Source organism: Neovison vison, chromosome 2 (assembly GCF_020171115.1).
Source record: "Neovison vison isolate M4711 chromosome 2, ASM_NN_V1, whole genome shotgun sequence".
Taxonomy (NCBI): domain Eukaryota; kingdom Metazoa; phylum Chordata; class Mammalia; order Carnivora; family Mustelidae; genus Neogale; species Neogale vison.
The window spans coordinates 42,930,947-43,032,500 of record NC_058092.1 but is presented as its reverse complement, the minus strand read 5'-3'; the positions used below and the strand labels follow the sequence as shown (position 1 = coordinate 43,032,500).

The following is a 101,554-nucleotide window of genomic DNA, read 5'->3' as shown; positions in this document are numbered from 1 at the left end:
GGGATCGAGTCCCACACCAGGCTCCCAGTTCCACGTGGAGTCTCCTTCTGACCTTCTCCCCTCTCATTGTCTCTCTCCCTCTCAAATAAATAAATAAAACCTTTAAAAAAAAGTCAGAGTCAAAAAACTTTTTGCTGTTTTCATGGAAATGATCTTTTCTGTGCTTTGGAAATGGTGCCTACCACCTAGCATAGAGAACAGAAGTGGGGGGTCCTGTGGTCCAAGCCTCTCATGGGCACAGTAGCCTCTCAGGAGCCTCTTCTGAAGCTCCTTCCTGCAGGTCCTCTCCTTCCTCACCTCTGTTACCTTCAACCTTTCTCCTCAGGAACAACCCAATAGCCCAACAGCCTGTTTACCCACCATCTAAACAACCAAGGAACCCCATGGGGGAGGTAGGGGTGGTGGGTAATGAGAGTAGTTTGCATTCCATTTTACGGGCAATAAATAATAAAAACACAAGCTCCAGTGTGCCTTTAGCTCAACAATAGCCCCCAAGGTGAGTGGAGCCCCACAGCCAACACCATCCAACTTCTGCTCATTCTGTGTGGCTCCTGAGACTTTTCACAGCACTAGTTGTAAAAGAATAGCATCCCATCTGATCTTTAAGAAGTATTAGGTTCTGTTCAATGAGGACCATTTTTAAGGGCATTTATGCCTTCTGACTGAGTTAACCAGAATGTTCTATTAACTAGAAAATTCCATTTTTCAAAGAATTCAGAGTAACCAAGAGTTCGCTGGAATCTCCTTTAAATAAGTGTTCTGGATTTATTTCCCTAAACTTCATCTAAGAACTTGGAGTTGCAGCAATACATCTCACCTTAACCTAGAGGGCTATTCAATCACTTGACAATCATTTATTTAGTGTCTGCTATGTGCCAGGCACTGTACTGGTTGTAGTGGTTCAACGTCACAGGCGATGCTCAGAACCAAGGTGTAGAAGCCAAGTTCACTCAGCTCAGCAGAATAGAGACTGCCCAGTGGAAATAAAGATCCCAATGTGAACAAACAGGGGCTATCAATTTAGAGCTTGCTGTAACAAAGGAGTCAGTTCCCATCACTTGCATTTGACAAGAGACTCAAAGGCAAGCACTGGAACCTGAGAGCTTTATAGTCAAAAAAAAAAAAAGAGGGCCAGGGGTGCCCTGTGGGGGTGCTGTTAGCAAAGGGAAGCTGGAAACAGCTGACTAGAAGCAGGACCTCTGAATGTAACTGGCTTGGAGACATCTTTGGCTTTCTCTGACTGTCCTGAGTTGGACGTTGGGGCAAAGAATAGGAAAGCTGATGGTCATTGACCATGTCCTGACTGTTCTGGGCTGATTACTGTGGAGCTTTGTGGTTTTTCTTCCCAAGCTGGTTGCTGCAGGTCGTGGGTCAGAGCTTCCCTGATTTTCATTTTCAGACTATTTGAGATGTTCATCAAACAGGACACAAGCCAGAAGCAAAACTGGGCTAAGAAGCAATGAGTGGAGTTGAGCACAGTGACGAACAGACAGCAGACACTGGAGTTCATGTTCTGCCCAGTGAGGCTGGGAGATAAGTCTGGAACATCAGGCTTCCGTTATGGCTCATCCTCAATTCCTTTCTATTCATTCTGTTCACTCAACAAACATACATTTCTATTTGTTAATTCTGTGTGAAAAGTTGTCTTCTGTTTCCTCCATGATGCTTCCCCTAGTAATCACCACCTGTTCTGATGTGTCAGCTGGCCCCTTTCTCCCAAGTTTCTGGTTGTTTTTTTTTTTTTTTTAAAGATTTTATTTATTTTTGACAGACAGAGATCACAAGTAGGCAGAGAGGCAGGCAGAGAGAGAGAGGAGAAAGCAGGCTCCCCAAGGAGTGGAGAGCCCGATGTGGGGCTTGGGATCATGACCTGAGCCAAAGGCAGAGGCTTTAACCCACTGAGCCACCCAGGCACCCCCACCTCCCAGTTTCTGAATCTCCCTTCCTCCAGTTCTGAATTCTCTTAAATGGGTTGAATGGTGTCCTCCCCTGCCACACACACCCAAGGGGAAAAAAAAAATATCTCTACATTCTGATCCCTGAAATCCGTGACTGTGACCTTATTTGGTAAAAGGGTCTTTGCTGATGTAATTAGGTATATAGGATAGGATCATTTTCAATTATCTGGGCAGGCCCTAAATCCAATGATGAGTGTCCTTATAAGAGTGAGTCAGAAGGGGGCGCCTGGGTGGCTCAGCGGGTTAAGTCTCTGCCTTCTGCTCAGGTCATGATTTCAGGGTCCAGGGATTGAGCCCTGCATCAGGCTCTCTGCTCAGGAAGGAGCCTGCTTCCCCCTCTCTCTGCCTGCCTCTCTGCCTACTTGTGATCTCTCTCTCTGTCTAATAAATAAATAAAATCTTAAAAAAAAAAAAAGAGTGAGTCAGAGGGAGACCACACAGACACAGAGGAGAAAGCAGTGTGAAGATGGAGGCAGAGATTGGAGGGATGTGGCCACAGACTAGGGAGGGCCAAGGATTGATTCCGGTAGTCACTGGCAGCTGGGAGAGAGGCATGGACTGGATTCTCCAGCAGAGCTTCTGGAGGGAGCATGGCCCTGCTGACACCCGGATTTAGGACTTCTGGCCTCGAGAACTGTGAGTGGCTAGACTTCTGTTGTTTTAAGCCACTGAATTCTGTGGTGATTGATTACAACAGCCATAGGAAACAAAAACAGTCCCCCATAGGAAGGAGTTAACTTTTGTTCAGGTCATATAATTGTATGATTTTGAATACTATGCTCAAACAAACACTGTCAACATCACCTAAAATTTTTTCAGAAGAAACAAACAAAATACCCACAGTCCTCACCAGGCATATCGATTATTTCATTTTCTGCATGTTCTCTTGTATTTGCAACACTCAAGGATTGTAAAACCAGTGTTGGCCATGCCTCCCACTCATTCTGCTTTACAGTGGAGACGTTGTCCCATGTGGCTTCATTGTCTCCACCATGATAGTCATGGTTGTGGTTCTAGAGCCGGACAGCAAGTTTTTTTTTTTTTTTTAAAGATTTTATTTATTTATTTGACAGAGAGAGATCACAAGCAGGCAGAGAGGCAGGCAGAGAGAGAGGAGGAAGCAGGCTCCCTGCTGAGCAGAGAGCCCGATGAGGGCCTCGATCCCAGGACCCTGAGATCATGACCTGAGCCGAAGGCAGCGGCTTAACCCACTGAGCCACCCAGGCGCCCCGGACAGCAAGTTTTGATTCTTTAATCCCCCCTCTCGTTAGGTATCCAGGGTATTTTCATACTTTTTGTTACAGATAATGTTACAGTGAAAAAATCATAGGAATAACAACCACCATTTGTGGTGTACCCATGATGCCTCATGCTCAGACACTTCATAAGGTTTTATTTAAGCCTCTCAATAAAGAATTATTTGAAGAAAAAAGAAGGCTTACTTAAGGGGAAGACAGGTATTGTAGATGAAGAAAGTGGGGCTCTGAGAGGCAAGTCCACATGCCCCCATATCCCATGACACTAAGAAGCAAGAGAGCCTGGACTACAATTTGATCTTTCTGACTCCAAAGCCCAGATTTTGTCATTAAGCCTCAATGCCTCCCAAAAGGTAGTACAAATACAAATTTTAATTTGTCTCATAGCTTCAAGCCACATTTCCAGGAGTAAGATGGCAAAGTCAGGAGTTAAACACTTGTCATGTTCTGAAAACATATGTCACAACCACCTGGGCTGGGTAATTTCCATCCTGCCTCCCCAGCTGCATCCACTCAGCATCCTTATCTGCTCTGCTCTGCGATCCAGGAGGCTGAACCCAAGTGCCTTGTCCTCTGGCTTTAGGTTGGTGGGAGGGGTGGAGCAGGGAGGGGAGAGCGGTTGGCTATTTCTTGCTTTGCCTCATCTGCTCTAGCTGCAGTTTGGACCCTCGCCCTCTAACCCACCACTCCTGGCTTCAGTCCTCTCTGGTTTCAGCAGTGACAGCTTCCTGCCTCTCCGCCTTTGCCCACGTATGGGTGGGACTGGTTCTCCTGGTGCTGGTCCCAGAGTGCTTCACCATCTCAAGTTGGCTCCCTAACTCTGCCCACTCTTCCCTAAGCCCTCTTGGTCTTTCCAGTGAGTTAATTTTCTGAGGACACCATTTTTCCTGCAGAATGGTTGTACTATTCACAGGTTCCTTGACCATGAATGATCCCATTGAAGTCTGAGGTCTGGAAGTGCAAGAAAAAGTTGCCAGACAGGTGTGGCATCCCTTTGGATGAATCTTTCTGTCCCATCCCCCAGCCATGACTTCTGCATGAGGAGTGTGGGCTCAGCTACCCTGTCCTCTTTCCCCAGGTAGACACCTCTTCTAGACAGAGCCACCTTCCAGGAATTTGGGATTGGGACCCAGAGGCTGCTATTCCTCATGATGGTGCTAAAGCAGAAAGGTTAAGCAGGTACTGCTGAGTCTGGGACCAGTGGTCCACATGGCATGTTATAACCTGCTCTGTACAGAAAGACAGAAGACTGAGGGGATACAGCAAGAGAAGCAGGTATGAGAGAAGAGATCACTCTAGAAGGGATAGAGAAGGAATCTGAACTCTCGACTTTTCAGTTCTTCGTTCTAGACCCTTATGAAGCCCAAGTGGCCTTGTCTTCAGGCCCTCCGATCTCCATTTCCCTTCTCATAAATCACCCCCCTTTGGTTTGAGCTAGCGTGAGCATATCTCTGTTGAACCACATTTCCCCTGGCAAAGACCCATTTGCCACATGACCCAGAGGTTCAACTTGACTTTCTGGGGAGAGCCCCACCTATGGACCCCATAACAGGTGGGCAGGTTGGAGGCTTTATCAGCCTCTATTACAGGACCCCTGTGGTCTCACACCTGGGAGGTACAGGGACGCAGGGACATCATGGCACTCCCCAGTCTGGAGGGGCGGGGCGTGTGCAGTAGCCGGCCCAGGCACAGGTGGAGGGCAGGGAGGCTGTTGTAACACGCTGCCCAGAAGTGTGTCCAAAGGCCTAAACACTGTGTATACTCTTATCTGAAGATCATAATCAGGCGTGCAAAGGTGTTATTCACAAAGGTACTCTTCCAGCACTGTATATAATACTATAAATTTAGAAATAAACCACATTTCCGACTATCAGGGATTAGTCAACTAAATGGTGGGACAGACATTTGACATATAATAGAGCAGCCACTAAAAAAAAGCCTTGGGGAAATTGGGTTATTCATAGGACAAGATGTTCATAATATATTAAGAAATAATATCTACAGTAGTTAAAACACAGAAGCAATCCAACAGTCCATTGACAGGCAAACGGATAAGCAAAACGTGGTATATATGTACCATGGACTATTATTTTAAAAAAGAAGGAGATCCTGTAATATGCTTCCAGATGGATGAACCTTGAGGTCATGATACTAAGTGAAATGAACTGGTCACAAAAAAATAAAAAATAAAAAAGTACTGTAAGACTCCACTCACCTGTGGTCCCCTGGGTAGTCTGATTCACAGAGAGGGAAAGTGGCAGGGCGGCCACTGGGGGCTGCCAGAGGGGGGTGGGGAGTCCCTGTCTAATGGGTAGAGAGTTTCGGCTTTGCAAGATGAAAAGAGTTTTGGAGACGAATGGTAGTGATGGCTCAACAAACGAATATACTAAATATCCCTGAATTACACTTAAAAATGATGCCCATGGGAATTTTTATGTTGTATTTCCCCACAATAAAAAATTTTGGAAACAAAAAGCAACATGTATGTGATCCAGCAATTTCACTTCTGGATATATACTCAAAAGAACCAAAAGCAGGAGCGCCTGGGTGGCTCAGTCAGTGAGCATCTGACCCTTGATTTTGGCTCGGGTTGTGATAAGGTCATGAGATCAAGCCCCGCACTGGGCTCCATGCTTAGCTTAGGATTCTCTCTCTCCCTCTGCAACCCCACCCCGCTTGCATGAGCTCTGGCTCTCCCTCTCTCTAAAAAAAAAAAAGAAAGAAAGAAAGAAAAGAATTGAAAGCAGAGACTCAGATACTTGCACAACCGTATTCGTAGCAGCATTATTCACAAAGAGCCAAAAGGTAGAAGCCACCCAAGTGTCCATGGATGGATGGATGGATGGATGGATGGATGGAAATGTGGGATATACACACAGCCTTTTTCTACTCTTTGCTCATGTGCGATCTTAGTCTCTCCACTCTTCACCTTCACCAGGGGACAACATCTGTTCATCAACAAGACTAAGCCCAGCTGAGGCCTCCTCCAGGAAGCCTTCCTTGACCCCCCAGACTGTGTTTGGAGCTCCTCCTTACCTCCAAGTCCCCTCTGTGTGGCACGTGGCACATAGACCATGAGTATTTGAGGCAACGGCAGGTCCCACCAGGCCCAGCTCCGGTGGGCACTCGGGTTAGCTGAGCTGGAAGAACCCATCTCCTACTGGAGCTGAAGCTGAGTTCTTAATAGAGAACACCCAGCGCTTGCAGTTAGATGTGCCGCTTAATTTCTACCCCATTTGGAAAATGACACCAGATTTCCATTTTCCTAAAAAAGGGAGATAGACCATAAATCTAGGGTTTTTTTCATCTTGCTTCTTTCTTTCATGATTTCATGGTGAAAGCAGAAAGGTTCTGACAGAGACTGTGGTGTGATAGAGGACACACAGCCTGGGAGTCAGATCTGTGGATGGGACTTTGGGGTGGCGGGGGTGGGAGGGATAATCCTAAAAGAATGACTCCACTTCTCTGTGACTTAAGTTCCTCATTAAATTGCAGTAATAATCTCTGGCTGGACTACTCTGCAGGATTATTGTGGGAGAAAATGAAATGACGGATAATGAAAAGATGGAAGAAAGGGAGGGAGGGAGAAGGATGGACAGATGGAAAGAGATGAGGGGGAAGGGAGGGAAGTGAATAGGGATGATGGACAAGAGAAGGGGATACAGACAGGGCGAGGAGACCAGATTTTTAGAGAACCAACTCCAGGGTACAGCAAAATCAGAAAAAAAAAAAAAAGGCCAGAAGTGCACAGTCCTTGCCTAGACTTTCCAGAAGCCCTTGTAGGAGAAACCAGGGTAGGAATTAGTTGGATAGGGTTGCCTGGGTGGTTCAGTCAGTTAAGGGTCCATTTTTGGCTCAGGTCATGATCCTGGGATCCTGGGCTTGAGCTCCGAGTTGGGCTCCTTGCTCAGCAGGAAGTCTGCTTATCCAACTCTGCCTACCACTCCCTCTGCTTGTGCTCTTTCTCTGACAAATAAATAAATATTTCAAAAAAAGTTGGATCAAGCACATTTAACTTCATGGTCTGTGTCACTGGATCCCAGTGAATTTATCCTAGCAACAGGGGGATATCATAGCAGGAAATTCTTTCAAATTGCATTTTGTCCTGGATTTTCATCATAAAACTCTTCCAGCCTCTGGAAAGACTATCTCATGCACCCAGTTTCACCACTGAAAATATTAACTCAGTAAGATAATTAGCATTCTAAACTGACTTGATTCCATTATTTTTTAAAGATTTTATTTATTTATTTGACAGAGAGAGACAGAGTGAGAGAAGGAACACAAGCAGTGGGAGTGGGAGAGGGAGAAGCAGGCTTCCCGCTGAGCAAGGAGCCCGATGTGGGGCTGGATCCCAGGACTCCGGGATCATGACCAGAGCCGAAAGCAGACGTTTAATGACTGAGCCACCCCGGTGCCCCTTAATTCCATTATTTTTAAAGATTTCATTTATTTATTTGAGAGAGAGAGAGATCACGAGCTTGGGGGCCAGGAAAGGTAGAGGAAGAAAGAGACTCTCCAGGGAGCAGGGAGCAGGGAGCCTGACACAAGACTCAGTCCCAGGACCCTGAGATCACGACCTGAGACAAAGGCAGACATTTAACCTAGTGAGCCAACCAGGCACCCCAGACTGATTCCATTTTTAGCCTTTATTGAAAATTGATCATTTTGAAGATTTTATTTTATTTATTTGACAGACAGAGATCACAAGTAGGCAGAGAGGCAGGCAGAGAGAGAAAGGGGAGAAGCAGGCTCCCTGATGAGCAAAGATCCCAATGTAGGGCTCAATCCCAGGACCCTGGGATCACGACCTGAGCTGAAGGCAGAGGCTTTAACCCACTGAGCCACCCAGGTGCCCCAAAATTGATCATTTTGAAAGGCAAAACGTAACTTTCTTGGCAAGTGACATATCTGCATATGTCCTGTATTTGAACTTTGTCAGTGTTTTTCACCAGGACTTGAGCTACTCAAGGGCAGGGAACCCATCATATGCCTCATCTAGGTCCTCATCTCTGTGCTAATTAATTAAACAGTAGCAGACACCAGGGATACCAACAGCTGATAATGGATCATGAATGCCTCTATTGCTATATTGTTCCAATATTTCATATACTTCTACTACATGCCAGGCATTGCTCTAGGTGATGGGGGTACAGCAGGGCACAAATATTATAAAATGTAACCCCACCTGCCCCCCAACCAAACACACCACTGATTTGCCTATTTGAAAAAAAAAAAAAAAAAAAGAAAGGGAGGAAGCAAGGAAAGGAAGGACAACACTGCCTTACAGTGCACATTAAGATGCAGAAGACAGGTTCATTTTGAGCTTTCTAGCTGTGTGACATTGGAAAAGTCACTTGACCTTTCTGCCTCCATTTCCTCGTCTGTAAAATGGGGATAATATTTATATAATATTTAATAATATAAATATTTAATATTTATTAAATATTTAATATTTAATATTTAATAAAATTGTTGTGAGGATTAAATTAATTAAGACATATAATGTGCTTAGAATAATTCCTGGCACATGCTGAATATCCAGTAAAGGCTAGCTATTTATTGCTGCTGCTGGTTTAACAACCCTGAGTGAGTCACCTCACAGACCTGCTTCAGCTTTCCCTGTAAGATGGGGAAAAATAGTAACATCTCCCTCAAGGGTCAAGTTCAAATAAGAGAAGAAAGTGGGAGCACTTTATAAACTAGGGACTCAAAGCTTCTAGGGGCTAGCTGTTTAGGGCAGCAAGGGGTGTTGCGGAGGAAGGTGGTAGAGACTCACGGGGACCGTAAGCAGAGCGCAATGCCAACACCAAGCTCCAGTGATTGTGGTCATGCAGATGTTTCCAAGGAAGCCACAAATCCAGATTTTTATGTACAATCTCCAGTTTCTAAATGTTGGCAATTAAGTCAGATTTTTGTTAAACACTTCGAGAGCCAATCCAAACAAGGGTGCAGGCTGCCAACCTATGACTTGTTATAAACTTTTACAACTATCACTTAATAAACCAAGGTAGGGGGGAGAACTGTGCAAACAGCTGATGTAAGACGCCAGCTGAAAAGCCAAGAAATAACTCATATGAATTGGGTGCCACGTGTCGTGCACATTACAGCAGTTGAGTCTCTCAGTGATTCCAAGAGCTGGGCAGAAGCATCCCCATTCTACAGCTGGGAAACTGAGGACCAGAGATGCCGAAGGTCACAGACCTGGTGGGTGGTCTGGAGGGTTGGATGCCATGCCTCTGTGACTCCCAAACCCAACCTTTTTTCACTCTGACAGTGTGGCGAGATGAACAGCATGGTCTCTTCTGAGCCCACACGCCCCCTGACTTCACTGTAGAACTTAAAATGCCAAAAGGAAAGCTACCTGAAGACCATTAAAGTTAACCGTGTTTCAACATTCGGCATCTGAATTGGCCCTCACCTAGAGGGCCAAGAGGGTCTTGGGCATTAGGGAGGCCCTTTCAGTGAGGCATCTGGATCTGGATCTAGTACAGACTAAGAGAACTAAGCACGCACTTCATTCATCCAACAACTATTTCCTGAGCACCTACTCTGTGCCAGACATAATATTAGTGTTGGAAATACAGTGAGCAATGGAAATTAACACCCTTACCCTAGTCTAGTGGGGGGGAGAAAGAAAAGTAAACACAATAACATCATTTCAGGTATAATAATTGTCGGAAAGAAAAATAAAACAGGTAAAGAGGCTAGAGTGTGAATGAGGAGCAGGTTATTTCATGGAACACATTTCTTTAAGATTTTTTTTTGAGGAAGTAATACATTTACATGTTTAAAAAATCAAAATGATAAAAAAAGATATACCTGGAGGGGTGCCTGGGTGTCCAACTCTTGATTTCGGTTCAGGTCTTGATATGGAGCCCAGAGCCCGGCTCTGAATTCAGGGTGGAGTGTGCTGGAGATTCTCCCTCTGCCTCTGCCCCTCCTTCCTGTTCACCGGTGCACGCTCTCTAAGTAAATTAATTAATTAATTAATAATATCCTTTTTTAAAAAAAGAACCAAAACACATACCTGGAGAAGCCTAGCTCCAGCTTCTGTGTATACCATTTTCTGATCCAGTGGATCTCAAAATCCAAATCTCTGGTTGGCCATCTAGGAGCTTGTTAGAAGTCGTTTTGGGCTCCATCCCAGGCCTACTGAATCAGAAGCCCTGGGAGTGGGAGCCAGTAATCTGTACTTAACAAGCCCTCCAGGTGATCCTGGTCTAGGCTGAAGTTTAAGAGTCGCTGCTCTCACCTAATTAATAAAATTTCCCTTTAATCACATACCCTGCTAGCGCCTCTGTCGTAACTACTCATAACACAAATATCCATGTTTGTTTTCCTTCTTCTTATCCAATTATCCTTCTGCACCTTAGTTTTATTACTTAACATATTTTAGAAATCCTTCTGTTCGACACCAAGTTCATTACCTTCGATATATCCTTATCGCTCCATTGTGCGGACGCACCATAGAATATTTAACCAGCTCCCTCCCACCTGATGGTGGTCTGTTCTTGTCATCTTTCGCTATTACATGTGCTATTTGGAGACCCATAAGCTTGCGGACGTGCCATTTCACACTGATGCAACAGAGGATAGATTCCTAGAGGCCAGATGTGGGAGCGAAGGGAGCTGAATTTGGAAATTTCATAGCCGGTGCTTGCTGCTCCCAGAGGATTCACTGTTTCAGCCACAACGGATGAGAACGTCTTATTTCACCATGAATTTACCAACAAGGTGTGTTGGATTTTTGCCAGTCTGTCAGGCAAATCACTGTAGCCTAGTGATGTTTTAATCTGTATTTCTCCTATTTTGAAGACAGTTGACCATTTTTGCATATGTTTAAGGGTCCTCTGTGGACCACGCATTCTTGTCTTTCGCCCATCTTTTTCTATTAGATTGATGGTCTTTTCCTCCTCTATTTCTAGAAGCTTTGTATACAATAGGGGGATTCGTCCTTTCTGACATGAACTGCAAATAATTTTTCCCAGTTTGTCACTTGCCTTTTGACCTCATGGAGCTTTTTTGCTTGTTTGATTTACTTTCATTTCCAATTTTTAAAATTAAACCTAAACGTTTAGTGTTTGAAAATCTGAATTTTGGAACTCATACAAAATCAATTAATTACAAGACTCACTAGGGCCTTTTCGAAGCAAGTGACCAAGTCTTGACAAAGTTTATAACAAGTCACAGATTGGCAGCCTGCACCCTTGTTTGGATTGGCTCTTGAAGTGTTTAACAACTTGACCTAATTGTCAATGTTTTGAGACCCAAAAAAGGTTAGTCTTTTGTCTACAATATATGTGTACAAACATTTATGTAGTATATACTATGTGTCAGGAACAAATAAGATAGTTTTTTTGAGTTGTATATTTTTCCTACAATATTTCATTACAAATACTTGCCACTGTATGTAATTATATCCAATGGATGAAATATTTTTCCATGGATGAAGCCAGGAATACAATATATAGTGCAGGGTGTAATTTTCTTTATTCCCCCAAAGAGCAAATTATTGTAGGAAGCAAGTCCTTATTTACAACTGGAATTCTGGAATGCAGCCCATTTGCAAGCTCCAAACAAGTGGTTTGGTACATGTTACGTCTGCAGCTCAATGCTCAGCCCTCACTGAATACTTTGGAGAACTTGCACATTGACTGATTATGGAGAAGGCGGCCTCGGTGCTTCAGGTGTGTAAGTGCCACACATATGCACAAGCTGTTTTCGTGGTCTGGGCTTCCCTGCCCCCATTCTCCAAAGCCTTGGCCTTGGGAAGCTGGGCCCTTGTCACTTCTGGGCCCGGGAGGGACCATTTCCTGCAGATGAAAAGTAGACGATTGGCCAGAGCCTGAGAACGTTCCTGGAGTGCAGAGTTCATAGCCATCTGAGCCGACCCGGCGTCCGTGGCTAGGAAGCCCCCTATGACCATAAAAAACCCCCTGTGAGCTCAGGATAACCCTTCTCTCTCTGAAGCTTCTGGGAAGAGGCAGAGGCATAAAAGAGAAAATAAACTAATATTTTCATTTTACATCTTTGGTCTTCAAAACCATCGTGGTGAGGTCAGGGTACCATGAATCCCCATTGGTAGCCTGAGGAAACAGGCTCAGAAAAAGAAAGAGCCTGTTTAGGGTCACAGAATTAACAGAGACCTGGTCTAGAATAATAACAATGTCAGTAACAGCTAACAGTTACAGAGAGTTTGCCATGGCCCCGAAACTGCTGAGCTGTTCTAAGCACGTGTGGGACGGATGTGATCTAATAAAGCTGGTGGGGCCACAGCAGGAAGCAGGAACGGGACTTGAAAGAAAAACGTGAAAAGAAGGGCCATCTGTACCCCATTGTTTATAGCAGCAATGGCCACGGTCGCCAAACTATGGAAAGAACCAAGATGCCCTTCAACGGACGAATGGATAAGGAAGATGTGGTCCATATACACTATGGAGTATTATGCCTCCATCAGAAAGGATGAATACCCAACTTTTGTAGCAACATGGACGGGACTGGAAGAGATTATGCTGAGTGAAATAAGTCAAGCAGAGAGAGTCAATTATCATATGGTTTCACTTACTTGTGGAGCATAACAAATAGCATGGAGGACATGGGGAGATGGAGAGGAGAAGGGAATTGGGGGAAATTGGAAGGGGAGGTGAATCATGAGAGACTGTGGACTCTGAAAAACAATCTGAGGGGTTTGAAGTGGCGGTGGGGTGGGAGGTTGGGGTACCAGGTGGTGGTATTATAGAGGGCACGGATTGCATGGAGCACTGGGTGTGGTGAAAAAATTAATGAATACTGTTATGCTGAAAATAAATAAATTTAATTTAAAAAAAAAACGTGTATTAGGCTCACAGATCCCATCGGGGGTGTGGGGGACTGCATGCCATGGGGCAGGGCCACAGGGGAAAGCACCTGTGCTGGTCAGGGAACAGAAAAGAATGAGGGACAGCCTAGGCCAGAGTCTTTGTTGGGGTTTCTTCAGGAAAGATAAGGTAGGGGAGGATAAACTTCTTGAGTCATTCTGGAAGGCTCTGGGCTCTTGGGGTAGCCGCTTTTGCTCTGTAGGCCACCCTGGGATGACAGGGCCTGGTATATAAGGGTTAGGTAAGGAGGTGGGTAAGGGGGTGTAGACTCAGGATTCACTGGTTTGCATATCCAAAGCAGGCTCATGGGTAGGGTGATACTGTCTTTAGGAATCAGCTAGCTCTGGGACGGGCAGCCTCTTCCTGGGTCTGTGAAGCCCCTAGAAGCCAGAGCATCATGGATATAAGCAACTGTAGTTAATGTAGTTGGCACAGTGATGAATGGAGGCCAAGTGGACAAATACAGCTTCTAAGAAAATACACAACATAGTGCTTTGCATGGGCAATGCTATCAAATTGCTCATTCTACCATGTCCGGCCCATGGTGCCTCCCCGATGTCTGCCTGTACCGAGTGCCAGGGCTCAGGAGGGAGTGGGAGGAAAGGCAACCACACCTCCATCCCTTCCCCTGGCTGCCTTCCTGTCTGCTCCACGTGGATTGGAAACTCTTCTCTGCAGAAGCCAGGTGCTTTGGTTCTCCTTCAAGCAAGAAGGTTAAGAAGTGCTGGGGTCCAAATCCTGGCTCTGCCACTTGCTAGCAGACTGTCCATTGGAAGGTCAACATATACAGGTCTAAGTGTTCTTGCTTGTAAAATGATGATAATATCTTTCTCATGGGGTTGCTGCATAGACTGGAGGAAAACATGTCTGCCAAAGACCCAGCACAGAGTAAGTGCTGAGTGAGTGGGGTTCTCTTGGGGTGTTGCTTGAGACGAAGGCCTTTAACCACACCAGGGGAGGTCCTTTCTTTCAGGGTACAGATATGTTCTCTCTGGTCCAAGAAAGTTATTCAGCCTCCACCAGTGAGAAGAAGGAGGTGTTCTTTCATTAAGTGTGTGAGGAATGATGTCTGGGTGGGGAGAAAGTCTCACTCCTGTTTGCCTAACCTGTCCAACTGCTTCAGAATCCATTAAATACAGCGGTAAATATGGTGGGACTATTCCTTTCTCGTTGAGCACAGGCTGGATTGCAGGAGAAGCTGGCAGGACCATCAGTGTCCTTGCTTTACATTCTACATATGTGTAGACGTTTTGTGTTCAACAAGAATTCGAGAACCCAAAACAGTTCACCTTCCACGAGGACATATGCCTACTTCTACTGGCATATTGAAATGTCCTAGTTCTGTCTGGCTTTGGAAGACAGAACCTTCTTTCTCGGTCATGTTTGGCTTTCTTATACCAAACAACAAATGAATTGAATAACCTGTTAAAATTGTTAATATTCTCTGGCATCCCAAGGGAAAGATGCTGCCTGGCCAATTAAGATGCCCTTAGATTAATACGAGGATGTGAGCCTGACTGGGAGGCAGGAGGAAAGGTGCTGTGCAAAGAAGCTAACTTTGAGGCAGAATTTACTATCTCAACAGGTCAAATCTTCCAAGTATATGGTCCCTGGACATACTCCCAAAAAGATACCAGTATCAGACAAAATAGATTTTAAGGCAAAAAATATTGACAGAGATAAAGAGAGTCACTACCTTATGATAAAATGATCAGATCACATGTTAATGAAAGTTAGTAATACAACTTTTAGATCCATAAATCACAAATTGAAAGGACAAGAAGAAAAAGACAAATCTCCTATCATGTCAGTAGATTTTAACATGACTCCGCTGGTAATTCCTAGCTCAAACATATGCAAAAAATAAGTATAGATTAAGAAGATTTGAACTAATGTTTTCTCTCTTTTTTACGATTTTATTTATTTATTTGAAAGAGAAAGAGAGAGAGAGCACATGAAGGGAATGGGAGAGGGAAAAGCAGAATCCCCACTAAGCAGGAAGCCATACCTGGGGCTTGATACCAGCAGGACACCAAGACTATGACCTGAGCCAAAGGCAGCCGTTTCACTGACTGAGTCCCCCATGTGCCCCAGAACTAATGCATTCTCAAGTTTGGTTGAATACATATAACAGTGTGCCAACATCAGTAGAGTGTACATTCTGTCCAGGCACACGCAGAATGTTTATGAACATGCAACATTTACTGGGTCATAAAGCACATCTCTACAAACCTCAAAGGATTACTCTTATTAAGTCTTTATTCTCCATTCACAAACAGGTTGCTAAAAATCAGTAATAAGTTTTTTCAACAAATATTGCCAGGACAATTGGATATCTACAAGCAAAAAGATTAATTTAGACCCTTAACTCACACCACACACAATAATTAATTCAAAAGGGATCAGACCAAAATTTAAGGCTAAAATGATAAAGCTTTTTAGAAGAAAACAGGAGAAAATCTTCTTGACCTTGGTTTAGGGAAAGAGTTATTAGATATGACACTTAAAGCATGATTCATAAGAGACTCCGAGATCATGACCTGAGCCGAAGGCAGCGGCCCAACCCACTGAGCCACCCAGGTGCCCGCATGATTCATAAAAGAAAAAAAAATTGATAAATCAAACTTAATAAATTTTTTTACTTTAAAAGACACTAGTAAGAAGATAAAAAGGTAAGCCACAAACTGGAAGAAAATATTTTCAAATCCTAATTCTTTTTTTTTTTTTAAAGATTTTATTTATTTATTTGACAGGCAGAGATTACAAGTAGGCTGAGAGGCAGGCAGAGAGAGAGAAGGAGGAAGCAGACTCCCTGCTGAGCAGAGAGGCCAATGCGGGGCTCGATCCCAGGACCCTGGGATCATGACCTGAGCTGAAGGCAGAGGCTTTAACCCACTGAGCCACCCAGGCGCCCCGCAAATCCTAATTCTAATAAAGGTCTTATATCCAGAATATATAGAAGTTTCACAACTCAAGAAGAAGACAACCCAACTTTTTAAATAGGCAAAAGATTTGAATAGACAGTTCACCAAAGAATATATATAAAGAGCTCATTAGCACATTAAGAGGTGTTCAGCATCATTAGCCCTGAGGAAAATGCAAATTAAAACCATAAGGAGAGGCCACTTGGTACCCACTAGGATGGCCATAATCAGAAAGACAGACAGTAATAGCTGTGGGAGCTGATGTGAAGAAATTGGAACACTTATACATTGCTGGCAGCATTTAAAATGGTGTATCCACTTTAGAAAATAGTTTGGCAGTTTCTTAAAAGTTAGACATAAATTTATGTTTAACAACCTAGTAATTTGGCTTGTAGATATCTACTAAAGATAAATGAAAACATGTGTCCACAGAAAGACTTGTATGGGAAAGTTCATAGCAACAGTAATCTGAAAAACAAAATGTATGCTATCCATACCCTGCAATACTGTTCACCGGTAAGAGGAATGAAGTAATGAGAACATGTTACAAACATGGACGAACTTCAAAAATATTACCCTAACTGAAAGAAGGCAAATGGAAAAAAAAGTCCACAAACACAAAAAGTATCCAGAAAAGGCAAATGTATGGAGACAGGCAGCACGTGGGTCTTCGTCTGGGGATGGAAGTGGGAACAGGGATGGGCTAAAGATGGGCGTGATGAGTCTTTTGGGGACAATGGAAATGGTCTATGATTGGATTGTGCTGATGATTGTACAACCCAGTACATTTACTAAAAACCACTGAACTGTATGTTTAAATGGGATGAATCATACAATATGTAAATTATGCCTAAATAAAGCTTTTTTTAAAAAATTAACAAAAGATAAATAGGAAAAACTTATGCTGAGAAGTTAAGGAACATATGTATTTAAAAAAACCCAAAAGTTGGGGCACCTGGGTGGCTTAGATGGCTGGGCATCTGCCTTCAGCTCCGGTCATGGTCATGGAGTCTTGGGACTGAGTCTGGCATCAGGCTCCCTACTCAGGGGGGAGTCTGCTTCTCCTTTGCCCCCTGCTTGTGCTTTCTCTCTATCTGTCAAATAAATAAAATCTTAAAAAAAAAACCAAAACTAAATAAATGTAAAGATACACCATGCTCATGAATTAGAAAAGTCAATATCATAAAGATGTCAAATCTATCAAATTGATCAATAATTTCCATGCAATTACAATAAAAATAAGAATTTTTTTCTGGAACATGACAACTTTTTTCCCTAAGTTTTTGAGTGCCTTTATTGAAAACTTAAACATTCCTGAAGAGGAAGAAAAAGAGAGACTTACCTGGCAAAGTGTCAAGAATTATAAAGTTACAGGAGGCCTGGGTGGCTCGGTTAAGCGTCTGCCTTCGTGTCCGTTCATGATCCCAGGGTCCTGGGATTGAGTCCTGCATATCGGTCTTCCTGTTCAGTGGAGAACCTGCTTCTCCCTCTTCCTGGCTCCCCCTGCTGTGCTCTCTTTCTCTTTGACAAATAAATAAATAAATGAAATCTTTAAAAAAAAAAAAAAGAATGATAAACTTACAGTCATTAAGACAGAGTGGTGTTGACAAATATATACAGAACCCCAAAATACACTGAACTTGGTTTTATTACAGGGAAGGCATTTAGTTCAAGGTGAAACGATAGATTTTACAACATGTAGTACTGGGACAATTCGCTGACCTTAAGGAAAACATAATTTTTAACTCTTACATTAGTCTTTAACCAGGCTAGTCAGAACCATATGAGAAAAGTAAAACACAACTTTATAGAAAGGTAACTTTCTTAGGGTAGGAAAGATTTTTTAAAAGGGACAAAAACAAATCATAAAGAAAAAGATCGATAATTTGATTATATTAAAAATTATATCTAAAGATATAGATAAGCCATCAACAGGGAAACTTTTATAAATAATGTGTTAACATGTAGAATATATGAAGATCAATATGAAAAGACAAACAGGGGCGCCTGGGTGGCTCAGTTGGTTAAGCAACTGCCTTCGGCTCAGGTCACGGTCCTGGAGTCCCAGGATCGAGTCCCGCATCAGGCTCCCAGCTCCATGGGGAGTTTGCTTCTCCCTCTGACCTTCTCGCCTCTCATGTTCTCTCTCACTGTCTCTCTCTCAAATAAATAAATAAATAATCTTAAAAAAAAAAAAAAGAAAGAAAAGAAAAAACAACCCAAATAAAAATGGACAAAAGGAATGAGAAGATATTTCACTGAAGGGGAAACACAGATGGGTCACAAACATATTAAAAATGTATTTAATTTCCGTAGTCAGGGGAATGCAGATATACTCTATAATGTAATACTATTTCATACCTGCCAGATTGACAAGAGTTAAAAAGTAATTAATACCAAATGTTGGAGAGCATGTGGAGCAGTGTGGGAACTTTCACACATTGTGGATGAATGCAACAACTGGTAAAAGTAATTAGGAAAACAGGTAGTATTACCTAGTAAAGTCGAACATCTGAATAGCCTAATGACCTAGTAATCCTGCTGCTAAGTATATAACCTAGAGAGTCTTGCACACACAATGTAAACATCCAAGAATGTTTATAGTGACATTGTACATAATAGTCAAAAATTGGAAAAAAACACAAGTGTCCATCAACAAGATATGGCAAATAAATAATATTCCATTCATACCATGGAATGCTATAGAGCAAAGTAAAAAATAAATTACAGTGGGCCCCTGGGTGGCTCAGTTGGTTAAGCCTCTGGCTCTTGATTTCAGCTTGGGGCATGATCTCAGGGTCGTGGGACTGAACTCCACATCAGGCTCCGCATTCATCGGGGAATCTTGCTTGGGATTCTCTCTCTTTCCCTCTGCCCCTCCTCCCCAATGTGGGCACGCACGCTCTCTCTCTTCTGTCTTAAAATAAATAAATAAATAAATAAATCTTTAAAAAAAATAAATTACAGCTACACTTAATGACATTGAATCTCAAGAGCATGATGTTGAGTGAAAAAAATTCAATGTGATTCAGTTTACGTAAGTTCAAAAACAAATAATTTAGTAAAATCTATACAGAAAAGCAATGGAATGATTGCTTTGGAATGGAATGGTAAGACACAAAACAAAAGAGAAAATAAATAAAATAACAACTCTTATTTTTGTTAAAGATTTTATTTATTTGAGAGGGTGAAAGAGAAAGAGAGAGATAGCATGAGCCTGAGGGGAGGGGCAGAGGGAGAGAGCGAGCCAGACTCCCGGATGCAGGGCTTGATCCTGGGGCCCCAGAATCAGGACCTGAGCTGAAAGCAGATGATTAACTGAATGAGCCATCCAAGTGCCCCACCGCTCTTGTTTTAAAGAATCAGCACATGAGATGGTCAAGACCTCCCTTCTTAATTGTGGCATCCTTAGATTTTATTGTTCATAGCTTGGGGCCAAGGGAAACACAACACTCCTTTGCTAACACAAAATCACCCTGACCCATAACCCTCCTCAGAGTTTGGATGCTGTCAGTGGTCAGGGAGTCAAGGCAGCCTTACTGAACCCAAAAGGAGTTAATTTCGAATCTTGACCTCTTGATTCTTGAGCTAATAAATAATCATTCTTAGCACTGTTGCCGATATTGTCAGCCTCAAGTGCCACATTCACCATCAACCAATCAGCCATTAATAAGCTCTGGACTTAACAGTGAGATAAAATGAGATTTAATTACAAGTCAGAGCCAGTTTACTATTAACCTTAGGTAAGCCCTTTTCCTTTGCTGGCCTCTCTTCCCTCCTCTGTAAAACTTGGCTTAGTCTAGATCCGAGTACTTGACCCTTTTGAACACATACCTTCTTCAGAGAAACAGAAAAATTTCACACTTCCCAGAGATAAAGATGTGGACTTTACAGGGCAACAGTCTCCTCTCTCCTGACCTTGGGAATTTTCTTGGCCGATGGGGTTAGGTAGAAAGAGCTCCACTAGCCAAGAAGGTTTTTTTTTTTTGGTTTTTTTTTTTGGTTTTTTTTAAAGATCTTGTTTATTTATTTGACAGAGAGAGACCACAAGTAGGCAGAGAGGCAGGCAGAGAGAGAGAGAAGAGGAAGCAGGCTCCCTGCCGAGCAGAGAGCCCAATGTGGGACTTGATCCCAGGACCCTGAGATCATGACCCGACCCGAAGGCAGCGGCTTAACCCACTGAGCCACCCAGGCGCCCCTAGCCAAGAAGGTTTTATTGAGTTTTACTCTGTTGTTCCTGGAGTTAAAAAAGAGAGGATTTGTGTTTATTTTCCAAAAATAAAATTGTGCTTTTTAAAGCAAAACCTCTCTCAGACATTCTGCCATGGCCCCCCAAGAAGTGGGGCTGTACCCCTCCCTCCTAGAGCAGAGAATCACTTAATCAGACGACCAGTCTGTGGTTGTGCCAGCTCTGGTGTGGTCTAGGGACCTGAGAAAATCCAGGAAGGAGGGCTAATGAGCCGCTCTCCTGAACTCCTCATTCCTGCCTTCGAGAAGGCCCATCTCTGGTCTGAAGATTCTCCAATCTGATCATTGCAAATCCTTCTTTAGCCAAGCTCTGATGCAGTGGTTCCACTGGCCAGCCATCTGCACCATATTTTCCTGCAGAATCAGCCCCTTCCCCTTCCCTCGGCTCCAAGAAAGGGAAGTGATCCAAACACGGGCCTGTGGGATGATGGGGAGGGCCTGTGTGTATCTCAGCTTCCCTCATGACTGGTTCTCAGCCCGGGTTTTCCTTAGTCTTGCCCAGATGAGTGTTTTCAGGGGTCACCGCCCACTCCTAGATCTGGGGGTGGGCAGGCACCCTGGGAGAGAGGGTCTGGAAAAGATGATTGAGGGCCCAGTGCCTTCCTTCCCTCAGCCCCATTCCGTCAGTGGTTTGAAGCCCTCCTGCTCTGTGCCCTCAGAACATCATCTAGCTTTTGATTGTGTTTCTTTGGGAACAAGGAGTTTACTACTTCCAGAGGTAGCCCATTGTATTGTCAAACATTCACGGTTGTCATATTCCAAAACGCTGAAGAGTTGGGCAGGTCTTAGAAATCGTGATGCAGGGGGAAGGAGGGGAGGTGGAAGAGCTTTTGAATAAATTGTTCTTTCAGCTTGAGCTTTCTTAATTGAGGTCTCTATATCTTGCAACCATTTACTGAGCAGTTACTACATGCCAAGCCCATTAATGATTTTTCACATAAGATTCTAAACTTTCCCAACCACAATGAGTTAGGTATAATTAATCTCATTTCGTGGACAAGGAAATAGAGATCCAGAGCAGTGAAGCAACATGGCTAAAAGTTGCATGGCTAATTAATGGTGGGGCTGAGGTTTAAATCCCCATTTCTCTGGCACCCAGACCCTTGCTTCCCCCATGCTGTTTGCCCGCCCCATGGCCTCTTTATGGCCTCATGAAGCAAGGAGTCATTTCTGAGTTGAAAAAGCCAAGGCTTGGGGAGGTCAAATGACTTCCTGTTTGCATGTTTCAGTGTCAGAACATGAACCTGAATCTTTGCCCTTCTCCTGACTCCGTCACCCTCTGCCCCAAGCCTCCATGCATCGCCAGCTCTCCTCTTGATTTTTTCCAGAAAACAAGGCTCAGTCCATTTCTTGTTCAATTCCTTAATCTGATTTCCAAACATCTGTGGCCTTCCAGGGTCCAAGATCATCCATTCTCCAGCCACCAGCCACTGTGGCTCTGTAGACAGCTATCCTGTGTCCCTCTCCCTCCAACCCCCACCCCTCCCACTCCCATCTTGTCTCCCCGATTCAGCAGTCGCTAACCTTAGCACCTTCCCACCTTCCCAAAGGACATGAGTGCCTAGCCACCAGAGGCAGCAGAGAGCAACCTGAACTCGGGTCATAGGGGAGGTGGTGGCAGTGGAGGGTGTGGCTCCGGGAGAGGGGAGAGGGTCTACTCAGTTCCAGGCGGGCTTAAGGGGTGGGGGCAATTCTGCACCATAAAGGAGACAGAAGCTGAAGACTAACAGCCAATGACAGGACTCTTTGAGAAACGTTCCCGGGTTTAGGGAGGACTGAGTAGGAAGGTAGAGACCCCAGGTCTGTTCCTGACTTGGCACCTGATTTCCAAGTGGCCCTACCTGGGCTTCTTTCCTTCTCTGAGCCTCAGAGAGTGGAGCAGAATATCTCTGGGGCTCCCTGTGGACTCTAGGTCTAGCTTTTGAACCCTGGATCCCTGACTTTAGTGTCTGTGTGGTCTGAAAAGGAGAGAGAAATCCCATGGACCAGATGTGGCCTGCAGTGTCTTCTGTGCCTGCTGTGGGGCAGGGCAGGGCTGCGTTGGGGTGCAGGTGCCTGCTGCCATCAAGGGAAAGTGTAGATATCAATATGCCATATGAGAAAACTGAGACGCAGGATGTGTTGTCCGAAGTCACACATGCAAACACAAGTCATCTAATTCTCGAATCTGTGCTCTTAATCACTACTTTACATGTTATATGTTAGCAAACATGCTGGGAGCAGAAGCAGTGAGTGATCAGGCATGCAGAAAGGAGAGAGAGAATTCTGCTGACAACTGAGCACCTCGTCCAGATGGTCTTTGCAGCCCAGCTCTGCTTCTGCCCATGGGTTCTGTGCAAGCCTCACCCTCGTGTCTTACAAACAGGATTGGTTCCACAGGCAGCTGAAGGGTCCTGTGCTTGGTTTAATGCTCTTTCATCACCATCTCTGAATTCTTAATAATTTTATCTTTGAACTTACGGTTCACAAGCAGAGTCTGGCCCGCCAGTGGAGCATCACATGAGCAGAGAAGGCAGGTACAGTATAGATGTCCCTCCAGTTTCTTATTAGCGTCTGCGGCGCTCTCTGAGCTCAGAATTCTGTTAACTGGCAACACGTGGACGTTCAGCAAGACTCAAAGCCAAGTCCAAGGAAAGCATGTTATGTCTATAACTGAGTGAGCAGGGGCGCTGTGAGCCATGAGAAACCGTGCTTTCCTCAAACCAGAACTTGCTTTGAACACAGAAAGGAGACGATGGCATTCAAAGACGGCAAACAGCCAAGGAACCTTATCACATCCTTTCTCACCGGTGTAACTTCCCTGCGCTAGCCAACTGCCAATACTGAAAATGATGCAGAAGAGAAAGGAAAGACAGGGCTACCCATATACTTCCTCTGCTTCTCAGTTCTTCCTTACTCACCAGTAAGCCTCAGGTGGATAGAGACCCCTGGGCCCCAGCCCCTTCCTGTCTGCTGCTCACCATTGCTCCTGCTGAGGGGGAAGAAAAGACCAAATGGCCATCCTGTTTGGTTAAGAAAAAACAAGTCCCCCGGGAAGACTTAGCACTCTTCTGAGATGCCTCCATATAAATTATACTTCCACACGAAGGGGGCCAATTGGCCCTGAGAGACCGCGGAAACATCCTGTTACCGTCCCCCAACACCTGTAACCATAAAAACCCACCCCTAACCCTGTCAGGTCCTCAACCTTTGGGAAACGATCCCGCTGAACCTGCCAGCAATAATAAAGCTGTGTTCTCCCTGATTTCCGAGTGCCGCTTGAGTTTCCTTGGTTGCTTCAGATTTTCCACAACAAGCCAAAGGTAGAGAATGCATTGGAAGAATGTATATGTATCAAGAGGTGAAATAAAGATCATTGAATTAGTTTCATATGGTGTTTGCACTGTTCTGGTTAAGTACAAAACACACACACACACACGTACTGCTAAATACAAATTGTGTAATTTTGGTCATTCTGCATACAAGATAGATTCTCTTATGTTTGCATTTAAAACTGGCACTGTAGAGCGCTGGGAGGCTCAGTGGGTTAAGCGTCTGCCTTCAGCTAGGGTCATGGTTCCAGAGTCCTGGGATCGAGCCCCACGTCGGGCTCTCTGCTCAGCAGGATTCTCCCTTTCCTTCTGTCCCTCCCCCTGTTCATGTTCTCTCTCTCAAATACATGCATAAATCTTAAAACAAAAAAGAAAGAAAGAAAGAAAAACTAGCCCTGCAAATATAAAGATGAATGGAAAAATTCATGTTAGTAATCTAAATTTTTAGTTTGTATTATTTAAGAATGATATTAAATAGCAAACCCAAACCACCATAGTAAGTTAAGAGACTACAGAAGAAAGAAAAAAAGCTTCATATTTTAGGACCTTTAATGCACCTTTTTCCTGCTTTTTGAACAAAAATCTCCACATGTTCCATCTGCATGGGTTCCACAAATTATGTTATCAGCCTGCTTATAAATTCCTTTTTTACCTAAAGCAGTTTGATTCAGTTTCCTGTTATTTGCTATCAAGAGTCCTAACTAACTTGGAATCTTAATTTGAACTTGCTGGGGTTATAACTTTCTATCTTGCCCCAGCTGTTGTATTCAAACAAATGGAGGTGTGATGCAGTGTAAAGAACACGGGCTTTCATAGATGCAGGAAAGAGGCTCCGAGAGGTTTACTTTTGGGGCAAAGTCATAAGCTTCCAAAAGGAAGATCTGAGACTTGAATCTGGCTCATTGTGGCGATAAGGGAAATGTTCTGTAGCTGTGCTGCTCCATATGGTGGCTGCAAGCCATGCATGGCCCTTCAGCCCTTATAATGTGGTTCCTGCAACCAAAGAACTGAATTTTAAACTTTGTCATTAATCTGAATGTAAATACTGTGACCAGTACCATTTTATCAGATGGCCCATATCCAGAATCTATGCCCTCACCCTGTAACCCAGCACCTGATTGATACTGTGAGTGTTTGAAGAAGGGCCAGAGTGCTCATTGGTTCCCTCCGGTACATGGCTTTTTGACAGAACCTGGCACATAGGAGATGTTCAACAAACAGCAGCTAAGTGGTTTCATGGGTGTTCAGATCCAGTTTCTAGAGATGAACAGTCTAGATAGGAGGGGCCGGAAGGCGCCATGACCATCACTTTACCCTCTGTCTGAAGCAAACAAGGGAAAGGACCAGCCTCAGCAGAGGTCAGGACAGCCCCCCAGTGACTAACGCTCGCAGGAATCCACACCAAGACGGCTAAGCTGTCCACAGAAAACCTTCCCAGAAGGACCCAGCCTGTAGTAGGCTGGGAAGGCATGTCAGGGAGGAGGTTAAGGCGCCTCTGGTATGTCTCTGGAAAGCAGCCAACAAACCAGAGCTGTCATCACCAAAACCCAGCTAGGAGCTCAGACAGCTCGACCCAAACTTATTTTGATACGTGGTGGGTGAGGTGAGGTCCCAGGCCCGCCGGCCACTCCAGGACACTATTCCATGGCAGGCTCCAGAACCAGCCCTTACACTTCCAACCTGGGAACCTCTTTCAGAACAGGCTCTCCTCTTGCCTGTCCCCCTGACTAGCATCCCCTTTCTTGGGTTAACTCCTGGCACATTCAGGTCTCTAAGTGACCCCTCCTCCAGGAAACCTTCCCACCCCTGCCTCCCCGGGCTGAGTAGATCCCTCTGCTGGTGCTGGAGTGCCATCAATCATTAGCAAAATCTATCTTGCGGCCCCTGCCCCATCACACCCAACACAGAGCTGCCCTGGTGGAAAGAGCTTGCCTACAAACTCACTTCCACAGAGCAGGGTGGCTGCACTGGGGACTTGTGACTTGGGGCTAATTTTTGACAAGACTGTTTTGTCTTCTCTGCCCATAGCATCTTAATCTGTGCAGCTCAAGTTGCCCAGGAAGCATCTCGCAGACTTCCTGCTGCCCATCAGTTTCAGCTGCTCTGGAGGGCAACTCCTTGCTCCTTGGGGTGCCCCCCGACCCCACAGTATGTCCTCGAAGGTGATCCATCAAGCGACGTGGTAACAAACAGAAACTTCACCCGTTGTCATAAATAGTTCCTTGTTAGAGCCACTTAGAAGGGAGCCAGGGTTATGGCGCAGGTGGCGACTGCAGAAGGGTCTGAGCAGGAGGAAGAGAAGGAATGCTGTATCTAGGAGAGTCGGGGAAGACTTAAAAGTCGACGGGACACTGGACCTGTGCTTTTGGAGTCAGAGGAAAGGACATTCCAGGCAGAGGAAACAGCGTGGGCACAGGGGGGAAGGCCGGAGAGAGATGTGGGGCTGAGAGACTCACTTGGGTGGTGTCCGAAAAGCTCCACATCTGTCGGTGCAAAGAGGTGATGTCCTGGGGAGATAAGCACATGCAAGCCCAAGGCCCTCGAACACTTCTCTAAGGAGCAAGGACTTCATCCCAGAGGCTGGAGTGTTCCAAAGTTGTGTTTCCCAAACACTAGACCCATGGACGTCTCTGCTTCAGAAGAGGGCTGAGGTTCTGCATCCGCACTTAGAGACTTCCTCCAACATACGTCAGTATCGCAAAACTAAACAATGAAACGGACAGTAACTCCCTGTGAGTGTCTGCAAGGCACCAGGCAATGCTCTGAGCACTTAGCTCGCATCACCATATTTGACCCACATCACAATCCCATCAGCTAGGTACTGTGGTATTATTCCTATTTTATAGAGAAGATAAGCGATTTGCCCAATGTCATGTAGACCGAAAATTTGAACTTGAGCAGTCTGACTTTGAATTGTTCTGGAGTAAAAAACCCACTTAACTTTGTTTCAATCAGCATTTCCCAACTTGTTTCTAATTACTGAAAAAATTTTCGCATATCTTGTAACATTGTAAGGCAACTGAGTCTGTGGGCAACAGGGAGCTATTAACGGGTTCTTATCTAGGACCTTTTCGATTTGATTCGCAAATATCCTTAGTAAGCTCATTCTCAGTCACTTACATGTGAGTGTGAACTGCTCTTCTTTTAGAGCCCCCTCAATTTTCTTACAAGCTTCCTGAAGGCAAGTACTGTGTCAACACGTTGCTGTGTCCCTAGTACCCAGCACGGGTGGCATGACATGGTGCTGTAAAAACGTTTGCTTGAATGAGTTGTAATTTTGCCTGTTGAAGACAATGGGAACAGCAGGAAAAAAGGCTTGGAGTCTGGGAGGTAGGGGGTGGTACTGTCAGAGGGGAAAGGATGGGAGACAGAAGCCATTGTGGGGTCACCTTGGGAGTCAGAGTCTTGAGGCTGACATGGAGAGCAAAGCACACCTGCATCAGTGGCGTGGCTAAGGGCCAGGCCTGGACATGGATTAAAACACAAATCCAGGGGCACCTGCGTGGCTCAGTGGGTTAAAGCCTCTGCCTTTGGCTCAGGTCATGAACCCAGGTCCTGGGATCAAGCCCCACATCAGGCTCTCTGCTCAGCGGGGAGCCTGCTTCCCCCTCACTCTCTGTCTGCCTCTCTGCCTACTTGTGATCTCTCTCTCTGTCAAATAAATAAATAAAATCTTTAAACACACACACACACACACACAAATCCAAATATCCAAATAAAAGAGAATATTTTCTCTTTTAGACAGTAACTAAACCAACTGATTAACTGGAAAATGAGGCATTTCTTGGAGTAGAAGGTGTGTCAGAAAATTCTTGGTTTTAAGAATCAGAGTTGGAGAAAACATACCTCACAGACCTGTAGTCACTCTACCCTTACTCCCCAAAATGACCAGCAAAGGGCAGGGCCTTCAGAAGTTTGGCTTATTGAACAGAGGGGTCCTTAGAAAGCACTCAGCCTGGTTCTCTCATTCTTTTTTTTTTTTTTTTTTTTTTAGACTTTTTACTTATTTTCTCAGTAGGCTCCATTCCCAATTTGGGGCTCGAATTCACAACCCTGATATCAAGAGTCACATGCTTTACTGACTGAGTCAGTCAGGTCCCCCACACCCCCTGCTTCTCTCATTCAAAGGCCAGCAAGACTGAGGCCCAGAGAGGGTGCCGTCACAGAGCTGGTTAGGTTGGGACCAATATCCAAGGGTCCCCTCCCAGTTGGGAACTCTGTGCCTAGCTTAGGGCCTACACCCGGCCCCCTCGGCCTGGACCCAGCGGTTCCTTGGCCCCATCCTCTCCACCGTCCTTGTTCCCTGTGTCAGGGAGGCAGCCCTTTCCCCCCTGCACAACCCCCTACGACAGACTGCACTCCCTGCTGCTGCCTGACTGCCCCTAATGAGATTACAAACTCCCCAGGAAACAGACTAGAGTTAATTCCCTCTAGCTTTAAAGGGCAGTCCAGGCCACGAGAAAGAGCAAGCTTTTCTCAAAAAATTGCTAAATGTGGACAGTGATCCTCACAGCCCTCTCCCCTGTTCCGCCCAGCACGGTTCAGCCCTGCTTTCACAAAGAATTTTGGGATGGGACGCCGCACCAGCCCCAACCAAGCAGACACCATTATTATGTTTGTCTTATGAATGGGGAAACTGAGGCACCGTGCCCAGGGTCATACCACCCAGCTGGTCAATGGCAGAGCTGGGACTTGAATAGGTCCCTTGGGCTGTGTCATTTTTTAAAATAACAGGCCCTGAGAGCCTGCAGAGTCCCAGCTTCAGGCTTGAAGCAACAGTGAGGAATACACGTCACAGTGAATGGTAGGCCCCGAGTCTGAACCCAGGTGCACTGGACTCAGAGCCTACAGGCCCCACGATACTGCTAAGCACTTCTGAAGCCATCTATCTGTCCCTGGGGCGCCAATCAAACCATCACAGGCCTGAATTCCATTCTGCTACTGTGAGCTCTGTGACCACGACCAGAAGACTCTAATTCCTGGGGTCTCGATCTCCCTTTCAGGATAGCAATCGTTGAAATCTTAGGGTTGTCGCAATGACCCCTACAACTGCCACAGGTCAAGCAAGTGAATGGGCCTGGCATACAGCGCATGCCCTTTGTCTCAGTGTCCTCATCTGTAAAATGATACTCCTAGTAATTGCTTCTTGGAACTGGTTATTAGGATTAAATGTGTTAGTGTAAGTAATATGCTTCTAGAATAGCACCTGGTACACAGTAATGCCTAATTATTGCTTTGCTTCAGCTCTTTCTGGAATAAAGTACGGGTAAAAATCAAATCAACCAAGCAAATCTCTGGGCCTCTCCCCTGTTTAAGAGGTGCACTTGGCTTTGAGGTCCAAAACCCCAGACCACGTGGCTTGCTCTAATTTCCCAGGCCCTAATCTGTTTCTGGCTCCTAATGATGCAGCCGGTAATAGGATTGTGGCTTCCCTCTGGGACAGCCATGCAGGCCATGGCCGTGGGGCTGGTGACCGGTGCTTAGCAACTGCTCCCCCAGCCTGCTGAGCAGCCAGAGCCCCTGGCTGGGACCCTGTGACCCCGGCTGGCTTCACGTGCATGGAATGGTACCGTGCCCCGGGCCAGCAGGCTGGGCTCACCATGGTGCCAGGTGCCATCCTGGCACGAGGGAAGGACGTGTGCAAGAGAAATGGACTACTCATCCTGTCTGTGCTGTCTGTCACCGTGGGCTGCCTTCTCGGCTTCTTCCTGAGGACCCGTCGCCTCTCACCACAGGTCAGCCACCCAGAGCTTCTCAGGGTCCCCGCCGAGGAGGAGTATGTGGGCCTGAGGGATCTGGGAATCATAGTCCCACTCTGTGGCTCCCTAGTGACATGAGAGTGGAGGAGTCACTTTGCCTCTCTGAGTCTCAGTCTTCTTATCTGTAGCATGGGTGTGATGAAACACTGTGGGGCTAGAGTGAGAGGTGGTATAATGGCAGGGGAAGTAGTTACAGACAGCATCACCGGGTAAGCAAGAGGACAGGGCATCTCATTAGAATAAGCACAGGGTGAAGACGCATGGGAGCGGGGAGAACGGGGTCTCGGAAGACCGCAAAGCAGGCATCAGAGAACACCTCCCACAGTAGCTCAGGTGGAGAGAGACCAGGAAGGGTATCCTGAGCAGAAGGAAGAGCTGGAGTGAGACGCAGGGCCATAAAAGACCTGGGCATGTGTGGAGCAGGCCGTTCACAGCAGCAGGGGGACATATTTTGAGGTAAGGGATGGAGCCCAGGGGCCCTCAGGGGCCTGGCCCCACCGCGCAAGGCTTTGGGCAGGGGAGTGAAATGATCAGATCTCACTCAGTTTGGAGAGATCACTCTGGTGCAGAGTGCAGGATGAGGAAGTCGTGGGCCAGCAGGGGTCAGGCAAAGAGGTATTTACAGGGGTGAGACCTGACAGCAGGATGAACGGGGCCCATGTGGGACCTGTTTCCAGAAAAGGAACCCTCAGGATGTGGGGGTGCATTGGCTATGGGGCTGGGAAGCAGCGCAGGCCCCCGGGGTTCCGGCCTGTGTAACCAACCACAAGGGTGGCGATGCCTTGTCTGAGCAAGGGCCCCTTTCCCTCTCAGCACCCATCTCCCACAGGACAGAGAGGGACACTCGTATGGCACTGGAGAAAACATGATTCTGACCCTTGTTAAAACAGTAAGGGAGACTTCATTCAGGACTACTGGGATAGGTGTCAAGACCATGGACTAGGGGAGAGAGATCAGGCTCAAGTCTGAACACAACAAAGACAGCTGGGGCTTAGAGACGGGGAACATAGTGAGGGGCCAACTGAGAGAGCATTGCTAAGAGGAGACGGGGAGGGTAGAGGGATTCTTGCCGAAGGTAGAGAGGGGTCATTCTCACTAAACGAACATAGCAGGATTTTTGCTCTAACTGAGCCAGGCAGGCCAAAGACAAGACCTAAGGATGAGGCCTGGCCAAAATGAGGGCCCCAGGTGGCCAGTGTCATGTCTCTTTGAGGAGAGAGTCTTTGTTAATGGGCTTCAGGAAGATCCTCTATTTCACAAGCCTCCACTTCCTGAAGCTCCCCAATACCGAAGATGACCTACCTGGGGCTAAAGCGTCAGACTTCATCTTCCGTGAAAAGGGAAACATCCCCTCCCTGAAAACTGAGCCCCTATTTCCAGGCTAACACTGTTAAGCCACTCTCAGCTATTAAGAGAGGGACTTAGACTCTGGAGGCTGCAGAGCCTTGAACTTGGTCTCTACTCATAAGCGGCTGTGTGGCCTTTGGCAAAATCCTCTCTCCTTTCTGGGCCTCGTTTTCCTTGTCTGGAGTGGGGGCACCATATGTCTGCTGGAACTGTCAGGAGCATAAACAAGGGCTCAGCAGTGCCTGGCCTACAGCAGCGCTGAGTAGCTGGTACTTGACTCCTCCCTCACCTGACTGTCCAAGGCCTACCTGTGTCGAGAGTCAGCTCATATTCCATACCTTACAAAAATTCTCCCATTCCTGCCCCCATCTGAAATAATGCTCTTCTCCCTCGCTCACATCACACTCAGCCTTCCCCTGTAACCAGCTGCCGGCTGTCCCGCTCCGGAGCCTTTTGTGCAGGTGTCTGGAGCTCCTAGCAGATTTTGACTTGCTGAACATCACATGGGCTTTCATGAGCCAAAATGTGAGTCTAGCTCAGGCTTGTCGCAGAGCGAGCCCTCAAATTGTTGCTGAATTAAACGCAACAACACAAACAATCTGCAGTCTACTTTCTTTAATTTCCCTGAGCAACAACAAATACATTTCCTGCAGGAAGATTATTTTGTGAAAACAAATTGGAATGCTTTTTACTAAAAGCCAAGCTCATCTGGGGCCTCCTTTGCCAAAGCTGCCTGCCCCATCTGCTTGGAAATGCAAATGTGTTCCGGTCTGGATTAACCTGCCAGATAAACTGAAGAAAGGCTGTGGAGTCTTAGAGAAGTTACTTGGCAAGAACTGGCTTTCTCAGCATCCTACTTGGAAATCCAGGAGTTGTTTCTATGATCTCCGCCTGTGACTCAGAAACTAAACCCTTCTTATTTTGCAAGCTTATGCAACAGGCAAAAGTCATAAACAATTTGCAAAATGGAAGCATGTCCTACTTGTGAAAAGAACTTACAAGAGCACAGATTTTTGGAACTAGTAGCTCATGAAAAAATATAGATGATTTTGAGGGGCCCCCGGGAGGCTTAGTCAGTTAAGTGTCTAACTCTTGATTTCAGCTCAGGTCATGATCTCGGGGTTGTAAGATCAAGCCCCATGTGAGCCTGCTTGGGATTCTCTCTCTCCTTCTCCCTCTGCCCCTCCCCTTCCCATGCTCGTGCATGCATGCTCTCTCTGCCTCTCCAAAAATAAATAAATGAATAAAAACAGAGATCATTTTGAGAATTCCAGTTAAACCATGGTAAATTTACAGTTGCATCCATTTTCCTTTATTTCCTGGAATTCCACTAAAATTATACTTATGGAATTTTTAAAAAGATATAAGCTCCCAAGAGAACATTAAAGGAGACAACTGAGAAAAGAAGTTGAGGGAATACCATAAATTAGGCAAGATGGCAAGTGGATAGAGTTGAATGATCTCACTTAGTAGAGCACAGAAAGCTGAAGCCTGTATCTATAGAAGTAGATGCCATGTCAGTTTGGCTTGGAAAACTCCAGAAAGTTTCTGCACTTGAAAGTGCAAAGAGCTGCAGGAGACCAGGTGAAGCCAGGAGGTGAAATCAGGGGCATTGGTTGGAATTTTGTAATTGGAGCAGTAAAGCCTGTCAGTCTGCTCCAGTCTATGTAATCAGGGCACTCCTCACCCACCCACTCACTCACCCTACCTGCTTGTGTCTCACAGAGAAGCCTGACAGGGAAATCGGTCCACCTGTGTGCGTTGGGGGAGGGGAAGTGATAAAGCACATGTGTCCCGCAAATGACTGGGCATCTGCAATGCAGTGTGGGATCCCTGTAAGACTACCATCAGCTGGGCTTAAGCATACCCTCAGCCCCTAGTGGAGGTGAGAAGAGACTTCTCACTGAGCCTCGGAAAAAAGATCTCTTCCCCCATCCCACCCTATCCAGAGTAAACAAATCAGACTGTCACCCATCACCCGTCTTCAAGGAGCCATCACCTGACGATTTCCATTCATGCACAGGTAAGTTCAGCGCCTCACACTTACATACGAGGAGAAAGCCAAAGTCAAAGCTTCTAACAGAAAGACAGGGACTAAAGAAACAGAAAAGAGGGTCTCTAATGAAGCAGAGACAATGCAGGAAATAGAAGAAAAATTTTAAAATCTTGTCTTAAGTTCTTCAGAGATGTAAGAGAAGATACAGTGACCATAAAACAGAACAGGATGCAAAAAGAAGGAACAATCTGAGAACAAGAAAGAATTTTTAGAAATTAAAAATCGATGAGGCAAGATAAACATGTCAGTAGCTAGGGATAAAGTTGCAGAAATCTCCCAGAAAGTAAAATAAAATGAGATGAAAATAGAAGAAAGTCGGAGATGTCCAACATGCTCTCTAATATGTATGGGTTTTTGAGAGAGCTAACAGAAAAAAATGGAGAGAAAATTTCACAGAGCCTATAAGAAAGTTCTCAGAATTGAACACGAATCAGAATGGCTAAAATCAACAAGTCAGGAAATGACAGATGCTGGCGAGGATGCGGAGAAAGGGGAACCCTCCCACACTGTTGGTGGGAATGCAAGCTGGTGCAACCACTCTGGAAAACAGCATGGAGGTTCCTCAAAATGTTGAAAATAGAACTGCCCTATGACCCAGCAATTGCACTACTGGGTATTTACCCTAAAGATACAAACGTAGTGACCCAAAGGGGCACGTGCACCCGAATGTTTATAGCAGCAATGTCCACAATAGCCAAACTATGGAAAGAACCTAGATGTCCATCAACAGATGAATGGATAAAGAAGATGTGGTATATATACACAATGGAGTACTATGCAGCCATCAAAAGAAACGAAATCTTGCCATTTGCGACAACATGGATGGAACTAGAGCGTATCATGCTTAGCGAAATAAGTCAAGCGGAGAAAGACAACTATCATATGATCTCCCTGATATGAGGAAGTGGTGATGCAACATGGGGGCTTAAGTGGGTAGGAGAAGAATCCATGAAACAAGATGGGATAGGGAGGGAGACAAACCATAAGTGACTCTTAATCTCACAAAACAAACTGTGGGTTGCTGGGGGGAGGGGGGTTGGGAGAAGGGGGGTAGGGTTATGGATATTGGGGAGGGTATGTGCTTTTGGGTAAATTGGAAGGGGAGGTGAACCATGAGAGACTATGGACTCTGAAAAACAATCTGAGGGGTTTGAAGTGGTGGGGGGTGGGGGGGTGGGGTACTAGGTGGTGGGTATTATAGAGGGCACGGCTTGCATGGAGCACTGGGTGTGGTGAAAAAATAATGAACACTGTTTTTCTGAAAATAAATAAATTGGAAAAAAATGCTGTTAGGATAAATGAGTGAATGAATGATTGAATGGTTTTATTTAAAAAAAAAAAAGAAAGTTCTCAGAATTGAAATGTATGCACAGCACTATGAATTTTGTTTTTTAAAAAAAGAAGAAAATCTCAGGCGGTGGTACATCACCATGAAAATTATAGAAAACTGGAAATTAACAGAAAATCCTTCAGTGGTTCTGAGGGAATGAAGTAAGTCTCCACTAAGGGATAGAAAGAATGGCTCCAAACATACACAGCACTGGAATCCAGAAGACAAAGGGAAATGCCTTTGAAATTTGGAGAGAAAATTCTTTCAAGCTAAGAATCTTATATACAGCCAGACTACTATCCGAGGTAAGGGGAGGATAAAGGCATTTTTGCTCAAAAGTTTCTCTCCCATTCATCCTTATTTCATAAAGATTTCTGGAGCACTGGAAATGATAGTAGAATGGGAAAGGAGGCCTGATTTCTGGGCCTGCACTATCACCGCTAAGTCCTCTCTGTCTTTTGGCTCAGCTGAACTAGAAGATCTTTAAAACCCCTTCTCAGCACCAAAACTATATGAGTTGGGGCTTTCCAAAGCATCAAACCATTAACCAAGTGTTTAGCTCCCAGTGGAAGGAAGCTAGGAAGGAAGGAAGTGAGGGAGGGAGGAAGGAGAAGGGAGGGAGAGAAAGAGGGTTGCAAGTACAAAAATTTAACTTGGATGGTGCTTGAAAGTCCCTGTACCAGCCTCACCCACAACATTACCCTCGGAAAAGTAGCCTCAAGCTAGGTTTGCCAGAAATAGCAAAACTGAGTTAAATTAAATTAAAAAATTTAAAAACCACACACTCAGTTAAATTTGCATTTCAGTTGTTGTTCATCTGAAATTCAAAGTCAACTGGGCTTAGGGGCCCTTCTACTTCACTGTCAGGTTCTGGTCCTGTGACTCTGGAGACAGCTGATGGGGGAAAGGGACACAGACTTGGCCCCCCAATCCAAGGCCCCATGGGTAGGATGAACCTAGTGGCCTGTGCAGAAGTTGAATGCCAAGAACTCTGCGGGTAAAGGCTCTTTATTGAGTGGCGTCCCACCCACTCCAGCCAATGTGCTCTCCTTCAGCATTTTCCATGTGCACACAGCAAGGGGCTGGCAGGGACCTGGCGTGGTGTTGGGGGTAACCGCACCCATGGGTGTACCCCTTGCAGAAGGAGGCACAAACTCAAAAAGGCCATGCTCTGTCTCTGAGTCAGTCTCCTCACACACCGGGCTGAGCAGTCTTGGGTGCAGGAACGGGGCTGCATTCATTCTGGGGTGCCCAGCATGAGGCCTGCCCAGCCTGGGCTGAGTAAATGTGTGAACAGTCTCCAGCCCTGCCCTCCTGTCACTGACCATCTGCTGCAGGAGATGCACGTACACCGCGAACAGGCGGGCAGACCGAGCAGATGTCAGGGAGAGCCACCACTTACCGCCATTACAGAGCCTTGACTCCCATCCCATCTGCCAGGTGCTTTCTGTGCCTCCTCACACTGAAGCCTCCAAAGGCTCCTACCCAAGAGGTTGCAACCCTTACGTAAAGATGAGGAAAAACTCAGAGAGGCTGAGTAACTTGCTTAAGGCTACACAGCTAGTTACAGGAGGTCAAGATTAGAATCCAAGTCTGTTTGGCTCCCCAGCCGTCGCTTCCTCCGTGTCCTTGTGCTCCCCAGGAATGCACAGGTGAAACAGTGCTCGGAGACTGTAAGCAGCCTCCTATAACCCCTGCTCTTGCTGTATTTTCAGGAAATTAGTTACTTCCAGTTTCCTGGGGAGCTCCTGATGCGGATGCTGAAGATGCTGATCCTACCACTGGTGGTCTCCAGGTGAGGAGGGGCAGGGGTTTGGGCAGTTGGGGCTGGGAGCGGAGAGGGTCCTGTGCCAATGGGGGAGGGACACACACTCCTGCTGTGGGTGGCTGGCCTGGGGCAATGGGCCCTGGGAATAGTGTGCCTGTGGGGTCCCTGTGGTCATTAGGTGGTGGCCCGGGCTGCTGGGGCATCGGGGCACCACTGATTTCAGGCCCATTCAATGGACTTTTTTGTGACTTAAACAAGTGATTTGGTGTTGGGGGACGTGACCCGATTCCCAGGTGACTCAGGGCCTGGGACAGGGACGGCTTCCCAGAGAGGCTGTTTATGGTGAATGCGCAGAGCATGGGGGAAAAGACAACTGTGGAGACACTCGTGAGATGATATCCGGGCTCAGCTGGGCAAACTAGGACAGGTGCCCAGACTCCTCTGAGCTTCAGTTTCCTGGTCTGCAAAATGAGAACCTTAACAACTACTTTAAAGGGTGATTGCGAGGACTGCCCCTGGCTACGCATATTGTGTGTGCTAGATGTTGGGGAGGGACTGGGTTCTTGCTCAAGCAGGAAAGACCTTGTGTGCTGGGCGAAAGAAGTCACGCTTGACTCACTGGGGGACGGCCACTGGAAATCAGTGGAGATCACCTATTCCCTATCACTGACATGCTGGGTGACCTGGAGCCAGACCTTGCCCCTCTCTGTGTAATGAGCTGGCAGCTCTAGGTGGTGTCTGAGAGCCCTTCTTTGCTCTGAGGCTGTGGGTTTGGAATCCTCACCTCCCAGGACTTCTGTGCATGGAGGGACATGAACACACATCTCTGAGTCCCCTGTGTGTGCTGGTTGGGGGTAGGGGGTTCTGTCTCCTGGGGCAAGGTCATCGGATTCCCCACTACTGGGCACTGAGCCGTGAGCCAGCTCCTCCCCACCTTTCCCTCCAGCTGTACCCTCTGCTCCCCCATCAGGGTGGGGGAGGGGCTTTGTCAAGTTCAGTTCCTTCTTCTACAGGCAGCATTTAGGTCTCTCAGGACTCAGCCTCCCAAGGATCTTGCGGAAAGGCTGCCTCCCTCCCTCTAAAAGCTTTCCTGAACTCCTCAATCCACAGTTTTCCCTGACTCCTCAATCCACTCTAGCTCTTGTCTCCTCTTTATGCATCTTTTGAGTCATTCACTGAGTCAGTGAAGGTCACCAGTAGCTTCCATGTTGCTAAATCCAAGGACACTCAGTTCCTGCTCTGCATGACCTCTCTCCACGCAGCTGATGCACTCAACAGAGCAGCTGATCCCCCTTTCCCTCTGGAATTCCTCCTCCCAGCTGTTGCCTGTTCTCTGCCCCTCCATTCCAGGCTCTCTTCCTCTGCTTTTCAGAGCTCCTCTCATCCATCCTCGAGGCTTTGAAGTCCCCCCTGCAAGCCCGACACTCCCAAGTACTCCCAGGCCTCTCGTCTGACCCCCACACTCAAATTACCTATTTGACATAGCCTCTGGATGCTTAACACGAGTCTCAAATCTGTGCAGCCAGCCCATGATTTTACCCCACAAACCATTTCCTTCTGCTTTCTGCTGCTCCATAAACGGCAGCTCCATCCACCCAGTTCTTCACGCCTCCCTGCTAATTATTCCCTTCCCACTCCCACCACCAGCCTGTCCATCAGTGACTGCGGCTGGTTCTTCCCCCCAAATCCAACCCAGCTTCCTCCCCATTGCACAGGTCCAGACTCCACGGTCACCTCACCAGGCTCCCTGCTTCCGTTCCTGTTCCCCTCCCACCTGCTCCACACCCCGTGGTCAGAACCACCTCCTGAAAAGTCACCTGGGCTGTGCTATCCATTAACCCAAAAACCCTCCATGGCTGCCACGGCATTTCCAACAAACCCTTTCACTCTTCCCCTGATCTCCAAGGCCCTGCCTGATCCACCCCTGCCAGCACCCCACTTCATCCAGGCCCCACTCACTCCAGTCCCACGGGCCTTGTAGACCAGACCAACCCCTCCCCCATCTCGGGATCTCCACAAGGCTGTTCCTTCTGCCTGCAACTCGCTTCCCCGCACCCTACATCTCTTCCTCCTTCTCTTCCCTTAGATCGCCATCTCCACGTCCCTGCCTCAGAAGGGCCTGTCCCACCCATCCCCCCTGCAGCACCTTCGCTGGGTCTCACCAAGCCCCACTCCTTTCCATGCACGGCACTTACCGCATGTTGTCATCCTGTTTGGACTCACATGGCCCCGTGTTTCTTTAATTCCCAAAAGGACTGCAAATGCTGTAGAGGCAGAGATCGGATTCTGCGGAGGTCGCACTCTCTACCTAGCCGAGTGCCTGGCACAGAGTGGGTACTCCTTAACACCTGTCAGGTGAATTCTCGAAGGAATTCAACAATCATGCCCCATGGGTTCCGGGCACTTGGCCCTGATGTGGGCGCTGCGAATACAGAGACGCCTGAGGGTCAGTCACCTAGGAGCTCACAGCCTGGGAGGGAGACAGATGAGGAAACACAAGGTTACAGGACAGCTAAACAAGTGTGTTGATGGTGGAAGCACAGGATTCTCTTTTTTCCTCCCCCTTTCCCAGTTTTATTATAATATAAAGCACGGGACTTCTGTTAGGCAGCTTTACCAACCTTGACCACTGACATTCCTTACTGCCCGGGCGTCAAGTCTTACTCAGAACCCAAACACCTCAGAGGCAGAAGCCCTGGCATGGGAGTGGACTCACACAGACCTGGGTTCCTGCCCTGGCCCTGCCGTTGCCTGGCTCTGTGACCTTGGCAAGTCATTTAACTTGTCAAAAAGTCCTGGAGTCAGGGGCGCCTTGGTGGCTAATTGGTTGAGTGACCAACTCTTTACTCAGCTCTGGTCTTCTTCTCAGAGTTGTGAGTTCAAGCCTCATGATAGGCTCCACACTGGGTGTGGAAACTACTTCAAAAAAAAAAAAAAAAGCCCCAGAATCAGAATCAGAGGCCTGGGTCAGTGACCTGCTTCCTCCAGAGATTATCACGTGATCTTAACTAAGGTACCCTCACTGTGGGCCTTGGTTTACCCAGCTTACCTAGTGACTAAGGGCCTGTCCAGCTCTCCAAATCCTGGCTGTCAGAGGCCCAGTCTTTCTCCACTAGACAAAAGTGCATTCTCTGCACTGGGAACGGAATGTGGTATTAACTTGAGAAAAGCCAGTGTGTGTTCACACATTTCCTTTGTTTATTATACAGTTAGGGCTGGTGCAGAGTGGTTGTGTCACTGAAAAACGGAAGTGCTTTCACAGTTTCCTACGCAGGGAGAATTAAACCTTCTTGGGGGAAAAATTGACACATTTCTAAGTCCCAGCCCCTCCATCCCTGAACATGTCTTCCTCTGGCTTCAGCTGGTCTGCGATCCATCCATCCACCCATCGGGCGCCCACAGCCCCCTGAGCTCTTGCTCCTGGCCAGTTCAGGGCTGGTGATCCGAGTCCTCAGGGGGCAGCCATGCTGGTGTGTGTGTGGTGGGGGTCATTGCTTAGGACAGAGCAAAATCAGCAGAGCTGCTCTGACCATTCAGATGTCAGACTTCACGCTGGGCTGACTAAACCGGAACTGCCAAAGGGGAACAAGTAGGGGTTTGCTTTAAAATTCCACGTGTGTTTGAGTGGTTAAACAAAACAACACAAAAAACCCTCCTGTCTGGGGATCAAGCCTTCTGGCCGGAGAGCTAAAGAGCTTGGCAGAAGGCTGACGTTCTGCAGGACCCAGGGGCTCCGCGCTGTACCCCCAGGAGACAGGGCTTGTTCTGCCTGGTAACTGCTCCAGGGCAGGAGCCTGGGATAGAGCTCCCCGCATCCAGCTTTCTGCTCAGCAGGAAGTCTGCTTCTCCCTCTGTGCTCTCCCCACATCTCTCTCTCAAATAAATAATTGTCCAGGGCAGTGAAAGGATAAGGATTAAGGCACATTTGCTTCCGGTTCCAATAACCCGCAATTCTGGGCCTCGAAGCCTAGCACCCATAATGCGAAATGTTCCCACCCCTTTCCCAGCAGCAATGCCACCCTGTCCCTTCGCCAAGTCCCTGCAACCAGGCAGTTTCCTCCTTAGTCCCTAAGCATGCCATGTGCTTTTCTTCCTTCATGCCTTTGCTCAGATCGTTCCTCCTTCCACGAATGCCCTCTCCTCTTCCTAATTAAAGTGCCCTCGCTGTGTTCAAGATCTAGCTCAAGGTTCTGTCTGAAGTTCTCCCAGATCTTCATTTATTGATAACTATTTACGATGACCTGTCTCCCCCGTGGATGCTGCTCGTACCCCAGAAGTACTCAGTACTGTCTGTGAAATGAATTCACAGTCACCACTGGCATAGCACATGACGGTGTACAGACACCCCCCCCTTTTTTTTTACATAGTAGTGACATAGAAATAAATCAGCATTCCTGTCTGGACTAGCCACTCCTACTGCTGAATCCACTCCAAGCCAGCACCTGGCCTGAGCTCCCTCCTCAGATGGGCACGCCACGGCCCAGCTGAGTGCAAGCCGCCGTTGGCCAGTTGTGGCTTTGTACTTCACAGAGAGGGCGGTGGGCCCTCAGTACTGGTCAGCATGGCTGAAAACCTGCAGGAGACTGCTGGGGAGCAGCTGGGGCTTTGAAGTCACTCACTGGAGGTCTGAACCTGACCAAGTCTCTCAGCATCTGAGCCTTAGTAACCTGCCCTGTATAATAGGGAGAACACCCACCTCCCTTCTGAGAATGAAATAAGATAATGTCCTTGGAGCGCCCAGCAGAGCCCCTGTTACAGGATGTATGTCAGCTGTTTTTTCTGACTCATGAAAGCTTCACCAGGCTTCTCCGAGGCCCAGAGATGTTTCATGAAATCCTCCACCTCGGTTTGAGCTCTCAGCAGGCAACCCCCTTGAGTGACCTCTTCCTTCTTCATGCTTTTATTCAGCACCTGTCCTCATCACTTCCTCTGGGAAGCCTCTCTGGGCTCGGGCGCACTTGGGAACATGGATACACCTGCACACCTGTGTTCGTGGCAGCCTCAGCAGGCACACAGACAAGGCACCATGTGTGTCCACGTGACACTCACGTGTCGCCCACGCCCAGAGTCATTCCAGGTGAGATGGTTGTCACGGTCGCCTCATCCTCCAGGAATTCCTAGTGCCTCTTGCTTTCCTCTGCCTTCACATTCCTGCAACTAGTCAGGGGACAGCCTCTGCCAGTCTCCTGTTTACACACAGATCCCTTGCTTAGAACGGTGCACAAATTTAGTAATTTCACTGACAGTTGGGGGCAAGATCACAGGGAAGGACCATATTGAGAAGTGTAAGCCCTTCAACCATCTCTTGGTTCTCTCTTTGTGTATATTAGTTATCTATTACTTGGGAACAATTACCACAAACTTAGCCATTAATTATCTACCACTTTCCAGGGGTCGGGAGCCCAGGCATAGCTCAGCTGGATCCTCTGCTCAGGGTCTCATGAGGCTTGAATGAGGTCTCAGTTGAAGCATTCGCAGAGCTGTGTTCTCATCTGAAGGCAGAGCCAGGGAAGCATCTATTTCCAAGTTCATCTGGGTCACTGGCAGAAGTCATTTCCTTGTGGCTATTTGTCTGAGGACCCAGCTTCTTAATAGCTGTCAACTGTAGGCCATCCTCAGGTCCTAGAGGCTACCAGCGGTTCCCCGCCTTCTGGCTCTCTTCAAAGGTGATTTCCAACATGGCTGTTGGCTTCATCAAGGCCAAGAGGAGGATCCCTCACTCTCCAGTCTGCTGAGACAGTCTCACATAACATAATCATGCGGGTGATGTCCCATCACCTTTGCCATGTCCTCTTAGTTAGAAGCAAGTCACAGATCCCATCAACCCTTAAGGAGAGAGATGATACAAGGGTGTAGATCACGGCGAGGCAGGGCGGTCAACATAGGGCATATCCACCTCTTTCCTTCTCTCTCCCCACCTTCCTTCTCTCTCCCCCTATTCTAAGACCAGCCAGAAATCCTGTCCTCCTTGGCTTTCAAAAGCCGCCTCGACTCCTGCCCTGTTCCTGGAGTGGGGTGGGGTGGAGGTGCTGCTCATGTCTGGTCCATGTGGCTCATCGAGGAATTTCTCCTAAACAGGGACAACGCTCTTACAATAAAAAGAATTCTGAAGAAAATGAATTCCTCTGTCTCTTACAAGACATCACAGGGCCTGCTCTGTCGTAGGTATCTAATAAATGCGTATTAAATGAGTAAAGAGCAGTGGAGGAGCAGCTGGGGCAGAATTCAGGGGAGTTTCGTGACCAACATTTGAACTGACCCTTGGAGGATGCTCTGGAGTTGCCTTTTAAAGATGTTTTTGTACTTTAAAAAATTCTATAATTATCAACATTTTAGAGAATCGAGAAAAATGATCCTCCTGTCATCCCACAATCCGAATTCTGCCACTGTTATCTTTGCTCTTATCCTTCTTAGTAGTGAATCACCAGGCTCAGGGTGTAGCCCTTGGCTGATTGACTCAGAAGTTCACCCTCATCTGAGCCCCTGAGCTGGTGAGGCCAGTCCTTGGATGCTGGCAAGGGACAATGAAACAGACAAAATGACAGTTTATTCATTCACAGAGATAAACACAATTGCACAGGTGCACACAGTCTCAGGCCGGGGAATTTTTCCCTGCAGGCTTACCAGTTGGGGATCCCACAGGCGCTGCATGGTCTGGTTCAAGTCAGCACAGGACTCCCTGCTCTGGCTCCTAGATGCTGGAAGTACCCTGTCATTGTTCTTAAAGCAGCCTCAGTCATGCCCTGAGCTTGGTTCCTTGGAATTGAGCTCTGATCCCGTTTCCCTCCTGTTGGGTTAGCCCTGGGGGCTTTTAGCACCAGCAGATCTTGGTCATAGATACCCTAGTATACCCTGACGCTAACTTCAAATTGCAGGGACCAGGGAATGGGATCTTAGTCTCTTTTCTCTCAGAAGGCCCCTGAGCCTCTCATGCAAACTGAGGCACTTTTCATAAGTCTGCATGCAGATCTTAAGGTCCCAAGGTCTTAAGGTGTGTCCAACAAACCACAAAAGTCTTTCCCCTGGACTAAATGTGCCTTCTTACCTTGTATTTGCCATTTGAAAATGTTTTCTGTTTTTTTTTTAAAGATTTTATTTATCTTTTATAAAGAGAGTGAGGGCACAAGCAGGGGGAGCAGCGGAGGGAGAGGAAGAGCAGGGAGCCTGATATGGGGCTTGACCCCAGAACCCCGTAAAGATGACCTGAGCTGAAGGCAGACACTTAACTGACTGAGCCACCCAGGCACCCCTGAAAATGTTTTTTTTTTAAAGATTTTATTTATTTGACAGAAAGAGATCACAAGTAGGCAGAGAGGCACGCAGAGAGAGAGAGAGAGAGAGAGAGGAGGAAGCAGGCTCCCCGCGGAGCAGAGAGCCCGATGTGGGGCTCGATCCCAGGACCCCGGGATCATGACCCGAGGCAAAGGCAGAGGCTTTAGCCCACTGAGCCACCCAGGCACCCCTGAAAATGTTTTCTAATATGAAAATGGTTGCAAGGAAACTAGCTGTCTCTACCTACGCACACGGAAGCCTCAGACAGAATTTAGAAAATTCTGCCTCCCAGTATACTGGCACAGGAATAGTGGGATGGTTAGGACCTGCTGCAGAATGGTCATGTCCTTGAATGTCCACCTCCCATGGGTGGTGCTTGGGTGTGTCCTGAGTGCTCTGCCGCTCTCAGCTCTCTTCTTTGTGCCCCAGTGCTGACTCAGCCCACGCTAATCCTCTTCCACTAGAAAAGTCAAGTCTGGAACCTTGGGGGCCTTCCTTTCCCATTTTCTCTCAGTTATAGCACCTGTCACTACTCTAATCACTTTTGCTTTTAATTTATAGTTTATCCCAAACGGCACTGGCAACTTCCTCTTCCTTTGAGTTCTCAGAGGAGATGTTACTGTTACCCACAAAAACAAGTCTGTGTGGTTTTTTTTCTTTCTTTTTCATTCAATGTGATGTTGTAAGAATTGTCCACGTGGCACCCCTGTCTCCATAAACTTGTTTTCATCTTCCACTCGGACGATGCAGAGTTTGCAAATCCCCTCTCCCTTCACTCGACACTTAGGATGCTGCTGGATGTCCTTCTGGGGCATCACTGTGTCCCACAACTCTGGAGTTATGAGCTCTGTTATTTACCACATGCCAGGCCTCAGCCATAAAAGAGACATGATGCCATCAGCCAAGTGACAAAGCCGTTCCGGCAGGTGCTTTCTTTATTTTTATTTTTTTGGTGGCCCGTCAAGGCCCCAAACGGGCTGGCGTCTGCTTCTGAGCTCGGGAAGTCAACTGCGTCTTGTTTTCACACATCCCCAGACAAGCGACACCGGGAAGAAGGGGTGGGTCAGACCAGCATCTGGAGCCAGTGAGGGCCTCCAATTCTCCACTTGTTCTCTGCCAAACCCTCCTCTCTCCTCATTCTTCAATTTCTTAAACCAGGCATCATTCAGGGGAAACTGAATCCATGTGTTTGTGATTCACTGATGCTGAACATGGCACAATGTTTTGTAAGCTTCACATCAAAGAAAAGAAATCCAAGTGTGTATGTGGGTCCGCGCAGGATCGCGTGGTGTGTCTCTTCACGCGTGTGCAGAGTGTGTACTTCTGTGTGTGCTTGTGCCTTCCTGGGTGTGTGCTGTTTTCCTTTCTTTCTTGTAAGAATTTTAAACTGATTTTTCTTAGAATCAGGAAATCATGTTTGGCCAGAGAAACCTAACACTCCCTTCTCCCCCTTCCTGAGGAACTCTAGCTTGGCAGAAAACACCCAAACACCCACGTCCAGACTTATTGGAGAAGGTCCTGGACGGCCCGGCCAATGCAAGTCTGGTTGGGGAGCCAGTGTGCGGGGGGCAATGGCACCGGGCTCCCCAGGTCGCCGTGAGCGGAAGAGAGGCAGGAGGAATAGGCCACCGGCATGTCAGCTCTGCCCCGCAAGTCATAGGGCAGCCTCTTTTAGCAAAGCTCCACTGACCTCTCTGATGGGAGCCCTGGGATCTGTCCTTGGCCCTCTTGCCCAGTCAGCTGATGGCCTTACTCATCAGAATGGGGAACATGGCCCAGCTGTGGGCTGCGGGTGGGGTCAGACCAGCAGCTGGTGACTCTGCAAACCTCTCCGGTTTTATCATCCCTCATGGACTCCCATGCTCCTTCTTTCCCCCATCCAGGTAGAGAACTCCTCATCCTGCAAGGCTCCATTCAGCAGCCACCTCCTCCAGGAAGCCTAGATTCCCAGGCTGGGCTAGGCCCTGCTTCTGGCCTTTCCCCATCACAGCCGGAACCCAAGGTCCTGTGTTGCCCAGTACAGGTCTCTCCACCAACTGGCGGGAGCTCCTTGAGGACCACGAACCCACCCCATTCGTTCTGAGACCCTCAGCACCCAGAGCCAGTGTTCAACAAGGGGCAGGCTGGGGACATAGTAGAGTTTGGGGAGGCAGGGGAGGTTGTGAAAAGCTCCACTGCCCTTGTCTGTCAGGAGCCACTGCCCTGGAAGGTCTCATTTGAGCTGGAGAGAGCCTCACTTGGGCAGCCTAGCCTGAGCCCTCAGTGGAGAGACAGCAGGAACTGTCTGGCGGAGGGAGAGGAGGCAGGAGACCCATTTTCCTTTCAACTCTGGGGACGGGGGACTTCTAACCATGACATGGGGACAGTGGCCATAACCAGACATCCTAAGGATGCTGTTCCTCATGGCAGAGACGATGACCGTCTGCCACTGTAGAGCAGAGGGGCCCTCCGTGGGAACCCTCTGGCTCCCTCACACCTGACGTTCTTTGCCTTGGGGGAAAGAAAGCGGTAGGAGTTCAGGTCTTGCAGAGTTAGGAACTGGATGAGACCCTTATGGCCCTCCTGGTAGAAGGTGACTAGGTGACTAGAAAGGTCGATGGTCAGACCATGAGCTCTGAGGGCTGCAGCTGTGGCTCCTCCAGCTTCAACTTTCGATTCTGTTCAAGCTGGTTATGTGCACGTTAGTTGTGAGCTTGTTATCTGCAAGACCCAATGAGGCATTGTTCTGGTGCCCAGTGGTCTGCTGGAAAGGAGGGACCTTCAGAGGGCAGTTGGGGATGGCAAGGCTGCGGTGTCCTGCTAGACCCATGCCTGGCCCTGTGCCCACCCCCCAATCCAGCCCTCCTCCTTTCCCACCCCGCCTCTCCACTGAGCCCCACAATATCTACAGTGGAACCAAAGAGCTTTGGTCTGTGTAGCTGCAGAGGGCAGGGCTGAGCCCAGAATGGGGAATTCTCTTCCCTGAATGTGAATTGCATTCTGGCACTGGGAAGGACTTTCTAATAAGCATAGCTAGCTCATATGGAGGGGTTGACAGAAAGTAGTGAGTTCTCTGTCCTCTGAAGTGTGCAAACAAAGGAGGTAGAGAAACATGTGCCCTGGGTAGGGGGTAATGGGACCAGATGACCCTGACTTTAGCCAAGTGGGAGTCTGGGCATCCTGCCTCAGGTCTTAGAAAGAGCTGGCGTGAAGGAGGGGGTGTGGCAGAGCCATCTGGGAAGAGTAATGCGGTGCTAACGTGGCACTTGCTGTCAGCTGCTGGGCCTGTCATCTGCTCCAGGGAGATGCAAACCATGATGCTTGGAAGGGCTAAAGGGATTCTCGTGGACCCCCAGATGCCTCCTTCCAGCCGCCTTTCTGGTGGACTCTCTGAGGCTGCATCCCAGGGCCGGCCTGAGGAAGCCTCCCTGACTGGGTCAGCTGAGGCCAGAACCCGGGGCCTTGGCCATGGGGCTCTGGGCTCCTTCCTGTCCCAGACATCCTAGTGCTGGGATGTTGTGACTCTGGGTGTCGTCATGCTAGTAAACCAGGCTTTGAATCTACCTATCGGGTGGCCATCGCAAGTTGCCTGCACACCTACAGTCACTGGGAATTCACTACTTCTCAAGGTGGTCCCTTCCAGGGCAGAAAGTTATTCTTGGTGCTGAGCTGAGAACTTCTCTGTCACTTGCCACAACCACCTCCCCCCGCCAAATCCCAGCATTCCACAGGTTTGCTCTGCTCCCTGCTCCACAGATCCCACCCCCCCCAACTGGTTCCCCAGGCCCACAACTCTGTCACCACCACCTACCTCAGCAGCAAGGCACACACCTCTGTCCCCTGTCCTTTTCCCGGTGGGTCTCAATGTCAGTGCACATCCATAGCCTCGTCCATAAGCTCCCAGGCTTCTGGCCCCACAGGCAGAGGGCCCACTGGCCCTTCCGCAGCCCCATTCCCTACATGACTCAGTTGGCTGGCAGCAAACCAAATCTGAAGTCCCTTCCCATGTGCTGCTGCTGTGGCTCAGCCCCCACCCTCACCCCAAATTCTGTGATCTCCCCAGTTGTGGAAGCCAGGTCTGGCCCAACATATGTCCGTGCTCAGTTTTATCAGGTCAGAACTGGCCCGAGGGCCCAGCCTGCTGAGGTCTGCGTCATCCCAACTTCCTCGTCCCATACGTTAGCCATTCCCCCCAGCTTCCTGTCCTCCCCAAATCTGATCCACATGCTCTCAGTGGCCTTGGCCAAGCCATTGATAAAAATGACCAGGAAGGGGAGGCTGAAAGAAGAGCGCTGGATCACACCTCCAGGGACCCTCTCAGATTGTCTTCCCCTGGGAGAGGACACTGCCTGAGACAGTCCCTCCCAGAAGTTCCCAGCTATTCCCAAAAGATCCAGTGCCAATGTCACAAAGACACACAGTGTCGGGGGAGTCCCCTAAACCTGGCAAAGGGCCAAAGCTGGTCTAGGGGACTTGCTCTCAGGGAACCCACATTGGGTGCCTATGGTCATCAGAGCTAAGTTGACCTTTTAGCAATCTCGTCTAGAATGGCATCCTGGTTTAACATCACACACTCAACAAACCTGCACCCAGACCAGGCCAGGCCCTGGGCTCTGAGGACCTGCACTGACCCGATCCAGCCCTTCCCTGGAGGAGCTCACAGTCCACCAGGACAGGCAGTCTCAGAAGGGATGACATGCTAGAGTGAACGCTAATAACTGGAATGTACTGAATATTTATGATGAACCAGCCACCACGCTAAACCTAGATTACCCCTCACCATGAGCCGTCATTATCTCCGTTTGATCCTTCTGTGGAAACTGAGGCACACAGAGGTTGGGAACTTGATGAGGGCTCCCAGCCATTGAAGGATATGAGTGGGAGCAGGCAGGAGCTTCCTCACCCAGCCAGGCGGGCTAAAAGGGGCCTTCCGAGGGAGGTGGTGCCAGAGTGAAGACTGGACAGGTGAGCAGCAGTAGGCGGGGACAGGAAAGGGAAGCAGGAGGGGCAGGGGCAAGGGGACTGGGTTCCTCTGGAATTCCCTGCTTCCCCAACACTCAAGCCCTGCCAGCTTACTGGCTGGGCTCTGGAGATCCAGAGGTGGGCATACCAGTAGAGTAGGCCCTAACTAACTGGGAAGCACAGGGTTCCCTCGGGTGGAGCATGAGGCGGCACCTCAAGGAAGTCTTCCCAGTAGAAAGGACATCTAGGCTGGCTGTAGAAAGCACAGGTGGAAATGGGTGGGGTTCGGGAAATGTGTGTGGGTGGAAAGATAGAGAGTTCCAGGCTGAAGGAATGACCGTGGAAAGGTGGTTCAGGGAGCAGCAGGGAGACCAGGGTGGCTGGAGTACGGGCGAGGAGCTAAGACTGAGTCAGGCCACACTGGACCCAAGGCCATGAAGGAGAGTGCAAAGTTCTGAGGACAGTGGAGAGCCACCAAGGACTTCAAATGGGGTGGGGAGTGGCCAACAGTCCAGGTGTTCTGTCCACTGTCCCCAGCGCAGAGCACAGCAGCAGTGGTGGCTCCCGGGGTCAGGTGGGCATGATCCCCACCTCAGCAGCTGGTGCTAGAACCACGTGATGGCCAGTAAATAGCCTCTTTTGCCCTCCATGAGAAGCCCAGCAGCTGCTGCCTCCCTTCCCCCAACCCCTGCAAGTGGAGCAGTTCCCAGATTGAAACAGGCTGGGCTCCCCAGTCTCTGCAATCTCTTCATCCACAATCCCTTGGTTCTGGGTGGCAGCCATATGGCTCCGGGGGGAGTCCCAGACCTCTCAGATCCCTAAGGCTCTTCCCCAGGGCCCTGAAGGACCATGGGGGTTCCAAGGAGCGCCTAACCAGACTGGGAGTAGGTGAGGCAAGGTTACCTTTTCTCCCCTCACTGTAAATTATGTGCCAGAAGGGTGATCCTCAAAGACTCTCCCCCTCAGTCTAGAAGACTTGATCGAGCATCTGAGCAGGTGACTGGTCATCCAGGCTCCACCTGGATACCTCCAAAGACAGGAGCGCTCACCACCACAAATCCATCACGGGACAAGTCATCAACTCTGAGAGTTGAACTGTAGAGGCATGACATGAGCTCCCTTACATTCCAATCATGGTCAACCCAAACTGGAAGACACTTTTCTTCCACAGGAGTTAAACCAGCTTGGTACAGTGAAGAGGCACTAGGAGCAAGGGAAGCCCCGCAGGGTTCTGAATCAGAAACCCATGTTCCAGCCTTGACTCCACAGCTTCCCAGCAGGGTGGCTTGGCCAATTATCTCCCCCTCCCTGAGCTCTATTTTCCTTCTCTGTAACTCCAACTGCATAGTCCAATACGATAGTCACTAGTCATAAATGGGCTACTGAACCCTTGAAATGTGCAACTGAAGAGTTTAACTTTTTTAAGAAATTAATTTAAAATTTTAACACCTGAAGCAGTGTAAACATTTTTACATTGATTATATACTGAAATGATAGTACTTTGGATAGACTGGGTTAAATAAAGTATTATTAAAATGAATTTCACAAAAAAAATGAACTTTACTTTTTTTTTACTTAAAATGTGACTACTAGAAAATTTAAAATTTTACAATTGTAACCTACCTTGTAATTTCATAGGGCAGCACCGACTTAGAATGTTTTTTAAGGATTGAATGAGGTGGATGTTCAGGTTTTAGGGACATTTAAGGTCCAGATAAATTTATGGTTTCTGTGGCTACCTGGTACTCCAGGGATTGTGTTTTCCATCACACCAGTAAGACAAGCTCATTCTAGAGATAATAGAGAACACAGATAAACAATACAACAGAATGAAAATCAACCAAAATTCCACCTCCCAAAGAAAGCTACTGTAAAATCTCTCTTGCTAGTAGGTTTTTTTCTGTGCATATCCATGCAAGTCCTCACAACCCTACCACAGCTTATAGGTCACTTTAACAACTTGGCCAGAAAGCCTGAGACCTCAGAGGAGCCCACTCTGGTCAGAGGCAGGACCTTGAACTTGCTTTCTTGTTAACATGATTCCCTGGAGTGGCCCACGTGCATGCGGGGACCAGGCTTTCCTCCTCCTGAGCTCCCGGTCTCCTTCGCCTCTGCTAACTCCCATGGTCACCAACCTGGAGGCTCCGTCAGCTTTCACCAGCAGCTCCCTCCCTGCGAGCTCCTGCCTCCCCTCTCCAGTCAGCAGGAAAACCCTTCCAGTTTGGAGGTTCCAGAGGGGAACTCTCGGAGGCCAGGGGATGGAATTCTTCCCATGTTATCCATCAGCCCTCTCCTTTCCAGAGCCCCTGGGTTGGGGCCTCTCTTGCTGTATGTAGGATCTACACTCCCTCCCTTCCCGCATCCTGGTGGGTCCCTGAGTTGGAACCACCTTTGTGTCAGACCTCGTCTTCTTCAGGGTGGCCTTCTGAGGAGCCCTTTGCCCCTTTCTGCGATCTGATGGTCATGGATACATCTCTCATGCACAATCTCCCAAGCATGTCTGTGCAGGGCATCTGGACCCCAATCCTGGAGAGGGGCCTCTGTCAGAGGAGGCTCTGGGCCTCCCCACAGGGCTACAGACTAGCTCACACCTTACTTTTTCCATATAACCTTCAATAAGATCTTTCCAATGACACCGTCACTCCTAATGGCTGCTTAGAATGCCACTGCGTGGGTATGCTGTAACTTTTTTTTTTTTTTAAGATTTTATTTATTTATTTGACAGGCAGAGATCACAAGTAGGTGGAGAGGCAGGCAGAGAGAGAGGAGGAAGCAGGGAGAGAGGAAGCAGGCTCCCTGCTGAGCAGAGAGCCCGATGCAGGGCTCAATCCCAGGACCCCAAGACCATGACCTGAGCCGAAGGCAGAAGTCCAACCCATTGAGCCACCTAGGGCCCGTGTCCCGATCTAATTCTGCATTGGCCTTCTTAGGTCGGTCCCAGGTGTTTGCTCTCACAAATAACCACTTTAGGGTCTCTCCCAGTACACTTAGATGTTCTCAGATTTAAGTTCTCCCTTTTCAGACAGTCATCAAATTCTCCTGGAGGAATCATACTGGACCCCACCTTTCCCTCTGTCCCCCTTGGCATGGCACTCAAGGCCATACCCCCCTCCTAAGCACGGTCTATATCCAGCATAACACTGTTTCTGATTTGACCTGAGCTCTGACCACACTGTGCCCACACTTGCCAGCCTCCCTGTTGGCTGCTGCTGTCTCACTGCCTGGGAAATCTGCCCCATCTCCAAATCCTCCTCATCCTCCCAAGAACCACTAAAATCCCCCTCCTCCAGGACATCCTTCCTGACTCTCCTAGCTAGAAGTGATCCCTTCCTCCTCTAATAAAAGATAGCACATCCTTGTCCTCTCGCCTATGGTACCAATGCAGCCACCCTGGCTCCTGTTTTCTTGGGTCCACTTGTACTAAAGTGTCTCAGTCTGTCTCCGTCCTGCCCTCCTGCCACACCAGGAGCAGCTTGAGGCTGGGGAGTGATTCTGATTTCCTTCTATGGACTCAGGGCATGGCATGGAGTGAGCATGCATTAAAGACATGAATAAATACATCAAGGAAAGAGGACTGGAGTTAGGGGCCTGCGTTCTGATTCAGCTGGCCGCTAGTGTTCCACGTGACCTCAGGCAGGTCATCCTCTCAGGAACCCCACTTCCCTGTGAGCAGTTGGATTTGGCTGTGGGGGATTTGTTGCAGTCAGGGGGTTGTTTGGCCCGGGGCTGATGTGCTGGCCCCAAGCTGGGGATAATCTCTCTGGTGGATCATAATCACAGGGCAGCCCCCCATTTCCCTTGCCTACACAATCCCATTATGAGCCCTTCAGGATTTATGCCTGAGACCCACCCTAAGCCCATCACTAACATATGGCATACTGGCAGACAAGGGATGAAAGGAGATTGTAAACATCCATTCATTCATTCATTCATTCACTCACTCACTCCTTCGTTCAGCCAATGGCTACCAAGCTGCACGTGACTGGGCCCCATGCCCGGCTCTGCGGACCCAGGATTGAACAGACTCCAGCCAGGTCCCAAACAGCAGACAACTCAGTGCGGTGGGGGCTAGGGCAGAGGACTGCCCTGGGCCTGTGGAAGCTCAAAGAAGGAGTCTTATCCCCAGCCAGTGGTCAGGGAAGCCTTCCTGGAGGGGATCCTTCAACTGTGTCTTGACAGAGCGAGGAAGAGCATGGCACTCAGGCAGCAGCTACAGCCCAAGGTGGGGTAGAAGCTTGCTATGGTCTGGGCTGGATGGGGGGGTGCTGCCCGCCTATAGTCTAATGACAAGAGGAGCAGGATGGGGAGGGATTATCCACTCTTGTTTACATGATTAAAAGCAGACAAATACTTCCTTTATCTGGAAGAATGAAAGGGCTTTGGGGGAAAATCCTTTTGGCAGCAAAGCAAAGCACAGGCAACTCCTTAACTAATCTCTCAACCCCACCCTGCCAAGAGCCGGGAGGTCAGCAGCTCCGGGGCTGACCCTCGCTGAAGGCCCAGAGCTCAGGGCAAGGCAGGCAGGGGTGGGGAGGAGCTGGGAGTGGGGGAGACCCATAAGCCCCCTCAACAAAACCTCCCAAGATGGTGGCAAGGGAACCCAATCTGGACCTAGGCGGTAGCCCAAGATGGCCACAGGGTGGCGCCTCGCCAAGAACCCCCTGGCCCTGTCTCAGAGATGGGATCCTGATGCCCAAAGATATCCCCCAGGCAGAGCCAGGACTGGGACCCAGTCCAGGGCTCTAACTCGCTGCCATCACTAGTTCATTCAGTAAGCCTGCAGTAACCCCCTGTGCAGTGGTGGCCCTGAGAGCTCATGCTGCACACGCACTGGGGACACACAAGAAGTCACACCAGCCCCTCTCCTCTCCTGTCCTCAGTCTGATGAGAGAGACAGGTAGACAGTGACAGACAGGGTCCTGACAGAGGCCAGGGGCTGCAGAAGCCCCAGAATGGGGTCCTAACCCCAGGGACAGCAGGCAGTCCACAATGTCACCAGAGAGGTGACACTGTGCTTGGTCTTACCTAGTGAGTAGCACTCAGGCAGAGTGGAGGCACCTGGGAATGACGCCGAAGGAAACAGCAGTGGCAAAGGCCTGGAGGTGTGCATGGGTATGGCTGTTGCCCCTGGACATGGCCCAGAGGACAGAGCAGGAAACCAGGCTGGAGGGGCCACAGGACTGGATTGCTGCGGGGGGGGGGGGGCAGGCCCACACGGTCACTCCAGCTCTGTGAGGGTGCTGGGCAGAGCCAGGGGGGTGGGAGTGGATCCACCTGAGTGCCTATGCCCCCCACCCCCAGACCCTAACCCATGTTGCTCTCCCAGCTTGATGTCTGGCCTCGCATCCCTGGATCCCAAGACCTCCAGCCGCCTGGGCGTCCTCACCGTGGCGTACTACCTGTGGACCACCTTCGTGGCTGTCATTGTGGGCATCATCATGGTCTCCATCATTCACCCGGGTGGCGCAGCCCAGAAGGAGATGACAGAGCAGAGTGGGAAGGCCATCATGAGCTCTGCCGACGCCCTGCTGGACCTCATCCGGTAAGGCTCACACAAACGCCCTACTCGGGAACGCCAGGCCTGGGCTGGGGCCACCGACTCCAGAGGCCTGGCCCTGCGTGTCTGCCGGAGGCCCCATAGGTCACAGGGAGGGGGTGCTTGGGGTCTGCTCTTGATTTCTTGTGGCCACAGGTCTCTGTCCCCTCAGCCCCCATGCTGTCCACTGGATTCACACTGCACTGCCTGCCTCCATCAGACTGGGAGCACCCCGAGGGCAGGACAGGGGTCGGCCCCCTGGGAGCCACACCCCAGCATGCAGCCTGGCCCTGGGCCGGCATCAGCAGGTATTCCCTGACTGCTTGCCCGTGTGCACCCAGCCTCCACTGGGGAAGGCCATACATCACTACCCCACCATCTTTTCCTTGCTGGTCCCCCTCTTGGTCCTCTTCTTGCCAACGAGGGAGTGATGCTCAAAGAGATGGGCAAGTCCAGCGGGCAAGTCATGGAGCCAGGATTCATCCTGGGTGTGACTCCAAGGGAGTGATTTTTGCCTGGTGGTGCCCCTGCCTGAGCCCCATGGACGTGGCTAACCTGCGTCCAGGACCTGAGCCCTCCTCCCAGGAAAGTTCTGTAGACCCAGCAATGCCTCCAAGTCTGAACCCCTTTTTCCAAGACTCCATGCTGGCCATGCCTCTCCTCTCCATCACTCATTCATTCTTGCCAATGCCTGCCCTGTGCCAGGCCCTAAGCCTGGCCGTAGTCCCAGAGGAGAGAAAGGTTCACGAATAGAGAGCAACAACTGTCTGGGTTGGGAGTGTCAATGAGGGAGGCAGGGTCTGTGGGAAAGTGCAAAGAGCAGGCTTAGGGGAGGCAGAGGGAGGGATGAGTGGCATAGGCCAGGGAGGCAGGAGCCCATTCTTCATGGAGGCGAAGGTATGCAAAGGTCCTGAGGAAAGCATGGGGAGAAATCCTCACCCACTCAGAGTGACTGGAGCACTGGGGCAAAGGGGAGTAGACAGTACTGCTGGGGAAGCGAAGGGGTCCTATCATGAAGGACAATGTGACTCAGGCTGAAAACTGAGGCCATAGGAAATTGGCTTGAAACAGAAGCGGCATGATCCCATTCAAAAGGCTCACTCCACTGCAGAGTGGGGGTGAAAAGGGGGCAGGGGGAGGAGAGGAGGACAGGCAGGGAGAGGGACACGATGCCAGCCCTGGGCACAGGGAAAGGGTAGACTGAAGGCTGTCAGAAGCTAAAACCAGCCGGAGCCAGGCAGGGCAGAAGGGAGGAAGGGGTTGGAGGAGGCAGCAGTGCTGATCCTGATGGCGTGAACACCCAGCTGTGAGGTCACCAAGTCACATGACAATGCTGGAGCAGGTGGGGACATGCTGGGGAAGGTGTCCACTGGTGGCTGGCTGGCTGGTGCATCTGAGTCTTGGGGAAAGTCTGAGCTGGAGACAGAGGAGGAGGCTGCCCAGCTTGGGCCACCTTCTCTCATTCTCTCACATCCTGCATCCAGTTCGTTGGCAAATTCTGTCAGCTCTGCCTTCTAAATACTATCCCAGACCTCGTCCCTTCTGTCCCCCTGTGCCAGTCTCACCCTCCCCCAACCACTCTCACCTCTCCCTAGAGGGTCCAACTGCAGCACCCTGCTTTCTGCTTCATTTGGGTCTGGTCTCAGCACAGTGGCCAAAGGGATCGTGCTCAGGACCCCTCACGTCAGCACACCGCGCAGAGCTCACTATGGCCTACAGGCCCTTCCTTCGTGATGCCTCTACCACACCCCCACCACCTGTGACCTCTGCTCCAACTGTCTCTCCCCTCCCTCCAGCCCCGCTGGCCTCCTGCCATTCCCCAAATGCCCATGTGATCCCATCCTCATCACAGGCTCTGCCTGGATGGACCTTCTTGCCGGGGTGCATGGCTCCTCCCCTCACTCCACCCCTGCTCTGTGTCACCTCTTCAGAGGGACCACCTAACCTCCGTCACCCTCTCTCCTCACAGTCCTCGTTACTACCTGTCATCATCTTGTCTGTGTGTGTTTTTTATTTCTTCTTGTATTTCCCCCACTGGAGTAACATACGTTCCATGAGGGCTAGATCTTTGCAAATCTGTTCCCTGCTGCATCCTGGAGCCGAGAACCGCTCAGAGGAGGTGCTCAGTGTTTGCTGAAGGCAGGTGTGCGACCTAGGGTCACCGATGGGGCTGGGGTCAGAGCCGGGACAGGAGACTCACCTGCTCAGGGAGAAGGTCCAGACTGTGTGGCTCCGAAGCCCACGCTGAGCCTCAGCCCTGGGGCCATGGTGGAGGTTTGTGTAGAGCTGAACAGGAGCAGGAGGGGCACCGGGACAGCAGGTACCCTAGAGGCTGAGGGAAGAGGAATTTTGAGAAGCTTCCTTTCTGAGATCCATTATTTCTAAGAGTTGGTGGCTATGATTCATCCTTTCTTGGATTCAATGATTTGAAACAGCCTTTCTTCATGGTGGAAGGAGCTGGTGCTCGGGAGTCCCCGCCCTCGTCACCATGGCCTCCCCTGTGGAGGGGCTGAGGGCTCTGGATCGGACACACGTGTCAGAGTCAAATGTTCCAGGAGTGGCTCCTGCTCCTGGTTGCTTTTCACGTGGTGAAAATTGATCCTTCTGGTTTTAGACTTTTCCCCAGTTGCTCTCAACCCCAAGGCAAGTTGTTTTGCAGAGCTGAGTGGTTAGACATCATGGTCGCTGTTTCTCAGAGAGTGGGGCTGCAGAGAGAGGTCACATGGTTCCTGGGATGGGGAACCGGAACCTTGGGGATAGGAAGTCTTGTCACAACTCTGTCAGTAAGGCTCAGTGTGGCCCTTCCAGGCCTTGGTTTCCCCAGTGGTTTTCAGGATCCCTTCTAGCTCTGTGGTTCTGAAACACAAAGGCCTACACACCAGTAAACAAAAACTTCTGGAGGTGGGTTCTGGGAGATGAGGTTAAGAGGACAGTGCAGAACCCAACCTTGAGGATCTTGAACCCAGGCTGTTAATGTTAGAAACAGGAAGCTGGTGAATAGGGAAGGATGGACTGGGGTACAGCAAAGTGGTCAGGATATGACTGGAGGCAGGAGGATGCCCTATTTGGGGTGCAGTCACCTCCGGTCCATTCACTCTCTCCCCCTTATAAGGCACCTGCTCTGGGTAAAGACACTGTCCGGGGGGGGGGGGGACTCAAGTCCTAAACCAGGCTGTCCTCTGTCTTAGGACAGACACTCACAGGAACTCTTCCTAGATGCCCTGACCTTCCAAGAGGCTGTGTGGAAAACGAGAACACCAGGACCCAAGGTCCCAGGGGCCCCCTCATACTCACTGTGGCCCAGAGCAGGCGGACAGTGAGTGTCAGTAACTGAGGGAGAGCAGGGATGGCCAAGGCAGGGAACGGGGAAGTGCAGGCAGCTGTAACCCGTGATAAGTCAGAGAGATGCAGGGGCTCACTGAGCAGTGGAGTAAGGCCAGTGGCGTACCTCAGGGCCAGGAAGATATGCAGCCCTCTCTCAAAGAAGATTCCAAAGGAACACAACAGGCCATGTCCCCAGACTACTCCCTGAGACATGAATTCATTTCCCAAGGCTCCAGGAAACTGACATCTGCTCACAGTGCAGCCTCACAGAAAACCACCCACATGAGAGGCTGCTAATCAGAGCGGGCCCCCTTCTTTCTTTCCAATCCTACTAAAACACCAGAGAGATAAAGTAATCACTTGGCTCTATTTACAGCTCCCAGTTACCCTGTAAAGGGATGGGATACAGCCTTCAGGGGCCATGCTTGGGGGTTGGGGACATATGTATTAGGGGCAAGTTTGGGACATCACAGTCTTGGGACTTTGAGTAGGTAAGGAGAGGGGCTGGCAGTCTGTGGCTCTGCCCCAAGTTCATGTGGGAAGGCCCAGGCCAGAGGGTGTGTGTACTTGATGGGCATGGCTGCTAATGTCTCCCAAGCACATTCCGTCCACATTGATGCCATGGGGAGCACAGGCCTCATGGGGCAAATGAGAAGATTTCCCATAAGCACTCATTGTCAAAAGAAAATGTTGTACAATTTCCTGTTTAATAATCAAAAGTATTATTCTTCATTAAAGTCTAAAGGATATGAGTTCATCAATTGTGAGTATGAGCCATGTGTATTAGTTAGGGATTGCTATTGGCAGCTAGTTAAGAGAAAGCCAGAACAGCAGAGGCTGAACTGTGGTAAAGGCTTTCATTGTCTCCCAAATCAGCAGTCCAGCGATGGGCAGTTTATGGGCAGGAGGATCTCATGCTCCCCCACCATGTTTACCACTTGGCTTTTATCATCAGTGTGTCTCATGATCCAAGAAGGTTGCAGAAGCTCTAGTTATTACACCCATGTTCCAAGCAGAAAGAAGACAGTTGGAGGAAAGGATCAAAGGGTCCTGGCTGAGCAGGCACCTTTTCAAGAGTTTTCTGAAAGCACCACCCATGACATCCACTTCATCTCCTGTGCCACCCCTTTGGCAAGAGAGGCTGGGAAATAGGGTTTGACGGCAGAGCCCCACTGGTCCCATAACATGCTGGGTCTCCTATGGTAAGGAAGGAGAGAATGGAGACTGTGTAGGCAACCAGTTGTACTGTCTACAACACATGTTTTAAATTATTCTAATTTTCGGGACACCTAGTGGCTCAGTGAGTTAAACGGCTGCCTTCTGTTCAGGTCATGATCCCAGGATCCTGGGCTGGAGTCGTACATCGGGCTCTTTGCTTGGCAGGGAGCCTGCTTCTCCCTCTGCCTCTGCCTGCCAGTGCGCGCTCTCTCTGACAAACAAATAAAATCTTTTTAAATAAATAAATAAATCTAACTTTCAAGGAGATTGTAAAGAAATGTACATCCTAGGTATAAGCTCCATTTGGTCTCTGACAATTTGAACGCTCCAAGTCTTTGCTCAGGCTAAAGCAGCCTTCCTGTGAAGTTTCATTAGTAAACCACCTTGTAAGTCTTTTGTATCTCAGGGGTTTTGCCCAGGAGAGATTTTCAAACACTGAGCCATGGGTACAGCCTGAGCATCCTTTCCTCTGGTCACGGGGGCCCAAGCCCAGTGGATCAGTACATTCTGGCAGCTGTGTGTCTGGTGAGCCCCCAACGCTAACCCTGGCTTTGGGGCTTTGGGTCTGATTAATGTCAAAAGCCCTTGCAGGCAGATATTATTCTGGTGGCAGGAATCTGCTTAAAACTGCAAGCACGGGTGGTGGGGGGGCTCATTTGAGCTTCTGAGATCCCCAGTCCCTGGAATCCCCAGTCTCCTCAGAAGCCTGCTGCTTCTCTCTCGTGACAAAGCTAAAATTAGTGGGAAAAGCCAGGACCCACTCTTTCTGTCTTGCTAGCTCTTTCTAAGCTCCCTTCCTCCTGCCATATGCTCCCATTGAACCTATATTTTAGCAACAGTGAAGAAAAAAAATATAGTTTCCGCTTTCCAACAGCGACTGCTGGGGTGTAAGGTTAAGAAGACACGCACACCCATACTCTCGTATATAATTCCAGGCATGGATGAGCAGAGGCTTGAAAGCCAAGAGATTTGCCATGAGCAGGTCCACATGGCCTGTTTGAGAAAATGCAAGCACACGAACAAAAATCTTTGTGAACACCTCTGATTTAGGAAAGATTCCTGGAAGTGGATTATAAAGACAAGGATGCAAGGGAAATTGCAAATTTCCTTACAGAAGCAGGGGCTGGGGGGCTGGACATGTCGCCAAACCTGATCGCTTCTCGGCCTTTTTGGCTAAGATCAAGTGTAAGTACTGTCATCGAAAAATCCTTTACCAGTTTGAGAGGTGAAAATGTCTAATTTATCGATGAAGGTGAACATTTTAGAAAAGCGTTTTTGGGCTACTTACGGTCTTTCTTTTGTGAGGTGAATTGCCTGGCCATGACTTCCGATCATTTTTCTCTTGTGGTCCTAGTGTTCCTGTGGTCCCATTATTTATGCAGCAAATATATGCCGAGGGCCTGTTACGTGCCAGCCAGTCTTCCAGTCGCTGGGACCCAGCAGGGAACAAAACCGAGCTCTCGGACTTCCAGGAAGCTGGTGTTCTGGAGAGAAGAGACAGTGAACAAGGAGACAAAGACAAGATTTATAAAAGCTCTTTCTAGATTTAGGATGATAATACTTGTCACATAGTTTCCCTAGTTTGTCATTTGCTTTATAATTTTATTTGTATTTGAATGTGTTTTAGAGAACTTCTCAATTTAGCTTTTTATTCTGGCATAATTGTTAAGTATACCGAAAAGTTGCAAACACAGGAGAGTTAGTTCTCATATACCTTTCACCCAGCTTTCCCTGATGTTAGCAGCATACATAACGATGGCACAGATGTGGAAACTAAGAAACTACATTAGTATAACACTATTAACTGAATTACAGACCCTGTTTGGATCTCACCAGTCTTTCCACTGTCTTTTTTTCTGCCCCTCCCCCCCAATCCAACCCAGGATACCTTGCTGCACTCAGAACATTCTTAATTTCTATTCGGTAAAATCTATTGATATTTTTAAATTGCTGTTTGTTTGTTTGTTTGTTTGTTTTTAATCTTAGACAGTCCTTCCATATTCTGAGATCTGAAAAAATACTAACCTATATTTTCTTCTAGCTTTTTATGGCTTCATTTTTTAAATTATTTATTTTTTTTAACCTATCCGGAATTTATTTTGATGCAAAGCATAAATAGGGATCTAACTTTTTTAAAAATTTAAATAGTTGGTTCACCTACATAGTACTCTATGACAAATCCTTCCTTTCCTCACTGATCTGTGAAATGACTTTTATCAAAAAACAAAGTTCTCAGGGGCACCTGGCTGGCTAGTCGGGATTGCGTGGGACTCTTGATCTCAGGGTCATGGCTATATACCTCCATGTTGGGTGTAGCAATTACTAAAACAAATACATACACTTTTTTTTTTTTTAATGAGGCACTTAGATGTACTAGGTTCTATTCTCCTAATTTTTCTGTTGACAGCTGTGTCAATATTACACCATAAATTCTATCTTTATACTGTACATTGATATCTGGTAGGACAAGACCTCTCTTCCTTTAGCTTTATGAAAATAACGTTAATAGGAATTATGATCTCATTTATGTGGCAGGCCCTGTGTTGGGCACCACAGATAAGACAGGAACCACTGACTTTTCTGGGAGGCCAGGCTGGGGGAGGGTGCAGACTGGTAAGCCAGGGCCACACTGCAGCATTCTGGAGTGTGGGTGACCCCCAAGGAAAGGCCTACAGAGTCGGCCAGCAATCAGAGAAGGCAGGGCCTCTGACTGGCTGGAGTAGGAGCTAGCCAGAGAAGCAGGAAGGACACTGTAGGCAGAAGGAACAGTGCAGACCAAGGCCTGGCTGCTGGAGAAGTATGCAGTGTTTCTACGGAACCATATGCAATTGGTGTTGGAGTTTTGAGTACTGGGGATTGGGAAGGATGGGGGTTATGCGTGATTGGTGGTAGGAAGAGGAAAGGTCAGAGGGAGGTGGGCTAGGTCATGGAAGGCCTTGCCTGCCAAGGGAGGTGTTCAGATGACCCCATGGACCTTCCTGTCCTGGCCTCTGGAATTCTTCAGTAACTGACTCTCTTCCCAGGAACATGTTCCCAGCCAACCTGGTGGAGGCCACATTCAAACAGGTGAGTGGGTCCCAGGGCAAGGGAGCGGCGCAGCCACGGCCAGCCTGGGCCAGGCTGGGGGGTGTCAGGTTTACCCAGCAAGTCTCCCTGACTCCTGGGCTGGAGAGCAAGGGAAGTGCAGAGAAATCCTTACAGTCTCCCCTGGCCAACACCTACCCATGGTTCCAGCTTCTCGGGAAGAGAACTGACAGGGTTTGGGGAGCCCCCCATGCTCTAGGTTCACCCCCTGCTCACACATCCTGAATCACTGGGTCCTCACAGTAAGCTTGCACTCCATGCGCCAGTCCCCTGTCCCCAATGAGGAAACTGAGGCTGGAGGCTCAGAAGGATTAAGCTCAAGGTTTTATTTTTTTAATTTTTTTTTTTAAGGATTTTATTTATTTATTTGACAGAGATCACAAGTAGGCAGAGAGGCAGGCAGCGAGAGGGGTGGGGAGCAGGCTCCCCACCGAGCAGAGAGCCTGACTCAGGGCTCGATCCCAGGACCCTGGGACCATGACCCGAGCCGAAGGCAGAGGCCTTAACCCACTGAGCCACCCAGGTGCCCCGGAACTGCTCAAGGTTTTACTTCTAGTAAATAACGGTGCTGATCAGGAAACCCAGGCCTATCTGGCATCTAAGCGTTTTCTCTTTCTTTTTAAAATAACCCTTTTTTGGGGCAACTGACTGGCTGAGTCGGTTAAGCTGCTGCCTTTGGCTCAGGTCCTGATCCCAGGGTCCTAACCCTCTTCCTCTCCCCTTGCTTGTGTTCTGTCTCTGAAATAAATAAATAAAAATCTTTTAAAAATAAAATAAAATAAAACAAAACAAAATAACCCTTTTCCCCAGGAGCAAGAATACTAATCATGCTCAGTGTAAAATATTAGGAAAATACTCAAGTACAAAGTAGAAAATAAAAATCATCTCTTGTTCTAGGACCGAGCAACAGTCGGTACTAGGTGGGACACTTCTAGTCTTTTCTCTCTGCTTAAATATGTTTTGAAAAAACAAAATCAGCTAATGGTGCACAAACGGTGTGTATCTTGCTTTTTCCCCAAGCTCATTATAGCATGAGCATTTGCCCTGGTTATTAAGTGTTTCTTTAAAATACAATATTTGTGGGGATGTAAAAGCCCATGGTGGGGCCATCCCTCCTTCCGGTGGGCTTTAAGGCTGTATTCAAAGTGTTTCCTTTTTGGAAAAAATGATGGTAAATACCCTTGTGTGCCAATTTTTGTCTGCCCTTCTCATACTTTCTAATTCTTTACCCCTTATAAAATGTCGGCTTGTTGGTTGACAATCCAGCAAGCATTTCCCGACCCCCTGCCTGTGCTGGGCCCTGCATTGGGAGCAAAGACACAAAGGAAGAGGCTGAGGGTTGGAGAGAAGGCTCCAAAATAAGGAGCTGTGAAACCCTGAGCTAATCACTGTATCTTTCCCAATCTCCTGGGCCTTATCTATGAAATGAGCCAGAGAGTGACCGGCCCTGAATGCTAGGCGAGGTAGTTCTGATTTTATTCCAGTGGTGATGGTGAATTATTGAAGGTGTCAGAAAGAAACACTGAATGTTGCTCCACCTCATGCCTACCTGGAATGCCCTTTCTTTTTTGGCAAAGTCCTACCCATCCTTCAAGACCCTGCTTAAATATCCCCTTCTTTGTGAAGCTGTGAAAAGGCAAAGTAGCTCACTCCCTTTCCAAAGCTCTCAGCACAGAATTCACATCCAGTTCATCTTTGCTTCCCTGGCATCCACCACAGCATGTTCACTGTTGGAATGATGACGACGATGGTGGCGGTAGCATAACAGTGGCAATGGCCACATAAGGGATCCCACACGCCAGGTGCTGTTCTAAACACTTCATGTATGTTGTCTCATTTAATCTAATAAGCTAGATACGACTGTGACCCCCATTTTAGAGATGAACACTGAAGCACAGAAAGTTGAGGGCCCATGTATTTCCTGAGTGGCTCCCCCACCCCACCCCCCAGAAGGCCTACCTCATTGACACCATGGTGTTGGGAGGATAGAAGACTCCCTGTTTGGGCTCCTAGTGCCCAAGGAGTGAGGAGGAAAGACTCAGGAATGCCCTGGGGCAGAGGAGGAAAGGAAGAGGCTTGGAGGTTCAGTTCCTCCCAGATGGATCTTCTCTTTAAAAAGGCTTGGGGCAACCTGAGCTTTTCAAAGAGAAGGTCCAAGTTTCCATCAGTGGCAGGCAGGGCTGGCTGGCAGTTAGATGGAGGAAAAATGGATGCTTGGGAGGGATAGATGAGTGAATGGAAAATTATCTGGGTAGAAGAGGACATGGGTAGAGGGGAACCCAGATGGTGCAGTGTTGCAGAGAAGGAAGAAGATGGAGGAAGGCTTGGGGAGACACATGGCTGGGGAGTGTGTCCATGGCTGAAGGAATCTCAATTTTCTTTTTGGTAAAATCTTGGTAATACTCTTGGCTACCTCACAGGGTTATTGTCAATCAAATAGTTCTTGACCGCATACAAAGGTGCCTCCAAGATGTTATTGTTGTTGTTGATGATGATATTAAGAACAGTATTTGGCCCTGACTCCTTCCTGGTTGGGGTGTTGTCCACTAGTACCGCACCAAGACCACCCCCGTTGTCAAATCCCCCAAGATGGCATCCGAGGAGGCCCCTTCTCGGCAGATCCTCATCTACGGGATCCAGGAAGAGAATGGCTCTCATGTTCAAAACTTCGCCCTGGACCTAACCCCACCACCTGAGGTTGTTTACAAGTCAGAGCCTGACACCATCGATGGCATGAATGTGCTGGGCATCGTCATCTTCTCTGCCACCATGGGTATGTGCTGCCCTCCCCCACCCCAGCAGTGGCCTGGAGCCAGTCCCCTTCTGCATCCATCCTTTGTCACCTACACCCACTGATTGAATAACCTGGAGTCTCCCATCTTCCAAGTGGTTCTTTTCTCTCCTATCCAGTGGAGTGGCTCAAGTCCCCATTCCATTACTGAGGGGTGTCTCCCACTCTCCCCCCTGCTGGAGTCAGGGTTCCTCACCTGGAATTCTCCGTCCCTGGGTGCTAGTTGGCTTCCAGGGGTGTCAGCTTGCCCTTAAAGATGACCATCCCTTGGACTCCCTCCCAGCAGCCTGTTCCATTTTACTGAGGTCTGGAGATCCTGGGGTAGGGTGAGGGGAGGTTACAATAAAGAACAGGAAAAATCTAAAATGCTCTCAGTCATCACCATCTCTCTAAAGCCCCCTTATTTCTTCCCTCCATCTCCCACATGGGCTTCTCACTGACCAACTGCCTCCTCAGACATGTATGTGTCCTTTCTCAGGACCCACAGTTGGCCTCCCTGACCACACCCTGAGCTTTGCTAATCTTCTCTGGGAGCTGCCAGGACCCCCCAACCATAGGCTATTACCATGAAGCAAGCGAAGCTTAACTTGCAAAGGCCTTTCTGTACATTCTTACCAAAAAAAAAAAAAAAAAAAAGTGTTCTTTTTCTTAGAGAGGGCCCCAAACTGTATAAGCTTCAGTCCCACAAAACCTATGGGCCTGCCTCTGCCAGCAGTGCCCTCGCCACCAATACCAACACACACATATACAAAACCCTTCCCCTTCTTGGGGACAAACCATCCAGAACAATCTAGCTCGTCAATCCCCATCTTGTCCTTCTAAACCATGTCAGAGGTCATTGTGAGTCTTACTCTAAAATTGGCATCAACCTCCCTCTTCATCCTGGGATAAGGGCCTGGGAGAGCCTAGCCTACCTCCCTGACTTCTCCACAAGGTTTTCTCACGGTCCCCCTGGTTGCTCACAGTGGATAGCCGGGCACCATTTTCTGCCTCAGCCTCTGCCTTAGCCCACATCCAGATCTGTCAGGTCTACCTCTGAAACCTCTCTCAGAGCCCGCATTTCCCTCTGCCCTCTGCGAGCACTGTGGTTCTGCGCTACCGTCATTTCTCACCTCGTTTCTGCAAGGGCCTCCTGCCCCGGTGTGTCCTCCTCACTGGCTCGCAAAGTCCTGCAAAAAGCCTCCAGTGGCTCTCCAGCGCACTCGGAAAGGGGGGCCCGAGCCCCGCGGAGCGCTGAACGACCTGGCCCACCCCACCGCCCCCAGCTCCTCCGCTCCCGCTTTCTTTCCCCCGCCCGCCATTCTGCCTTTCAGTTTCCGGTTTCCAGTTTCCGGTTTCCGGAAGCCGCCTCCCGAAAGACTTTCCCACTTCCTGCCACCTGGCTGTTCCTGTCCCTAACTCTCCCCTGTAACTTTCCCATCCTTGCAGGGGATGAAGGTCTACATTAACATAGTGTCCCCAACCCCCTAGACTGGTCAGGTGCCCCATGTTCCTCCTTAAATATTTGCCCTACTGCAGTTATCTATCTGTTTCTGTTGAAGTCACCCAGAAGCTGGTGGGAGCTCCATGCAGGCAGAGATGGGCCTGGCTTGTTCTGCATTGATCCCCACAGCCCACCACACAGACTGGCGGGAGCAAGCACGCGGGAAAATCTGTTGGAGAGATGGGTGGATGGCTGGATGAATGGATGGGCCATGGGGGATAAGGAAACTCTTATCGTCTTGGCTCAAAGTTCAGGCACACAGAGAGGCCAGGGCCTCAGGGACCTGAGTGTCTGACAGGGAGGTGCTTGGAAGTGCTCACAGCACATCTGGTCATCAGTCCCCAGTGGACAGTCCTCCTCCCCAGCCACCTCTCTTAGAGGTGGGAACATATAAACAGGACGTCTGCTGGCAGAGTAAGAGAAACCCCAGGACCCTTGGACTCAGTTCACTAAGTGTTAACTGGATGTGTGTAACTGCCCACCTGTCAGTCTGTTTGTACATGTGTGCCCAGGTGTGTATGCACATCTGTCTGTGTGTGCCCACATCTGAGTGTGAGCACGCATACTTACACAGCTGCTCCCGATGGGGCTTTCTTTGGTCCCCTCCACACAACCTCCTCTCCCAGCTCCTTTATGGTGTTGGGATGTGGCTGATGTTAAGGCCTCATTGGCCTTAATTATTGCAGGAGGCCTCTTGCCACACCCTGGGTCCCGTGCACACTAGCACCCAGGCAGTCAGAGCCCTTAGGTGCCTCCAGGGAAATTTAAGTGGAGGTTGATTTAGCCAGGGAGGGATAGAGCTGGCAGGGGTCCTGGGTCTGAGCCCAGCCAGCCTTCAACAGGCCAGACAGGTAGGGCTAGGCTGTGTTACCTCCAACTTGAGCCTCTCCTACCCATAGCAGCAGGGCCTGCATGTCATCCCATCACCATCTGGTAGCTCTTCTGTGGACAGTGTGGGCTCAAGGCTTCTGGGGCAGGGAAACGGCCTCTTTCTGGAGTCATATAGGCCAGGGTTCAAATCCCAGCCCTGCTTCTCCCTAGCTGAGCTAGGCGGTGAGTCCCTCCAAGCACACTGCCAGTAAGCTTTCCAAGGGTAACCACAGAGTGCTTTTTTTGTGTCACCAGAAGGGAGAGCTGTCCCTTCTCACTGTTTCAGGCGCGGCCTGATGGTGCTCCTGGAGGTAAGGGAATAATAGGGGCTCCAGGAAAGGCTTTATTGTTCGTTCCTTTGCTCCTTCAGTCATTGGGTGCTTATCATCGAGCACCTACAATATGCCGGCAAAGGCAATTCTGTTGTTGCCCTCACAGAGCTAACTTTCTGCTGGAGGAGACAGGAAGGAACAACAGACAACTGGAAAATAATAGTTATAAGTTGTAATAAGTGATATAAATAGATCAGAAAGAGATGAGACAGCGCAGAACAGGGAATGTGCTGAGGGGCCTGGCGGGTCTTCAGGCCATGTGCAGAGCTGGGCGGCCAGTGTTTCAGGCACCAGGTCCTATGTTGGCAAAGGCCCTGCGTCAGTGAGAAGCTTGATGTATTCTAGAAACATAAGGAAGGCCGATGATGCCAGAGCATAGTGAGGAGGTGAAAAATAGCGCCAGGTGGAGGTGGGAGGTGTGGACAGGGGTTAGATGCACTGGGGCCTGGAGCAGCAGGGAACTTAGTGATGGTCTGAGGGCTCAGGGAGCCAGTAGGAGGTGTTTGGCAGGGAGCCTTTTTATGGAAGAGAGGAGGACGAGAGGAGATTCCTGGTCAAGTGGTGGAGACTGAGGAGAAGGAAGGGAGAGGTGGAGGGAAGCACTAGTATGTCAAAGGGTGCTGGGAAGTTGGCCTAGGCCTGCGGGCTCCATGCACATGTGGCTCTGTCCCCACTCTGCCACCAGCGTGTGCCGGTGCACCTCTGCATCTCAATCTGTGGCATCCATGATAAGTTTGTGTGTCCCTGCCCCTGCAGGCATCATGCTGGGCCGTATGGGTGAAAACGGAACCCCTCTAGTCAGCTTTTGCCAGTGCCTCAATGAGTCTGTCATGAAGATTGTGGCGGTGGCTGTGTGGTAAGCCTCATGGGGGCAGGAGCGCCCTCTTCTGCCTTCACCCCGCCCTCTTCCAGCCCTGCCTTGTGCCCACGGAGGGGCACACAGTCCCTTCCTCTGCTTTCCTAGCGTAAGCAGAAAGCTGCCCAGGAGGCTCAGGCCTGGCCTGCAGCCTCCGGAGCTAACACATTTTCCCTCAGATTCCACCCCCAACCCCCCCACCCCCAGCAGCCCTGACCAGGCCTCGTTCCAGCTCTGGCCCTGTCCTTTCTGGCCTAGTCAGGCCCATTGGAAGAAAGTTCCAAGCAAATCGTGGCCCTGCTCTCCTGGCCCAGTTTCCCCATCACATGGAGTCTCATCAGCTCGGCTTTTAGAGAAGGGGAACACTGGAAGCAAGAACCAGCTGCCGCTCTTGGTTCAGAGCTCAGGACTTAGGAATCTTCTAGTCCAACCGTTCAGATGGGGAAATGCAGAGGCCTGCCGGAGGTCATGCATGAAGTCTGTGGCACTGCTGGGTTGGAAGGAAGGCCTGCTGAGGGCAGGGCACTCCTCAAAGGCCTAGACAGGAAGGCACAGAGGCCAGACATTGTGTAGGGCTGGGCTGGTTGAGGGTCAGGGTACAAATGACGCTATGTGCTGGGCATGTTGGTACACAGTCTCATTCGGTCCTCACGGGAGCCCTGGGAGGCTCAGGGGGCCCTGGGCCAGGCAGCCATGCAGTGTCGAGGCTGCCTGGGACCCCTACCTGCCTGGCCCTGAGCTGGCTGCCGGTCCACACCCTGCCCCCAGGTACTTCCCCTTCGGCATCGTGTTCCTCATCGCTGGCAAGATCCTGGAGATGGACGACCCCACAGCCGTCAGAAAGAAGCTTGGCTTCTATGCCATCACCGTGGTGTGTGGGCTGGTGGTCCACGGCCTCTTCATCCTGCCCCTGCTTTACTTCTTCATTACCAGAAAGAACCCCATTGTATTCATCCGCGGCGTCCTCCAAGCCCTGCTTATCGCACTGGCCACCTCCTCCAGGTAGCCCCGAGGGATGGGCAGGGTAGGGGATGGCAGTGGCTGAACTCTGTTCATCTGTCCAGCCATCACATGTCCATAGCCATGGAAACATGGCAAGTGCCCGTACGGCCCACTCCACAAACTTGGAGGTACCTATGGTAATGAGATCGATTCCTTTTTTGTTTTTTTAAGATTTTATTTATTTATTTGACAGACAGAGATCACAAGCAGGCAGAGAAGCAGGCAGAGAGAGGGGGAAGCAGGCTCCCTGCTGAGCAGAGAGCCTGATGTGGGGCTCAATCCCAGGACCTCTGAGATCATGACCTAGCAGAAGGCAGAGGCCCAACCCACTGAGCCACCCAGGCGCCCTGAGACCGATTCTTTTTTTTTTTTTTTTTAAAGATTTTTTTTATTTATTTGACAGATAGAGATCACAAGTAGGCAGAGAGGCAGGCAGAGAGAGAGAGGAGGAAGCAGGCTCCCTGCCGAGCAGAGAGCCTGATGCGGGACTCGATCCCAGGACCCTGAGATCATGACCTGAGCCGAAGGCAGCGGCCTAACCCACTGAGCCACTCAGGCGCCCGAGACCGATTATTTAAGTGGATTGCTTGAGGTCACACCTGCCCACTGAGAGGCAGAAACCCCTTATTGCCTCTTAACGCCTTTCCCTCCCCTACTACCTGCATCTCTTAAGACCTGTTCAGTCCACGTGGGGGTGGCTTCTGCACACCTGGGGTTGGGACAGCTGAAGAGGGATGAATCTACGGTTGCTGTCTCCTGTTGCTCCTGTTGGAGTCGGGCCCTACATTGTTTAGGGACTTGGCCCATCCACAGCCATGGGGACACCCTGGCGGGATGCCCTGTCACAACCCGGACAGTGTCACTAGCCAGTGGGTATTGGAATCACGGTTCCATCACCCACTGGCTGTATGGCTGTGGGCAAGTCACTTGAGCTCCCTCGGCATCCATTCCCTCACTCAGAGATTGGGGCTTATGGTAACCCCTGCCTTGTAGGGTTGCTATGTGGGAATGAGTGGAGATAATCTACCACAGGGCAAGAAGGCTGGTCTGGGCTAGATGAGATGGCACCTACTCTCCAGGGTCCCAGGTCCCAGCCCACAATGGAGCCCAGGGGGTGGGAGTCATGCAAACCCGCTGTCTACATTGGGGGAGAAAGTGCTCTATACTCCATGAAGAAAGGGTGGTTTTCCCCACAGCAAATGTCCCAGCTAAGTCACCTGAGCTGGGGCCTGTGTCTCTCTGGAGCCAAAGTCTAGCTCTTCCTTCTAACACTTATTGCCTTCTCTTCTCTGGCCTCACCTTCCCAGTCTGTCAAATGGGAACGAAGGCTACCACAGAGCTCCTTCCTCAACAGCCACATGACCCCTCCCTTGGCAGCTGAAGCACCTCAGGAAGCACTGAGGAGGAGCACAGCCCCAGGGAGGAGCCCCAGAAGCCTCATCCAGGAACCTCCATGCAGGGCAGGGCCAGGAGGCAGAAAGGGAAGACCAAGTCCCAAGTGGCTGCCAGCTCCCAGGCCATAGCCCACAGGCCAAGTCCTGCTGCAGCCAGGAGCCCTGGGCCATCTCCTGCTTGGCAGGAGCCACAGCCTCGGGCCCACCATACTGAGAAGTGGACATGGGCCCCCAGGCAGTGGCCTGTGGCAGAGGAAGGGCCCTGGGGCCACCCCAACCTGAGTGTTCGTCTCAGCACAGCCACTAGGAGCTCTAGTCGCAAACACAAGAACAGCAGTCACAGGGGCCTCCTGCTGCCTGCATGCTTGGAAAGTCCCGGACACTGTTCGAAGCGCTTTCTCCTTGAACCACCCTAATAGTGCTGTGATCTAGATATCGTGTGGGACAGGGAGACTAAGGCACACACAGGTTGAGGAAGCTGCCAGAGCCACTTGGCTAGTGGGCGGCTGGAATCGAAATCCAGCAAGTGGCCACTTCATGTAAACATGGCACAGCGCTGTGATTCCGAGTCAGCCCCTTGTGTCCGTTGGACTTCTGTTTCTTCATCTGTGAGACAGTCTCAAAACCCATCTCTGACAGGAAGCTGAGAGGACCGGAGGAGAGTGTAAAGCACAAGCTTGGCACGTAGTAGGTGCTCTGCTGGTGGTAGCTCCTTTCCCAACCCGTGCCTTCAGTGGGGGTCTCTTGGGCGTTAGGCCTGGGCAGGCCCGGCTGGGCCACTGATCACACACTCCCCAAGGATGCCACTTGAGACCACTGCAAAGCTCCTTCAGCCTCTTCTCCCCAGTGATGGGCAGGCTGCCTGGGTTGGGGACAAGATTCCTGCCCCGGCAGGAAGGCAGCCCAGAGGCCCCCAGAGGAAGGTGGTGGGCAGACACTGGGTCCTCTGCCCACAGCTCAGCCACACTGCCCATCACCTTCAAGTGCCTGCTGGAGAACAACCACATTGACCGGCGCATTGCCCGCTTTGTGCTGCCTGTGGGCGCCACCATCAACATGGACGGCACCGCACTCTACGAGGCCGTGGCTGCCATCTTCATTGCCCAGGTCAACAACTATGAGCTGGATTTCGGCCAGATCATCACCATCAGGTACACACCTGACACCTATACCCAGTGTGGACTGGTGGGGGGAGAGGAGGGCATTGGAAGGGCCTTCAGGATTCTTGAGCTCTCAGATCTGGAGGGGGTCTCTGAGGTGCAGAGTAGGGAAGACATTTGTTCCAGGCCACATAGCAAGTCAGTGCTGTGCCTGACACGTGACCTGGTGCCAGTGACTCAGGGCTCCTTCTCCAGCAGCGCCCTGCAGAGGGGGAGCTCTGAGCAGGCTGGGAAGCTGAGGCCCAGACATGCAGGGCAGAGAGGGGGCTGCAGGCAGGCACAGGGCAAGCAGAGGCTAGGGACGGGATGAGGGACTGCTAGTGTGGCCGGAACTGAGGGAGGGGTGCTGGGGTGAGGGGCAGGGCCTCACCTGCCTCCCCACGTGGGGAAGGCCTTGCGTGTCAGCCCGAGGGCACAAGTCTGGCCCTGGGAACCAGGCCCCAGAGGGAGGCTGGGCAGAGAGCTATGTGCTGGTTGACCTGACTCTCTGGTCAGCTTCCTGGACCCTTACAGAGGCAGTGGCTCCAGGCACAGCCTTCTCTACAAACTCCTCAGGAGGTTCTGCTGAGGCCCTGCATGGAGGCCGTGGGGCCAGAGGACCTTGAGCAGGGCCACGCCCCACCCCTCCACCTCGAGAACTTCCCGCTGTGGCTTTCCTAACAACACCTGCCCCATATGGCTGTCCCCCGAGGCCCTCGCATTCTGGCTTTCTTCTTGGGGCCAGGGCCCCAGCAGCGAGGCCTGCCCCTCTTGCTCCTCCTCTTCCTCTCCCTGCCCCTCCTGCAGCATCACGGCCACCGCAGCCAGCATCGGGGCAGCTGGCATCCCCCAGGCTGGGCTCGTCACCATGGTCATCGTGCTTACCTCTGTGGGACTGCCCACTGACGACATCACCCTCATCATCGCTGTCGACTGGGCTCTGTGAGTGGGGTTCACCTGCCCCACCCCTTAGGCAGGCCAGGGAACAGCCGTGGTGTGGCCTAATGGGGGTGCCTTGCTCACGGACACCAGCCTGGCTACATAACTTGTGGGGCCCAGTGTTCAAAACTGAAAATGTGCCTATCCCTGTTCAAAAAGGATAAGGAACTTCCACAGGGTGGGAGCTGAGCATTAGACCCAGCCCAGGCCCTTCTAAGCATGGGCACGGTGATGTGCCCATGGAAGACAGCCGTGGGTCAGCCTGCTGGGGCACAGTCCCTGGGCGGGGGCGACTCTACCACAGTAGGTAGGTTCAAGAGGACCAGAAAGTCACCTTGCTGTGGGCTCTGGCCTGGCCGCTGGCCGCCAGTGCTGCCGGGGTGAGCACTGCCCTCCACCAGCAACCCTAGGGGAAAAAAGAAAGTAGTCTCTGCTCACTGGCCACTTTGGCTCGCTAGGGACCGCTTCCGCACCATGATTAACGTGCTGGGGGATGCACTGGCCGCAGGGATCATGGCCCACATCTGCCGGAAGGACTTCACTCAGGACACAGGCACTGAGGTGAGAGTAGAGCCTCCCCCAACCCACCCTCCCACTCCCTCCTCCCCTCCCCACCCCCACTGAGAGGGCAGAGCCGGGTGGGAGGCAGGGCCTCAGGGCAGCCTTCTGCCCAGCCCTCTGGCCTTGGTCTCTGTATGGGGGTGACTGAGTCCTCTAGCAGCTGCTTGCAGAGCCCTCACTGTGGTAGTAGATCATGGGAGGAGCAGAGGGGAGCAAAGGAAGAGAGAGCCCTGCCCTCAGGGAGCCTGGACCCTTGTGGGGAGGTGGTATTTGTCCACCAACCAGCTTCATTTGGGCGGCACAGAGCTTTGTGGTTCTCAGGGCTCCTTCCGTAACTCTGTGGAGCAGGCTAGCCCACTCCATGGGGGGACAGGCAGGGGAGCCACCGACTCCCTTGCCGAACCGTGTGGTCCCTCAGAAGGAAGGCTCAGAAGGAAGCAGGACAGAATGGAACTGGGGCCCCGAGAGGGCCTGTGACCTCTCAAGGTCCCACAGCACATCTGTAGGAAAACCCATCACATGCTTTGCTCATTCCGTCCACCCCAGCATCTAACCTCACTTCTTCCTGCTGCTACCGAGGCCTGTTTCCCCTCCCCAGAAACTGCTGCCCTGTGAGACCAAGCCTGTGAGCCTCCAGGAGATTGTGGCAACCCAGCAGAATGGCTGTGTGAAGAGCGTGGCTGAGGCCTCAGAGCTGACTCTGGGCCCCACCTGTCCCCACCATGTCCCTGTCCAGGTGGAACAGGATGAGGAGTCAGCTACCACCTGTCCAGACCACTGCACCATTGAGATTAGTGAGCTTGAGACCAATGTCTGAGCCTGCAGGGCTGCGGGGGCCCAGGGAGGCCTCCAGGCTTGGGGCCAAGGGCAGGATCTCAACACACCTACTTTTCTGAGCACCTGATGGGAGCCAGGCTCACACACTCTTCCCACCCTCGAGAGGTCAGAATTAGCTCCACTCGTCAGACAATGGAGGCTCAGAAGGGCAACACTGTAGGTGGGAGCCTCTTCTGGAGAATGAAGAGGCAGCATGGCCCAAGCCCCGGCTGTGACATGTCTACTGTGATGACCTAGGAGGGCGGCAGGCAGGGGCTATCTGGGCCCACTTTCCAGATCACACAGTTAAGGCTCTGTGAGCTGAAAACACTTGCCCCAGGTCTCTGAGCAAATAGTGCCAGGGCCAGGACTCTAACTCAAGTCTTTCAAGCCTTGGCCACTCCTTCCCAGAGGATGGGGGCCTGCAGGGGCAGAGGTGAAGGGTCTCTGCCCCACCTCCAGGAACTCTGCCACTGCCTTCAGTTTATGAAGACACAAGAGTAGTCTGGTTCTGCCCCAGCTGTGTCCCTGCCCAGGCCCATCCCCCTCCCTGCCCCGAAACACATGTCTTCCGACACACAGGTCTCCCCGAGGATGGCCCAACCCAAGGCCAAGTCCCACTGCCTGCCACGTGCCACAGCCCATCCCACCAGCTGTCTCTCACAAAACTCAGCTGATGTGGAGAGGGGATGTCTTCAGAAGAGCCGCAGAGACCCTTAGAATCATCTGGGGCAGCCTCCCACGGGTTAGGTGGGCCAGCCAGGACTAGGGAAGCAGGTTGGCCTGGGATGCTTTGGTCAAGCTGCCCCTGGGACCCTGGGGTCAGCCCTCTGATGAAGCAGTGTTAGATTTTCTACTCCTTTCTGTGTTTGCAAATTCATGATAACTAAATAAAGGTATTTTGTTTTTCAAGTCTTGTGGGCGTAGCGACCATACCATGGCCAGCATTTCTTTATTGGGCTAATATCGGCTTGTCGCTGTGCAGACTGGCCCGACTGGGCAGCCAGTGTATGGTCAGACCTGTCCCTGCAGCCAAAGGATAGACAGGTCTAGCTGGCCTGGCAGCAGACAGGCCTGCCCAGGGAAGCCAGAGAACAAACGAGCCTGTCCTGGGGGCTGGAATGAAGCCAGACCTGTCTGAGCTGTCATATGCAAGAGGCAGAGTATGGTTTCCCTGGGGGGCCTGGCTCCACAGCCATAGTGTGAACAGACCACAGAGAACAGTCCCCACAAGAGAGACAAATTTCCTCAAATAGTCTGGCTCCCTTTGGTGAATGCTTTGCTTTCAGGAGGGGACGTGCCCAAAGACATTTCCAGACTCTATCCTTCATTCTCCTCAGCCCTAGGAGGCCTCCAGGAGGCTCACAGGGGACATGGAAGAGCCCCAGCCACACAGCCTGTTCTGAATGTGCTCTGGGGAGAAGATGCAGCTTTGGGGTCTTGCACAGAGAAACCCCCAGGAGACCTGAAATGGAGGGTGGGGATGGGCATCTCAAAGTCCCTCAGAGACTCAGCAGGGCACTTGCCCTCCCACCTCCTGGTCCTAAACTACTTCCTATCCTCCTCCCAGGCCTGTAGTCTGAGGAGTCCATGAAGGGCCCTGATCCTAGGATCCCCGTTCCACTGCAGGGTCAGGAGCTAAAGGGTCTACCATGGGAACATCTTTCCCCCCATTAAGGCCTAAACACTGAAGAGAGGTCAGAGGTCAAGCTATCAGTCAGTCCCACAATCATGTGGACTGGCTTAAAGACCCCTTCCCCGTGTCACTTCTCTAAGGCCCTTTGAGCAATGGAGCCTGGCCCACCCCAAGGCAGGAGTCTGCTCTCCCTTGGGTTCAACAGGAGCATGCTTACCTGTGTCCAGGAGCAGGAGGGCACTACTTCCTGGGCACCCCTCCACTGTGGGGCGGCTCTGCTCGTCAGAGTTCCTTCTTTGCTCTGAGCAAGGTGCTCCCCCTCCGGGTTCCAGCTCTGGCCCCACTGGGGGCCGTGGGAGCACCAGGCATGTTCATTACTGCTTCCCCAGTCAGGCCTGCAAAGACCTGGGCCCCCAAGGAAACTCTGCTCTATCTCCTGGGCCTGCCTCCAGGCTCTTTCCCACCCCGGCCATCCTGGGGACACCCCCGTCAGCACGCAGGTGGTCCTCCGGGAGAGCCTGAGGGGCCCAAAGCCAGGAGGTCCTTTGCTCAGATGCTCAGCCTCTGGAAGTGCAGAGTGAGCTCACAAGCCCCGTGTGGTGGTCTTGGCCAGATCCACCGACCCCCACCAAGCAGATGGGCCACACAGGCCTCAGGCCTCCTTCCCTGTGACTAAACCCCACACCCCTGGACCTCTGCCTGTGTGATGACTTGTGGGCCCAACAACTGAACTCTTCACCAACTTGTGCCTGTCTGGACAGGCCCTGAGGTTCTTGTGTCCTGCCCACCCCCAGCCGGCACCAGTCCAATGCCTGGCAGGAAGCATACACAGACACGGCCATGGGCTGCCAGAAAGGGGTAATGCTTTTATATTAGTTTTTCTGTAACAAGAAAAGTCAGCTTTGAGGGTTTTTTTATCTTTTTTTTTTTTTTTTTCTTAAAAAGAATTCCAAGTCCAAAGGCACCCAGAACTCCCCACAGGCCCAAAGAATAAAAAAAAAGGTATGTCATCAGGGCAGCTGGGCCCTTCCTCCTTGCTTGGCCCTGCCCCTCCACCTCACTCTTGCCCAGGGCCCCAGCTGCCCCAGGAGACTGCCTCTGGCCTCAGTGGGATCTCCATCAAAGACGCACCTGTGGCCGGCCAGGGCATGGCAGGGAGTGACCGCCCCAGCAGTTGGGGACCAGGGCAAGCAGGCCAGGGCAGCAGTCCCAAAGGCAGGAAGAGGAACAAAAGTCAGCTTCTGTGAGTTCCAGAGAGTGGGAGGCCCCTGGCCACAGAGAGCACCAAGAAAACTCTGCCTCTGGATGGACAAACGGCAAGCTGTTCTGGCTGGTTCTGGCTCGAGCAAGATATGTTGGTGGCCAAAGCCACAGAGGACTGTTCACATGTGACTTGTGGTCAGGGGTAGTGGCTGGGTCCACATGTGGGTCCATGGTGAAGGGAGCAGACATCTGTGGGTGCCAGGGCAGGGTCAGACCCTTCTCTAAGTCTATGTGAGTCCAGGGACATGATGGCACTGGAGGGCCTGGGCAGGGCATGGAACTGTTCAGTGGGCTCCATGAAGCCGGCAGTGTGTAGACGCGTCATGGTACCTGCACATGGGTGGCTGAAGGCGCTGCAGGAGCAGGTGGGGATGGAGACTGTGTGCTCAGCCTGCGTGGTGGTGGCGGTGGGCGGCAGGGCTGGTGGGGGTGGCACTGGGAACGTCTGTGAACATGGCACACCAGGGCTCACAGGGCACAGGTAGGTGCTGCAGAAAGGGGTCCAGGGGTCCGTTATCCTGCAGAACAGGTGGAAGAGTCAAGGGCGGAACTGTGGGCTTTAGGGAGGTGGCTCGAGCTAGGGGGCCTCCCTGAGGGGACTCCGCAGGCAGGAGAGGGGAGTTGCCCCTGGGGGCCCAGAGCCAGCAGGCTACCCACTGGGCAGTGTTCTTGAACTAGAGGGCCTTGGGGCCCCTCTGGCCACTCCTCAGGGCCCCTTCCAGGCACCCCTATGCCCCCACACCTGCACCCCCACTCAATAGACCTGCCCGAGGCCAAGGGCCTCCAGAAAGGGCAGATTCTCTCCCACCCTAGGACTCCACAGCCCCCTCAGGATTCACCCCCATCCCTGACCCCGGCTCTGCTTGAGGACAATGCCTGCAGAGGAGGCACCTTCTCCTGGTGGGCCCCGCAGCAAAGAAAGGGGATTCCCAAGCATGGCATCTGGGTCTGTTCTCTGAGCTAGGATACCAACCCCATGCACACCCTTCTGTCAGCCCCACCTCCCTCTGTCATCCACCCATGGGGTCCTCACCACCACCCTGCAGTCTCCTCTCTGACCCAAGCCCCTCCTTTAAGTCAGTGCCCTAACAGTGGCCCCGGGGGCCCCTTCCCAGAGCCACAGCCTGACCCTGTGACCCCGTCCCCAGCTCAGCTCATTCTGACCATGGCTCCCCTCCTGGCTACTCACCGCACCATGCCCACTCTCCAAAGTCCCTCTCCAGAGGCCCTGCCCACCCACCCTCCTGTCTACACCTCCTTCCCTTCCCAGACTGACCCCCGGGGTCCATGACTGCAGTCGTTCTCTTGCCAACACCCTCAACATCCTTGTTCCTTACCCTTCTGTCCCATACACCTGGCCAAAAACCCCGCCACGGATGGATCCTATGGTCCATCTTCTCCACACCCACCCCGGTCAGCTGAACACCTCCTGCTGCACAGAGAAAACAGAAGGCAGAAGGCATCGGGCTGATGTGACTTCATGTCCAGCCACCAAGCCACTAACCTGTGTGTGACTGCAGCCACTTGGTCCTCCGTCCCTCCTGTCCCCAAGGAAGCACTGACCCTCCTGCCAAAGCCACTGGAGGCTGTCTCCGTGGGGCTAGCTTCGCCCTGCCCTCCTCTCTCACGTTTTTTACTCCCTCATCCAGGCCAGCCCCTCCCCCATCAGCACTCCAACAGGCTCTGTTTCTGCAAAGGGCAAAGGGAAATGGAGCCCCCCCTGAACTTCGCACCCCCTTCCCTCGGCCACCCTCTCATCTCTTCACAGCCAAATTTCTTGACAGAGGTGCGGCCCTTCTGGGGGTCTTCCCCTTCACAGCAACTTCCTCCACCCCCACTGCCCTTGAGGCCCCTCCCCCACAAGGTCCTGTCTGAGCTCCTAGTGGACAAATCTGGTGGGTCCTTGATGGGGCTCCCTCCCGCTGCCCCTCAGCAGCACTGATGTGGCTGCTCTCTCTCTAAGGGCCTTGTGCGTGGGGATGCATGCGTCCTCGTCTGTGCATGCTTGTGCCTGCCCAGCACCTGCGAACGGCCCACGGAGCACGTGCCTGTGTGTCCACAAGTGTGTTCCACAAGTGTGTGCTCTGGATGATCATATGTGTGTTTAGACACACGTGTGAACATGGGCACATGGGTGTTGGTGCACCGTGTGCACACATGGGGTGCTTGTGTTGCACATGCGCATAAGCTCCCTCCATGGCAGCTAGGGTTTTCCTACCTCCTTCCCTTGCTGCTTCCCTCCAGCCCCTTCTGCAGGCATCCTTGCAGTGGGCCATGGCCTTGCACTCTCGTCAGGTGAGCTCCCCCAGCCTCCTGTGGCCTCATACTATTTCCAGGCAGATGATGGTTGGACCCACATATCCAGCCCACACCTGGGCTGCTGCCTTAGGACCCCCTAGGCCTTCTAATTCAATGTTTCTACCACCTCAACAAATCTGCTCCCCCCCACTATCATCCACCCGGGATTCGGAGTGAGGTCCGGGGGCTTGTCTTCTGTCTCACCTCATGCCAGGCAGACGGACTCTGGCCTCTGGAGTCTGTGCATTCCCCCCCACCACCCCAGCCCCTTCAGGCCATCTGCTTGAGTGCATCCTCACTGTCCCCCATCACCTGCGGCTTGGGTCACAGCGGTAGCCTCCTCCGGGGCCCCCACATCCATTCCCTGCTTCCACCATCGCAGCCCATGTGCATGTCCCATTGGGTCGCTCTTCGCTCTGGAGAGGCCCCTGCCTGTGCCAGCCTCCCACAGGCTGGCTAGCCCCTCACCCAGGGCCCACACTGGGGTCAGGGACAGGACACTGATGGGGAGAGGTCAGTGCACCCCCACACGGACCACCTACCTGTGTCACATCCGGTTCACCCTGTCACTATCGCCTCTCCTCCTCCTCCTCCTCCTCCTCCTCATCCTCCTCTTCCTCATCCTCTTCCTCCTTCAGCTGGCCCCGGTCTTTGGAAACGTCACCAAACTCAAAGTTGCCTTCTATGTCCAAGACCTGCAGGTGCTTCAGCCTCCGGAAGGCACTTTCCACTACAGAGCCCACAGCCAGCTTGTTAAACCTGTGCGGGCAGCCATGTGCGGTCAGCGCGGGAGGCCTGGCCCTCAGAGTCCCCACCCCCCCACCATAACAGGGAAAGAGGAGGGGACAGTTCTCCAGGAAGACAGTGCAGTCAGCACAAAAAGGGTGGAGGGAGGGGGGCAGTGCTGAGAAGCAAGGTTCGTCATGCAAGTCCCAGATGTCAGTGTGCCTACAGCTTACAGGGGAAGGAAGGGTGGACCCTGGGCCACTCATCTCCTACAGTGAGGGCAGGCTCCCATCTGCAAATGCTCTAAGACTGGGATGTGACAGACTCCTCTCTGCCTGGGATCACCTCCCTCTGGGATTAACCCCAAGGCCTGGGGCTCCAGGCTTGCCAGCCTAGGCTTACCTTGGAGCCTGGTGTGGAGCGGCACACAGGCAAGGCCAGGGTCAAACTGGGCCAGGGCCGCACTCAGGCTGAGGGGAGGCAGAGGCTGGGCTCTGATATCAGGCCGCCTCAACTCTTTGTGCCTTAGTTCCCACAGGACCCAACGCATGGGTCACACTGTACCCCCACCCAGCCTGGGGCCTGCTGGGCCACCAACTCCCTGGAGGTGCACATTCTGCCTTCTCGAATCTGCCCTTTCTCTCTGAGTCCAGGGAGTAGTTAGGTAGGATGTTGGGAAGAACCATCCTGACTGCTGTCCCGAGGAATTGGCTCCCCCATTAGAGTCATTCAAGGGGCACTTGGGTGGCTCGGTCGGTTAAGCGTCCAACTCTTGCTTTCGGCTCCAGTCAGGATCTCAGGGTCATGAGATCGAGCCCTACCTTGGGCTCCACGCTGGGCATGGAGCATGCTTAAGACTCTCTCTCTCCCTCTCCCTCTGTCTTCCCCTTTCCCTCTCTCTGTCTTAAAAAATAATAATTCTAAACCCCCACAGCTCACGAGGACCTGAACAACTTCCATCTGCTGGCCTGGGTCTGGGGCCCAGACTCAACCCCGGCCAGCTATGGGCACAGCAGTCTCCATGCTCTCGGGTACCCCTTCCTGCCACAGTAACATCAATAATGCCCCCACACACGGCTTGTCCAGGTTTCTGAAGCCCTTTTACAAACCTATAAACCCCACCAGGCCTAGTCAGGACTGTCTCCACCCTTGAGAGCTGAGGAAACAGAGGCTGACAGGGGTTCTGGGACGTACCCAGGGTCACACAGCCAGTCAGCCGTGGAGCCTGCTTTGAACACCGACCTCTACCTTGGAGCTGTTCCAGAAGCCTCAGCTCTCCTGCCAGAGCCAGGCTGACCCCAGGAGCCCTACCTGAGAAAGACCCCTTTGAGGTTCGGTGTGGAGTCGAAGGCACTGGCAGGCACGGAGCTGATCTTGTTGTTCTGCAGGTACAGGTACTCGAGAGACTCAGGGAGCCCCTCCGGGATCTCTGTGAGTTGATTCCCAGCGATATCCAGCAGCTGGATGGGTGACCAGGGGAGGCAAAGCACTTAACATCTTGCAAGGATCCCACCCACCCCCTGGTCTAACTAAACCTGATGATAAGCCTGTGAGGTGGGATCTAGAACTAGCCCCATTTTCCAGGTGGGGAAACAGAGGCTCAGAGAGGTTTTAAGAGATCTGTCCGAGGCCTGACAGCCTGTGTAAGGCTGAAACCCAAACCCTTGTTCTAACTATGTCCTGCCCAGCTCCTGCTGCCTTTCCACAGACATTGACAGCCAAGATACGTGGGTGGCACAGTCCCTCCTCCTTAGCCTGCCTGTCACCCCATCAGACTGAAGACCCCAGAAGGGCAGAGGTCAGGGATCCTCCAGGCTTTGAATATCCCCACACTGGTCTGCTGCTCCTGCGGGGCCGGCTGTCTACCCCCAGCTCCCACCCTGATCCATCCTCAGGTCTGAGGACGGTAGGGGTGGGGGTTCATATGGGTGGGGCTGCTCATTCATGGGACTTCAGAGGCCACATGGACAGGTGCTGGGAGCAAGGATTTGAGGCCCACAGTGACCCTAGCATGGCAGGCAGTCCTAGGCTGGCCGGTCTTAGAGTCACCACATGCCTAGAGAGCAAGCAGCAGAAGGCCAGGGAAATGGGGTGGTTTCCCCAGGGATGAGCAAACACCATAGGCAAGAGACACAAGAGACCCAAGCATGTGTAGGCCCAGTTCCCTGCCTTTCCCTCAGGCCATCAGCACACAGTCGCTCTGATACACACCTGTGCAACACAGGTGCATTCCCTCATCTCTAATCTCCCTTCCTCACACCAACAGGCTGGGGCTCAGGGTCAGGAAACTGGGAGCTATGACTCAAGATTCAAGAATCAAGAGGAGGGCGCCTGGGTGGCTCAGTGGGTTAAGCCGCTGCCTTCGGCTCAGGTCATGGTCTCAGGGTCCTGGGATCGAGTCCCGCATCAGGCTCTCTGCTCAGCAGGGAGCCTGCTTCCCTCTCTCTCTCTGCCTGCCTCTCCATCTACTTGTGATTTCTCTCTGTCAAATAAATACATTAAAAAAAAATCTTTAAAAAAAAAGAATCAAGAGGAAAACAAGCTTTACACACTTTGGGGAGCCTCCCTGTCACCCTCCTTACCCAGCAGGGCTCCCTGCTCCCCACTGTGTTCCCTCCATACAGCTCTTACACTTCCTCATTCATCCCAAACATCCTCGGTGCCCACGGGGGCCAGCGATATAAAATCCACTGAGATGCTGACCTTATCGGAGGTCAGGGTGATGGGGGAGATGGACACAAAATCTGATGACAGCTGGTGTAACTGGGCAGTGTGGAGGGAACCCAGGGAAGTGGCCTGACCCAGCCTTGCATCAGGGGAGTACAGCAGCCAGTACAAGTGGGGGCTCTGAAGCGGGGGAGGAAGACAGCTGCTTGTAGAAACATCCAACAGTGTGAGAAAGAACCACCCCCCACACACACACACCAGACACTTCATCCCTGACTGGAATCACCCAGGCCACATCTGCCCATCACTGAGGGCTTCCTGAAGGAGATGACACCTGGACTAAGTCCTAGGTGTATTACAAGCTCCAGGAGAATAGAGACCCTCCATCTGTCTTACTCCCTGCCAGGAGTTTCTAGGGCAGCTATATCTGCACATGGTGGAGGCCTGGGACAGGCTGTGGAATGAATGAGTGAGTTTTCAGGGTGCTGTGCTTCCGCAGTGGGGCCAGGGTGAGCAACGCCGGGTGTGCCTCGGAGACTAAGGAGCCTAGCCCAGAGCAGAGGCAGGCCAGCTCTGACAACTGTGGCAAGGATTCTGTTCTGAATTCTAAGAGCCATCAGGAGCCATAGAAGAGTTCTGAGCAGGAGCGGAAGGTGAGCATGAATTTTGCAAGAACCCACCAACTGCATATGGGGTATGGGAGTGGAGAGCTCCTATAGAGCTGGGGTCCAGCTGAGAAATGGGGATATCTTGGCTTGAAGTATGGGCAGCAGGGATGGAGAAAAGTGAGTTGAGACGTGTGACGGTAGAATTGGGAGAGTTCAGTAACAATGGGTGTTGGGGGGCAGATGGTGTGTAAAGGGGGTATCAGGGGCAGCGTCCAGGTCTCCCCTGGGCAGCCCCTTCAGTGAATTAGAAAATGCAGCAGGAGGAGCAGGTGTGGAGGAGAGGACAATGGGATCCAGGCTCCTGAGGACAAACCAAGGGGGCCTGGGCCAGGCAGCTGGATCCCGGTGTCTGGCCCTCAGCAGGGCCATCTGGGTGAGGAGAGACCCCAGCTAGCTGCTCCTGAGGGGCCAGCTGTCTACCCCCAGCTCCCACCCTGATCCACCCTCAGGGCTAAGCCCTGCCTGCCCACTGCCCAATTGGAGGGCTCTCTCCTCCCCTCCCCTCGGATATCCTCTCCCAAAATACGGGGACTGTGAGCCTACCACACACAGGTCCCTAGGGCCGGCAGTGAACCCAACAGAATAAAATGCCTGCCCCTTGTTCTAGCAGAAAAGCAGGCAACAAGCGAACAGACAGATGACCTGATGCCCAGAAGGGATGAGGACTGTGCAGGAAAACAAAGCAGAGGAGGGTGACCGCTGGTGAAGGAAGATCTCCCAAGTAGGTGCATTTGAGCACAACCCTGAGAGAGAGCGTGGAGCAAGGTGGGGGTGTGAGGGGGAACATCTGGGGAAGGGGCCCCCTTCCCCCCATAGGGCAGCAGAATGGGGGCACTTCCTAACCTTGCAGCATCTAGGCCCTGACTCCCAGATTTCTCTACTCGAGTTCCCTCTCGGTCCTCACTAAGTGGGACCTTTCGCTTACAGCCAGATACCCCGACTGACTCAGACTGTGGCCACAGCAGCCACACTCACTCAGCAGCCCCCCAACAACCCTCAGGTCGCCTCCTCCAGCCCTCCTCGCCCTGTGAGTCAGCCTGCCTCCCAGGCTTTCCCGCCCTCCCCTCCCCCAGCCCAGCCTTTCCTAGTCACCTGCTCCTGAGCCTTCAGGTGGGTGAGCTTGTCTCTCGTGTCCTCGAACTGGCCCTGCGCCCCGGTCCTCCTGGACTGTGGGACCCTCCCTGCAGCCATGACCTCCCCAGATCCCCCACAGTCCTCTTAAAGCCTGTCCCTGCAGGGGCTGAGCTCAGCCTGGCCATACCAGCCACTCACTGCTGCACGCAGTGTGCCAGCTATACCTACTGTTTCCTTGGTCTAGCTGCTCCCCCCCACCCCCCCGCAAGCCAGGTCCTCCTGCCCACCCCTCAACTGAGCCTACAAGATGGGTGGGCTCAGGGCAGCCAGAGCAGTAGCACCCCACATGGGCACAACCCAGCCTCTTTCCCCACCCCCTTACCTGCAGATGGGACAGGTCGGCCCAGGCCCGGGGGCCCAGGGCCCGGCTGCGCAGCCGGTTGCCAGTGAGGTAGAGCTCACGCAGCTGGGCCATGCCGGCCAGCGCCCCGCGCGCCAGGGCAGCCAGCTCATTGCGCTTGACCTTCAGCACGTGCACATTGCGCGGCAGCCCCGGGGGTAAGGTGTGCAGCCGGTTACCCGAAAGGTCCAGCGAGCGCAGCAGGCGTAGCTTGCGGAAAGCATCGCGGTGCACCTGCGGGCTGGTGATGCGGTTGTAGCTGAGATTGAGCTCCTCCAGGAAGTAGGTGGTGGCGAAGTCGTCGCGGCCGATGCCAGTGATCTGGTTGTGCAGGATCATGAGCGTGCGCACACGCCGGGGCAGGCCGCTGGGCACGCGCTCCAGCGCGTTGTTGTACAGGTGCACCGTGTGCAGCCGCTTGAGGCCCTGGAAGGCACGCGGGTGGATGCCGTGCGCATGCAGCTGGTTGCTGTGCAGTAGCAGGTACTCCAGGCTGCGGATGGGCGTCAGCACGTCGGCGTCCACGCTCTGGATGGCGTTCTTCTCCAGGTGCAGGAGCACCAGGCTGCGCGGCAGGCCGGCGGGGACCCGTGACAGGTTGTTGCTGGACAGATCCAAGTACTCCAGGCTGGAGAGCTTCCTGCGGCAGAGAACGGAGGACGGTGGGGCGTGGGCAGAGGCCCGCAGGGTGCTTGTTGCCGCCACTCCTCCCGAGGGAGATGCCCGGGAACCGCTCTGCCCCCAGCTGACCCACCGGGGGACCTTAGTCCCCTCCAGCCTCTCCTTGGGGGTGATTCGATGCTTTCTGGGTGTGGGAAGAATCTAGTGTGGTTTCTAACACAAAGGAGAGCCTCTGAAGACCAATCGTTTAAGGCCTTTTGTGGCTACCCTGGGCCTAAAAAGTGGCACCTCATTGCCTTCAACAAGTATGCTCCAGTCTCAACGTTGTACCAAGAAGCCAGTCCCTGTAGATGTCTCACTGGCATTCTGGCAGGTCTTCTCTCTACATATCACTAGTTCTCAGGGACAGACACGTCAGTAGAGGGGCACCTGGGTGGCTCAGCCAGTTAAGCATCGGCCTTTGGGTTAGGTCATGATCCCAGGGTCCTAGGATTGAGCCCCGCATGGGGCTCCCACTCCCCCTGCTTGTGTTCCCTCTCTCACTGTCTCTCTCTCTCTGTCAAATAAATAATCTTAAAAAAAAAGGAGGGGGGTGCCTGGGTGGCTCAGTGGGTTAAAGCCTCTGCCTTCGGCTCAGGTCATGATCCCAGGGTTCTGGGATCGAGCCCCTCATCAGGCTCTCTGCTCTGCGGGGAGCCTGCTTCCTCCTCTCTCTCTCTCTGCCTGCCTCTCTGCCTACTTGTGATCTCTGTCTGTCAAATAAATAAATACAATCTTTAAAAAAAAAAAAAAAAAGAAAAGAAAGAAAGAAAGACAGACATGTCAGCCGAGGTAGGAGCCCCAAAGTTCCTTCTCCAGGAAGCTGGCCAGGAACAGGCGGGTGAAGGGCATGTGGGACAGGGATGGCTGCCAATTGGGGAGCAGCTTCCCGGGTGCTGCGTTCCCAGGAAGGGCCCAGGCGGGCTCACCAGAAGGTCTCGTTGTCCAGGCCCTCGTCGGTCAGGTAGTTGTTCTGTAGGTAGAGCTCACGCAGATTGCTCAGCTCACTGAAGGCCCCTGGTGGGATCTTCTCCAGCTTGTTGTTCTGAGGGGTGGGATGGTTGGGAGGGGAGCATGAGGGACAGCCAAGGGGCGAGGGCAGGGCCTGGGAACGAGACATGGAGAGGGACCTGGGGAGCAAGGGGAAGAAGCCCGGGCAGGGAGCACTGTGCCTATGGTATCGACAGCCGTGTACCTAGGCGTCTGCCTCGTTCTCCACAGCAAACGCTGTGCCCTCTGGCTTGTGCCCAAGGCCCCACTGCCTCACCACTGGGCCTAAGTAGGCAGGGGCTCTTCCCCCACTGCAGGGCCCTGCTCTTTGCTGCCCCTCCCCACGTTCTCCCTCCCACCTTGAGGTGCAGCTTATAGAGGGCGGGCGGCAGGTGCTTGGGCACGTGGCGCAGGAAGTTGCTGGACAGAATGAGGATCTCCACGTTGCTGGAGCCGTTGAACATGTTGTCTGGCAGCCCGGCATCCGCCAGCTTGTTGTTATGCAGGTACACGGACCTGAGGGACGAGGCAAAGGTCCTCACCCTCGCCCAGGCCCCCCCTGCCCACCAGCTTATCTGGTGAGCCTTCAGACCTTGCTCAGTTTGAGCCAGGGCCTAGAAAGGGTACATTCTTTCCATTTGAAAAACCCAGACCCTACCTAATCCAGTGCCCCATACACAGCAAGGAGACCAAGGGACCAGTGGAGGTTGCCGCACACGTCAGTGGCAGCTGACTATCTGTGCTCCCCCTCATCTGTGCTCCTCCACACCCTTCAACAGTTCTCAGTCACTCCCTGACTGTGGCAGCCCCGGATCCCTGCCTGGCATCTCCACACAGCTGCCTCTGAGTTCTGTGGGACTTCCTGCAGACAGGGAAGACCCTGTCTTCCCTTCCCGCAGGAAGACCCTTCCTGCAGACCATCCCTGCCACCTCTTTGTCTCAAGTGTCCAGTACAGGGCCTGGCACAGAGGAAGTAACCTCTCCCTCATTCAGCAAATATATAGTGAGTGTCCCTAGGGGCCAAGACTGTTCTAGACTCCAAAGATGTGAGCAGTGGACGCAACCAACAGGACCCTGCCATCATGCGCTAACATATGAGAAGGAGCAAAGACCAGAAATCAGAGAAATAGCAGGTATTTAAACATAGTAGATATTCTAAATATAGAAGATATAACTCATTCTTGCTGTGTGACCTCTCTTGGGCCTCAGCCTTCTCATCAGTGGGATGGGACCATGTACAGTGACCCTGGCTCCTCTGGGGCATAGAGACAATCAAACGAGGTGACAGATCCAGGGACAGAAGCAGCACTGGTGGTTGGCAGTACCCTCCAGCACCACTCTGCCCTGCTCACACACCTCTGCTAGGAGGCCTCACTCCTCCCAAAGCAGCTCTCAGTGAGGGCCCGCTCTGCTTCTTGGAAGATGCTTCCTTCCCCCACAGGCTGGGGAAGGAGGGAAAAACCCTTGCCCAGTTCCCCACAAGTCCATAGACATCACTCTCTGATCTTGTTTCCTGGAAGGATTCCTCTCAGGCTTCAGATCCTGCAGCCCCCAGGCAATACCCATGCCCACAGCCCTGAGCCAGGGGCATCCTGCTTGCCCTTCCCAGCCTTCCCCTCTTCCAGGGCCTGTCTGGGCTTTCTCTGCCTTGCTCAGGGCTGGGACTGTCTGTCTCAGCTCCTCCCTCTTCCCCAGCCGGAGCCCAGGGCCCCTGTCTGACTTCTCACCTCAAGTTTGGCTTCTGGCCGAAGGTGAGCCCGTAGATCTTGGTGAGATAGTTGGCAGCAAAGTCCACACTGATCAGGGTGTTTGGCAGGACTCGGGGTGCCAAGGTCAGCTGGAAAGGAAGAGTTGGGGCAGAAAGACCAATGGAGGGCAGAGGCAGACTTGGTCTTGCTGCCACCTGGGCCCCTCTAATTTGTCACCTGCTTGCAACTAGAGCCATCTTTCTCAACTGGAAATCCATCCCACTCCCCTGATAACATAAAAACAGAACTTGCATGGCTCCCCCCAACCCTGAACATTCAAAGCCCTCTAGGCCTGGCCCCTGCCCTGTCCTGCTGTCCTCCTGGTCTCTCCCCTCAGAGTTCCCCAGCACAGACCCTCCGTGCAGTCACTGTGAGGACCCACACCTCCCCAGACACCCCCGCCCCCGGCCCAGTGTCTAGCCTTCATTCATTCAATCATAGGCCCTGAGTCTACAACACTGCAGTCCTGGTTCCCGGTGCTGGACATGTCCTGGGGAACAAAACAGGGAAGTGTCCCCATCCCCACACCCCCAAAGCTTACATCTTGGTGGAGAAGACAACGAACAAGGAACAAAAGTATAGGATAGGGTTGACAAGTTAAAACAGACCAAAGACGGAACAACTGGGTTGGGCGCTCAGGGAACAAGGGACACTTAAGGCATGAAGGCACCACTAACGCCATCTGAGGGGAGAGCACCCATGGCAGCAGGGGCAGTGAGCATAGGTCCCGTTGGGGGCTGCCTGGTTTGGGGGCTGGAGTAGAGGGAGTGAGTGGGAATGGGAGTTGCGAGGCCCACACATAGGCCCTCCAACCACAGGCCATGGGGGAGAAGCGTGGCTTTCATTTTGGGTGGGAAGGGAAGCCTCAGGAGTGTTTGGGCTGGGGACAGGGGATGGAGGGGTAGAAACAAGGGTGATTTTTAAAGGTCTCTCTGGCTTCTCTGAGGAGAAGGAGCAGCGAATGAGGAGACAGGGTTGTCCAGATGGGGGCTGTGGACCAGGGCCAGAGGGGAGCCAAGGGCTTGCAGTGGGACGGGGTGTGGCTGAGCAAAGCACCCAGGATGTGTGGTTCAGACTTGGATTCGAGTCTCGAGTGGGAGGAGTAGAAAGGGCTGCGATGGCCACTGGACACGGCCATGAAGCAGATGGGTACTAAAGCCCAGGGAGGTGATGGGTCACCTCAAGAGAACTCAGAGGGAAGGAACCAAGACAGAGCCCTGGGACACACCAACTATTTTGAAGTTGGGTGCCTATTTGCCTCTTCTCATGCTGTCTCTTCAGCAGTGCCTCCCCCTTAGGGCCCCTGGCTGAAGTCCTGTTACCCTTCATGGTCCTGCTCAAATGCCGCCTCCTCTAGGAAGTGTTCTAAGTAGCCCCTCACTGGTGGGGATGAGCTGCCACCCCCTACACTTCTGTAAGCCCTGGGCCTCTGTTTTCATTATCTGGCCACTCTGATCCCAGGGCCAACATCTGAGCAGCAATGTGGACCCAGCTGCCACCCTAGAAAAGGCCTTGGTAAAAGTTCCCTGAGCTCAGCCCCAGACACCAGGGGGCCCCTTACCTTGTTATTGGCCAAGTACAGGTAGTTGAGATTGGTCAGATGCTCAAATGCCTCCTCCGGGAGCCCTTCAAAGGACAGGCATCGGTCAGAGCCCTGGATGAAGGAGATGCTACAGGGCATACAGCACGCCACCAACAACCCCCGCAAGGCCCACCCCACTTTCCAGGACTGGGGAGGGCTCCCCCTCGAGGCAGGTTGGGTTCTGATCCCTTTCTGACCAGTCCCAGCAGGCCTACCCAGCCCCCTTTTCTTTCCCCTTGCTCGCAGGGGCCCCGGCTCTGAGGAGCAGATGGAAAGGGCTCAGAAATGACCAATCCTTCACCTGCTTGGGGCTACCCCAGTGGGGATGGGTGTTCATCAGGTCAGGCCACAGGACAGAGGACCCAGCACCGCCCTTCCTCACCAGGAAGGAGTGCTCCCCTCAGGTGCAGCCCAAGGGGGTCACAGACCCTCCTGATACCCAGCCGCAGGGCAGGGCAGGGGCCCCTGCACCTCCCCACCACCTGGCCCACCCCCGTCCCAGCAGGCAGATGTGGTGTCAGGACTCGACTGTCGCTGGGAGCCCAGCCAACCTGGCCCTTCTCCAGTCCGTAGGCTGGCCTCTGACACTCAGTTCCGTTCTCCCAGCCCCTCAGATGCTGGGACTCACCCAAGTATCTAAGGAGAGGGAACAGTTATATAAACTGTGCAGCACCCTCCACCCTCGGGGAACACCCTCCTGCCACTGGGAAAAGTGATGGCCACCCAGAGTGTCCAGCCCCAGGAAGGACGCTGCTGACCTAACTGCAAAGGGGAACAAAGCTGTTACAGTCATTATCGTGGCTATCCTATAAGCTCACTAGGAATTTAAAAATGCAAAGAAAAAAGACTAGATTGGAATGTGGCAAAGGTTGTTCAACTGTATAGACTTCCCAAAACTCATCAAATTGTAATTTTATGTTGGGTAAACCTTACAGTATGTAAGTTAGACCTCAGTAAAGCTGTTTTTTAAAAAAATGGAAAGAAATATACCAAAATATCAATACTGATGAACTCCACGTGGCAGAATTATGAGTAAGGTTTTTCTTTTCCATTTCATTTTCTACATTTCCAAATTTTTTGTTATAATCATAAATTGTGTTTGTATTGGGAAAAAAAAAAACAGCCTTTTACAATTGGAGGGTTCTACAGCTCTTTGATTTTAAAGGCCTTCTGTGAATCTACCTATGAGTCTCTGACAAAGGTCCTGGGAATTGAAGCTTCTCTGAAGCCTGTCCCCTGACCCGACACCAAGCACTCAGGCACGCCCGGGGTTGGGGGGGCTCTCAGGTAACCAGAGGGAGCCTTGTTGCCCATGGGGTCCTGCTGCCAGCCTGGCCCTACTCTTTCCCATATCCCTGGGTCCTCAGAGCAGAGCTCTTCCCATGGGCGCCCGGTGCCCCACCTGGTGTCCCGGGCCTGGGGTTCTGGGGGATTCCTCACCTCGGGAAGTCAGGCGATTGTTCTGGAGGTTCAGAGTTTCCAGCCGATGCAACCTGGAGAGCTCCCGGGGGTAGATTTTCTCCAGCTGGTTGTTCTGGGAGCAGGGGACAGGGGTGGTGAGGGGGCCTCACTAGAGGCCCAGGGCTCTTGCCTCAGTAGAGGCTCACCCCCACCCAGTCCCAGGAGCCAGTCCCTCTGTTGGGCACCTCCCTTGGGGTTCTCCACCATGCAGATAGACCTGTGGCTGGCCAGGGCTGGGTCTAAGCATGGGAGGCCTGGCAGGAACCACAACAGAGAGCAGGTCCCACCTTCTAGAAGCCCATCATGGGCATTTATAGACAGTGCAAACTTGGAGTGCATCTCTGCTCTAGACCTGCTCCCTTCATGTTCCTACTTGGTGACAGGCATCCCCAGTCCATCTTCCTCACCCCAAGCCAGAAACTACTTTGGTTTCCCTTTCTTAAGGGGGAAAAACCTGTGGTCCTCTCTCCTTTTGGAAGGCTTCAAAACCTGGGTGGGGTGCCACCTCCTCCAGAAGCCTTCCTGAATTGGATTGGGGGCTGGATTAGGAGCCGCTCCGGGCCCTGCTGCACTAGCCTTCTGTCTCCAGCTGTTATCTTGACCTGTTTAGATCTCTGCCTCCCCCGCAGACTGTCTGAGTGTTTCCTCCATGCGCAGCACCTGACCCAGCCCCAGAGGTGCAGCACAGGTATCCAGGAGACATTTTAGGAATAAATGAGTGGATGGACCAACAATGAGTGTTGTGTCCCTTTCCCTCATAGGCTACCCTGGCCTTGGGCCCCCTCACCATCAACCTGGACCCCTCAGGTTGGGTGACAAAGGACAGGTCCCTTTCCCTTCACTGGGCTTGACCTCTGGGAATGAGTACAACAGCCCCTCGCGCTCCCCCAGGGCTCCTGGGCCACACAGAACTGGTCGTGGCTGCACCAGCACTCCTAGAATGCTGTGTCCCACTTCTCAAAATCTAGCCTATACTCCAGCCAGAGACTAGTCTATCCTCTGAGCCCCCAGAGCACCCTATCGGGGTCTCCTTTCTCTTATATTCCTGGCCTGCACTGGTATCTGGGGCACCCTGTCCATTCAGAGGGTCAGCTGCCAGACGGCTCTGTGTCCATTTTTCCCAGGGTTTGACTCTGCTGAGGGGTCTCAGCCCTGACTCCTTCAGGTGGAATAAGGCAGGTGTAATAGCACAGTACTCTGTGACGGGGCGTCAGAGTGGGGAGCGCCCTAGCACACTGTGTCGGGGGGAGCCACAAGTACTGGGGCTTCTGGATGAGCTGGGGACTGTGGGCAGGGCGTCAGGGACAGGAGCTGCAAGTGTAGGGGGCAGCCCCGTGGCCACTATTGTGAGGCCCGCATCACCTGCAGGGACAGGTGGTTGGTGTGCTCAGGCAGGTCCCCCGGGAACTCGCGCAGATCGATGCCACCGCAGTCCACAACACCTTCCTGGGAGCAGGCACAGTCTCGGGGGCAGTTGATGGTAACAGGGCCAGGCCCTGGCTCCTCGGGGCTCAGCACCAGCACTGGACCCTCCTCCACAAATTCATTCTCGTCAGGGCTCACGCTGTGGGTACCACTTCGGCCAAACCCTGGAGACCTCGCTGTGCCCACCAGTCCCAGCTGCAGCTGCGGTGGCAGCAGCAAGAGAAGCAGCAGTGTCCTGCTCTGGGCCATGGTACCTGCGGGTACAGCAGACACAGGGCAAGGGCCCACAGAGGTCATAATGGCGCCTTCCTGGGGTCCTGGGCACAATCTGATCTGCTGACTGCCACCCTCCCTTCCCCACTTTCCTATCCGTCATCAGGAGGCAAGTCAGCAACCCTTACCGGGCCTGGCCCCCAAGGAATCTGTACCCCTACTTCACAGACAGGGAAGCTGAGGCCCAGGACGAACTGTGACTTGCAGGGCTTGGCTGGGACTTTGCAGAGCACTTGCTGCCCTGGCACAGGGCATCTGTCCATCCTCCAGAGCTACAGGGAGGGCCATGGTGGGCCTGGGATTCTAGGATGTTCCGGACTTGAGCCTGTCTCTCTTCCAATACCCCCAACCCAGGTATACAAGTCTGCCTAGTAGATCCTCTCTCCAGGCCTTTGCACATGCTGTTCCTTCTGCCTGTAATGCCTTGCCCTTCTGTGCAGTCAGCAACTTTAAGAACCAACATCAGTGTTGTAGCTCCTGGTAAAGATCCTGAGCTGTCGAAGGGCTCTCTGTTACTGTGTTCCCTAGGGAGGGGCATGAGTTGGGTTGGACTGTGATATGTGAAGGTGTCTTTCTCCCACAGAGGGTGGTGAGCCACTCTCAGGGTCTGGGCAGAGGTGCAGCTCAGAGTCGGCACAGAGCTGGCCTCAGTTGAGTGGAGCTGCTACCATTCCCAGGACCTTCCCAGTCCCTTCTTCCCATTGTTTACACCCTCAGCTGGCCTGCTGTGTGCAGGTGACTGCGAGAGACCACTCCCCAGCATGGTTCCCTAAGGCAGCACAGGCGGGGGACTGGGGCTGGCCTCAGGCCATGAGGAAGATGCAGGGGTCCCATCTTCTAGGCAGTGCAGGGGCCTAGCTGGGCTCCGGGCTGGTCCCTGGAGTTCTCTTTACAGAAACTCACTTAGCAAACATCTCTGGGGAATACTAAGTTGTGACAGGCCACAGCTCGGGTACACGGACTCTCTAGAGTCCCACAGACCCCAGTTTGAGCTCCCCTCCAGCACTTAGAAGCTATGACCCCCCGGAGCCAATTTCCCCCATCTTACCCTGCAGACCATACATCCCAAACCACAGCATCTGTGTGGGGTTGGCATGGTCACATATGGGAAGCTCCTGGTGCCTCCTAGAGGCTGAGGTGTGGCCGTCACTCTGCCATGGCAATTACAAACGCAGGTGCACGCTAAGCCCTGCGCCCGGCTGGCAGCAGGGGGGTAGGGGTGTGTGTGTCAGTTTGAGGCCCTTGCCCTGGCACTAGACTGGGGACCACAGTCCACACAGCAGTTAGAAAGGCCTGAGATGCTGGGCCTAGGGAAATGGGGCGCTTGCCACCGCTGCCAATGTCTGGTTAGGAAGGCTGGTGTGGGAGCAAGACAGCTGGGGCTGTAGTCAGCTCTGGCTCTGTTTTGTCACCCACTAAACCTCGGCTTCCTCACTTGTCCATGGAGGTTACCAGAGCTGCCCTCGTGGCGAGACTGTGAGAGTCAAGACAGAGAGAGGCACATACTGTACACCGTAAGTGCTCAATAAACATTAGCTCTTCCTACCACTTGTATCTGTGGGCACGGCCCACTCCAGAAGCCCCTGCTTCTTCCCTTTCTCTTGTCCAAAACCTGCTTGTGTTTGCAGTCCAGCCCCAGGCTGAGCTCCCCACAGATTTGCAGATTCCAGCCTTCCATGAATTCTGGCTGCCCTGTGGCCATTACGATGTTTCAGACACTGCTTTGTGTCACTCGCTGGCCTGGCCAGCTCTCCAAGGTGAGGTCTCGTCTGCCCTCAGCCCTGCGCTGGCCCAGGGAACACAAGTGAGGTGGCAAATTTCCCTGCCCTCAGTCTGGAGGGGGCAGCAGAGCCCAGTACAATAACTCCTGCCCTATCCTCCACCCCAGACTGAGTGAGCTCTCTGAGGCCCCGGAGAGAAAGGTGTGAGGACAGAGAAGATGGGCAGCATCTAGGCTAGTTAGAATCCACGTAGGTCGAGGAGGCCTAAGCAGACTCTGATCCCAGCAGGAAACCAGGGAGTCTAGCGCATACACACAGCTCCTGGGACCCAGGGATCAGGTGGCAGCAGGACATAACTTGCTGCGGCCTGGCCCCGTGCCCACCCTACCACACCCCTGCTGCCCCATCCCTGACCCAACAGGCCACTAATCCTCAACCCGTTTACAGCCCATCACCCCCACGCACATTATAACCCTTCCCCTGCTACCCCCAACCAGCTCAACAGCCTGCAGCCCCTGAGAGCCATCAGCCTTAGACCAGAGTCCACCTCCCTACCTATCTGTGTGACTCCAGACCAGGGCTCTGGGAGGGGGAGTGTGGGTACAGGCCCAAACCCCAAATCCATTAGGGCAGGGGGCCAGGGAGGAGGATCCTTTCCACATATTCTGTGCACTCACTGGACCAGCTAGTTTTTCCACCCTCCCCTTTAATTTGTATCTGTAAAGATCTATACACTGTCTCTGTCAAAGTAATTTATATTAACATTATGAGCCATACTGAAAATGCTATCACCATCACTTCATACATGAGGGAGATGAGGCCCAATTGGATTGGTCAGTATGACTCAGCTGTCAAGTGGTGAAGCAGAGTTCACCCTGGGGCCCTTCCCTGGGCCAACCAAAGCTGGGCACAAAGGGCCCAGACAGACCACTCAGTTTGGTTCCTGCCCTTAAGAAGCTCACACCTGCCGTTCCAATGTGGTGGCCACATGTGGCTACTGAGCACTTAAAATGTGGCTAGTCTAAACTGAGAGGTGCTCTATGTGTAAAATGTAGTGTACATGGATTCCAAAGACTAGTACAAAAACGGATGTAAAATAGCTCATTATTAATATTAGTGATATCTTATAAAATATTTTTATATTGATTATGCATTTTGAATAATTGAGTTAAATAAAATAAATTACTAAAATTAATTTTACCTGTTTTATTATTTTTTTAATGTGGCTTCACATTACATATGTGGCTTGCATTTATGGCTCACATTCTATTTCTATCAAACAGTCCTGGCATGGACGCTCGGTGTACACTGAGTATTATAAGCCCAGTGTCATCAGAGGTGTGATGGAGGGAAGCTAGAGTCCACAGGGGGCCAGAGCAGAGCTAACCATGTCTGGGGTCAAGAAGGCTTCTCTGAAGAAGTGATGCCTTATCTAGCCCTGAAGGACGAATATCCAGCAAAAGGGGAAGAGTGACATAAGTAAGGAGGTCAGCAGGTACAAAGAGCCAGGTGCAAGGGAGCCCATTTGTGACCTCCACAAAGCTCCATGGAGTGTCTGCTGAGTGTTGGGATGGGGAGTGATGCAGGTGGGCAGCCCAGGCCAAGAAGGGACTTGGAAGCCAGGTTGAGGAGAGTGATCCTTATCTTAAGATCTTAGGAAAGATGAGGAGTCACTGCCCCAGGAGTGTAGCATAGGTAGGTTTATGGATGGAGCAGTGGGGAGCTCTTTGAGGCCGTGCAATGGTACAGGTGAGGGGTAGTAAGCCTGGTCTGGGCAGAGAGAGGTGCTAGGATGGGAAGGAGGAGCTGGATTCACAGGAGAGGGAGAAAGAACACACCAGGCTTGGAGGGTCCCACTTCCTCCTCTGGACCTTGGGATGCTGGCATTCTTAGCTCTACCACCTGGATTTCTGTGTGGTCTTGGCCACATCATGGCCCATCTGAGTCTCAATTTGTTGTTGCTGTTGTTCTAAGAATGTTGAGCGAGATTAGCCCCCAAAACCCCTTCTGTGTGCTCAGCCACGTTGGGGGCTGTGTGCAGAAGAGCGAAGGAGGCCAGGCCCTGATCTCTGCACATCCTGAGTGAGGAGCCCCCCAGTGAGGAACTCACACACTGGGACAGCAAATGGCCAGTGAGAGGAGCAGCTCGGCCTGCAGTGAGCTCTTTCTCAGGGGGAGCACTCAAGCAACAGAAGGACATGGGTTCCGCTCCTGACTGCTGTGTGAGTCTGGATAAGTCACTTCATCGCCTGAGCCTCCGTTTACTAGCCTGGGCAATCCTCATGAGGATGAAATGAAATGACATGTCCATCTGATGTTAGCCTCCAGCAAGTGTGACACACACACAGGGTTGCTGTTACTGAGGAAGTCCCTGGGACCTACTGCCTCTCACCCCACCTACCACCCCTGGGGAACCAAACCTCAGGGCCCAGAAGAGCTTAAGTGGAGGATTAAGGCAAGACTAGAATAAGGGGGGCGCCTGGGTGGCTCAGTGGGTTAAGCCTCTGCCTTCAACTCAGGTCATGATCTCAGGGTCCTGGGATGGAGCCCGGAGTCGGGCTCTCTGCTCAGCGGGGAGCCTGCTTCCTACCCCCTCTCTCTGCCTGCCTCTCTGCCTACTTGTGATCTCTCTCTCTCTCTCTCTCTGTGTCAAATAAATAAATAAATAAATAAAATCTTTTTTTAAAAAAAGACTAGAATAAGGAAAGGGAAGGGAGACCCAAATCAGGACACAGATCCTCCGCCCCAAGCAGCACCTTCCTTCTCCACTCAAATACTGTAAAAGTTCACTAATCACCCACTTTGTGCTGGGCCCCAGAGGGCTGCATCTCACTGTCTTTAGTTCTTCAGTGCGCCCACAGTACCCTGGCTCCCTGCACAATTCCGCAAATCCTTTCTGACTTCCCAGGCATGAAACAGGTGCTCAGGAAATGCTTGCTGAATGAAGAAGTGAATTTGTGAAAAGCAGAGTTGGAAAAGATTCGCCCCCTCAATTTACAGATTAGTATGTTGAAGTTAAGGCCAGAATTAGAATTCGTGTTTTCTGACTCCTGCCCAGAGCCTTGAATTGCTCTTGAAGGCCGAGACCGAGCTCTCCAGGGAGACAAGGGGGAGGAAAAGTACTCCACAGGATGGGGGAAGAGGGAGATGCCTTTAAAGAAGGGTAAACAGGATGAGACGGGATGAGGTTAGGGCTGGAGGTCCAAGCCTCCGGGGGTGTCAGCCACTATGCTAAGGTGCTGGTGATAAGGAGCCATCAAGCAGACCAGGCAGGTCATGGTCAGAGATCTTATGTATGACTCTACAGGCCTAAAGGTGCCACCATTAGTCACCCATTCCCTGAGATTCAGATAGAGCAAAGTATGTTCCCACAAGATTTCGTGAAAACAGCCACATGAATCTTAACATTTCCTAATTTGCCCCTGAGTGTGAGGCTCGAGGAGACTGGGCCACAGAACCTAAAAGGGGACATGACCACCCAGAGGCTCTCGCGGTTCACAGCAGTGGTGCCTCTCAGAGCCGCTAGACCACAGCTTCGCTTCCCACCCCCGCCCGCCCGAGGTCTAAGAGCAGCCACTGAGGTTGCAGGGGGGCCTCAACAGATCCGTGATGCATTCCAAGTGCCAGAAGCGCATCCCTCTGTGCCTTGGGGACCAGGGATGGTCGGAGCCGCGCCTGCTCCTCTCCTTAAGTTCCCGGTGCAACTACCTTGCACCCGGAGACCCCGCGGCGGCCGGAGCTTGCCGCCGCCGCCACCTCCTCTTCCACCTGACGGCTCATCAGGTATTCTAACCATCCCTACCCCTGCCCCCAAGTCTGGCGATTCAAGGACCAACAACCTGGGAGTTACACCGATTTAGAGGGAGGGCGCCGACCTCGCTTTTCTCGCTCCGCGTGTCCCCCCCACCCCACCCGCAGTCCAGCTGTCCCCTCGGGGAGGTAGCGGCGTAGACAGACAGACGGACACCAGGTGCCAGTTGTGAGCTCTGGCTGGGCGAGTGCGCGTCGCGGGGCTGGGAAGCCGAGCCTCGAGCGCGTCCAAGCGGTGGTCTCCGGGGCTCCGCCACACCTGTACACGCTTCCCAGAAGCATACCTCGGCCCCTCCCTAGGCCTCAGTTTCTCCGTCTGTAACCAGGTTGCAGGGTGAAGTAGCTGGGGTAAGCTGACGTAGAAAGACGCGCGTCTAAGTCCGGGGGTCCACGCCCCTCCCCAGTTCCACCTGCCCCCACATTCCCTGTCGCCCGCCCGCGTCCTTCCACTCCCCACTCCCATCCGCCCTCAGATTCTTTCCAGATGTGCGCAGCGGGGGGGCCCGGGGGCCGGGACCAGTCTCTAGCCGGCGAGGAGAAAAGGCCCCCGCCCGGGTCGCGATCGCGGAGGGGTCACACGCCCGAGTTGGAGCTCTCGGCCGCGCACTCGGTGCACCGCTCCCACCTAGGGGGCCAGTGCGGCGGCCCCGCCGAGGGTAGCTGCGGAAGCCGTCCGGACCGGACGCGGACTTCTGAGGCCGCCGCCCCTGCTCTGCCCCGACCCCTTGGCCCACCCGGCCGCCCTCGCCGGGTACCTGCTGCGCCCCCGCGCCGCGCCGCGCCCGGCCGGCGGTCCGCGCTGTCCCGAGTCTCTGCGCTCCGCGGGCGCGGGCTCCTTCCATTCAAGTCGAGCCGTGAGCTCGGCGACGCAAGTTTTGTTGTGGGTTTTCTCCTCCCCGCCTCTCCCCCGCCCCCCCCTACACCGCGTGCATCTGCTGGACGCCGGCCTCCTCCGGACACAGGCGTAGGGTCCCCACAGGCGCGAGGAGGGGAGAGGGCCTGCTCCCTACCCGCGTGGACTTGGCCGGGCGCCCCTTCCCGGGGAGGCAGAGCCCCCGCACCGATCCCTCTCCCCCTCTCCGCCCCGGCGGGGCCACGTACCACGCCCTCCCACCCCCACCAAGAGGCTGGGAAGGCGGGGTGTCTAACCCGCAAGGCTTCCTAGTTCCCGCCTTCCGCAGGGTAACTGCACCCGCTTTGGGCCCCAGCACCTGAAAGGAGGGCAGGGGAGAGGGCCCCTTCATCAAAGTGCCTCTAAGCCCAGTTTCTTCCTCATAACTGAGGATTTTGCAACCGCCCCAGGAACGAGTACCTTTCTGTTCACTCTCCCACCCTGGGGTCCCGGGCCGTGGCTAACGGGGCCGCCAGCCAAGACCCGGCTGGGCCCCTTCCGGGAAAAGTTCCCCGCCCTCCCCGACAATCTCCCCCTCCCCCCACGCCCACGTTGACCCTGGGCCCAGAGCCTGGTGAGCCTTGAAGGACGGTAAATTGGGCTGGGAGTTGGGTGCATGCGGATCTCAATCGCCGGGAGACAAGGGGGTTGGGCAGTGAGCCCTCGCGGCACCATATTGCTCCCAGGAGCTGAAAACATTTCCAAGTAAAGGAGCATTAACTACTAGCAGCTGAAGCAACACAGTTTTGTGCCAGGGGCTTTGGCGGTAGACCGCAGTGGGGCCGGGTTTAGGTGGTACTTGGCACCTCCACTGCCCCTACAAGGCTGTCTGTTCCTATACCTGCTCTAGCCTGTGGGCAGGGCACCCACAGATACCTTGCCTGGCTGCCCTCCTACTGGACAGGGAGAAGGATGTATCACTCAGACTCTGGACCACTTACTCAACTTAAATTGCCAATGCCCTGAATGAATGAATGGCTCATGTAAAGGATCTTTCATGGGCTTCTGCTGCTGCATCTTGATTGTACCACATACATTACTCTCCAAGCTTTATAACCCTGCAAGAGGACTGCTGTTGGCCCCATTCACAGGTAAGGAGATACCTGACAAAGGAGAAATGATTCAGTAAAATGGCCAGGTTTATCCCTTTCCACAGCCCAGGTTTTTTCCATGATGGAAACATGCAAGTAACTTGAGAAGGCAAATGCAGAGCCCGAATTTGAACCCAGGGCTATCTGTTTCCATTACATCAATAACTCAGAAACTCAGCAAGAATGAGAAAGGGAAATATTTTGCCTTCTTTGGCCTCAGATTTCAGTTCTGACCTCAAACTTGAGAGCTGGTATGATTCACGGGATTGGACAGGGGCCGACCCAGAAGATGTATCTCCTGTCTTCTCAACATTGAGCCTAGATTCAAGAGAAGCTAGAAGAACAGGATTCTACTGACTTGAATACCCATGAACTAAAGAAAATCTTCCAGAAGGACGATGAGAATCAGCATCTACTGAGTACCTACTAAGTGCCAGGTTCTGTGTGAAATCCTTAAATATCTTACTCATCCCAATTCCGTGGGGAAGGTATTTTCTGGTACCTGTAACTGCTGGGGCCAGCTACAGGACACATAACATCTCCTCCACCCACCCCCAGAGAGGTAGGCTTTTCTGTGGAATGCTAAGCCGGTGCCCACATATACTCTGTAGCTGTTTGCGCGCTGTGGGAACGCACGCTAAAATCACCTATCTGAAACAGAGTATGGAGGAATCCCTGTGAGTGTCTCTGGTAGAAAATGGAGGATATCCTGTGCTCTAGAAGGAAATCCTCTGACTTTCCAAATAGCTGTAAAAAGTTGAGTTTGAAACTGAGGGTTCCCAATCCACTCGCGCTGCTTTGGCTCCTTCATGCCTCATTTTTAGCTCCTGTTTAATATTACTCTAGTGTCAAGTACAAGCTTTGGACTTAGATTTGGGTTCAAATCCAAGATGGGTTCAAATGGAGCTATGAATAGTACCCATGCCTCACAGATTGTCCAAATTAAATGAGAAATTGGAAGTAAATGAGAAAACGGAAATGCAGAACTCTGCACAGCGCCCAGCACGTAATAAGTGTTCAATAAATGACAGCTGTTATTATTGCCAAACTGTCACCGAGGCCTGACTAAATTAACATCTATGAAAAACATTATTAAAATAGAAATGACAAGTGCAAAGAATTAACCAGAAATCTCTACATTATCCCGGGTAAGTGCCTTCTAATTCAAAACAATAAGAAATAAGAAAACTTGAAAGAGGGGAGTATATACATACATGTGGCCAGAGAACGAGGAGTGAAAGACAAGAGGGCTCTCCTGGGGGAATGATGAGGAAGGAGGGGAGATAAGGTGTTGTTATACCTTCATCATTGGAGAAGAAAATGATTCCTCTTACTCTGAGCGGAGGGCTCAAGACCTTTCCTTACTAAATAGCAGAGTCCCAAATGCTGAGCTCTGGTAGCAGCTTGTTTTCGGGACATTTAGAGATCAAATCACATGGTGTTTTGTATATATGGATTCCATCTGAAGGATCTTGAGAAAAGACAAAACACCAAAGATCAAGCAGGGTCTGACGGAAGAACCACAGGCTGAGTCAGATACAGATAAGTTCTTCTGGACTCCTAGAATGTCCCATAGAAACTCTTCATTATTGGACTCTTTTTGCTGTATGCTTTTCATCTCTTTCCCCCACTGGATTATAAACCCTCCAGGGCAAGAACCCAGGAGTTCTTGTAGAATTTGGTGTTCTACAAGGGCCCTTTCCAGCCCTAAAGTACCATGACTGTAGTAGGCAGAATGAACCCCCAAAGACACCAACACTCTAATCCCTAGAGCCTGTGACTGCTACATTACGT

At 51.5% G+C, this 101,554-nt stretch overlaps 2 protein-coding genes and 1 long non-coding RNA gene across 5 annotated transcripts; 1 reads left to right on the top strand and 2 right to left on the bottom strand.

Moving 5' to 3' along the window:
- Positions 1-17,510: 17,510 nt before the first annotated feature.
- Positions 17,511-38,051, bottom strand: LOC122898704. Its single transcript, XR_006383029.1, has 3 exons — positions 38,013-38,051; positions 26,014-26,260; positions 17,511-17,547 (listed from the first exon to the last, which is right to left on the bottom strand). It is a non-coding gene; the product is annotated as an uncharacterized LOC122898704 (long non-coding RNA).
- SLC1A7 (solute carrier family 1 member 7) lies at positions 29,116-73,376 on the top strand. 2 transcript variants are annotated; one of them, XM_044236411.1, is made up of 11 exons: positions 29,116-29,292; positions 35,765-35,844; positions 53,357-53,572; positions 61,132-61,174; positions 63,743-63,965; positions 67,425-67,524; positions 68,293-68,526; positions 70,877-71,071; positions 71,867-72,001; positions 72,457-72,559; positions 73,158-73,376. In XM_044236411.1, the coding sequence occupies exons 1-11, from the start codon at positions 29,116-29,118 to the stop codon at positions 73,374-73,376; spliced, it is 1,725 nt and encodes a 574-aa protein (XP_044092346.1). The 2 variants fall into 2 exon arrangements, with proteins under 2 accessions (XP_044092346.1, XP_044092348.1); XM_044236413.1 differs by lacking the exons at positions 61,132-61,174; positions 63,743-63,965; positions 67,425-67,524; ... (3 more) ...; positions 72,457-72,559; positions 73,158-73,376 and adding exons at position 54,346; positions 57,904-57,948 and having other exon boundaries at positions 29,158-29,292.
- Positions 73,377-75,857: 2,481 nt separating this feature from the next.
- PODN (podocan) lies at positions 75,858-99,101 on the bottom strand. Of its 2 annotated transcripts, none has more exons than XM_044238258.1 (11): positions 99,090-99,101; positions 91,911-92,227; positions 90,528-90,621; positions 89,067-89,131; positions 87,485-87,594; positions 86,117-86,273; positions 85,697-85,812; positions 84,090-84,747; positions 80,610-80,758; positions 79,115-79,331; positions 75,858-76,792 (listed from the first exon to the last, which is right to left on the bottom strand). In XM_044238258.1, the coding sequence occupies exons 2-10, from the start codon at positions 92,220-92,222 to the stop codon at positions 79,142-79,144; spliced, it is 1,851 nt and encodes a 616-aa protein (XP_044094193.1). In that variant the 5' UTR covers positions 92,223-92,227; positions 99,090-99,101; the 3' UTR covers positions 75,858-76,792; positions 79,115-79,141. The 2 variants fall into 2 exon arrangements, with proteins under 2 accessions (XP_044094193.1, XP_044094194.1); XM_044238259.1 differs by lacking the exon at positions 99,090-99,101 and adding an exon at positions 98,533-98,548.
- Positions 99,102-101,554: the final 2,453 nt, after the last annotated feature.

Coding starts and splice junctions, on each gene's coding strand:
- SLC1A7 (XM_044236411.1), top strand. CDS start 29,116: ATGGAATGGTACCGTGCCCCGGGCCAGCAGGCTGGGCTCACCATGGTG. Junction 53,573..61,131: donor GCCCTGCTGGACCTCATCCG/GTAAGGCTCACA, acceptor CTCTCTTCCCAG/GAACATGTTCCCAGCCAACC. Junction 63,966..67,424: donor CATCTTCTCTGCCACCATGG/GTATGTGCTGCC, acceptor CTGCCCCTGCAG/GCATCATGCTGGGCCGTATG.
- PODN (XM_044238258.1), bottom strand. CDS start 92,222: ATGGCCCAGAGCAGGACACTGCTGCTTCTCTTGCTGCTGCCACCGCAG. Junction 87,595..89,066: donor TGTACTTGGCCAATAACAAG/GTAAGGGGCCCC, acceptor CTTCCTTTCCAG/CTGACCTTGGCACCCCGAGT. Junction 79,332..80,609: donor CTCAAAGGGGTCTTTCTCAG/GTAGGGCTCCTG, acceptor CTGCCCGCACAG/GTTTAACAAGCTGGCTGTGG.